Below are 144179 nucleotides of genomic sequence, written 5' to 3'. Positions count from 1 at the left end.
CAAAAGCATTGATTAACTATTAGCAAAACAGGCATTTATAGGTACACTATATAACCTTCAGAAACCATTGAGTTTCATGCTAAATCTGCAGTATGTCAGCTTAAAACCGATGCAGCCAAGACCAAAAGCGGAGCACCTAAAGCAGCTCAGACGTAGCATGAGGCTGCACCCCTTTGTACTGCCTCCATATTCAACTTCTGATACATCACCTTGATCCAACATAACCAACATAGCAATGAAGACTATGAAAAGAATACTTTACTTGATTCTCGGTAGGTTGTTGTGAGCCACAGTGACTGTGAGACAAAGTTGCAACTTGTCAATTTTGTCAATCAGAGACAATTTTGTCTCAGAAATGGATGATAGCAAGAAAAATAGAGTTTGGGAGCTTCCACTCCAAATTTTACCCGATGAAATCACTGTGTTGCTCAAATACGATACAAAGGGGTAAGCTAATCTGGAGGCTAGTTTTCTAAGAATTGATTTTTTGTGACAGTTGCTGTACTAAAAAAAAAAAAAGCATCATATGATATATAAATTGCTGTGCATGTCCGTATGTGAGATGTTCAGCTCACTTGAATCCTTAGTATAATAACCAAAAAAATTATGTGTATCAGGTGTACTGATACTGCCAATACAATGCTCTTCACACAGCAGTAGAGTATTTAGGTGTCTGTATTAGGGTTCAGTTGATCTTGTATGTGACCTAATAACTAATACAGTGTTGCGGATTGTAATTAGATAATGGCTGAAAGTTGCAAATGTTATTACCGCTGTGACAAAAATACTTGTAATTTTTGGAAAAACAAGATGTACTAAATCTTGGCTTATCTACCTGATTTTTGCATTCCAAATGTCCCAGTTAATGTGTCACTTTAAAAACCTCATAGGTGCAGATGGACAAAAACAAACTAAGATGAGACTTGCCATTATCCAATGTTCAAGTCTGCCAGCTGAAATGGGTTTGGGATGAGGCAAGTGCAAAAGTCTGGCCAGACTCCCAGCTGATTTTCATCATTGTCATCAACATTCATGCAGCACATGTTAAAATGTGAAGCCCCAGCCTGTCTGAGGTTCTCCACTGCCAGGCAAACTGTGCCACTGGAGTGCACATGGAAATGAGCCTGTGCTATAATCCATGGCAGTGTGGGCACGAAGCCTACACCCAGACATCTCCCAGTCTCTTCTTATCCCAGGAAGTCAGTTCAATGCTACAAGTCACCCTTATTCAATACCCATTCAGAGCTGTCATGAAGGGTTTATTCTTAAACAGTCTCCAAAAATAACAGACATTTGAATTGAAAATACTTAATTAACCTATTTACTTTTGTATTGCTTTGTTGTATTACTCCTGGAAAATGACTGTCCTGGAGAAGCATTAAAAATAACTGTTTTTTTTAAGTGTCCATGGCTCCTTAACGTTAACATGGATTTGTTGAAGAGGAACAATCAATTCTATTCAAATTTAATTCCAGATGCAGATGATCTATTAGAACAACGGTAGAACACTGAAGCACAGAAATTGATAAAATCAAAGTAAAATAAAAATGCAGAATGCTTTAGTCTACTTCTACTGTACTGTTTGTCAGAGCATTTAGACTCCACATCCAGAGAAGATTTTTGACTCCTACTGTCTTACCATCTGCCTTTCTACACATCTCTGCATGATTACAGTATTTTAATGTCACACAGGACCCCACAAATGAAAGCTAACAAGTTTTAGCTGTCGTTTAGTTGCCATTAGTGGTTTGGATAAATGGATCCTGGAGGATGCGAGCCTGAAAAGCCACGGAACATCTTTTCAAGTAAATGTTATCAATGTTCATAGCAGTACTTCTTTGTCCTGGGTGAATTCTTGATTGCAATCAAAACTCCCTGATCTAATCACTGCTTTACAGATGAAACTAAATTATGCTAACACATGAAAGCTTGAAATAGTCTACCCTGTGGCCAGCAGTGAGTATCATAGTTTGACTAACAAAACACAATCAATTTGAGACAGTGATAATTGATCATCAGTGGAAAACCTTTGTGCTCATAATATAAATGTTCTGGGTTATTTTTTCACTATAGTGTCAAGAAATTCCTTTCACTTAACTGAAACTCCTTGCTCTTATAAATTGTAAGCTTATGAATAATGGAAATTACTGGGGGGAGTCCTACATTGACAGGAAACCTTTTTGACAGCAGTAGTAGCACAAAATCCACTGCTGTGTTGCTATGTGTATTGCACAAGTGGAGAGTGATAGCTGCTAGTAAATTACCTGATCATGCAGATCGTGCAGGCATGAAGAAGCAATCATACCTCATACCCACTGTGACATGTTTACTCTGAACCTGTGAGGCATCATGAGCACTAGTGGGCGGCAGCAGCCAAAATCACTAATGCTCCATGTGATGAAGAGGGAATTCTTTTTAAAAGAATAGCTCAAACCCCTTATATTTAATGTAATTTCAAGCACTGCAGTGGTAATGCACACCGAATTACTCAGCACATTTATTAAGTAATATAATCACTAAATATTTGACATAAATATGCCTCAAATACTGAAGAAGAAAACAAGAAAAATGAGTCAGCATTTTCTTTTGCGAATCTCTTGCTGAGAGGATAATGAATAATTAACAGGATCTCCATTTAGCTAGAGAAGAATGCTGATGAAATGCCTACCCACTTAGCCAAAGAAATTCATATCCTATATTAATATATATTGGAAATGGAGTAGAACGCATTAATATAGATGGGTATTTTCGATATGGGTCAGTTTATCGGGTCAAACATCATTAGTGTAACCAAGGTTTATGAACATCACTGTCTAGTTTCTAGACATAGCCTAAGACAGCTACAAAGGATGATGCTTGTTTTTTTTCTGATAGTTGTGGGATGTAGCACCACTGTTGTGAGAACAAACCTATGTCTGAGCCCTTAACATGCACAGCTATACACATTAATTTGTGAACATGCCTTAGAGACTGACAAAAGACATCTCCAGAAGACACTAAATATGTCAAGAGACAAGGTAAGGTAATGTTACAGGACACAATTGCTCACAAAAAGATAGCATAGAAGAATTAAAATGTTCAGGTTTATCTGTTAAACACTTTATTTTTTTCTGATTAATGCTTTTGAAGGATTTGAATGTGGCTTCTACGTGAAATCAATTTATCTGCACATTAATTCTGTTTCATTGCTCTGATTATTAACCCATACGTTGCCAACCTGCCCGACAGAGCCAAGCGAAGCAAACTCGACAGGACAAGGAAGCTAATCAGTTACTATTAGCAACAATGAAGTTAACTCTTCTTTTCTTTCCCCAAAACTTCATTTGTAATGGTCACAATATTTGTTTTATTTTTTGAAGATGATTTATTCTGACAAAAGTGTATTGTTATGTAGTTGCTTTTGCATGAGATGGTATTGTGAAGCAAAACAATGTCCTGCCCGGGCAGGAAACCAAAGTTTGAAGTGTGGTATTTCAGCCCCTGTGCGCTCCAGGGCAGCTCCAGGGCAACTACTTTAGTGTTGCTTTAATAGTGTTTCAATGCAAATGAGTGTTTTACAAAATATTAAAAGGTTGAGCTAACATTGTACATGTTAAAAAATAAATTGTAAGTAAATTCTTCAATTACATAATCATAGGCCTAATTTAAAGTTACATTTGTGAGTGCTGCTCTAAATTATGGTTTAAATGTTACTCAAAGCTGCAAAGCTATATTCAGTTTTCTAAATGTCTGTGTTGTTTATGATATTTTTCCTTCACTTTCTTTCTGACATTTTAAGATATCAAGACTAATCAATACCAGGGTCAGCCTCAAAAGCAACATGAGCAACAACAACACGAGTAATATGTGGAATGTAAACACCTTTAAATGCCACTGCACCCAGAATTCCCAGAATTGTGGACTTCAACCCAGAGGACACCTTCCTCACATAAACAAAAAAATGCATCCTTTTAATATAGTATGGGATATGATCAATGTAGAGAGTTTAAAAAAAAAAAGATTTAAACACTACACAGCTCACAAGGAAACAAGTGAATAGTTTTCTGTATGGTGCCTTTACCGCTGATCTGTAATACAGACATCTTTACAGCAAATGCTTCAAGACAATCTTCTGAAACGCAGACTGTAGTATTTACTTGCTTTGATTGTTCGGGGCTTTCTTGTTCTTCTTTTTTTTAATAAAGAATTTTCTAATCAATAATCTTATAATAGGTTTTTATTTCTAATCCACCTACAAATACGATGATTTCTGTCTGTGCGTGTCCCGTTGGATCTCAGTAGCCTACTGCATTTGATACAATCGATAACAGTATTTTATTACAGAGACTTGAACATGTTATTGGGATTAATGGGACTGCATTAAGCTGGTTTAAGTCGTATTTACGTTTATTTGATAGATTCCTGTTTGTTCTTATAAATGAAGAATCTTCCTCGCACATCAGAATAAGTCATGGAGTTTCACAGAGTTCTGTGCTTGGACCGATTCTTTTCACTTTATACATGCTTCCATTAGGTAACATTATTAGACAGCATGACATGAATTTCCGTTGCTATGCCGATGATACTCAGCTGTACTTATCTATGAAACCAGATGAACCCAACAGGACTACAAGCATCTCTTAAAGACATAAAGACCTGGATGACTCAGAACTGTCTGCTTCTAAATTCAGACAAAACTGAAGTCGTTATCTTTGGACCTGAGCGTTTCAGGGAGAAACTGTCTAGCTATATAATTACTCTAGATTCCATTTCCTTCGCTTCTAGTTCTACAGTGAGGAACTTTGGAGTTATTTTTGACCAGAATTTATAATTTGAAGCACATATAAAACAGGTTTCTAGGACTGCTTTCTTTCACCTTCGTAATATTGCCAAAATCCCAGAGTGATGCAAAAAAACTAGTCTCTGCATTTGTTACTTCAAGATTGGACTACTGTAATTCTTTATTATTGGGCTGTCCCACATATTCTCTGAAAAGCCTCCAGCTGATGCAAAATGCTGCAGCCAGAGTTCTGAAGAGATCGAACAGGAGAGATCATATTTCTTCAGTTTCAGCTTCTCTTCATTGGCTCCCTCTCAAATTCAGAATAGAATTTAAGATTCTTCTCCTCACATATAAAGCTCTTAATGACCGAGCTCCATCATATGTTAAAGATCTCATTGTAAGATATTTTCCTAACAGAGCACTTCGCTCCCAAACTGCAGGTTTACTTGAGGTTCCCAGAGTTTCTAAAAGTAGAATGGGAGGCAGAGCCTTCAGTTATCAGGCCCCTCTCTTGTGGAACCAGCTGCCATTAAATGTCCGGGAAGCAGACACCCTCTCTGACTTTAAGACTAGGCTTAAAACTTTACTTTTTGATAAGGCTTATAATTTGGGATGGCTCAGGTGATCCTGAAACATCCCATAGTTGAGCTGCTATAGGCCTAGACTGCTGGGGGGCCTCTTATGTCACACCTTTCCTCACATTGCTTTCTTTTTCCCCCGTTTAGTTTCTCCTATGACATTAAGTACATTTGACATTATTGTTGTCATTAACTTGTGTTTTCCTGTTCCAACAGGTCTCCTTTGAATGGTGTTACGGTGTTTGTTGTCCCCTCTTTTCTGTCCTCTCTAACCCCAGCTGGCCGAGGCGGATGGCCACCCTTCCTGAGTCTGGTTCTGCCAGAAGTTTCTTCCTGCTAAAGGGGAGCCGTTTCTCTCCACAGTCGCCTCATGCACGCTCAGGACGGGAGATTGGACTAAAGAGAAGTTTTGGCACAATCTGTTGGTTTCCTTTGATAGGAAATTGTTTTTTAATTGGCTCTGTATGTATGAATTGGAGTAATTTTGAATTGAATTAATTGAATTTGATTGGATTATGATTACAATGAATTCGACTTTAATTGGCTTGAATTGGACTGTATTATTGAAGTGCCTTGAGACGACATTTGTTGTGATTTGGCGCTATATAAATAAAACTAAATTGAAGAAAAAGAAAAAACAGATTTTTAAAAAAATGTTTTTACCAATTAAAGTAAATTTCTAAAGAACTTTGTCTGTGAGATGTTTTATTTTCTTCAGAATGTGCGATGACAGGGAAAGCGACAGAGCACAGTGGAAACGTGTCTATCACGATTAAGTTGCTTCAAAGAGCAGCGTCAGGAGACAGTTTCCCTTGAAACCCTTTTTTTGGCAAATCATGGGTAAATGTCATTTCAAATTTTGTTTAGCGTACAAAACAAAAAGCTCTGAGCAAGCACACAGGGCCCTTGTAATCACCTCAGCAGGAATTCAAAACATGAAACAAAGAAAAAAAGCCAGCCTATATTGCCTTTTCAGTTGTATAGGTGCTTTGAAGTAAATAGAAATTCCAGCCAAGGACTTCCACATAATGTTACATGAACATCCTTGCTTTAATGGTTACCTGTTCTATGAATGACTCACATATTCCACTTGCATGCCAATAATGCTTTTTATATTTGGACTAAAGAATGGAACCCACATGCACATACGTCCTCCTTCACCTGGTATTATCTGCTTACAGCGCTTACTCCTTGGTCTATGTAAACATGTAACTTCACAATTCTGCAGACTCTGAGCTGTTCAGCAAGCTTTAGTTTTCACTGGATGAAAGCTTAATATCTTTTGTCTCCTCTCTGCCACTAGAAGTCTAGGAATGAATTATAGACAAGCAAAATGAACCACAATGTTTACACAACTGCATATAGAGTCAAGTACACCACTTGTCACCTTGTGCCCACAACTAGAGATGGGTTAGTTTACATTAAAAATTAATGTTCCATTATGCCCCAGGGCCATTGTTTCTAACCTTGGTCCAGATACAGGCTGTCCTCAGGAAAGGACTGACCTGTGCCACCTGGAATTACTTGGCTGACCTAAATCTTGGGTAACAACCTGATGTGACTCACCTTCTGTCTTTTGGTCTGAGCATATAGCAGGCAAACTTCTATTCGATATGCTCTTTGAATCCTTTTGTGCAACCAACTGAAGCTATAGTATCAAAATAATGAGATGTATGGTGACCTAGATTTAAAATTTACCCTCAGAGAAGCCTGTGCTCAAAGAAAGAAACTATACGGTGCTATATGAAATTTCCCCACAAACAATTCAGATGAAAAGCTTTTCAAAGAAACACTGTATACAGAAACTTCTAATTATGGCACAGAGTAAGGAGTAAGGTAGTTGTAATGGCTGCATGTCTAGTTACATTGTGAGTGATTAACCCAGGTTTTAAAGTTTATAGCTACCAAATAACTATATAGGTTGTGTTGAGAGCTGTCATTTGTCACTAGAAGAGAATTTAAGGTGTCTGTGGTATTCAGACAGAATAGAATTTGGAGCAGAAATTGCCTTTTTCAGTATACAGCACAGACAACGCATTATCTGTGTCTCAGGATCAGGCTCACGTCATAAACCCCCGTGACATAAAGATGAATTAACGCCATAAAAATGATATATTTCTCAATACAGGCAGCTTATTTATCACCATGACAATATTTCTATGATCTCTGTGACGGTGGCCAACAGCCACCGAATGAATCTGCTCTTCTCCGCAAACACTGCCAGCTGTGACTCCCAGGAAACACACAATGTCCATCTGTGAGACTCCAAACCACAGAAGGCATTGTTCAAGAGTTTTCATCACAGAGCAGTTCATTTAAAAAAATATAATGAAACTCACTACAGTGAGTGTCATATCCGTTAATTTTAATGCATGCAATCCAGACAATGAATGGGAGTAATCACATGCAGCCAATTTGGAAAATGTAAAGATTGGGGGGAAAACTCTGTCTGAAAGTTCTTAAGTAAAAGATAACATGAACTACACCCCCATTTCCTCCACTTCTTCACTGAGGTGAGCACTCAAGTGGATAATTAAATGTAAACTGCCCCGTGTAATTTGTCATGTCAGATGAAGGACCCAAGGCGTTTTCACAGCGAGCAGATGCTACTCAGCACTTCTCTAGCAAAATCTTTCATATGGGTCACAGTTTACTTAGCTGTTGTTCATGCCAGATGGTTAAGTTAGGGGCCTTTGCCTTTCAAACCCACCAGTGTGCATGTTTTAACCGTTCATAAGTGTCTGCATCAATGAGTGCCTATTTTGTTTTTGTCCAGGTGCATTTCAGCAAAGCAGCTGACCCCCAGCAGCGAAGTCATCAGTCGTGGCTTTATTGGACAGACACTGAGCGCAAACATATTGACTAAAATAATCATCCCAAGCACACTGCCAGAAAATAAAATTCTGACTAGATAAACGAACAAGAAGAACAATATCAGCTGTATGATTTTCTTTAAAGCTGCAGTCTGCAACTCTTTTTCAAGCATAATGCCTGGAACTGTCCGGGGATTCTGAAAGTAGTACATTAAATACCCCAATACAAAAAAAAATGAGTTCTCTAGGTCCCCTATATGTCCCGCTAGGTCCCTCCAAAGCCAGCAGGTTTGTTTACAAAATTGCAGACCGGACCGGTAAAAGGTAACCAATCAGGTTACGAGCTGGGCTCTGCTGCCTGTCAATCACCGATTGTGCACGCGCGATACAAGGTAGGCTCGTCCCCACGCTTATTTATACAGACTATTGAACTTCATTACGGGCTTGTCTACTTACTGTGTCTTCCATGATCGCAAATGACAGGTGAGTTGATGAATGAGGAGTCGTGTAGGCGCATCTGGCGTGCACGTCTACGTGCACGAGTTCTCATGTGTTTTGAAGGGGCGGGACAGGAAGTTGAATAACTTTTTATTTTTCGGTTAAAAAATAAGCATTCTTGCATTTTGCGACTACGGAGGTCACCGTTTTCAACTTCAAGTGTTCTGATAGATCATGTAAACTCTTAAAATGCCAAAAAGTAGGACTTTACGTATGACAACAACAAATCTTGCAGACTGCAGCTTTAATTCTCCTGACTATCTTTATCATCAGGGCAGGAAAAAAAAGACTTAAAAAAGAAGTTGACACTGATGATGACAGGATTCAAAAGGTTTTATGCTTGTTTTGAGCATCTATATGTATGAGGGTTTGTTTAAACTACACTCGTATTCATGCTTTTTCTGAATAAGAAACAGTCTTTTAGGTTCTACAGTAAAAGAAGGCAAGCAGAAACCACTGCAGTTCACAACTTTAAAGGCTATCGTTGGTTTGGCCCACAGCATGGCCGATGCATTCCTTTGATTTAGCTTGAATGAGATGCTGTGAGGAAGGGATGCAGCCTGCTGTGAAACCTGTCTAACCCCTTTTATGTTTTGCATCCATAACAAAAAAAGAAGCTTGTGATCACATTTCCACCACTCCAACATTGACTGCCACAGCATTTTACCAGGAAATGTAAAAATTATAATCTCCAATGATTTTCATTTCTTTTGTTGCTGATTTCAATATGAGCGATAAGCTATACAGACACAATGATAGACACGCAGCTGAAGTTTCAAAGACTTTTTTGACCTTTTGTTCATTGGTGGCTGTAAAAGATGTACTGCAAGATAGCTGTAGTCACAAACAGGAGCGAGAGAATGAATAGACCTCGACACCAATATATCTGCTCACCTAACCAGGACCAATACACTCCACCAAAACAGTCAGTTAATCAAGTCTTACTACTTATGAACCAATCAAACATACATATATATTTTTTATCCTGGATGAAGGGTTATTTGTGGTGTTCAACAAAAAATGGTTCCAGTAATACTGACCAATACTTGCTCTGACTGATTAAGTACTGGATTATACCCATTAAAAAAATGTTGTTGAGTCCTTGGGGAAATGTAATTATATCTGTCTACTTAGGCTACAAGTAATGTGGTTTACTCTGTGTTTTTCTGGTATGGGTGGGGGAAATCTTTATCTTTACTGAGTCCATCATTGGTTTCCTTCCTCATGATTGTTGCAAAATGGTCAATGTAGATGGGAGCCAATGAGCTGTGACAATCTGACATTTCAATCAATGAAGGACTTTCTGAATTCAAATTAAACTGTAACTGTACTGGAAAGTGTTTTAAAATGGTGCATTGTCATTTGAAGTTTAAATAATGCGATTTTAACAATTATGAGTACAGTTTTTATTGAAGGTATATAATCTTATAGAAAATAATAAATGCTCTAACTTTAGATTAATGCACCTTTGGTCATCATTTATCCTCTTATCTCATGGTTATTAAGCCCTGCAGACCTAATTTGTCAATTGTGCCATGCAAGTCCCTGTCTTAAAGATTGCCGCCTGTGTGGAGGCAGAACATCTGCAGTTATTGATCCACCAGGCTCAAATACCCTTCTGATCCATATCACAGTGAGGCCTTATCAGTGACAAACAGGGATTTTTTATGATGTTGATAGGTCCCACTGAAGTTTTATGCATGAATGACTGAGAGGACGCTCAAACTGTAAACTTCTCTTTGAAGCAGGTGCACAGAATGAGATATGCAAAGATATTGTGTATCACAAATTGATTACGCTTTGTTGTAAATAACGACATTTCCCCCCCAAAATTTGGACCCTGTCTAAATAGAATGCAATGATTTACAAAACTCATTAACTGATTTTTTTATTCAGAACAGAACACATAAAAGATATCAAATATTGAACGAGAGGAACAACAAAGCAATTCTCACTTGCCCTTAAATTCAATCTAGAAACACCAATCAACCCAACATGCTTCACCTCCATGCTTAGGGGTGACATTGCTATCCACCACACCACCATGCAGCCTTTGACATATTAGTTTCATAAAAAAAAATATTAGCTCATTTTGAATTTGATGCCAGAAACATTTCTCAAAAAATTGAGAGTCAACAAAATGCTGGTAATGTATGTTGTACTTAACAGAAACAGCTGCAATAACATGTTGCAACGGATTGTATACAGTCTCTCACGAGTAAAGATGACTCACCGATCTGTAAAAAACTGTGTCGACAAATTGTCGAGCAATTTCAGAGTAACGTTTCTCAGTGTAATATTGTGAATATGTTAAATATTCAATCATCTACAGTACTTACTATTATCAATCCAATCAATCCACTGACAGTGAAAATCAATATTGGATGCTGATGATCTTTGGGACCTTAAGCAGTACTGCATTAAAAACAGGCATGATTACGTCATGAAGGCACTGGCCTGGCCTCAGGAAAACTTCCAGAAGTCATTGTCTGTGAACACAGTTCACCGTGCCCTCCACAAAGGCAACGGTTGAAGGTCTATCATGCAAAGACAAAGCCATATGTAAACATGATCCAGAGGTGCTGCTGTCTTCTCTGGACCAAAGCTCATTTAAAACACACTGAGGTAAAATAGAAAATTATCCTACTGTCAGACGAATCAAATCTTTGAAGGTTGAGTACCCATATCCCAAGTGCCAGTTTCCTGTTTAAGGCAAGGACAAATTTTGGTGCAGTTTGTTTTCAAGGTAAGATATTGTCAATTGATAGTGCTATGTTGCTTCAACACAGTCTCATGCAACTACATTCTAAATGCTAGAAGAATTAATGCTCTGCCACAGACCTCAGATGAAAAAAAACTACCACCACTTTGAAAGGATCTCAAAAGGAATCATTAAGAAATCCTGCCTAGTAGAATTTACATTTACATTCATGAACTGCACCCACAGACGTGAACTTCTCCCACTGCTTTGTGGATAACTAAACCCTTGAGTTAGCCTTCTTGGATTTTTTTCCATTTTTTCTTTTACTGAACACACATGATACTGTATTGAAGTAGACTTTAAATGAGCGTCTGAGACTGCAAACATTCATGAAAAACAACAACAACAACATTTACATAAATATACCATTTATTTTACAGCAACCAGCAGCAACAGAAGGTGTCACATTAGTGACTGCATTGTATGGTTTCACATGGGAAAAAAAAGAAAAAAAAACACTTTGATTAAGATGAGGGAATTATTCTTTTTTCTTTCTTGTTGTAAGTAAATGTGTTTGATGACTGCAATAATCCAGACCTTACTTGGAAGAGACAAGCAGCTACAGTGACATGTGAAAGTTAGCCCAAAACATCTCCCAATGGAATGGTATGGCCATGGCAAAAACCTTCAGCTGGACCCTCTTGAAGCAGTACAATTTGGATTCTGAAATGTGTGTTTAGGATTATCATATCATTCTAGAAACCATCCCCTTTTCATCTTTAGCTTTTTTAGAGACTGCGATATTTGCCTCCACAATTTGCTGATAATGTTCCTATTATTTGCTCTCTAAGTTGATGTTTTCCAGTTCTCCTTGGCTGCAACAGGCCCAAAGCTTAATCAATCCACCCTCTAGATTAGATTTGAAGAGACGTTTTTTTTTTTTTTTTGCATAAACTACTTAAATGTTCAGAGTAGCAAATGAGCCCTCTGGTTGTTGGGACAAGATTTCAGGAATCAGAGTAGTAATAAACTATGAAATCCTCACCTGACATTTATAATGAACAAGCTATGGCACAAGACAAGAAACCTCACTACTGTAGAGGTGCTCGTTGTCGTTTGTCTTTCTCTCTCTAAAATTGAACAAAGTTATTCGTAAATCCTACCAAACACGTCTCAAAGAATGCTTCATCTTTAGATTTAGTTCTGCCAAAGTTAATCTTCTATTCAACTATTCACAGAAACAGATGTTTAGAATGGAAATCTCAACACTTTTGCATGCCACTGTGAAGTCAATGTGCATATTTTGTGTATTCTAATTAAAAGCTTTACTGACGACCCTTTCTTTCCTCAACAAAAACTTAGAGAGCATGTTTACTTTTCATTATATATAGAACCCTGCTGTCCTTCCTGGCAGCCCTTGCAGGCAGAGTTGGGTCAGGGATCTATTATAACATCATAAAATCTCTGTGGTCAGATGCTCTTCTACTTTCCACAGCAGCTCACAAGATGCAGCCGTTCCCATGGCAATCAACTCTCATCTTCTTTCTTTATATTGCTGTTTTTAGACCCCCCACCCTCCCCCCATTCTTTCTCTCGTCTTTTGTCAGCACAGAAACCAAGACTTCCATTACCATTATATTGCAGAGTCACGATGCTATCCCATGACGCAAAGAACTATTGCAAAAAAAGGTTAAATATCTTTATCTTAATTAACCTCTAAGACTGAGTTGATATGCCAAAAGAGGGTTCTGGGAGATAAACAAGACACATACATATTCAAAAGAGAGAGTCAGTAGAAATATAAGAATCTAATCATCTACTTCTGATGCTTTCTTTTAATATACTACATATTTAGAAGACAATGGTAAGATTGTTTTTCTTTTAACTCGAATCAGGAAGTTAGAAGAAAACAAGACAAACACATCTTGTGATATTGTTTGTTTTGCCTTATAAAAGGACCCCCCCCCCAAAAAAAAAAACCCCAACCCTGACTGTGTTAGCCTTTCCCTGTCCAAATTGAATCACATTGTTGTCTCCAAACTCCATGCCCAAATCACCTCCAGTTACATGTTTGAACCATTTCAATCCAGTTTCCACTGCAAATATAGCACAGACTCAACCTTCCTCAAAGTCACCAATAACCCCCTTCATCTCCTTAGGCTCCTGCTCCACCTCGGCACTTCATTCTCTTCCCCCTCACCTCAGGTTTCAACATCATCCACCGCACCATGCTTCTCCTACGCTTTTTTTATGCTCCCTTAATATTAGTGATACTGGCCTGTACTGCTTGAAGTCACATCTCACAAACAGACAACAGTTTGTCATCATCAACAACTGCACCTTGTGTATTACCCATCAGTCCCAAGGTGACCCCCTGGGGTTCAGCACTTGGTCCTCCTCTACATACTTCCCCTTGAAACAACAGATATTATTAAATACTCAACCCCATTTACACGCTAAATCCACCAGACTCCATCACCACTGCAACTCACTCTGACCCGCTCCATCACTGTAATTAAATCATGAATGCAAGCCCTTGAACTAAACTGTCATTAATCAAACATGATGATCAAAGGTCCGAAACCCTTCACAACTTCTACCACACCACAGAACACAACAGAAGCCTCTCCATCAGTAACCACAGTAATTGAATATCATGCCTTTTTATACCTACATAATATAGTGTGTCTTTGTCCATCACCCTCCTTGTCTGCTGGCCAAACATTGCTCCATGCTTTCATCACAGCAAGAACTGTCTACAGCAACATCAGTCTTTATCAACCAAAGTCCAAAACTAACCCCACTGCATCTAGAATTCCAGTGAATGCCTGTTCAGCTACCACCCCTTTCACAATGAAGCCAAATTCCTTTACTCAAAATGAATAAACATATATGCTGTCACACTTAGAGAACAGAGGACGCAGATGCAGGAGATGTAATTACAATGCTTTATTAGGAGGGCAGCAGAATCAACAAGTTCCTCTTCAGAGAAGCTAAACAGGCTATGAAATATTATACTTTTCCAAAATGGAAAAGTATATCTATATAAATTATCAAACTCAAAATCACTCCTCTAACGGAGGAAAAAACAAAAGACCATGAAACTTTAAGATTAACTAAGGATCACTCCTGCTGCGGAGGAAAAAAAACAAAAAGCCTCTCCTAAAAATCGGAGGAAATACACTATGATAAATTTACAAACAAAAACAACTCCAACTAGGAGGGAAAACAAGAAGGCTATAAACAAAACTAACACTGTAACTCTTACAGGTTCTAATTTATCAAAATTCACTATGAAAAACAAAAAACACTTGGTAAACTTGGAAACAGGGCTTGGATATCAGGCTTGGCAAAAAGGCGAGGATGATGCACTTCATACGGACAGATACAACACACTGGCACAAGACAGGGGGAGACTCTTAAGCACACCGGGGTAATGGGAAACAGGTGGAATCATTCATACCACAATCAGACTGGAGCACGAGAGGAAGGGCAAGTGACCTGGAACGAGAGGGAAGTTAATCTTTCAAAATAAAACAGGAAATGATGAAACAATACATGAAACGAGACAAAAACCCAACTTAACCTCACATATGCCAAATAACCAGGCCTTTTACCAAACCATCTCACCCCATCCCTATACTCCTTCCTGTAACCTTTGATCTTGTGATGCCACATTTGAGCTTCTAAATGATAAACTTTCAAACTAGACATTAAAGATAAACATGTTTCACATTTTTGAGTACGTATGATAACACCCGTGGTTAGTCATGGTTATTACATACATAAAGTATACATATCATATCATATCATATCATATCATATCATATCATATCATATCAAGGTGTAATAAAAAAAAATCTCCATTTCTGAAAAAAATCATAGGACAAAATTCTCTAATAATGCAAGCAAAATTACATAAATGATATATTTGGCCATACGTTTGGGTATATAATTAGTACTATATGTAATTGATTGATATCACTTTTGCATATCATATTACCTTTTTACACATTAGCCCCTAGCCATTCAAAGACAAATGTCAAGCTGTTCTCTGACTAAAAAGAAAATGAATTTTTTTCTGTTTAGCTTGCCATCTTTGCCTACAACAAATCTTTGAAAAAGAAGAGAAATTTCAGGAAGGAGGAGGTATAAGCAAACATTGATTAATTTACTCCTGTTTATCCAGATCCTAGGAGCTGAAGTCAAAGCACTGCTGTCCATGTCTGCCTCTGCTGTCCATGTCTGCCTCTGCTGTCCATGTCTGCCTCTGCCCAGGGAACCTTCCCAATGTTTTCTTGGGTGATACTGAGGCATTCCAAACACACTCCAGAGGCAAAATCTCTCCAGTTTTCTGGGACTCAGCCCTTGTCTTGTCCAGGTTGGACCTGTTCAAATGCAAACCTTTGGAAACAAGAAAGTAGCATCCTAGAAAAAGGCTGGGACCAGGTCAAGTGATTCCTCTTGGATGTGGAGGAGCGATGGCTCTGCTCTGAGCACTTCCTGAATGACTGAGAGGGATGCTTGTGCTCAGCGACCAGATATTTAAACTACTTCTTATAGGAACAACTCATCCTCAAATTTCAAACCAACAATCAGCATCTGCAAAAAGTACAGATATAATCCTGAGCCTAAATATTATTCAACACAAACAGAGAACAAGTCTTACTTGTGGCTTATTGCCAGCAATGTTCAATAACAAGTTCTAACTCCAGTTGAATAATGGCTGAACCGTCAGTAGCAGCGGGCTTGGAACGCCATACTTCCAAGGCACAATCCACAGGACGTGTCAAGAAACACTCCACAAAGCACATGGGGACCAGCTGGGTAAACTCTCACCCATTCTCCACTATCCTTAAGAGTAACTAATCTCTCTTCTGTCTTTATATCAAGTTAAACAAGTCCAAAAAAAAAACTTGACACTTTAACGAAACCATAACAGCCAAAAATGCACACTCCAGGAAGAAGATTTTGAGAGTCAGTGTATGTGGACCCAGTAATCGCACAAAGTTCATTCATCAAAACTTACAAAAAGAGCTGCATAAGCAACCACCACACATCATCCAGTATCAGCTCGTTCAGTGCTTTTATTCAAATGTATACTAATGGGTAAGGAGCATGATAACATGAAAAGGTGTTTGACTGTATGCAAAATCGATATGCCCCAGTAAAAAATACAGTATGTTGTCAGAGTCTTCCTAGGAAATGCTAATAATATAAAATACCGTTAAGAATACGTGGAAAAAAACTTTATATCAATGCTTGGCCACATACTAGTGTGTATGTGGTCCATTGTGCCAGGCACATAATATATAACATAAGTGTTAAATTAGATTTTAGTCATGGAAACTTTCATTACTGTGGACTTTAAATGCAGCAAAACACAATGTTGTTAAAAGCCACATTTGGATTTGTACAAACTAATTAAACTCAAATCAATCACATTTTGAAGACATTGCACTTTGCCTGTATCTCCTTACTTCTTATTTTGCAGTCTTGAGGATGTTTTTGGCCTGCTGTCTTTGGAGAGGCAAGGCCAAAGAGCCAGATTTCTTTCTCCTTCATCTCCTCTGCTCTTGTCTGCATGTCTTTGATCGATGCATTTTCTGATTAATTTGGAGGAACAAGGATTTGCTGGTGTGGCCAAGCTCATTTGTGCTGCCTATGCCAAAATGTATCCACTGTAAAACAATCAGTAAATGAGCTACTGCTTTTTTCTGCAACTGTCCAGAGTCTGTGGGATATCTTCACTTTGTCCAGATCAAATGATCCCCCACTTTGAGAAGATGGGGTGGGGCCAGGTTTTAATGCTGTGTTTTGCAAACAATAACTGAAAGCGACCGTACATTTTCCCAAAACTTAAGTAAATGCGGTCTGTTTTTCGAAACAACAGTATATAAGTGTGCGAAATCTTAAAACTATGTGCTTCTGACTCGTTTTGAAGTACACTGACTTATGCACATTCCTGGGCCTGAAACTGCCCTAGAGTTCCCGGGGTCTGATATTATTGCAGTCTTTGGTTACCATTTTGCTTTATAGTCACTTGATCTTTTTGTGGATTTTTGATGCTGTCTTCGGTCAGTGGTGTTACATCCCACAACTCTAGCGGGAGCTAAAGGTAGGTTTGGTTAATTTATGTTTAGTTATTGACATCTGTTTTGTTTTCCCCTTTGTGTGTTATTAGCTTTGGTCAAGCCAGTATATAAATTACCATCATGTATCACTGTGTTAGGTCAGTTTTGTTAAGTTGAGGTTGATGCTTTGGCTGTTTGGTTAATCATTTGTTAGGTAAACTATATGTATGTAGGTTTTGTGTAGCTAATCATTTATTTTTTTTGGATTTTGTAATAATGTTGAATTTTGGGAAGAATAAAGTTTTATAACAACTACTTGGTCCCCCCAAAAAATAGAATAGAAAAAATGTTTAATATGCTGTAGTCACTGTATGTGTATGTGGATATTTAATGGGCACATTATCGATAGAAGTATCAATGGTATCAATATTTTTTCAACTTGCCCAAGCAACTTCCAAGGCTTAAAAATGAAGCCAACTGAAACCAATTTAATTACCACAAAATCCTATGTTAAAATGCCCAACTTTACAGCCAAAAACATATGTTCACAGCCCTGTACACAGAATGGTTTTGGTTTCTTTAGCTAATTTGACCCATCAAATTTCAGATCCCACTTTTGAATGTTGCTTTAGACTGCAAAGAACCAAGTTGGCAGCAGATGAAAACTGAACTTATAGGAGAATTCCGGCATTTTTACAAACATATCCCATCTGTTGGAGACCAAGGAAAGTTGGCCAAAGGGAAAAACGCGAGAAATTTTCATGCCCGATGTGCAAAGTTGTCCGATTGCGCTGATTTCCATGAAAGCGGGCTCTATCGGGCTCTATCTTTGGAAAACTATAGTGTATGACTTCGGCGATCGATTAATTTGTGCGCACGCCTGTGGAACACGGAAGCTGAGAAAGGTAATAATAATAATAATAATAATAATGACTTGGTTTTATATAGCGCCTTTCAAGTAACCCAAGGTCGCTGTTTTTGAAATCTCAAAATGTATGATGTCTGTGCTAGCTAATGGTATGGTTAGCCCCTGGGTTGAATTGTATTGCTACTGACACCACGGCCAATTCGGTAAAAAGTATTTTGATACACGTTAAGAGCCTCAGGAAAGGTTAAACGCTTGCCCGATAGAGCCGCTTTCATAGAAATCAGCGCAATCGGACAACTTTGCGCAGCGGGCATGAAAATTTCTCGCGTTTTTCCCTTTGGCCACTTTTCCTTGGTCTCCAACAGATGGGATAAGTTTGTAAACATGCCGGAATTCTCCTTTAAGACTTCAAAACTGCAGTACCCAAACCAATGGATGATCTCATGGTGTCTATGTTTATCTTTTACATTCAGAACAGTCTATGGACCTGGCAAACACAAGTAACTACATTTCCCAATGATCATAAAGAAAGACATACCCCAGTTGGTGCTGTGTTTCCTGCTAAATACATTTAGCAGGAAAAAAGAAAAAAAAGGAAATTCTTTATTAATTTAATTTCTAGGAGACACGATTGATTTGCCAGAAAGATAAGTATAGTGCATTTTAAGAACTGAAAACAGTGACCGATGCTGCTGTTTTTTTGTGGTGAGAGCTGCTCTCAGCAGCCACTTGTGGTACTGTATCTTAAAGCACATTTGGCCATGTGATCACTTGGCTTGCTGCCTTCTGACAGAAACCAGGCTAAACATAACTTATGCCTTCCATCATAATGAAGCTCATATCCTGGGGTGATTCTTTTCCATTTTTATCTATTTCAAATTCTCTTTCATTACTTATTTTCTTCTGTGACACAAACCTACCACTACACAGTAAAACATTGAAATGTACAAAGAATGTTACGTATCTAAAGTACCATTACATGATACACTTTAGGTTGCTTGTGTAATGTATTTTTTTTTCATTATCTCTCTATACTGATACTCTGTACTAATTAATCATAAACGCAAACATAACTGAAATGAATTTAATCACTGTCCATAGTTAACAGACTGATGTTGCACTGGGGGCCTGCAAAATTGTCACATATCATAATGCTCTTCTTTTTGAACGGCCAGTGACAAATGGCCCATTGGCATCATAGTCTGTGGTTTCAAATAAAATATTAATGTATCTCTACAGGTCTTTTAAGTCTGGCCAAGTTAACACTTGCAGCACACCTAAACCCCATATCAAACAGCAGCAGCTGCAGAGAAGCCCCAAGCCACCTCAGCTTAATCCAATTTGACTGGCCATCACTGTGGGCGATGCTGGATGGTACATTATGTGAGGTTTTTACCCTGCATTAGTGGTTAAGGATTTATAAGTCCACGTTTGACTTTGCTTTGAAAAAAAGATCCTGGTCAAATGCAAATATTTATACAGTTTTGTTCTACCAGCTGAGTGATGAAATGAGTAATCTGTCACTCCTCAGTGTGAGTGACATACACAGAATAGAGTGGGTGTCAATCATAGATCTTTGACAGATTTTTTTTACATTACTCAAAGCTATTCATACTTGAGAAGATAACAAATGTGTTAAATTGATCACTTCATTATTCATATTATTCATATTATTTGTTTATTTACTCTATGACATTGAGGTGCAATCGGTTTACTCTTTTTTAGGAGGATAGATGTAAAATTTGGACAATGCCCATCTCTGTTGATCGGAAGCCTCACAGCCTGCACATAATTTGGAAACCAGTGAATTGTCTAAGGAGCCTGAGCTCCACAGTGGCGGAGAAAGTGCAGAAATAAGCTTTTAGCTAATCCATGCCAAACATATCAGGCATCTGTCACTTGCAGCACTGACCATCCTTCTGCTTCGCAAGCTCATTTGGCACTTGAAACTGAAGATTTCGGGGACAATCTTTAGACTATGCAGCAACATACCTCTCTATACTTTCATGGTGCATGCTTTTTATTCTTGCCACCAACATTTCAAGGGCTCCCTGCGGTTTAAATGTCAGACAGATGCTCATTTCAACAGACAGAATTAACTTACAGACAGCACAGCAAGTGGGGGCCTCAAATGATGGGATGCACCATCAGGAGATAATGTTACTCACCTAAGCTGCAGCACTGTGAAAACAAATGAGATGTGAGCAGATGCTGACGCACCGTGGCACTGTGATGGCTTCAAAACAAACAATTAGCATCCTGCAATTTTTATGTGAGAGAAAATGAGGCAAAGACTATCACGGTCCTGTTCCGTCCCTGACAGCAACAAATGTTGAGATTTAGCAGTTATTGTTCCTTCATTTCTTCATATCCACACGTTCTACATACATTGTAACAGAAAGAAAGAAAGATTCATACTGGATTACTTTAAAAGCACCTGGGGATGAAACCAGTGAAATATTTGGATAGAGATCAGCTGACAAGGATTATATAATGTGTTTAGGTTGTATTGTGTGAAGGAAGCAGGGACAGGTTTCTGCTTCAACATGAGGCCACTCCCCTGCTGAGTTTCCTCTATGGACATGATTGAGCAATTGCACTTACTTAAATTGTGACAGAAACATAATCCTACATCTAAAAGTGGATGTTTGAAGGCAGTAAGATTGAGTTTGCCTGGAAAATATATTAAAATTGAAAAGCTTTGGCACCCTCTGCTGTTAGAGGGTTTTCCAGATGGCTGATATTTACTCAGACCTGGTGTAGTGATGCAGACGTGGCAGAGGGCAGGGAGAACGGCTTGCAGCTTGATGGAGAGGAAGGTGAAAAATTGCCTCTCTGTGAGGCTTCAGGTTGTTATTATGCTCTGATTAATCCTCCTATTGATGTGTTTTTGTTGTTTCTTTTATGCTGTGATGGTGCACGTGTCTGGGTGGTGGGTACCTTGTTTTGATTAGTAATTTTTCAACAGTCTTCTTTTATTCATCACAGGCTCTCTTTATATGAAACTAGTGTTGAAAAAGGAGTGAAACTGTTTCTCTTTTTTATTCGAAGTTCTTCTTCCCCACATTCCCAAAGGAACCCCAGACTAATTGTCGCTGTTGGTTGTTTGATATTCACCTAATACCTTGCATCTTTCCTCACACTCCCTGGAGTACTGCACACTTGCTCGGCTGTTATTTGCAGGGGCAGAGTTGTGCCTGCATGGTGTGTAGTATGCTGCGGTTATCCATGGTGAAGAAAGACAAGCATTAATTGGTGGCACTGGATTCTCTGCTCTGTACCTGCTGTGAGCCCACACCACACTCCGGTGTGGCAACCCCATCATCCCTCCCGTCCAAAATGTACTCTGACAGGTCCAGGAGCACTGAGCTCCTGGTTATCATTTATCATCCCAGCAGATTGGCTCGTGTAACACAAGGCAGACTGATGGGTCATTCTCATGCTGGGGACCTGGCTGGACTAAATCTGTGGTGAGTTGTCTGCATGATTGGAGAGCTGAGAAATGGAAAAAAGCACTTGTCATTAAAGCCAGAGGAGGGACTTTTATTATTCATCTATCAAATCCTTGCTCTGCAAAATAAGCTCTGCAGACAGTTCTGATCTCATATTAGCACACCTGCAAAGGCCCCAAGAGAGAAGAATAGAAATTCTTAGAGGTGTTCCTCACCAGCTCCCTTGGAGATGTACACCAGAGATTACCCCATTAATACATCCCACTACTCAACAGGGGGTGTGTGAGGTAGCTTCCCTCCACATCTGTAAGATACCACAGGTGGCCCTCCCTCTGCACACGCAGGTTCCCTGGAGATTTTTCTCAGGGTTTATCAAAATGCTGACAATGTTTGCTGGGTTTTTGTTGACTGAGATGGCACCTGCAGTGTAAGATATTTTACCAGTCATAGATTCACCTGTCCAGTTTTCAGGGCGATGCAGCACAACACTCCTCCAATTTCATTTTCACTTTTCATCTCTTCCCATTATCAGTTCAGATCAGCTGTTGTGAAAGGCTAGGATTGATCAAAGAATTAAAGTACCTTACAGATCATCATTTAATGATAATCCCCCCAAAACACCTTTGTTATGTCTACAATCTTGGGCAGCTGATGAATACACACATATGAGCAAGAACCATAGTTGAAAAGGTCAAACCTACGCATCAATCAGAGACATTGTAAGGAAACATATTGGAGTCACAAAGATAATTCCTCAACATCAATGAGTCTAGGGTTCATGGCCAGGCTTAACTAGAGAATAGCTGTCTCCCCCACAACATCACCGTGGATACTGACTCTTATTTGGTGTTAATAAGACAGACATGGACACTTTTGCTTTTGATGACAAATGTGTACTGGCTGGATTTCATCTGTCTTGGAAGAAATACGGTCTTAGGTACAGCCTAGATTTCACTGTCCAAGTTTTTAGTGGTAATATAAGCCATTTTTTAAAGTGCACTTTTACTTTAATGGAAATCACTTTTAGATTTCACTTCTTGGCAGCCAGCAGTTCAGCTGTCTTCCTGTAGCTTATCTTCTGGGATGGGCCGAGTCTGACATTTCCTACTGTGTAAAGAAAGGTGGGTAAATTACAGCATATGTTATTCCAAGTTTAATAGAAAGAGCGGCTCCAAATAATAATAATAATAACAATTTGAGTAAATGTAAAGCTGTCGAAACTATAGTGCTAAAGATTTAGAGATTGCAACACATACCAAAATCTAATTATTTTCCTTGTACTAAATCTGTCAAAACTCACCTACCCACTGACAGACTGTGTGCACATTCATCTAACAGCAGTGAAATGCTAGAGGAGGAAATTCTCTGTGAAGTTGTGTGGCACAATTTAAATGGACTGTCGGGTTGTGATGACAGAGGCACAGTTTACCATGACCGCTCATGTTGCTGAAAGCAGCTTTCTGAGCAGATGTGATCAGCACAGGCAGAGTCTCCCTCCAGCCCAGATTGACAAGCCAGACCAGACTCAGGAGATGGATATCACAAGGGACAGCTGGGCTGAAGGAAACCAGTGGTGCAGGCAGTTTTCAGCCAGTCTCATTACAGTGGACAGGTTGATCCAGACAATTGCTCCACAGACAAGGTGGGCTCCAAAGTAGTAATTGTGTAACACAGTATAGGATGACAATTATGGTCCAGCTGTCTGGTGTAAAAATGACTGTAAACAATTGGGATGTTTTCTTTTATCAGAGCAAAATGAAGCATTTCAGGCTGTATTGTCAGTGGCATGCTTTGGCACCATTGAACAACGAAGTGTGAGGAGATATATTGTTCAGTGCTCTCGCAAACCAAATTCTTTTGTGTATTTTTTCTGAACAGGCCACATTAGTCAGAAGTGAAAATGTGAAACAGTGAATGGATAATTTATTAAAAATGAATACATTATAATTATAATCACAAACAGTATTATGAAGGAATAATCCTGTTTCCAATTTGCTCGTTCAACTAATCTTGTAATAGTGCATTGTTTAATGCTTGTCTACTACTTAACATCAGCGTCAGATCACTTATGGCCTGTGCTCGGTCTTTCTGCATTTTCTCTCATTTGTCTCACTAAGCATGGCGAGAGCATAATCTCTGAGCATTAATCTTTATTATTCAGCAGAGACACTTCAGAATTCAAATAGCCAACCATATACTCAAGGTCATGGGGGGGGGGGCGTTTTACACAAATTAATAAACCAAAGTGTATGCTCCCAATCAAAATGTAAGAGAAACACTCAGTATTGATTTAGATACCCATGCTTTGCTAAGTAAAATCATACTATATACATATTTCATAACCTACTCAAAGACGTTTAGGGTATTCAAGTTAAACACTTTCTACCTTTGCTATGCATCTGCAAACTAAACAGTCTAAGGCTGTAGTTTCCATCCGCTGTGGTCTGTGAATGCAAACTACCTAATACAAGCAGCTGTCTTCAAACCTGCTGTGAGAACTGACAGATCACTGATCAATGTGCTGATCATTTTATGAGCACTGAGCAGCACTGACAACATACATAAACACACAGTGAATTTCTCACAATCACATCGTTAAATTACAGATGTGTCAAAGAGATGTGGGGACAACGTAAGTTGTTGTGCATTTTTAATGGGACTGAATTTATTCAAAGATTTTCTCTGAAAATTGATTGATGATTGCATGGGCACAGTGGGTCTGCAAAGGAATTACAGATGGCATGTAAGAGTTTGTAAGGTGTGTCGTTTCTTTTTTTCTTTAGACTTTTAAAAAACACAAGCAGAAACGTGCCTGATGTAGCTACAGCTGTGTGCTCAATCAGCATCTTTCAGCTGTGGTGACTTGTGTTGCTACCCATTACTTGCTGCAGGGTGCTGGGGCAACACTTGGTAACTTATTATTATTCACCTTTATGAACCATCTTTAAGATATCCAGAATTGCATTCAATATTTTAGCTCCATAGACCATTATTTTTTATTTGATGATAACTTTTTGCAGTCTTGGTTTACTGTGTCGCACACATAAAAAGAAATCAGTCATATAAACCATGTCTGTATTAAAACATCCGAAAGTGGATAACTCCCTGTTTTCTGGTCATAAACAAAACATATGTATTAAAAGTTATTTCAAATGACAGCAGCAGTTTTAATGTAACAAGGCTTCAAATATAATACTGCTTTGGGGGCAAAATGTAAGTGTAGATTTAACCTAAAGAGCAAAATGTCAACAAGTGTCAAAAGTAAAAATGTGTTTTATTGAAAAAGCATATTCAAAACAGAAATTCAACCAAAGAGGTAAACAAACAAAAAGAACAAAGCACGAATAAAAACTACATTTAATAATGACTTAATTGGCCTCCTTAATCAGCCACTTATTGATAGACAGGTACACTTAAATGCATTTAAGGATGAAATGGTAAACTTTATCATATTTAAATCTACCAACTGGGGTGTGGACATTTAAATGACCCCATGCTGACAATTAGAAAAAGAGTATTTATGGCAGTGTCACAGGTTTAGCATGTTCTGTTGACAGCAAATTGAGCAATGCTAGAAAACTTATCAGTTACTTATCAGCGATTACGAAATAATTTTATTCTTCATTGTCTGCTAGAGAGCCTAATTATTTTATCAAAGCAATTTTAATTAGCTGTATCTCACAGTTGTCCAAGGAGCAACAAAAGCTAGATAGAGCCAGTAGTCTGCATGGGGCTTTATACTTCCGATAGAAGAGTACAAAGAAGATATGAGCCATACAGAATGACTGTAAAGGAAATGCTGCTTATGATGGTTAAAGACTCTCAGCATGACAGTCTGTGCTGCATCCAGTGCAGCTTTAAGGAATGTCTGTGTTCTAACAAAGCAGTCTGTTGCGGCATTTCTGTTTAAGCTGTGAAAGACCCACCTGAGTCTGGTTTCTACCCACAGTTGCATCAGTGAAAAGACGGATGGGGTAAAAAGTTTGTGCAAATGATAGGATTACCCATAAATCCAACTAAACCTTGTGAAGATCGTTTTGAGTAATGTCTGCGTTCTGAGCTTCATTTCACAGCGGCAAGACAGATATGAGGGGGTTAAAAGTGAAGCTGACAGAGATTAATTACTGGATCGTGATTGATAAGTGAGACTACAATCTGCAAAAGACAATGGAGTCACCGGCATATGACCCCAATAGCAAGCTTATGGGGTTAACTCACATTTGTCTCCATTATTAATGACTTAGCAGCTCTCATCAAGGCATCTCTAAGATTGCCATTTTTTTTTTTTTCCAGCCACCCCCTCACTTCCTCATCGCACAGAGTAAAATAAATTATAGACAGGAAATTAAAATATGGCAGGTGATTTGTCGGAAAGATAGTTTGTTATTATGTGCTTTCAGAATTGATAATTGCCACGGTGACCTATGATCTCTTTGATTAGCAAGGACAAGTCTCTCTATCGGAACTGCAGAGGGGATATTTCCATAGACCTTCGTCAGCATGATTTCTCTGCTCTTGTGTGTGGAATGAATCACTTTAATTCCCCGTCCATCATCCCTATTGTATACTTTAAACCTACACAAAGAAAATCGTTTTTTTTTTATATCAGAGATGCCATTTAATAAATGAGTATTGTATATAGATTTAAGTCCAACATGCTGTCAAAGATGAACTTTTCTAGTCAGGAATACCTGCTGATCCACTGTGTGAGAACATCATGGAATATTTACAGAAAGGGGGTTGGGGTGTGTGGGGGTATGTTGTGGGAGTCAAGGGCCTGTTTGGAACAACATTCAAAAGAATGGATAAAGGCCCTGAGGATTCATGCAGTGTGCATTGTCTCAGATGGGAAAATAATAATAATAATAATAATAAAAAAGAATAGGAACACTGCTGGAGAAAATACCTTGATTTAAAATTCATTTCTAAACCCAGGCATGGAAAAGGCAAATAAGAGTGTGAGTGGAATGTAAAGCAGAACTATATGCACCAGACTGGTATAGAGTGTGGCCACACCTGCATGACAAGCTGTAAGCATTTTTTTTTTTCTTTTACGAATGATATATTCCAGGTATAGAAATTGTGCCTGTTGAAGCTTAGTGGTGTGTTGCCCCAGTAAGGGTTATCAGCAAGAATCAGCAAAGCTCACCATCAGGTTTTTTCTCACACTTGATTGCTACTCCTATATTCATCTTCCCAAAGTTGGTTTCTCACACATGCATGAAAAATGAAAGCGAGTTCATTAATATTAATACCAAGCCATTTGGTAAACAAGTAAGTCTGTGGCTACGAGATTTGGTCCGCTTTGGTGGATAGCAGCATCTGATGCATAAAGGAAAAATCTGAAAAGCAAATTCTTTTGAGTTGACAGCTGTCTAATATATAACAAAAAAAACACCATGGGAGGTAGAGTGCTGAAAGCCGCGGAAAAAAAGCACACTTCACATCATCATACTGTAAAGTTCATGTCTGATTAGCACTCATGAGATAGTTACCGTTGATGTAACTAAACATAAATCTTTAAATATCACAAAAAAAACTTAAGAGGGAAACTTATTATAAATATAATCTAAAATGATCTGTAAGCCGTGGCTTACTTTTAACAACAATAAATGCCACAAAGATGTTCAAAGTGGTCCTAATCTTAACTGCCAGTATGTGCACATAAAAATTACAGCCAATGACACCATTACAGTCTCCTGAACCCATCCATTTTCCCACCACGTCCCATTATAGAAAAGTTGCAAGACTGCAGTTTCCAAAGTCAAAAGTGTGTTGGTGAATGTCTGGTTTTGCACCTGTTTTCATAATTGTGTGCTGGTGGCTAGAGTGTATTGATTTTTGAAGAACAAAGATTGTGATTATTTCCACTCATGCTTCTTCCAGAAAAATGTCAAACCACTGGAGCAGGCACCATTAGTTTCCCTCTGATTGTGAACAACACTATATCTGAGGTTTAGGCAGGAAGCAACAGTGTTTTTTTTTGTTTTTTTTTGTGTGTGTGTGTTCTTTTTATCAAGCCAAATCCTCTTTATACTTCACTTTGCTGGTAGATGTGTGTGCTATTAATGTAAGCTATTAGTCAAGCAACAAACAGATCAATTTCTGAAAACACACACTGCTATGAATTGTAAATTAGCAAAAGACTTGCAACAATATCTCATTGTATTATGTCAAAATTTTAATTGTTCAGCTAAATATTTATCCCTCTCGAGCAGCAGATGTGGTTATTTAATCAGTAAGAAAATATAACTATAATGAGCAACTTCTTAGAAAAAATTTTTATTTTAGAAGCAGAGACGAACCTGCTGAAATTGTTCTCCTCTGGGGGACACTTACAGTTTGCCATTTTCATTTGATAAAATGCAAAAGATATAAGTTACAATGAGTAAAGTCAGAAATCTAAAAACGTAGCTGACTTTAATTGCTCATCGCTGCTCGGTTACACAGTACTTGCATGCAATATAGAATTCCTCATGTTATTTCCTTCTTTTCTTACTGGTGAACACAAATTTTAATGGAAGAAATAGCAGATTTCATTATCCTTTCTAATAATTGGTGATATGCTAGAATACATGGTGTGAAACTATCCAAAACCTACACTTATTCTACTCTCTTATGTTGTCGCGCAAATAAACGATGAAAATAAATGGCACTGGTAGCAGAGAAACCAGTAATTTATTATCATTTTTACTGGGAAATTCTTCTCAGTTCAGCCATCCAAATAAACCATCATTCAGATACTGTAAGCACTGTTAATTTTGCAATGTACTTGTACATTAGCTCTGTCTTTTTCGTTTCTCTTGGCTATCGGTGCGTTCAGGATCACACTCAAACACTTAAGCCAAGTTTAAGGCTTATTAATGCTTTCCTGTCTTTTGCCTGACAACAAGCAGCAGCCAGGGTTCAAGGCGGCACAGTCACTGCTGTGAAAAGATGAGATCATATCGCCCCCCGTAAAGCATTTTTACACTGTTGGCTAACTGACTTATAGATTTCCCAGATTACTGTGAAGACGCTGCAGGGTCAGACGCACAGTCACATTCAGAATGGAAACACCATATGAGGTAGACCTTGGCCTAATGTCTCAGAGCAACGATGTTTCAAGACTCAGCTCTTACTGCAGCAGGTATCAGAGTGCACCATGTCAGAGCAACACACGGTTCATCTCATTAATCAAGCAAGGTTGTTCTAAGGCTGGGGGGGCATGTCACAGGAAATAATGTAGTATGGTGTATGTGGAAACATCTGAAATGCATCCTTACTTAAAATAATGTGAGTATATTTACATGGTTTTGGGACTTGTTCAATGTTTTATGCCCATTCAAAATGAGATAAAAATGGACCTCCAAACCTTGTCTTATTGATAAACGACATGAGGCTAAAAGATAAAAGGGAATATCCATGTCTGAAACATCCTCTCCCAGTGATTATAGTTTGCACAATCAAGGCAAAAAAAATGCAAATATAAGTGGCATTATAAACACATTCGTCCATGTTTGCAAGTAATAAATGGAAAGAACAAAAGGTTTAGAATCTTCCCTTTTGTAGACATGACATTTTTTTATTTTTTTATTTTACTGGATCAAATTTATAATTAGGCTGCTCGCAAAAAAAAAAAAAAAAAAAAGTAAAGTGGTTAACCTTTTTAATTATGATATTGAGTAGTAAAGATCATGGAGTCAAAAAGCTCATATTCCACACATTGGAAGTCATTTTGATGCATCGATTGCATGAGCAGTATAACCTGAAGAGCCTCATCTATGCATCTTTTTGACAGGCATTGATTATCTTGAATGGTTAACATACATTTCCCTTTGCACCCACTTGAAGTGTTTATGATTTCCAAACAGGAAGAAGTGCAAGAGCTGCCCTCAGCACTTAACCTCATCCAAACGACGGCACTCTGCAATTTCTGCAACAGTTTTTAATTAAATATCAAGAAAAATGGAAAAACAGCCCCTTGAAGGGGAGCGAGGAAAGCACTCCCACTTTGATTTGTTAATAGTGGTACATCATCATGACAATGTTTGCATCGAACCATAAGACTCAAGCCTGTGTACACAGATAATGACGTTCAATTTACATGAATCATACATAACATTACTGTAAGCATGAAACCATAATGAAAGTAGTTCATAAAGACTGTTGGGGTAGTCACAGTGTTTGTGGATGCAGCAGTCTCAGAACATGTCTAGATATGTCCGCTAGTCTCACAAACACTACCCTGTCTTCTATTCGTATCCCAGGACAGATTACTGCTTCTTTATTTAATCATGTTGCTCTAAATATTATGAGATCTGGGAGTTCTTCCTGTGAGATTATTGTTTTTATGGGAAGCTGTAAGACAAAGCAAGCCTTTTACAGGCTCATAAGTAACATTAAACAAGGACTTTGAGTCTACAATACATTTGTGCCAACTTTTGGCTGTGGATGTATGTAGAACAGAGGAGGACTACAGTGATGTCATTAACTTGAGATATATTTGAGACTAAGTAGAGTTTTGGGCAATTAGAAAATTATAATTGTCAGAGAACTTGGCACGAGACAGTGCAAATGGTTTACAAATTATTTCAGGACCTTGTGAATGAGTGGAGCAAATTTCTTGGTAGTGTGTACAATCTTTGTTGAAATACAAATACTAAAGGACAAACTTCATGGTGGCTTGAGAAGAAAAGCCAGCAGCTCACAAAAGTGATTAAAACCAACTGTTTAAAAAGCAGTTAAGTCATTCATTCAGTAGATTTGTCCACGCTCTGTTGAAATACTTCATATGATATCATGGCTTTGAATCAATCTACACATAATATATGCTAAATATTTTGAGGTTATGGAACATTTTGGGGTCTAATTCCTTGTGAGAATATTGAAAAACGTGACACATAGCTACAAAAACAAATTCTAGTGACAGCACGCAAAATGGCTTATTGTGTTTTTAAGGGTGTTTTGCAAGATTCGGCTGTAATACTGCACACAGAATAAAGTCCAGCTTTATGGTAGTGCTAAAGGCATGAGTCAAGAAATCAGGAAAGTCAGCAAAGTTCATCCTCTGAGAACTATGAATATCTCTTCAATATTTCAAGGTCATCCATCTGATAATAGTTCGTAGTTAAAATAATTCATTATGGACCAAAGTAGAAGACTTACTGAAAAATCCACTGGTGTCAGTAAAATTCCCCCCAGTGTGACTGTCTATAGGTACTTTGTATGCCTGTGTTAAGGCCCTCGTAGTTTAATTAAAAAAAAAACAACGCTACATTTCTAATGGGTGTGATCAGCTTATACATTCCTCAATCACTCTTATTGTATTGATGGGTAATGGCCGGTTTGCATCTGTAAAACAGCATTTATCATGTGGTCAATAGACTGACATTTATCACTTGGGATTTTGTTATGGACATGAATGTTGTAAAACAGCCCCTATATCATATGGACGTACTATCCGGCAGTCACACACAAACGCGTTCGAGAGCAGGCTCAGTCCCACAAACACACACACACACACAAACATAAGCAGGTGATAATAGGGCTATTCTTTATGCGGAGTAATGAATAATTCAAAATCCGGGCGCTCAAACAGATTCTTGAGTTGACAGAGTAATATGACAGCTTCTGCAGCTGATGAGAAATATCACAAATGTTTTGGAGAATCTGGCAGGGGACAAACTGATCTGCACGTGCTGTCATTGAGCTCCAACTCAATGCAATATCAGAATATTTGGAAAATCTTCGTGAGCATGTAAATGCATGTTAATATATAGTAAAGTATAGTTAGAGATCACAATACAGATCACATGATATTGTTTATGTAGTTTATTCACTCATTTTCACATTCAAGGCTTTGCAAGGAATATCAAAAATATCCCAATGACTGTAATTTCACACTGAGGCATGCACCATTCCACTCTATACCTGACTTCCTACTTTTCCAATTATATCTCACTCAGCTTTGACCACATGGAACCCCACTTCCAAATGAATTTCATTTTCTCTCCTGGTTGCAAAATGACCACACAAGCAGGGTGCCATTTGGACCCTGTAAATGCCCTTGCAGAGGAGATTGATGGCAGTGTTCTTTAGGCTTGGCAATTGGCCTCCCCATGAGTCAGCGGTGAGATACTCATTGTGTTCTCATTGTTTAGGCACCAAAAGCTCCCTAAACCCAAAGTCTTAATTATGGCCATGGAAAGTGGGCTGGCTCGAGGTCACTCCTATGTTCCTCTGGCTGCCCGGGGAAGCTTGGAATTAGAAAGCTGCCAGTCGCAGGACATGGAAACCAACTGCGCTCAATGACTCCAATCTCCTTTATAAGTTTGGCAACAGATTAACAATGTTGTAAACTCTGCATGCTGCAGGATGCTGGGGATATAAACAAGTTATTTCAGATTTTCACAGCTCTGCGGCTCTGAGTGGTTCTGGAGCATTCACTGGTGAGGCTGGCACACAAACACTTCAGACGGAAACTTCCTGGAAATAAATAAATAAACAAATAGGGGCTCTTCATGCAGCATCTGCTCAGATGGAACCCATTCAGTCAAGGCCTGAAAGAGACGGCCAAGCTAATGAGAGTTAACTGTTCACAGCAAAATGATTACAGCAGCTGACCTAAACCCCCAAGAAAAGAGTGGGGAGATGTATTTTTCAGCTACAGGCTTTGAAAAATGTAAATAATTCAAAACATGCTATTGAACAGGGCTCCAACATGTGCATAAGTCACGCACAGTAATTCATTATTGTATGTGAAGAATGCAAGTCTGATATTTACATTGGATGCTTTATTTGTGCCTGATAAAGAACACCCACATATGCAAATAAACCCCTCTTCTTTTCTCAGTGAATAGGCAATCTGATCAGTAGACGACCAGATAGATGAGTGAAACTCCCCATCCCCATGTCCATTATAGTTCCATTCTTCTCATGAATTCAGCAGGCAGGAAAAGATGGCTCTGGGAGAGCCAATGACATCGCATTGTCAGTGACGAACTGCTGAAGCCTCGGGCTTCCACTGGATTTAATTGACTGTTGATTGTTGAATGAATGTCTTTCAGAATATCAAGGCAAAAATTTGACAAAAAAAAGGAACAAAAATCTAAGGCAGACAATTTAGCTCAGAGAGGAAGTTCACGGGCTACACACAAAAGCGTCCCCCCCCCCCCATGGACATACGTCTAAAAAGATGATGAGAGAAAAACTTCAGAGTTGCACCTGTAAAGAGCAGGACAACTCGGAGCAACTTTCCAAAGGCTGTACAAGTTGCCCAATAAGCATTTGTCCGTCCCGCAGCATGAAGGCGACGATCATGCGGAGGCGCAGCACGCTGCTCACCAACAACCAGTGAATAAATCAAAAAAGCGCCTGTCAAAGATCAGCAAAGGTGGAAGAAACATACCAAACACAGCAGCCAGGCTTTGGTTGGAGCTCTCCTGCTGTAGCCTACTAATGATCGTGTTAGGCAAACGCACTTCCCTGTCCCAAAAAAAAAAAAACAAGATTACGACAAAAGTCCATGAAATATTCCTGCCTGGATAACGCCGGTGCAAAGCCCAGCGTTGTCTGAGCACAACTGAGAGGGTCCAGTTCGGGGGGGAAACCCTTTTGACTCGAATTAAGAGGGGGTTGTATTAGGGAAAGAAAAAAGAAAAAAGAAAAAGGGGAGGAGGATGGCTGGGAAGGTGGTGGTGCCAGACGCAGCGGCAGTGAGAAGCGTACGTACGTGCTTTATCTTAGAGGCTGAGTGTGACGTGATATTGCAGCCTGCTCCTGGAGCTCTGCAAGCACCAAGCAAAGCGCGTCTATTTCTCTCTGTGTTGTAACTCACAAGCCCCCAACATCCAACATCCACCCACTACGGATTTTTTCTTCTTCTTCTTCCCCTATTTCCAGACGAGAGGGGTAACACGACTTAGCCTACTGGAGAAATCAGTGGGAAACAGAGACGTGGAGTCTGCCAATTTATTTCATGGTAATACTGTAACAATTGCTCGGTTCTTCTCATCACTTCAAGAATTTCTTCCCCTCTCTGTCTCTCTTGGTCTTTTTTTCCTCTCCGTGTCTGTCTCTTGCTCAGTGGCTGTCGTGCGTTGTTGCGCTTCGTTCTGATGGGAAAAACCCAGAAGAGGAAGGAGACGGGGGGGATATGAGCGGGCAGACCGGAGTGTAACGCATTTTATTCCCATTCATTGAACCATCTTGTTGCGCCGGACTTCTATTGTGGAGAATGGGGACTACTGATTCACTGGAGGGCAGCAGAATATATTTATAAAGGATGTGGTCAATGTTGGGAAAATAGCCATAGCTTCCGCAGTGTAAGGTAAGATATAATATCATTATTATCATTCTTATGATTATTGTTATTGATGCACGAGGCTTCTGAAGCAACTGAAAAGCCAATTTTCATGTGTCATCCCTCAGTTAAAGTTTAGCGTCCCCCTGTTAAATATCTTCCCTGTCTATTCATCATGAAGGCTTTGGTGCGTTGATCCGCTCGTGTTAGTCCGGGATGCTTAGCAGATGATTTTTGAGAGCTGATCTCTTGCTTAAGAGGCAAAAATCACTTTAAAGTGCCGAGCGTCGAACTGAGACTGCATGAGATGTAGCCCCTCCGTGCCTCTATATTCAGATTTCCTCTCGACACGAAATTGCTCTTGGAAAAAAATAAAATAAAATCAGACTCTCTTTACGAGCGGATTCTTGTCTCCAGAATTTTTTATTTATTTATTTATTTTGGTGTAGCCTTGGCCATGAATCTTGCGGGAAGGTTGTGGGATCGTATGGATTTACATATCGCTGCAAAAGCTGATCTAACTCTGCGACGCTTCCACAAATCCCCACATGACACATATTGTTCCAATGTGGTTTTTATCATTCAAAAAGAAGTTAGAGACGGAAATTAGATTTTTCTACGAAAACTGCTCTCCACAGCCCACTCTGGATTTGGACGCCTACATGGACACACGCACACACTCACGTACTCACATACACACACACACGTGCACGCTCTGCTGTGACACTGCTCACAGCTAGCCTGGAAAACCAGCGCCAACTGCTGGACGGCAAAATGTTTTGCCTGCGGTTGGGTCTGGCCTCGATCCACTTGTCATTTTGAAAATACTGCCCTGAATCTGGCAGATGGCAACTAAACCAATCACAACGCAGAGATGTGTTTTGAATCAACGCGGGCGGGCCAGAGGGTTCTGAGGGAGTGACGACAGAGCAGTGCGACGTTGGGCAGTGGAAGCGAACATAGACAAGCGAAAGCACAACAAGAAAGATGGCGGCGGCAATGGAACAGTGCTCGTTTGATTCAGCCTTGGCACACAGCCATTATAACGAACAGCCTTGCCACTCTCTATTAAGCCCCATTGTACCGGCTTTTTGGCTGCAGTTCCACCAGAATTCCACTGGGAGCGTCGGTGGAGACCAGAATGAATGGGGCCCAATGGAGCTAGATGCTACAAATGGTCAGTTTCACCTAAGTTTCCTCAAGAGCGCTCAGATTTGAATGTAGTTTCTGAGAGCTCAACATGGGTTTCAAGTAAAAAATCAACTGAACGAGTACATATATCCCTTTGATTTCTTACTGGTTGGCTTCTTGTTGTCCACAACGCGCTAGCATTGTGCTAATGACAGCTGGTCGACCAGCTATGTATGACGTCATATACACTTCAAATCCTTTTTTTAAGCAAATGAGTGGCTCTAAAAATCTAAAACTCAGCCATGGGTATTTTCTAAACACCCTCTTTCGAAAACAACATTCGAATTACTAGAGAAAAAATTATATCTTGAGATAAGGGCACGAAAGGGCGTATAGCTCCATAGGACTCCATTCATTCTGGTCTCCAAAATTGGGCGCCCCACGTGGAAAGAGGGTGGAACTGCAACCAAAATCGCCTCGTTGGAAACCGGAAATGCACCGTGAGTGGCGTATCTGTCCTATTATAGAATCTGTGCTTGGCATCAGTTTTGGAAGAGTCCCCTCCCACCAAAGCTTTCTGTCGCGCTTACTACGTCACAGTCAGTTGCGCTGATTGGTCAGAGCGTTGGCCTATAGGCACAGACGCGGTTTGAAAGACAACGGGTTGTGCTCATCAACAATGTTCCGTTGTATCCATTGATCGGTGCCAGACTAAATTAGACATCCAATCCATTTAGGCTGGTTTATCAGGCTAGCTCACAGCTGCATTGCCTGTAGGATTAAAGCAATCAGGACATCGCATTGCATTCTCTCCCTCTCCCCCCTCTCTCTCACACACACGCACAGTTAAGAGGTGGCGCGCGCACGGAAGCATGCACAAAACCCACTCAGACACTCACTGAAACACGGGCTCTTTATCAAATTGTATTACCAAATATGTCAAGCTCTGAATTTGGGAGACAGACAGGGTCGTGTGGCGGACTGAAAGCGCGCAGGAGGAGAGGAGCCAGAGTCACCACACACGAGAACGCAGAAAGACATTTTTTAACGTGTAAATTCGCTTTACCCATATTATCTAACTGTCCTGAGAGGAACCAGCCTAAATCACAAAGAATAGAGCTTGATTCGAAAAGATCCTGGTTACTGCGTAAAATAAACCCCGCATCCCCACAACTCGCGAGGGCTGCGCGTACTTGCATGCCAAAATTCACTCATTGTCTTTCTGATGACAGATATTCTAAATAGCTACATTTGAATATCTCTTGGGATTGTGCCATTCCAAATATGACCCAATTAATAATGTCTAAATGACTCACATAATTGCGCCCACCTCCCTCAGTAAAAAGAATAAACAGATAAATAAATTAGTGCAGAAGCAGCCACAAGGTGGCAATGTTTGCACAAAGTACAGTGAGAAAGAAGGCAGTCTTGGGCTGCAAAAGACATGTTGCTGAGGTTAATGCATCTTTTTCTCCCCCTTTCCATGGCAGGAATGTGCAAGAACCATGTGAAGCACATCTATCAGACTTGATGGAGATGTCCTATAATGTTTCTTGTGTGGTTTGCTTTAACATTACTTTATGTAATCATCTTCATCTCTCATTGCAGGCCAAATGACATAGGATGAAGGCTGTTCGAAACCTGTTGATTTATATATTTTCCACCTATCTTCTGGTTATGTTTGGATTAACTGGTGCCCAAGATTATTGGTGTTCCACTCTGGTCAAGGGTGTCATTTATGGATCATATTCGGTGACTGAAATGTTTCCCAAGAACTACACAAACTGTACATGGACGTTGGAGAACCCAGACCCTACCAAATACAGCATCTACCTTAAGCTATACAAGCGAGACTTGAGCTGCTCCGAATACTCTCTGCTAGCTTATCAGTTTGATCATTACTCACATGAGAAGATCAATGAATTGCTAAAAGTGAACGAGTCTATAGTGTATCTCTGCGATTCAAAGAATAATTATGTATTTCTGCTGTATGACAAGAATTTCGCTCAACTGCGGAGAGTATTCCCTTATGATTACAATGGATTGACGCCGCAGAAGCTGGATGAGGAGGAGAAGTCTATTGTGGAGTTCTTGGTGTTTAATAAGGCGAGCCCTAGCCAGTTTGGGTGTCAAGTGCTTTGTACATGGCTGGAAAACTGCCTGAAACTAGAGAAAGGGACAGTGGAGACATGTGGGATCGTGTACACAAAATGCACATGTCCTCAACATTTAGGCGATGGAGAATCAGAGAGCATGCTCATGCTCAACAACGTGGTTTTACCCTTAAATCCACAAACGGAGGGTTGCCTGTCACCTCAACTACAAGCTGGACAGATCTGTAATCTAAGTGCAGAAGTGAAGCGACCTCCTAAAGAAGGTGAGTATCCTGCCATCTTGCTCCTTTTGCTGAACTAGGTGCAGATTTAATGAACTCTACTGTTTGCATAGATAAGATAGTCAAAATGTCATTGAAATGTGCACGCCTGTCACTCCTTCCTCTGCCCTTAATGCATGTTTGAAGTGTGATGGCCCATGAAACAAAGAGCACACATAGATATGTGGACTGCAGTTGGCTCAGAAAAGTGTCAACTTTAGGAACAAAGCTGCCAGAGGAGTTGGGTGTAGTAAAGACCACACCAGCAAAAAGCAACCACCCAAAGGGGGGGTCTTTCGTTTGGTTGGACTGAATTCAAAATGCTCTATCATTGCTGTGAATTTAAAATGGCTGTTTTTGTGCACATCAGCACAGAGATAAAATGGCTGCAAATCCAAAGATAGTTTTGTGTGTTTATACATTTATGTCAGCATCATCCATACAAAGACCAAAAATGGTTATATGGACACATCCTTGATTAATTTTTGTTTTTAATTGGCATTCATGCCACATAATTGGCTCATATTGTTCAAGCAAAGCAACATTTAAATCTTGTGAGTAAGGTTTAAGACTCGAGTGCTTTGTCGAATCTGCCAAAAATAATTAACATGTTTGAATCATTTCATTAAAGACTATTAGAGGCATTCTAGAGGAATGGTACTTGTTTAGTGTTGCCATAGAGCAATGCAACGTCTTTTTCCTGTAAGTTGGAAATTAGCAGTAATCAAATGTGGTCAAAGTCTTATAGAAAAAAAAATGCCACAACCATGGGATCTGTTAACCAGTGAACAATTCACACATGTGCCTGAATGCACAAACAGAACATGCATTCATCTGCATACACATAGACAACGGGATGAACTGTGAACAGTTATGATAAGGATCATAATGAGCCTGTGCATTAGTGCTGCCAGCTCGTCGGGGCGTTTTTGTAGTTAACATATGTATGTGGCTTTTTTTTTTTTTACCCCAAACTACCGAGAAAGCCAATCTAGACACACAGCTGCTTGTGTTTTACCTGATAGTAGAGAAAGAAATATCCAGAGGAGTTTGCTGCATACTTCAGTGAGGTGGGGCGTGTTTACAGACACAAAAGGAGGGGCATTCATCACAGTACACTGAACCAAAAATAATGAGTTAACCTTTAGATTTTGGTTGAAAAATGTTGGAAGGAGGAACGTTATGGTGCTTACAAAAATAGCAGTTTCCACATCAGCATCCTGGATGAGAGGTGACAGTTTTCTAATCAGAAGGAACATGTGAATATTGACTGCAGCAGCTCAGCTGTTTGGTTATTCTGCACATTCCACATCCCATTTTTAGGCCTATTTTTTTGAAAACCACTATGTGGGGATCTTTTTGAGAAATATGCTGTAATACTACTGATAGTAACTCATGCTCCACATTTCCACATGATGTGTCAAGTTAATGATAAACCCATTTGAGCAGCATTCACGTTCGTCTCCACTAGAACCCTTTAAGCAATACAGCATACAGTATTTGATGCATATTACCATCACAATTCACCTTGCAGCCAAGCAGCACGTGTGTGTAATAGCAAGTATGACTCAGCATTCCATTTTGGTAGATAATCTCATCATTTAGTGAATCCCATGTCCAAGTCAAAAATACTACAAGGAAACATTATGCTATTTCCACCGAAAATTCTGTGCTCTAAAATAACATTTCAATTTTTTTTTCTATCAGCATGTTAATAACAGCTTAAGAGCACAGCTTATTTTTTTTTTACCCTCTCAGAAGATTTTCCACCAGCTTCTATTTATAGGGTTGGTTGATGGGAGGTTTTTAATAAATCCGTTTTCATCTGGATAACGGGGGGAGATCACCACTGGGTTTAAAAGAGCACCGTGTTTCCTGTGGCATCATGGCGACAGAGTGGGTGTTTCTCATGAAGACTAAAGCATTATAAACAGTCTACAAGAGCTCCATTTGATAAAAATCGCATCTTTGATCTTCTTGGTTCCTGCTTGAGCATGGTTTTCAGAGCACATCAAAGAAAAGCGGGGCTGGAGGTTGTATACTCCCATCCATGCCACTGACATACCCCAGTGGTGTTCCACATAGACTGGAGTTAACACTAAAAGGGTTAAAGCACTAAACCATTTAAAGTGATTCTTCAGCCAAAACACAGACTCCATTCTTTGATATAGTGGTCGTTAGAAAATCACAGCGACACAATAAAAATCCAGATACTTGGATGACTCATTTATGTAGTTATATATTTGCCTCGCTCCCCCATTTCATGAATTAAAAGTTGTGAAAGGAGGCAGCACAGTGCAGCACTCACAGCAAGGCGGATTAAAATCTCCATCTTTTTTTTTTTTTTTTTTTTTTTCCTGGGTGTTTCTCCGTTTGTGTAGGTTTCCTCCCACATCGAGCAGGCTGATGACTCTTAGCTGCTGAGAGTGGCTCTGGTGTTGATTTAATTCCACATATTTATTTTTCGCTTTCAACCCCAATAAATGCACAGACTGACTCCATCTTGTGTGAGACTTTGTAATTTTTTGGAGCACAAGAATTATTGCCAGATTGAAGTGAAAGCCAGATGCGCAGTGTTTTCAAGAATTTCTATTGAGACACAAATTCGATGCAAGAGCATGAAGAGGTATTCAGTGGACAGACCTTTTCGACTTTGGCTCCAGGAATTAAACAGCTTTTTTTCTTTTTTTTTAGGATTGTCATGTTTTGTGAGTGAGTCTATGTTATCTGTCCTTGCCTAAGGAAAAAATGCCTTACTCTGTTTCATTTGGTTAGAATTTGCCAGTTTTTAAGGATTCAGGTCAAGGAGTGTCATTGACTGAGAGGAACATGAGTTTTTTGCATGTCCTCCAAAGCATTCACTTTTAATAAAGACTCAAACTGTCACGGTCACGATCTGTTGAGATTCCTGAACGTGATATTACATCTTTCTGGTTCAAAGCCCAATCACATTTATTGGTTCCTGAAATTATTGTCACTGCAAAAGCTATTTTTTACCAACTCAGTCCTCTAATATATATATATATATAAAAAGGGCAATTTGAGAGTCTCATCTAAACATTATTCGACTTTGTGGGAAATCATTGCACCCACAACTCTACTTCCTATATGTAGGGTGAGACTGAATTATAGGCCAAAGTGATAAAAGATGACAAATGTGACAGTAAGCTGTTCTCTGGAGCTGTGGGTTTATACTTTGTTTCAAACTGGATGATGCAACAAAAGAAGTGAAATTCACAAAATATTTAGATTAATTTTTGATGAGTCTACAAAGTGGGTCTCCCAATTCATTGTTAGTACAATAAGTAGGTTAGAAAATGAGGCTGGCATTACACATTTAAGTCCTTATCCTCTGTTTTTACTTGTGAGGAAAATGTTCACACTCAATCTTTGATATATGTGTGTGTATACATTTCTAAACACTTTTTTATGCAATTTAATGCATTTCTTTTTAAAGGAAAATAAGAACCAACCAGTGCCAAATCAGAAGAGGGACAGAGATGTCGCATTTCAGAGGCAAACACCAATACGATGCAGATGCTTTTTTGATTATTATAGTTCCTGACGACACAGGCAGTGTGCCATGTGGAAAATGACAATGGGGTTTATTGGCAAACGAAATGTGTGTGAAGCGTTATGATGCTCTGTCACCCGCCAAAGTCCCAAGCTCTGCAGCAGCTCAGCCTCGCTGCCTCACATAGTGAGGCCTTTTATTCACTTTGGATCTCAGTCAAGTCACTCAGTAGTCACACTGCATTATGCTCACCCCCATTGTTCCATACACTTGGAGGCCATTTTAGTTCCAATTCAGTGAAGGAGAGAGCTCAGATCAACAGCACAGAATCGGTTATGTCTTAGACGTGCATTATTTGTCATTAGTTACAGTAAATGTCTTGAATATCCCGTTCCCCAGTCCCCCTGTAATCGTCAATTACTGCAGCTTTCAAGTGTTTCTAACTCCACTTGTAAGCAGTGCTCCTGTCTTTAGTTCTCGGATTGGTAGGGTTTGGTATTTTTGCCCTGAATATGTAGCTGTGTTTACTATTTAAATTTGTCTCTTCCTGAGGCTGCCGAATTGGGATGGAACTGCGAAGAAAAGTTGTTGAGAAGTGACAAGGGCAACACAAAAAAAAAACTTTAGTCTGAAGAACCCTGAAAAATCAGTGTGAAAGTGGCCCATTAAAAAAAAAAAGATGATTTAGAGTGTGGAATGACTGCATGCTATGCTCCAATCAGTTCCAGAGTTTTGAGTCAATCCCAGTGGGATTTGTGAAACATACAGAAAACTGTTAAAATGAGGTCAAACATCACACCCACAATTACTTCTGGATTCACAACACTGATTCCCAGGCAAAGGAAATCGAGTCTGGAGGTGTATAAGCAGCTAGTATCATTTGTTTCTGATTTTGGCACAAAATTGTACATTTATAAGGTGGATATTTTTAAACGCTCAGTTGGCTATTTCTGGATGTAGAATTAAAGGTGACCTTTTGGTCATTCTAAATAGTGACACTGAACCAAAACAAAGCTGTTGTTTCAAAGGTGTGCTTAAACAACTCACACTGTTTCTCGTGGTTAAAAATGGACTCTTCGGAAACACTAAGTCGATGACACATCACTGAAGACCCTAAAAACATATTTTCTCCAGTCAGCTTTGCGCAACCAAAGTTTGGAATCAACCAAAGCAGTACCAGTAACCAGAGGTAATTTAATTTAATTATTTTCAGCATTTGGTTTGCTCGAAATGTTCACCTGGGCAACAGACTTGGCTAGAAATGCAATATTGAAGCTGTCGACAAGAATGAACAGAGCAGACTGTATTTCTTGGGGAATGTATGTGGCAAGATGCTACCTGTCTTCTAAAAGTCTGTGGGGAAGATAGTGGGATGCTTTGCAGTCATCTGTTGGGGCAGCAGCATCAGAGCCAGTGACAAAAGGAAACTGAACAAACTGATAAAGAAGGCTGGATATGTGTTAGAGGTGATTATGCAAAGAAAATACTTGAAAAGCTGCTGAATATAATGGACAACAATGCACACCCTTTGAATGTCATTGTTATCATACAATGTGTTCAGTCAGAGGGTTCCTTGGCTCAGCTGCTAAGAAGAGCATTACAGAAGGTCATTCTTGCCAACAACGACACTGGCTATTTTATGATGACTAATTATGAATAAATATGGTTATAATTTGCCTTTTTGGAACTATTAAAATATAATATAATCAAGCTCAACTTTATCTTAAAATGTGATATCAGCTAACAGTTACGAAACACATTTCAGAAGATCATGGAAAGTTATCAGTGAAAATTGTAATAGTTCAGATTAAACAGCATTAACCATAAATCCTGATCATTTGACTATACTTTCCAAAATGTTTTACATTTTCCACCAACTGTAGGCCTAGTTGTGGATGTAGATTAGAATGAAACACCGCTGTTCATTTCACATGGATTGCTGATCCAAGTCTTGAGGCTGTTTCAGCAGCATTACAATATGAAGCCACAATAGTGACTCTGATAAATACACAAACAACTACAATACTCAAAACTGGCTCACAGTAAATGGAAGTCTTACGTTATCATAACGGCAGACTGGATGCAATTAAATGCTGAGGTAAACCTAAAATACAACTAAGAAAACTGAGGATATATTTACAGATTTCAAGTCGGTCAGTCCCTTTTCGAAGGCATTATACGAGGGGATTTGCGACTGCACACAACTAGATACGTTTAATGTTAAAATTACCATATTGCTGTGACATGATACAGTTTGCAAAATGACTAGGTGAGTCAAGTCACATAACTTGCAAACTTACAAACATTAACAGATAATTTCTTTAACATTTTACACAAAATGATTCTGTTATCTAAACAATTTACATTTTCAAAATCAGATCATTAAAATAATAATAATGATCATCACAGCATATAAACATTCTTGTGATCACCTAAATGTCTTTCAGTTGTTGTTTGAGGGATATATTTTGCTATTCTTTTTGACAAAAGGCTTCCAGCTTTATGAAAATCTTTAGCTGTCCTTTGTGTCTCTGAGATGTCCACAGATTTTCATAGTACATTTATGTCTTAGAGCTTTGAGGGCCATGGTACAACTTTCAACATGCATCTCTGTAAATTTCAACGTGTCCAGGATTGTGTTGTAGAAACTATCCTATGCTTACTTTCTTATTTACTTTTTAAAAAACCCAGATTCCAGCATTTGCTTTTATTTAATCGAATTGCTTGTCTTCCTCTATAATTGAGATTGTGCATGTGCTACTGGCTCAAAAACAACTGTCAAATCACACCTGACGCTCAATTGGAGTTTTTTTGTTTCCACACTCATATTCTGCACCTTTTTTCTCCAATCATACCATTGCTCACTGCAGCCAAGAAGCTCTTTTTTAACTTCATCAATCCACAAGATTGGTTTTCAAAAAGCGCCAAGTTTGTGTAAAGGGTCATGGCAGTTTTGACAGTAAATTTTTGTGGTTAAAAAGAAGGAAACGTTTTCCTCTGGTGACTCTTTCATGAAAGTCGTATTTGTGTAGGTGTTTCTGCACAGTAATGACAGTGAAACCTTTCCAGAATCTGACAAATCTACCAGATTTCTTGGCGTCAAAAATAGGTTTTGATTTGCTTTTATATTCTATAAGCGAGAAAGTTTCTGAAAGCAGGGAAAGTACTGCCAAATATAAATGATTTTACAAAAGGAGGACACAGCTAGAGGAAATGCTCATCTTGTAGCCTCTTCCTACTTTAAGTATTGGAAAATATATACTTTACATGTAATTCTTAGTAAAAACAACTCTCTGTTCTTATTACACTGTCTAAACGTTACAAATCTGTACATCAGTGTCTCATGGAGCCAAAGAGAGTTGCGGTAATGAAAAAATGGAAGGTCACTGATAGACTGTCATTAGGATTGTTTCCGTATTTGGCTCGTCGCTATCTTGTTTTGGCTTCCATATTATCTGAAACCACGGTACCCGTATCTAAGTAGTATAAATAAGTGTGTCTTTATTATTTCTGGAGCATTCTCCTAACTGCCAAGCCTTGATAGAGTAAGGAAGCTTCCTTATAAGATATTTGGCTAATAATACAAAAAAAGACAAGTGCTTGAGTTTCCAGGCTCACTTGAATAATCTCCTCTGAGGACCGTGATTTAATTTTCATGACAGTGAGCATAAATTATTTTAATGTTCCGAGTTGTGGGCAGCTGCTTCAGGGAGCCTATGGCTGCAGATCTAGACAAAGTTTAGGAAGTACGGATATTCATAAACATTTGAAAATGACATTTGCTTTCCCAACAATGGCCATGGCTTATAGCCATAGCCCTAACAAGCTAATATAAGTCTATAAACTTGATCAAATACATCCCGTTGCTCAAATCTCTTTGGGTGCCCAAATCCTTGCATGCTGCTGCAAGCATTAATAGGAATGTAAGTCAACCTACTGGTGTGTGTCCTCATGATCTTTTACGAAATTAGTCTGACTAAGAAAATAGTAGCTTGTCTCTCAACTCTAGGGATGGTGCTAAATTTTCAAGACTGTGCTCCTTCCCAAAACATGCCCATATGACGTCTGTTCAAGCAGGGAGAGATGGCCAATGATTACATTCAAAGAGTTTATGTGACGTCCTCGTGTGGCAGAAAGAGAAGCTGCATTTTAAGGGTAAAAATGGCACATCACATCACACAGAAACCCATGTTTAAAAGGGCAGCACTTTACTGTACTTTTCATCCAAAACATTGTTGTTTCCTAAACAAAAGACTTGAGAATGACATATAATTTGATGTGTAAATGTTGATATATAGTATAAACAAATGCCCTATATCAGGGGTCCCCAACCACCGGGTTTTTTTTTTTTTTTTTTTTTTAAAAAGACATGGAAATCGGGAATTCTTTCATTTCACTCGCTAGATTCTATACTTGGAAACTGCATAGATTGCATTATAGGAGGCCGATTGTGCACGTTTATTTTTTTCAATGATGACTGTCTGTCTGTCATCATATCCTAATTTGTAAAAGCATCTGCTAAACGTAATGTCTGTTGAACGTAAAGTACAAAAAAAAAAAAAAAAAAAAAAGTATTTTTTTTTTTAAACCAATGCATTATCTCAGGGTTCATGTCCAATGCTTTCGCAGTAATCCTAGAGGTGACGAGTCCTCCTTTCTGACTTCACAGCCATGACTCTAACACACACAAAAGAAATGGTGCAACAGTATTGTATAGAAATGTATTATTACAGCAGGACTTGTAATCAGAATAATGGGTTTTATAATGTTGTTTCTAATCCTGTGAAGCGAGGCAGCCACACCTCTTGTCCTAAAAACGGCAGCGCTTAACCTGTAAAATTCTGCATAAGTAATGAGGAAATGTGCATGTCTGATTTACTAATATGTATATCCAACCTGTAGGCATCTTTCAAGTGATGAATTCCAAACGGTGGTACATTTGTGTACCTGTATATCTGAACTGCACCAGCTCCCACACCTACTTCTAAATGAATGTTGAAATGCCATAGATTCGCCTCTTTAGTAGCCTACTCGAGCTCTTGCTCAGCGCTTTTAGCTTTGCCTACTGAATAATTACTCAAACAAAACAGCAACACAAAATTGGCATCAGTGAGATGTGTAGTGAAATCATTTAAACTAAGGCTGGTTCGATGACCCGGTGACATAAACGAGTGAAGGTGAAGTAGCTAATAGTAGCAGTTGTTAGCAGCACTTTTTTGTCTTAAAGATTTTAGCAGATGCCATTCAAGCAGTGACAGACATTAATTAACATTTCAAATTACGATGTCATGTCACTCCAACAGACAGTTTTCTCTAATTCATAAACTGAATACGTAATGTCTTAGGTTGGGTACTATTTGTAACGGACCTTTTTGATTTTCTGCTGCAGCTACAGCTCATCAAACATCACTTCATGTAGCACACTCGTGTTGTATCAGTCTTGCCGTAGCGTTTTGTAAAGCTATAGCTGATGCAATATTTTGTCAAAGGCTCCAAACAGTATACGACTACATTATTGTTTAAGCAACTTGTAAGCATTTTCATGTGTAATTGCATGCCTTTCCTTGACATCTCAGTGCATTCAGCTACTGTTTTGCAATTTATAAATCAATGACAAGTAGACCCCACGAATCAGAGGTGAAGCCACTGTGATCTTTTTATTACCTTGACTTGAAAAAAAATTCCTTTATGAATCCCAACATAAAAAGCAGTAAGTCCTTGTATGGATCAGAAAGATGTAAATGTGTTTATTGCTAACATATACATAATTAATTGCAATGATTTCTTATTTCCTGCCTCAAAAACAGAAAATATTCCATCAGTCCTGCTAAGAAGAGAAGAGGTAGCACCAAGAACTTGATTTCATTATATCCAATCACGGTGTGAAATGAAAGTTGGGCATCTTTGCTTCATAGCAGAGACGAGCAAATCAAATCACGGTAAAAATTGATTTAAACAGCAACAGCTGTGATTCTTATACAACAGCTTTACTCATAATGCTGTTAAGAGTGAGATCCATCCATCGGGAAAAAAAAAAAAAACTTACGCTGAGTCTGCTGCTGCTGCACCCCACAGCTCTGAGGGCAAGTCTTAAACGCTCTTTGTGTGGATAACTCTGTCATATGCCTACATATTTTGCTACTTTATTTTTGACAAGCGAAAAGATAAAAATAAAAAAAATACATGTTCTAACTTTTGTGTAGAGTAATTTGATGTCATTCATTTTACCAAGCCTTTTTTGTGTGGAGCTTTAATGGGAATTCTGCACTACTTTTAGCCTCTCAGATGCATGACTCTTGCATTTCAGCCCAGTTAGTTTTGGCCTGTCACTGGATGGCTATTTCAGCCCACAGAGGAGAGGCATTTGCATAAACATCCACCCACAAAACCTGGCAAATGAGTCTGTCACTCAAAAAGACTGTCTATGTGGTAAAGTGGAGGCAAAAATCCAGTTTTTTTTCCTCTCGAGGGGCTTCTTTAGCTGCACACACTAGCAGCCTCTCTGCAGGATATGGCAACTGTCCTCATGTAGCTGTAATGGATGCTACCTTAAAACCTACATGGCATAGTGTGATTTAGGACAGAATATAATCAGTATATTGTGTCTATACATTCCCCAGTAAGAAAAGAAACATTTTTTGTGCAGTGAGATTATATACTGAGAATTACATTTCCTATCGAGATATTAATCATAAACCAATTATATAGCAGCTATTTGCACTAGCAGATTTAAACATAACATCTATTAGACACAAAGTGCTGACACCTGCTATTTGAAGGATCCAGTCCTTTGATCCCATGTTTTTTTTTTTTTAAATAGTTTTGCAAGTAAGGAAAAAAGCAAGTGGAGGACGATGAATCCTGCTCTTTTTTCTACATGCCACACAGAATTTTCATAGGAATTCCCGTCTTTTCAACATATACAAACACAGCTCCTTTCTTGCTTTTTGTTTAAAGGAAACTCATGTGCTTCCAATGCAAGGAGAGTTTAAAGATTACCTTAGAAGTTATGCAGAATGAAAAAAAAAGTAATTTGCTCTGCAGGAGATGTTAATAAACAAAACAAGCACACACAATGAAATGTCCTCCTCCAACTATGTTAGCGTTCTGGAAAAATGTGCAGGAATAGTGTTTGGTGTATAATTTAAAGTAATAAAGTTGTCCAAGAAGAAAATGCAGCAGTTTACAACATATATATATATATATATATATATATATATATATATATATATATATATATATATATATATATATATATATATATATATATATAGATGTATATTTATTTATGCATATAAATCCTGGATTGTTCCACTATCATATTGTTGATTTATGAAGATCAATTTTTTAGTTCTGATTGGCCCAGTTTGTATCATTTCCAGCACTATAAATAAAAACGATGAAATTAAAAAAAATAATAGATTGAAATTAAATAAAATAAACACTAATATAAACATCCCCATTGCTGTGCTTCAATTAGAATTAATGATAAAAATTAGGCTTTGTTTCAGTTGTGAGCACTCATTTGTACGTGCTATTGATATATCTTCTAAATATCAATTGTAAAATCAACAAATGTATTGGAGAAGTCCTCCAAAAAGCAGCACCAGAGTATAATGATTTACAAGATGTGAGATGGGATGTTTCAGTAACGGCCATCGCTAACCAAGGCAGCTGACATGTGCTTCCATGCAGCATTGCAGCTATACAGCTCCTCTCACTGTCAGGAGAAGTGTTCTGTAACGTAGCATGTGACACAGAAATGATCACTGTGTATAAAATCTTCAGCTTGTCCACAGCTCTCTGTTCTTTGTGAGGAGGAAGCAGCAGTGCATCTTTGTGCATAGTCTATCATAACTTAATTATAGTTCCAAGTAATTTAAGTAAATCGACGAGAGACATTTGTTTCAACACTGATGTCTTTTGATTAATATACAACCTGAACAAAGTGCTTTATTTCAACCAAGCAGTCTCTACACTAATCAACCGATTATTTGGTCCTTTAAGTGTAAGTGTAAAAGAGAAAGAAGTAAACTAGTTTCATGTTGTTGCATAAAAAACCCAGCGCTTAAAGATTTAAAAGTAACTGACACATTGACGAGATAACTTTATCGTCTTAATTTGAGTTTAAAATGAGTTTTGTGCTGTTATCGACTCCTGATACTGAACAAAACAAATGGTTATAAAAGTGGAAAGATGGCGATTGTTTCTTTGACTTCAGGGTTTCCAGATTTCCTTCCTTAGCAAAGAAACAAGCTTTGCGTAGTAGTAATTGATGGCTCTCCCTCAGTCTGGACTTACTCATATTTGGCATATGGTGATTGCAATCAAAATAGCTGAACACATTTCATAGAGCAACTTAATTTACAAGTCAAATTTCAACCAGATTCATAGCTGTGCCAATGTAAGATTAGAGTAGGATTCCTGGATACAGTGTGTGTCACAGTCTGCCCGCTTAAATCAGATTTCAAAATGTCCTTCATTCTTCTGGCTAATGAGCACACAACAGTCATGACACAGTCAAAGTCATTGTTAGCTTGTCAGCATTGCTGCACATCTTGAACTCATCTGTCACTGATGCTGTCTGGTGCAGTGGCACCACAACTAAATATTACCACAAAGGGAAATATTACTAAATATCATCATGAAGGGAAAGAGTGCCGGCAGCACGTCAGTCTTAGTCTGTTCTGCCAGTTTACACACTACTAAGCTCTTATTAGGACTCTTGGTCTGGAGGACTTACAATCCCCAAATACATCTTTTTTTTTAACAGTTTCTTAAAAAAAGCAGTGTGGACAATTCATTGAAATTCTATTGGGACAAAAATTTGACATTCTTGACATGTTAACTTGTATCCACTGCTTACATAAATGCGTTCTTCATTATCGGGGTTGACACTTGCGGGGTTTATAAATGCCATGAAAAAAAGATTTCAAAACAGAATCATGTACGTACTCCCTAAAGCGATTTTTTTTTCATAATTACTTTTAACACAAGTGGTTCAGGATTAAGCCATTATAGAAGAAAGATGGATGGAGGTGTGGTTGTTAGCACTGTGGCCTCACAGCGAGAGAGTTTCACAAAGGCTAAGGAAAGATTGTGTTCATTAATATCATCAGATTTTAAAGGGCTCTATCTTTCTCAGGCTTTACCTGAAATACTAATCATCAAAACCAACATTGAAAAAAAACTGATGTTTAAGATGAGATAAGTTTGAGAGCCCTTTAGTTACTATGCTAACATTACTAATAAATACACTGCCAAAAGTAAAGCTGGTAGACTATTTAATCTTAGATGCTTTTTAAAAGGCAAGCTGCTTTTACTTCCAATGTGAAATATGGAGAGAAAAAAATGAACCACTATTATATAGTATTACACAATTGTGCAATTGAGAGGCTGCTAATTGTGCAATTGTGTACTTTAAGTTAATCTATTGACAGATATATTGAACCTATTTGAATCCTGATCTTGTGTCATCAAAATGTTCAACAAGGTCATTATTTTGTTCTCAAGTAACACTGCTGGGCTACCCAATGTTTGGTGCCTGATGCTAGGAACAATAATCATGTGCACAGTCAACTCATGTAATGCAAGTTATCAGTTAAAATGATGTTAGCTGACATTACCTGTGTCAGCATGTAACAAAACAAGATCAGTAAAGAAATATCCATTAATGCATGAAAGATCTAATAACGTTTCAAAGTCACATTTATCTACATGTGGCTTTGAAACATGATTAGATCTTTAATGCATTTGCTCAACTGTAAAATGTTCCGAGTCCGATCAGATTTTCATCTGCATTGTTAGTGAGCATAACAGCTTCACCGATTCCAAATGTCTTCACAATTTAAAAAAAAAACAACGTCTTCTGCATTTATCTAATTTTCTGGAGAGCACAAGCTTGTCCAAAACAAACCAGAAGGTCCAATGTGTGATGGAGTGACTTGTAACAGCACAAATTACAACCACCTGAATGCACCCACTTACCCCTTCATTTCGGTGGTCTGTTGTAATTGTGCAGTGTAACATGGCACAGCAATGAGCAGGGGGACTTGAGCATCTTCTGATTTAAACTGTTCTAACAGAATACTACAGTTTGTAAAAAGAGATAAATATGAAGTGAAATGAAATAGTTCCAATGTAATCCACATCCCTAACATCCTCCTCAACACATCCCTCTGCATCCTCCTAGAGGTAACATCAAGCTCAATTAAAACATACATCAGGACAACAGCAAAAGATTTGTAGAGCAGACAGCGAGGTTATTCTTAGAGCAAGATAATGCCTTTAGACTCTTCATTGTATAGCTTTTATACCAATTGATCACCCTAAATCTTACTCAACAGGACTTAAAGGAACTAATTGCACGTTACGCAGCGTGACCTCAACAGCAACTAGTATCGATCATGAATTAGCAAGGGACAATTGAAAAACACAACTATTAAGTTGGTAGCTAGTTCTTAGTTGTGTGCATCACTTAATCTATTTCTAAAAAAAAAAAAAAGCCGGGTTGTAGCAAGTTAACTATCAAGATCAAGTAATGCAGATCTATTCATAACTACTGTGGTTGAAAAATGACTTTAAGGTTTGCATCCATAAACAACTCGTGATTTTCATCATAATAAATTCAATCAGGAGCTATTCAAGAATGAAGGTATTCTTATTCCAAAGCTTACCTTTATAGGCTTTCAATAACACCTGATGAATCCTTTATACAGTATCTCCAAGTGTGATGTCTAATTTTATTTTAAATACTGTAGACCTCACTTCAGAGTTATTCAGGACCTACTGATTAATGAGTTATTAATCATTAAGTCTTTACTGATATCTTGTCTCCCAAGAGAAGACTCGGAGTTAGGGTGGTGTATTGTGTTGAACTTTCACGGTAAATGGAAAGCAATGAGTATTACAAGAAGATATAAATACCCAGCCTATAGAGTCATTAACATTGCAGTGTCATCAAGATATCCCACTTGATGAAAATAAGTGATTTTTTGATTTCAGTTTAAACGTAACTTTTTTTAACCCACAGAAACAAATGACCAATACTTTCCCGTCAGACTTGTCTCTTTCATTTCTTACATTGATTTAGCAGCAAACTGCAAAGTACTGAAACAGACATTATTTCTGTATCGTAAAGAATGTCCTGAGAATTTAACATAAAAAATTGTCTCTCTTCTTAAAGTGCAAGAAAATGAAGGCCCAATTGCTATGACAAACACATTATACGTGTTAGAAATTTGAAGTTGAAATTTACATGACTTAACTTCCACCACACATCTCGAAGCTGAGCAGAAAAAAGCAAAGCTTAATTTAGTGTAGATTAAAGAGTTTCAAAACAGTTTCATCCCAAAAATTGTTTTGAATCTTTTGGTTATGTTACCTACTTTTTTCTTTCATTTTCTTCTTTTATTTTCAAACCTCCAACCCCCATCACCCCCACCCAATGTTTGACTGAAGGACAGTCAGTACACATCAAATGGTTAAATGCTCTCTGCAGTATTGTATTAAAGAGAAAGAGTTCTTACGCACAGGACCCATAATGAAATGTGACAGATAAATCAGAAGCACTTGGGAGATGGCTTCGGATTACTGAATCAATACTGTACCACCACAGCTAGTCCAGACTTCCCAATCCTGCTCTGATTTACTAGCTTCAGGTAAAAGTCTTAAAAAAGGTTTGCAATTATTTATCCTCCAACTCCGCTTGTACAGTAATTTCACTTTTTTTGCACAGTTCTTGTTTTTTTCCCCCCAAAAAAGCCTCCTATTATTATTGTCAATAATATAAGCAGATTTGCAGAGAAAGTTATGAAAAAAAAAAAAAAAACAGCTCTCACTTGTAATATTCGGTTCATTAATTACTTCTCAGAAAGTAGCATCTATCTTTGAGGATAAGAAATTGCAAACATGTTGTGTAATCATAAACTCTCAAATATGACCAAAGGTAATTTCTTAGGTGATAATTATTTAATAACACTATATGCAAATGTTTCATTTTGCTGACTGGTTAATGTTCTCACCTTGCTGCAATGACGTGCTGTAAAAGTGTCCTTAGGGTGCAGACAGTGCACTGTGACATCACTGGGGGAGCATTTACAGGAGCAACAGGACATTACTTTGATTATAAAATGCAGAACAGGAAGAGGTCAATGAAACAGTGGTTTTCACCTTGCTGCTAAGAAACTGCAAAGCAGACAAACATATAAATGCAGCCAGGATAAAGTACATTATTCCGTTATATCACTAAAACCACAATTGTTCACAAACTCAAGGGCTGAATTCATAGAAACACATTTCCCACGATGAACCATACCGATTACTAAATAACACATCCAACTAGATAAACTTTATTTATCCCGATTCTGATCCTGAACACTCCACATTGAAGCATTAATAGCTGACAGAGTTTATCTGATTTTACAGTTTCATACAATATCAACCTCTGATTGGATTATACTAGAGGTGACCCGGTCAATACCAGCATTCCTCCCTCTGATGAGATGTCTTGTTGAGTAGGAGGAAGACTTTTCATTACTGAAAACTGAAGTCATGCTGAGGCCTTTGTAACTATTAGTCATGTCATCTCTGGACAGCCTGATTATTTGAATTTGATGAATGAATCTTCACACAGCTGATATAGAGGGAAAAGAAGAATAGTAGCAGTGTCACAATGCATGTAATAGAGAACCTAAATGCTCACGAGAGTAAAGCAGAAGAGGCCCATTAACTTTCTTGTAGCGCAGACTCGTTGGCTATTGTAGCCTGTGGACACAACATATAAGCTCTTATAGTCTCAAGTTAGATGTCAATAAAACTCCAAGAGAAATCAAAGAGACCGAATGCAGGGCATAGAGGCAAAGAGGTCTGTTAACTGAACTGAACTAAACAGAATGCCCAAGAGAACAAGCGCAACGGTACCAAACAAGAAGTAAACTAAGGTTTTGAGTGAAACAAAACAAAGCATTAAACTAAAACAAAATCAAGTTGATTAGAACGCAGGACAGAGGAATCCAAAAAAACAAGAACATACTACAATACATGACATCTCAAAATGGAAAACCAAAGAGTCCTAAACAAAGTATGAGAAGACAAATAGGCCCAAAATATATTTCTATAATACAAAATATTTTAGTTGAAGGTGCAAGTGCAATAAAGTGCATTAAATCTGTTGAAAAGACTAAGAAGACTGTGCAGCATAACAGGATTTATTCAGTAGTTCACTATCCTGAAATGACTCAGATATTGGTGCTCCATAAACGATCATGTAGGTTTTGTTAACTGGTGGTGACAACCAATAGAAGTCAGTGTCACTGGGGTAGTAAGTGACAGTTAAATTTCCACTAGGTTTTCTGTCTGCAGGAAAGCTGTCTACAACCACTCTGACTAAGATGCAAATCAAATATGGCTGCTATGTAAATTCGGTGTTCACTTCAGTAATATGTTTAGTCTTTGATTTTGTGCATTCAAAGACACCTTTGTTTCCAAAGGAAACATTAATAAAACGTTTCCATGTGTGAAGCACTTTTACAAGCCTTTGATTTTTGTCTCTTTGAAAAACAAATGCATGAAAAGAGGTCATGTGACACACAGCTGCTCTGTGTGTGTCTGTGTGTGTGTGTGTGTGTGTGCGAGCACGTCTTATATCAAGCTATTTATAATGAATACAGAGCAAAGGCGCTAAAGTGATGATGTAAAATAATCACGCTGTGATTGCGTGCACTCTTCTGAGCTACATTTGATTCCTGTTGTTATTAATAAACATTTCTTAAACTTCTTAATGATGGCTCTGTACACTGAAAATCTGTCTATTTCTAAGATACACATTAACATTTGCTTTAAAAGTTTCATCCAAGCAGAGCCCGTGGAGCTGATAAAAGTGTGCAATAAAGACATCTAAATGCATGACATCCAATTACAGTTTAGTAGTTTGGATATAATTTCAAAAAGCACTCAAGCAGTGATTTGTGAATGCTCTTGGCTTGGTAACAATTCTTCGAATTTGTTTGAATTTAGTCAGGTCAATGTTAGTCTGCGATGAAAGGGTGTTGCATAAATGCTGCACCACGCACATCAGCTGTTAAAGGCTTGACTGCTAAGCACTGTGTCCAGGAAACAAGACACGAAGGAATGTAAAAGTCCAACCAGATTCAACATTAGAATTCTTTGTTCGAGGGCGGTCTCTCTGCTTTGCTCTAAAATTGATCAATGTGTGGATGATGCCTGGAGGTGATCACCCTCACACATCAGCTGCTCATGTGTTCTCTCACTCATCTACAAAACTCCTATTATGTCTTGTGCTACATTTAACTAACCCGCTTAGGCAGATTCTAGTTCATAACAGGAATCTGCCAAAGTGGGATCTATGTAGTTCATTTTAAGAAATCCTTAATACTGTAGACATAACAAAAAGATAAATATAATGCAGTTTTCTTATTCACACGTTTAGAAATGTATTCATTCAGGTATCTATATTTGGTAGATTTATTTTAAGTCCTTTCTTTTGCCTTCATAGACAGATAGTTATCACAGCGACAAAGGCAAAAAGTTTTTTGCCAGCGAATTGAGTTGCTGTAACTCAGGCTTGTGGTACTCTTAACATTTCTACACAAATTTGGGATCTCTGGATTTTAACAATGGGAAACCTATGAAACAAATACTGATCTGACAGAAGTGTAATTTTGACATTCATTTGTAAAATAGAATCCTAATAAAAGCGTGGCACACTCAACTGGAATAACAATATTAAGCAAACCCTCACTGTGTGTGGAAAGAAAACTCTCCAAGAACATTGGTATCCATGGAAACGACTGCAAAAGGATCGTGCATTCGTAGTCAGTGGTGCCATGCTGTACAGTCTCTCTAATCACCGTTTTAACTGAAGGACCCACAGTCTACACATACAACAGCGCTTCCCTATTTATGAAGAAGTTGTGCCTTTATAATGAAGAGTAACTCTTCAGACTAATAAAGATGTTAAATATGAGTATACTAATATGAACAAGAGCCGTTTTTTTCATTAGTATCAAGACAAGTCAAGTATGAAAATGTGCTGAATGCTGAAACTCTGCTTTGGCATGTAAAAAACAAAAGTATGGAAGACAAAAGGCAGGTTTTGGTCATACTATGAAAAAAGTTTCCATTTTTTGTTTCCTGATATTCTTACAAATATTCAAGAAGACATGATAGAACCAAATATTTTCCTTTTTTTTGCTGTCTCTGTACCTGCTGGCACACTCGTGAAACAGAGAAAGTACTATAGAATATAAATTTCTAAACATCTTCTATATAAACTGCTTGGAACACACGAATAAGGTAAAATATTCAGGATCTTTTTTTTTCAGCAACAATTAGGGACAAAAACCTTTGAAATTTTGCATTTTAACTAATGGTCCACCTGCCTTCAGAATGCGTATATTCCTAAACACGAAAAATATGTTGATGCTGTTGCTGCTACTACAAAGTAACAAAAGGTTGATGTAAGCACTCCAGATTTGTTTAGGCACCAACACCTGGAAGTGCCGAGAAGTTTTACTGCTTTATGAGCACATTTGTATGTAAATGTCTATACCCTGCAGCACTCTCATGCAGTGATCTAAAGCGATCATTTAGCAGGTGCTTTGGAGTTTGGAGATGCTCCAGCTGAAGAGATCTGCTCCTCAGACCATCTTGCCGAACCATCAGCTCAGCGGTGTCCGCAGCTCCACTGTTGTGATGTTGTCTCAACAGTTACTGAAGTGCAATAATTGCAGCTTTCTTCTCTGATGTGAGGTGACAATTAGAGAAAGGGAGGAAAGTAGATTAGCTGTGAAAGTGAGAAAATACTTTGCCATTTGGCAATACGAACAAGCACATACTGAAATTGTGGGAAGAAATATGAAAGGTGCTAAGAGATGCAGTAATGACTTTTTTTTTTTCTTTCTCAGAGTAGCTCCAGATAAGTGATAAAGCCTGAATATATATTTTTATACTGACACAAGAGCTTATTATGCTGCCTTTTGTGTTGCACTCTTACTTTGGAAATTACACAGTTCGCCAAATGTAAAGTGTAATCAATACCTTTAAGGTCAGTGTCACCGCCTATCTTTGAACCAAGTGACAAATGAAATATCGCGGATGAAGATGCTTATTTGGTTATCTCTGTTCTGAGCACACTAAGGCGTTACAATAAGCCTCAGAGGTCAGGGGCACTAGGCGGATGAAGAATATGGTCTTTTTAATGTCAACGCTTATCACAGCAGCGTACTCCAACGTGTCCATGTCTGGATGGCACAGTAATGATACGTGTCTCTCTATCAACACCTTGCACTTTAATCCTTAAAATGAATTTAATTTATGGTTTCTAATCTCCACTCTGATTTCCATTTCTTTTTAATTTGCCCAGCCTACAGATCTTTCTCAGAGCTATATTAGCTGTGACATACTGTAACTATAATTTTGCTAGTACAGTACTGAAGAGAGGAGGGTCACAGATTATTGGTTAACAAAGAAGCACTGCTGCTTAAACAAAGAGCCAGAATCTTAAGACAATCAATGAAATGATCAAAGGCCATAAAAAGGGATTTTTCTCGCACTTTGTCTCACTGTGAGAAATAGTAACATTTTCTGCACAAGTTAAAAGCTCTTTTGTATGTTTAGCATCACATATTTGTGTCCTGATTCTCCGGTTTCAGGTCAGTAAAGTAAGCGAAATTGGACAAAGATAATTCTTTGTTGGACGAATCAAATTACAGGAATATTTGAACACAGTATAAAGAAGATGTTTTGTTTTTATGTGATCATTCACTGCTTTTATCTGCTTCGCTTAAGTGTTCATTAAATACTGCAGGAGTTTGGAGTGGTTGTGTGGGCAAAAGAAGCTAAAGGTATCAGAATTAGAGGATATTTAAAGGCTTTATAAGTTATGAAAAACTTAAATGACAGACTAAATGATAGAAACTGTTCACTGCAGCCATATACACACTGTATCATAGATGAAGTGGGTGGTCTCAGCGCAGTGCATAATTGATTGCGCAGCCTCCGAGGTTTGAGCACATGACTGTGGCTACAACGTGACACATGCATAATGACTGAGATCGGTCCGCGATTGGTAAGATCTGACCAATTCAAGGTCACAGAAAACTGAAGCACAACTACAAAAAAAATAAGGTCAGAAATAAATGTGGCCAAAGTTTGAATAAACTCTTCATTTAGATTTAATGTTCAACAAATGTGGCATCACGTGCCCTCGAGGCTAAACACTACAGCATCCGACTCATCTGGATACTTGCAGCTATGATGAAATCAGATGATGTATTACACGTAAAAAAGGTTTCACATGACACCGTAACAATTGCAGTGAGCAGACAGTTGAACAGAGGCTGGTATATTCTTGATAGTTCTGGCTCTCCCCATACTCACCCCTCTGTTGCTTGCATTTGATGAGGTGTTATTGTTCTTAAATTGCATCAGAAACTTTCCCTAAGGCCTCAGTGAAATCACTGGAGTGTTCTGAAATGTATTTGATAACAAGAGTATTGAGCCAGGAGTTATTTTGAGAAAAAAGGCAAGAAGAAGAGTCAATGCCATTGGCTAGTTCACTATCAGAATGGTAATACTACAAACTGAAGCGTATTCTGTCATACAGGCACTGTGGTAGGCTGAATACACTGGAGCAGTAGAGCTTTACTTTGGAAATGTAGCATCAATCCTTGTGCTACATCACCATTTGGGTTGTACTGTGTCAATCTGGCGTGATCCAGTGCTGTCTGACACATCTGAGTTATTTTCAATTCTAAATGACAAGTCATTTTTATGTTTGTGGCTTTGGTTGCCAAGTTTTAACCAGATATATTTAATAACAGACAGGGATTCAGAGGTATTTGTATTACTTCATGGTTCAGGAAAAAAATGGAAGAGAAATGTTTATTTTCAAAAATAACATGCTAGAGTGCCTATTACGTTCCAAAAGACACAGTTTGAAAAGGAGCTGTTGTATCAACCTATAATATTTTGACCATAGTAAATGTAAATCTTTAACAAAAATTTGGACAATAGTTGGGTAATTACATTTGACCTCCCCAAATTGTGGATAAGTTGTTGGAGTTTTGTCGACCTGTTTATGGGAAATTTACATCAACCCAGAGGTACTTGTCTAATTTTATTATACATTTCTTTTAGCTAAAACTTCCAATTCATAGAAATAAGCTTCACACAACAAGAGGACACACATTTAAAGTTAGGAATAGTTAATGAAAATTAACTGTTTTCAAAAATAAATAAATAAATAACTCACTGTGAGTTATTTTTTGTTTCCTGATTGAATTTGTAACTGAATGGATATGTAAGTTTGTTCAACTATGTATACTGACTAGCTAGATTTGTAAGTATAGAACGGTGTTCTGGCAAAAATTGGGGTTTCAATTGATATATGATTTAATGCCTTTTATATATATATATATATTTGCTCTTGACTTTCTCCAATACAATATTGGTCACTGGTGTTGGTTTTCATGATAATCTATCTTTCTGATGTGCTGGAATTTTTAAAATCTCGGCTTTCTCAGAACAATGATCAACTTAACAGATACAGTATTTCTGTCTCAGTGTGTGTCAGTGTTGCACATGAACATGTTAAAATGAGCTCGTTCATAAGTGGTGTTCATATCTCTTTGAAAAATTGAACTGATCGAGGCAGTTTCTATCTAACAAACACAAACTGAGCACAGCTCTCTCTTTTTCTGCATTTAACAATGTCCTTATCAACGGTGAAAGTCTGATGCTGAATTCTGCCTGCACGCACTACGTGGGTGCTCACTCTGGCAGTAGCCACAGACCTTGCAATCATTTCTGCTCGAGTCCCAGGCATAAATGTCGTATATAAAATTATTGCAACCGTTTTAGGATGATTAGAGACACCGAACTATGATGCAACACTCAAAATAGACAACAACAGATAAAATGACAAAGACTGACTTGTAAAAATAAAAGGTTAAAGAACGCAGCTATAAAGAAGTTGAAAAAAGGGGGAAACCTACCAGTTAAATCTGAATGGATGAAATACATAACTCTGCACACTAGAAAGCAAGACGAGAACACTTGTAATGTAAGCTGAACTTCTGTTTTGGCCTTGACGCAGACAACTGAGACTTACTGACTCCATCCCCGAGTCTAACCCCGAACCCACTCTCACAACGGCTCTTGTCACTCAACTGCTGGTCCATTTTTTTTAGTTCCTTTAAAAGATGTTACTGCTTGTTGTTTTAAACTTGCATTTGTTTTGGTCTTTTTTTCATTCACTACTGAAGTGACCTTTTGTATGATGTTAATTGTGTGTTTGTTACTGGGCCTCTGTTGGCTAATATGCTTTAAAGGGTGTGCGAGTATCGCAGTTTGATTTTGAGTATTATGATGGTTTGAAAAATAGATCATTAAGCATGCATCTGCTCAGATGGCAGTGGGGGACCAGGTTCCAGTACTTCATAGCTCTCCATAACACAGAGGATGCCATAAGAAAAGTGAGGGATGAACGTGAACCAGTTCATTTCTAATCTTTAAGAACTGAAGTATGAACTAGTTCTTGAACTTGCACAGCACTGCCAAATGGGAATCTGTTCTTCACTTTTTTTTTATTTCTTATCTTTCACTCAAGGAACTGCTAAGAAGGCTCTCATGTGAGTTACTTTTTTATGGGCCCAAAACATTGAACAAATGTCTGTGTGTGAATTCTGCCCTAAGGCCACACTTGTTCACAGAGAACACCACTTTTTGTCCTCTGGGAGAGAACATATTTGGATGTTTGGCCACTTCTTTATTTGTGCTTGTCCTACAAATGCCCTCCGTCAATGTCTTTATGGGATGCACTGAAAGGGCATTGATTTATTGGCCTCCCAGCTTTTTGGACATTAACAGTGAAAAAACAAATCTGATCTCAGAGGGAGTGTTGGTTTGTGCCCATTTGTGCGGCATGTCAGGTGTGTAACTCCAAGCCTGACTGAATTCCCAGATGGACTAGAGCCATCAGCGCTGGCCAGACGGACGAATCTAAAGCAAGCAATAAGATTTCTGCCCAAGTCTGCCTTTAAGGACGGAATGGCATTGGTGAACTTAGTGTGAAAGAGGTATTTGGTCTAGACGTTGTCTCCCTGCTTTTAATGCACAAAGGAGGCTTTGTTTAGAAGGCCCCTCACGCTCTGGGGTAGGTCAAAGCCTGTCAAACAAGGACTGTCAGAATACCTCCTGTCTTAAACAAAAAGAGGAGTGCGACGATCCCATTTTAATTATTCAAGACATCGGCATGAAATAAATAAATGCCATCAGATAATGTCCGTGTTGGCTTTGATAGAGTAAACACCCACACAAATCTGTCACCACCTTGGTGTGTTAGCACTCCATTTTCTCATGAGGTTATAAAATGTAAATTGAATGCCTATGAAAAAGTGCTCGTCTCTTTTATAATATATATATAAGTCCATATAGATATATAATTTTGAAAATGAAATGTTGTACAATACTTCTGACAATCGCTAGACTCGCTTGGGAATAAGCTGTCCTATACATGAGCAGAGGAAAGTTTTCATTTTCAAAGTTTTCACAGAAACAAATGCAGGCATGGGAGAGAACATCACATCAAAGGTGTAAATTATGAAGCCATATACTGTGACACTACTCTCCAAAAGCAAATTCCATGACGAAAAATAACAAAAACTATGACGCTCGCTTCTTTGAATAAATGTTCTGTCACTAAAATACCCAGAATACAATGCAACCATTCAGACAGTGCACAGCTGATGCTTTATCAGACAGAATGGTTTCCAAATCAGATTCTATTAAATTGGGTTACAGTTCATTGGTTTACTAAAAATGAATTGGCCGACATTTGAGGAAACAACCACAACCTTGCGAAGCCCAACTTTCTCATTACAGTCTAAGACCATGTAATCAGATAATTGTTTCCGTAGGTTGGTCCGTGAATGGCAAAAAGTATGATCAGAAGTTGGAAACATGTTGCCCCGTGGTCCAGTATACCATACAACTTGGTCAAATCTAAAATCTATCATCTTGAGAAATTGCAAATCTTGTGGAAGTGTCAGAAAAGAGTTAAGAGAAGGGTGTAAAAAAGCAAAAGAGTCCAAACAAAAATCCCAATATGCCTAATACTGTATGAGTAACCAGGACACCCTGTGGCATGTTTTGTTTTGATATTTTCATAAACATGTCCTATTATTAGCATCTCCTCAAGCACTTCATCAGAAGTCTGACTGCAGCAGTCTCCCCTCATGTCTTGGCTTAGCCTATTACACTTTGTCTGACTCACCAGTGGACTGTGCCTCCCAGCTGGCCATAGGCTGACACTCTCTTCCACCTCATTACCAGGAAGGCCAGCGAATGAAGTGAATGCGCCCTCTGGTATAGTTAGAGGTTCACACCTGCGGCTGTACAATACCTTACTTTAGAAGACAACTGACAAAACAAGTGCAACAATGAATCAGTTAAGCAAGGACGGTACAGATGTCCTATTTTTTTTTCAAGTTTCACAGTTACTAATACAACATAAATTTCTTTTTTTGTTCTTAATATTTCTCTTCCAGATTACAGATTTAGCTGGATAGAGATGAACGTTTGATAGCAGGATGCGAGAAGAATTCCAATTCATATTATTGCTTTCCCTGCTCACAAATTAATTCAAAAATGTATTTACAGCTGGTTTGATTGTGACAGAATATTCATGCACACTCCCCAACTTCACTGGATGTAGCTCTGGAACATTTGGACCATTAAACTAGTAATTTAATGACATAATGATTTGTTCTATGACAATGCTTGCTGCTATTTGTTTTGGTCTTTGAGCCCGATCTGTGTAAATTACATGTAGTCATAACTCAATTAATTCTTAATAGAAAAAAAAGCACAATATATTTACTTTTTTTACTCCTATGTACTCCAAGTGATACTTTAGTCATTTAAAGCTAGTGCTACTCTGTTTATTGGAGCTGCCTTGGAAGGCTCAACAAAGTATATTTAGAGCATCGGGTTCAAATTTGTATGTGTATCACATCGACTGTATAAAAAATTATGTTATGCACTCACCTGTCAAGTCCTTTTAAAGGGCATTATTTGTAGGTTGTTTCGTGCAAAAGCATGAGGTCGACTTTGTTGCTTCCAGGGGCCATGCCAGCACTGCAATTTGAAATTTTGCCATTTTGCTAAAGAGATTTAATTATGGATGGGCTGAAGTGAGCATTTATCAAATTTCACACCCAATATTATGACATATTTGTCAGGGCATTAATTCAGATTAATGGCATGGGGAGGGTTTGGGGTGATCTGCAAAGCCCTTGACAGCTCATCTCTTCAGAATCAGAATGTTTTAATGAAGGTGGTCTGAGCAGTGGCAAAAACGCTTGGGCTTATTTCATGTTTCAGGTGTCGCAGGTGCAGTGGCAACACTGAATATGAACTCATTTAAATGCATTTTAGTGTGAATGCTCAAGACCAGGACATTGCTTAGGCCAAATCATAAAAAAAAAAAGAAAAAAAAAAAATGAAGTTGAAGGTTAAAACTATTTTTTAGAGAAAAATGGATAAAAAAGATTTGGGAAAAGATGTTTACATGGGAACCTCATAGAGCTAAGGTGACCCGCAGTAGGTGTAATTTTGAATAATGCATATTTTTCAAAAAGCCTTTTCCCATTTGTTCAATTCTTAGAACAAAACATTGAAGACGCTTGCAGGGCCACTAAAAAGTGCTTACAGCCCAAGATTTGGAGGGTTCGTCAGGCAGTTGTTGGAGCAGTACTGTGTCCACATGTCTTTTGACCATTACTTCACTTTTAGCACTATACAGCACACAGTGAATGCCTGCATTATTCAAATGCATTTAGTGTCTCTGTCATCCGTCATGCAGCTGGGCTGTCAAGTGCCATAAAAAGGTGGGTGGTGCTGTCGCACATGGCCCGCCTGCTGCTGAACTGAAATGAACTTGACACATAGACAGAGAGAAATAAACACAGGACGGATATGTACTGTGTGGATGGCTGTGTAGGGGTGGATGCATCATGGACATTTCCATTTTTTTATGCCTGCTTTCGTTCGAATAAATGAACAGACGCGTTCTTTAAAATGTTGTGCTCATGATGGATTATTCAGAATCTCTTCAGATCTGCATCCCAGTAAACAATGCCCTATGTTGTGTCACGCAAAATTAGTTTTAATTAAACTTTTTGGAGATTTAGAAGTCATGGATGAAGAAAATATAGCAGTGTTTTTCTAGTTGCCAAAAACTTTCGACGGCATGCTGTTTACATATTGCATGAACTGGCACCTTTTAAAATAATTCCACAAGACAGCAGTCAATATTACTCAACTGAGGATCTCATCCGTCTTTCTTTATGCACATACTGATCTATGCCTTTTCCTGGTGGAATTTTAGAAAAAAAAAAGAAGCTATTACAAAACTATTAAAATCTTCAAGGCAGTTTCTTGTGACTTATCCTCTTATTGCTACTTTGTTGCTAATATCGCCCAAATCTGTCCCAGTATGCCTTTCACAACCTTCTTCCTTACACTTGCTTTAAAACCCTCCAGAGAATTTATGGCCTAACCATCACCACGGGCCAACTGTTTTGGATTCTAGTCACATCAACTTGGGAGTCTCAATAATGCCTCTAAATGAGCAGACTTCTCATTAAAGGAATTTCAAACACCCTACTTAGGCTTTATCTGTTGTCCACAATCCTATTGCTGTCTCCATTAATAGGGAACATCCGAAAAGAAGCCTTGGAAAAGGGGCCCCGATTTCTCTTCACCCTGCCTTTAATACAGACAAAGTGGTATGTACTTGGTTGCTTGGTAACAAGAAACACGACATGTGATTCCATTCACTGCTTTTCAAATACAATTATTTTCTGATAGAGAAAGGTGGATAGACTAATTTTGGATATATACTCATTCTGATCAGACCCAGTTCAGTATTAGACCCCATCTTAAGCCAATATTAGAAAAAGAACAAGAGGGAAATCTACCCACACCCTCACTAAAATTAGTGCAAAACTATTCCTAGAGAATGATTTTAATCCTTCACACAGGTTCTTAAGACCTCAGCTGAAATAAAAGTGGAGACGATATTGCTGGATCGGTAGCTGACATTGATAAACATAGTCATTTTCCGGCACAAAAGCTAAATCAAGCAGACATCAGAGCACTGAACCCCACTGAGTTAGCAAACAAAAGTCTCCTTGTTCTAACTCCAGAAGCTGCACTTTGTGCTGCTCGTGGCATTGACGTCTCCTTTGCCCTCCCCCTTGCTCTCTGAGATATGTTGATGAATAGATAGTAGGCGTGACTCCAGTAGGGTAAAAAGCAGAAGGAAGTGGATAAAACAAATTTGAAAAAACATTAATAGCAAAAGGGCTGTTGGGGAACTTTTTTTTTTTTGTTTGCCTGTTCTGTTTGACTTTATGAAAACAGTTGACGCATCTCATTATCGAATGAATCCAACTAAAAAAAGAAACAATTAATGACAAGGCTGGGCCTACAGCCACGCCAGCAGCTCTGTAATGCTTCACTTAGGCACAGCAATACTTTGGGCTAAAGTATAATGCCAGCTCGCTGGCCTTAGTGCTAACATGTTGATGTTTCACAAAGATTATCAGGTTCTCCATGTTTCTTTGCTTACAAATATTTGCTTATTAGCACCAAAAACAATGCACAGCTGTTGAACACTGGGATATGACTGCAGGTGTGTAACCTTATAAAGATATGACTAATTAAATTGACTATTACAAATATTTAATGATTTGCAGACCATGGAAAAAATAGGCGCAACCATAGATGTACTGTACTTGCACTGATGGTGATGATAATGCATCAAGTTTTAGAAGGTTATCACATTTTTTAAATTATATTTCCAATGATCTGCACTTTGGAATATGTAATGTTGTGCAACTGTTACAGCTGCCTAATGTAACAAATATCAGCATGATTGCTTTTATTAACTGACTCAACAAAGTTGATATATATGTGTATGTATGTACGTATGTATAAGTATGAAATTAGTTTCAATAGCTGAAGGACGAGAGCATTAAATGCAGCTTAAAAAGCTCTCGGCTGTAAGTGACTGTAAGAGTAGACTGACCCTTTACATATAAGCTTTATAGATGCACTGATAAAAGTATTTTTTCTTAAGTAAGTAGACCATTGGATTGAACTGTTGAGATTAGCTGTGAGGTTTATGAAAGTCCTCTGTTATCCAGAATACATCACATCTCACACTTTGGATGCTGCGGTATCATTGATTGACCAGATCTCCAAAGCTGCAGTAGAAAGAAGAAGGAATAGAAGAAGAAATGAAAAGTAAGGATGAAGCAGTAGTCCTGAATAACTGTGCAGCCTGCTATTGGGAAGAAAAGATAATGAGAGAAAATCTCCAACGGATTTGCACTCTTTAGAGATTCCCCTTGGAAGTTACTTCGGCTGCTGCGCGTGTCACGTGCTTCAAATGTGTCAAAAGGACGCATCTCTGATGTGTGGTAAGAGTTTGGTCTTTATGGAGCAAAGCCCTCTCAGCTAATCACAGGTTCATCATGGAGGTCACACAGTGAGAACTGTCAAGCTATGGTTGACAGAGAAATTAAAACAAGAAGAAACAGGAACATGTCATTTTTAATGAATTATTAAGAATGTCATATAATGAATACTGTCTCCTGTCTCTGCGGGGTGCCTAGAGACACTGGAATTGCTGATTGCTCCATCTTTAAAGTAATGCACTGCATTTTGCATCAACTTATGAATATAGTCATGGAGAAAGTGTCTGGCCTCATTAGTATTTGCTATTTAAATGTCAGTAAGGTGAAATTAGGTCATAATACTACCTAAACCTAGGTATTACATTAGGTTAAACAGGTAGCATTTTACAAACTTAGGTAAAATACCACATAAATACCAAAAATGTGCCTATAATTACATCCACTACAGAAAAGAGCCATATTAGCCAGGATCAAATTTAAGAAATTTGTCATTTTACCAGTAATACTCAGGCTGCTAAACTAATCTTCTCAACAGAAATAATTACCTACCTAACTTGACGAATAAACCCCATCGGTTTTTGTATCAATTTGGTAACGTATTAACAGAAGTTTAGCTTCACATTGTATTGCAACTAATCGGTGTCCTGCCACTTACAGTATAATCATGAATATCCTATCCCCATTTGGCACTGATGAAGAATCTCTGTCTTAAAAGGGTTGGACTTCTTCCATCATAAAAGACTGATTCATGTGGGAAATAATTTACTTTTTCATATGTCACTATCAATGGCATATCGTCTTATCAGCAATTAAATGTGAATCTAGATTTCGTTGCCGACTGCCTCACATTTATTCCTAGAAATGAATAGAAGAGAATGATAAATGCTGCCATTGAAAAAACTATGCTTTTTTATTGGGAGAATTCTCAGCAAGCATCACAAGTTTGTCTTGAGGGACGAGACGAAACAGCCGAATCTGTAATGTGATGTAAGAAAATCTTTTTCTAACAGAGTTTTATGTGTAATCAACACAATCTGGTATGAGTAAAATGTTTCATGAAACATGGAGATGAAACATTCTGGGTGTATGATACCAAATATGTCTTTTAAAGAGCATCTGTTTTATTTCAACAGCAGTACATAGCAACTGTTAAAATAGTTACATCTGTCAACCATCACCTTGGATTGAACACACGTACGCTGTGGTGGAAGCTGGCCGGAATTTGAGTACAGTATGAACTGGACTGGAAATAAGACTGGAGAACAGAAGCTGTGTGGGCACTGTTGGACTGGTTTAACCAAACATCAGAGAATAAAAGATAAAATCATTGAAACAGGATAGCATGGTATTTTTCTATTTTGGGCTATACTACAGCTGTGAGTGGAGCGTGGTTTGCAAATATCCACATTCACATTGCAATAAGTATTTTGTCATTATTACAACTACATCTCTCAAAGCTCTGATGCATTTACAGGATGTTTTTCTCAAAATGTATCAATTCTACTACTGACAAGATAATCCTGATTACAAATCCTGAATATACTATCTTGTATCAACAGACAATGGTTTGGTTTAAGGGTACATGCGATATAGAGCACATGGATATATACAGCTATGGCTTACTGGTCCAATAGACAGCCTAAATAATCAACATATTCAGTTTGTCGCTATGCCAAATAATTAAGAGTTCCCGCACCTGCAAAGCTGCAACCAATGAAAGTGCCAAAGTACCAAATAGTTTTTTGTCTATTCTAACAATTTTTCAGTGATAACGGGGAGTAGATCTAATCTTCACAGTAGGAGACCTGTGGGATTATTCTAATAATTCCAGAGTGGCAGTAATTTCATCTAATGACCTGTTCTAACTGGGTGTGTTACCAAGAGCAATATGAAGAAAACTGCATAGAGCTGAATAAACACTGCAATTAAATATATTTATTGTTCAGCAGGCTATCAGTGTTTCCTGTTAACAAATAGAAGACAGCTGTGGGAAGAGGTAGAAAAGAAAACCGTTATCAATATTTTTCATACTTATATTTTTTATATTTAGACTGTATACCCTATGTGAAATTGATCAAACCCAATGTCTATTTTCTATTGAAATTAACACCTCTTTCTTGCAGTCGTTTTTTTTTTAATCTATAATTTGTGATTATACATGACAAATGGCATTTGCAGTGGAAACAGGCTTTAAAGCAGCTATAAATCAAAGCTTTAAAGGTGATAGTGAATCTATGATATATAAAGCAAACTTACAGCACAGATAGGAAATAAACACAAGGTCATTTAAAAAATATGTCCTATCATTTTTTATTACATTTTACTTACATGTTAAACATTATGTTGAAAGGCCAATTCTCCTTTAGAGGTGATGATAAAGGAAGAAAATATCATATGTGTGACTGCATAGTAAGAGTAATAATGCAAACAATCTCAAAGTTCCAGCTGATAAACTGATGTTGGAATACAGATAAATGATTACCTTTGCATGTATGTTTTCTTTCTTTGAAGGCAAAAAAAATGGATTTGTTAAGCAGTACAAATTTGAAGTACATGCATATCATATTAACCTAAAAAGCATTTTATAAATCCAGGGTCCTGTGAAAAAAATAGGATTTAGTTTTTTAACCAAGTGTGTAAGTTTTTAAAAATGTTTAAAGATTTTGTCTAGTTGGCTTCCGAAAGTGCAAAATAGTACAAAAAAGCTTTTTATTATGGTTTTCATTGAGAGAAATCTTAGCAAGCAATAAACGTTTGTCTTGAGGGACGAGACAAATCAGCCAAATCTGTAATGTGCCGTTAGAAAACCTTTTATTCATTCCAAACAGTGTGTAATCAACGCAGACTACTCAGAGTAAAGTGTTTTATGAACCACAGAGACAAAACACTCTGGGTCTACGATATCAAATATGTTTTTGAAAGGAAAAACTTCTACTTTGTCTGGTTGGCAGTGATGAATAGTTTTCCCATTGGAATGATTTAGCAGGTAAAAATAGATAATAGGATAACCACAATGCACATACAGAACTTCAGTAATGTATATAATCATGTTTTAGTAAAACTGAGAAACACAAGACATTTTTGTTGTTTAATACTTACATTTAACACCCAACACTGATTTTTGAGTTTGTAATTTGCACGGAATTTTTAGATGTGTGAATTCTTAATTTTGCATAACATCGGAAGCGTTTAAATACGGAACTCGTTCAGTTATCCTGCTGCTCAGTTTCTTGTCTTAATGGTATTCTACAGTATAGAGTTCCGCATTGTTGCCGTCTGATTACCCTCTATTTTTATATCATCAACATAAGTCAACATAAGTGATATATTTCGCTATTCAGTGCTGGCAGATTCAAAATCAGAAGGAAATACAGAAATATGCCTTCATCACTACCTCAAACCCCCATAATGGGATGAAAGGATAGCCATTTTCTGTAGTATAACTGATGCACTATGATCTTCTACTGTCTAACTAGCTAACTCCGAGGATGGAAGAAAATGTAGCTATAAATGTCCTTGAACTTTTCCCTTGTTAAATAAATTCTAATTAGATTAGAGCAAGAAAGTGCATGAAAAGACAGCTTTTTTTTGCTTTGCCTTTGCTGACTAGACCTGAAAAAAGAAAAATGCACGGGGCAACATTTTGTGCATTGAGAAGCTCATTAAGGTTGCTCTCACAGAAGTGGGGTGAAAAAAAAAACCCAGGCTCCCAAACAGATCGCATTTTGTTTGATGTGTGAGTCACACAGAGGGAACAAGTGGCTGCCTCCATATGAGGAAACATTGGATTCTCAAGTGTAAAAGCAGCAAATGATAACTATTTATTGATTATTTAATGGAAGCACACACCCGCATTTATTTGACACAAGTATTTCTTAGAATTTTAATTTATTGCAAGCTCCATGAATAATCTAAACTCAATAACTCATTTTGTCATTTCCATGTAGACACGACACAGTTAAACTAGTAGACATTATGTAGAATACTTGCTGTAGCCATTACAGGGACATTATTTCTGCAAATTAAGTGCCTCACCTTGTACCACCAGTGACTCGAAGAAAGGGATACGTCTTAAATCACATCCTTAACAGCGCTTTTGCTGAGAGGCAGAGGACCAGAGAGCATCGACTGCATATCAGACAGGCATATCGACAATAATGTGAACTCGCTGACAATAGGTCAGACAGGCTATTCAGCCAAAGCCATCGCAGGGCTTGGGTGTCATGGGCCCTTAAAGCCTCACATTCCTCTGCAGAGAGTGTTTCGCCAGCTCCCTGTTTCAGTGCCCTGCAGAGTATAGCTGAATAAACATCCATCATTGTGTGCTCAGATAATGCACTTCAGTCATCCTTAATGTCATCATAGCCAAAAAGACTCAGAAGCCGAACGGGTCTTATTTCCTCCTATACACGAGGATAAAAATGGAGCTTTAATAATACGATTAAGGGATGTGATCGTTTCGCACACTGACCAGCTGTACTATGAGCAGCGTTTATGTTTATCAACATGGAAATATGGAATAGTGGTAAAACTGTTTTTGATGTATATTTGTTCGTTGTCTCTGGGTGGAAAGCAATTAAACAATCATGTTTGGGTTGAAGCTGACTAAATTTACTTTTTTTTTTGTTTTGTTTTTTTATTTCCTACAAAACACTTAATATTCTGGACATGGTAGACTGCAGGGAAAGCGTCTGGCATTGTAATCAATTCCATACACTGACCAACGATAAGATGTTGAATGGCTGATTGACCACAGTAATGGTGCATAGCTTTGTGGTGGTGGACGATGGAGACATGCATATTAAGAAACAATTAATTTCCAATACTAATGTCACTCTTGGCTGCCTCCACTGCTGCATATAACAAGGAGCTGTCAGTGATAAGTCATTTCATACTCCATCTAAAGCGGGATTTGATCCAGGGTAGGCAAAGCTACAAGTTAGTGTTTATATTCAAGAGTCACCTGATGAGAATATAGACTTTCTCACTTTTCTTTTTTCTTTTTCGGCTCGTCTTCTGAGCAAAGCTACAGAGTGACGTCCCAGTCATGCACAGATGGTTTTCATTACAGATGGTTGCAGCCATTGAGTGAAAAAACTCAAACCGCAGTGGGCACTTTGCTAGTTTGACATTATAATATTATGTTATTTTGAAAGCTGAAATAATTTACGAACCAAAATTCACAACATTACTTCAATAAACACAATATTTAGGATTTGATTTGACTATAATTTGTTCAGCCCAGTCTCACCAGAAAACTTTATCTGCTTACATCGCCAAAACATTTAATCTATATCAGTATGTTTACAAAGAAGGTATTAAGATACACAATATTATTCATACCAACATAATACAACACTGTGTATTATGTGCTGAGTTGGTCAGCACATCTACATGACAACAGGAAAAAAAGAATAAATTGAATATTGTGTTAGTCAGACCAAACCAGACTTTGTATGACCAAAATTGTATGAAATTGAATCCCTCAAACCCAGAATGGCACACCCATATAATGTGGTTAGGGGGTGGACTACTCCTGCATGTATATGCTCAACTGGACTCAAACTGGCTTTGGTGCACCACACATGCTGCACACTTTCTGTCCTTGGCCTTGACCCATAAACAACAGAAGCTGCCAACACACCAAAGAGGGAGACTATCAATTTGACATATTTTTTAAAAATCAAACTCTCCCTTTTCATTTACATGTTAATAGGTACTTTTCAGCTGCATATTTTCAAACACGAAAGTCATGCTGCTTAAAATAATAACATTTTCTGTTATTTGCCCAGCTTTGCTTTGTTGAGCAGGAAAGGAAAACCTTGAAGGATCCTAATTTCATAGCAGTCCTAAATAAAAGGGCTTGTAATTCACTGCAATTCCCATATGAAAGGGCAATGAATCCCAAGGCTGTTATCTTATGTAAGGCTGTGTGACCTAACGGGAATCGTGACATATGAATAGTAAATATGTGTAAGCCCATGTCCCGAGGATGTGGCTGACTGCAGAAATAATTTTTTAAAATGGAGCAAATTCAATGTTTTTTTTAGTTTTTTTTGTGAATGCTTCTTCCATTACAGTGATATATGTGTGTTAACACACACACATTGCCTGGTCAAGGATTCCCACAAATGACAAATGTGAAATAAAAAAAGTTCAATAGATTTTGACATATCATAAGTTTTAAGAAGTTTTACTCCAAAGCTTCTGTTAGATCATTTCTTTTAAATGTGCCATTCCTTTTTCCTATTTCCCACTAGCACTCTGCCCTTCAAGAATTACGATTATCCCCCACATTATTTTAGGAGCACCATCCACCATGATTTAGAATTAGGATAATACAGCTTTGTTATATGACTGCAGCACTTAAGATCTCCTGGGTATGGGCTTACACAAGTTTGAAAAGTATCATAGAGAACAGTCACTAAACCCCAAAAATCTGCCAAGCATCATCCTTAGGATGATAGTACGATTCACTGGAAATGATATTTAATTTCTGAACTTTTCGAAAGTTATTATAACTGAAAGGCAAAGGCCCGCTAACCTTAAGTTCAAGTTTCAAAAACATTGAGAGCTGCTTTGAGAAAGACAAATAGGATACTTTACAGCAGTGTAAAGGAGCCAGTTATAAATCCAGTACATGGACACTGTGTCAGTCTGTAGAATATTAGGGAGATTTAAGAGGCCATCAAGTGGTTAAATCCCATGTGTCTTGAACAAAATGCTCCTTATATCCAGGGACTGAATCCCTGCTGAGTTTTCTCTCCAATGTTTTCAATTCCCCATTCTTTCTCGACACGCAACAGTATAAATAAAGAACAGAAAATACTATTAAGCACTGCCAACCTCACTTGAAAACTTTAGAAGATTGAGAGTTCATCTCTTCCGTTGCGCAGAATGAAAAAAAAAATTGTGACCAACGCGTGTTAGTAGAGTGTTATAAAAAGCAGCCAACTATATGGAGGTAAAGTTAAATCTATGCTCCTGTCCTTGAAGTAAAATCCTTACTTGATAGTCGAGCATGTTAGGTCAAAGAAACACAAGCGAACTGTATTTATTTTTGGAATTCACAAGTAGGAATAGTTGAATATTTGGTTATAAGGTTCTCCCTTTACAATGGAGGACAAAATCAAAAAATGAGATTTACTGGTAATAATTAAGGTCATGAATGAGGTCTAAATAGTCAGTGTGCATAGTTATAAAGCTACTAGATAATAGTAGTACAATGAATGGAAATATTTTCTAATGCAGCTGTTATGCCGCTCTTAAGCAGTACAACCATGCATGGCTCTGAAGCTTATGACAACCATGAGTGTTCTCATGCTCCTAGACTTGGCATCAAAATCCATTAAAGGACAATCCTAGTGGCCTGCTGCTGTGCTCTTACTTGTCTGAGAACATTTCAGCATCGTGTCCGTGTCCTTGTAATTATTTTGGAGAGCGTATTTGGTATAACATGAGCTTAACCAATGAGCCAAGACAGGGCATGTTGCAGGCATCTTCCTCATGACTAACTTGCATATGACACAATGTTCCCTGTGCTGATAGATGCAGGGTGGCAGTCTGAAGCAGTGGGTTTTACCACTGCAAAAGGATCAGACATGATTGGTGCTGTGGAAAAGCTGACAGCATGAATTATGAAAGTCTCATTAGGGGCTGTTGGAAATGATTTATCATGCTACAAAATATGGCCAACCACCTTTGTCGCCATGGTTACAGAGCCCATATTGTTTTTAATGCCGCTAATTTCTTTGGTGTATCATTTTCCTTTTATTAGTAAGGAATTTCCGTGGACGTCAAACCATGACTCTATTAAATGGAAGGTCACTATTTGGCATGCCAAGCAAAATGGTTTAGAAAAGGACAAGGTATGCTCTTTTGAAAATTGGCTGCAGTCACAAAGGTGCTAAAAAATGTGTCATGTTTCTCACTTGACAGATGCATTGCTTGGCATGGTGGCATTGAGCTTGGCAGTGCATGTGACTGCCAGGTTATCTGTTGGGTTTGTGTTTTTCTACACTGATGCCAAGGGTTGCTGCCATAGTTTTCCAATATCCCTTAGCAGGAGCATTATAGCAAAGCATACCTGAGTGGATATTTATGCAAAATTTTCAAGAATATATCAAAATCACATCCTCCTGGTAAAAATGAATCAATATTTTGAAGCAACTGGCTTCGAGAGAATATTTCATTGAATGCTTTAGACTAGTGTCCCAGATTTAGAGAACACCTCACGCAGTGAACAAAGTGTTGTTTCTATACCATTCACATAACCTGACTTCTCTCTCTGAAATGGTTTCATTAGTAATCCACTTCCATCCTTGTTTCTGTCAGTGCACAGTAGTCCTTTCAGTTGTGTCCCTGCAGCAGCCCCACTTTTAGTCACGGGTGGTTCAGCAGTGTTGCCTTTTTTTAAAAAGCCTGGCGATTTTGCAAGTTTTAAGCTGCAATCTTGACAATGCTTACGCTTTACAGTGGCCCAAGGGCAGATTCATTTTCTGAATGCATCGTACCTTTGAAATGAAAAGACAACACATTATCCAGTAAACAGTAGATGTCAAGGAAACCAGTATCATTATTATTATGCTTTTTTATTAGATTTTTCTCTCTTACTTATACCCACATTATTATTTTTTTTCATTTCCAGAGATTAATAAGCAAGTATTTTCTTACAACCAGTTATTTTGATGTTTTAAATTTTTCAGGACACGTGGGGTGGGAGCGGAATTTAATCTAATGTTTAGACTGTTGAATCTTAGAGTGTGTGGCTTTTTACAGTGTACATGTTTGGCTGAGTTAGAGAGATATGAAAACAGACTGCTGAAGCCTGTTCCCTGAAGTGTGAGGAAAAAGAGGAGGAATGATCTGCTCACAGCACCCAGCAACAGGGCTGCTTGATGCAGTGCTTTGATAACGTCAGAGCTCCATCTAGGTTGCTTTGTGAGGTACTGCTCAATAACCTTGTAATTTTAACATTGTGCTGTAAATTATGAGTGCAATTCCCCATAGCCGCTCATTTGCCGACGCATTAGTAATACAACAAAAAACATGCTCTCTGCTTAGAGCAGACTTTCTGAGCATTTGTCTCTCCACACTTCCTCCATCTTTAGGTGAGTTCACATGACTTTTCAATGAGGTGCAGTGGCAATTGCACAGAATTCTAATTTGGCTTCAGTCTCAGTCATTACGAGAGTCAACAGGAAGCAAACAGATGGCAGAAGGAATATGATGGATAATTGTATGTCTCAGAGGACAATTTATAATTTGTATCTGATTCCGTGCAACCCCCTCATTTTCTTAATGAGGGACTAATTGAGTTTTTTACATTGGCTCAAGCATATGGTCCCAGCAATAGTGAGGGGTTTGTATAATGGCAGTAAGGCGATATGTTGAGGACACCAAAGTAGACTTGCAAGACTGTTTCTAAATGGTTAATTTGGATAAACTTTAAAGACACAGTTTGGAAGTGGAAGTGTATTCATGTGCCAAAATATAATGAGTTTCCATTACATCACACTCATCATGCCAATCGTTATCATATTCATTACTATTTATTTATTTTTTTCTATAAAATTAAATTTTTTTAACTGTACATATCACTGTCACACATTACTTTTAATTTTATTTTTGCATGTTCTCTGGAATGTGTTTTTATGACATATTATTGAAATTGTCTATTTTCGCAGTATTCTTGAGTATATCGAAACCGATAATCCATCAGAAAAAGCTGAGTTGATCTGTACTGACGCTGAGGTGTTAATAATAATCAAGTGAACAGCAAAAGTTCTCATCTATATCTATTGTAAAGTTTTTTTTATTTTTTTTTAATAGTCCGATAACGTTACATATTTTCATTTAGACTTTCTTGTTCGTGCAGACCATGGTCTCTATTTTCAGGGACTTACAGTTTTCAAAGAGCAATTAAGTGCCTCTCATTAAAACCTGCATTTGTGCCTGTCAGTCAGTCAGTGAGTCAGGAATGCATGGAGGGCAGTAAGTGAAGCGCCCATGATAGAAGCTACTCATAGGGGCTTCTCCATAAATGCTCATTTCATGCAAGGTTAGACACATCAGTCATTGGACATGGGGCTGGCTTTTACTGCCTTTCAATAAAATTACACATGGAACGTGTGCACATAGTGAAGAGGAACCTGGAAATTAAATGTCTAGCATTGGATTCTTTGCGGCTGACGCGATAACCGTCCTTCTAAGCTTTATAATCCCTGCATGCAGGTCACAGACCAACGAAACTTTAATTTACTTTGATTGTACTTATTAGTGGGACATTAATGAAATGAAGCATGTCTATCTTTGTAAATATTGTCTCTAATTAGCATAAAGCTAGTGAGCTGTGATAGCAAATCTTTGAACCTATCAAATCAGGGTCACATGTTAGTTTGACTTGGCCAGGGATATATGGTCCACCAGTGTCCATGTTTGGACATGTCTGACACTGTGATGACGGTTAGGGCCACAACGCATTGCAATAACAATACTGCCCCACAATCTGAGCCCTGTTAGCCATTCGTTATAAAACAAATGATTTGCTGAGATTATAGCTCAGCAATATGCAGTTTGGTGCACCTGCATAGGCAGTAATTTGAACAGATTTTTGTTTTATCTTCCTATATTTTGGCCATAGTCTTTTCATGGTTTTGGCTGCTAAACAGCTGCCATAGCTGTTTCTGCTTCTGCATGCGGAGCTGAGCTTTACTAACAGATGACTGGAGTTATTTTTCCTTTTCCTTCATTATTTTCGTTTTCAGAATGGCCGCGCATATTTCACAGTAAGATCAGTTTATAAAGTGGCCTTGAAGAGACAAGCTACTCATTAACTCCTGCTTATTAAAATTTAGACAAATTTTTGCTCAAAATAGCCTAATCTCATTCAGCCCTCACCTCATTATTTCTCATTTTATCGGTTGATAATCTCTGGTGAGCAGGAAAAATGGTTGCCTTTTTAAAACCCGTGGCACAGCATGGGGGCTGGAGCCCATCTTTGCTTGCACTTTTTATTAGAGCTGTTTTTGCACCTTCCGGAAGTAATTGCGGGTTTGATGCTGCACAGTGTCAGCAGCTGAATCAAGTGTTGAATCAAGTGTTGTTCAAATTACATTTTCTTCTTCTTAGAGGACACTAATTCCCCTTTGGTAAATTAGGTTCTTCTAAAAATGTTAAACATCAGAGACAGGAAAATGGTGCATTCAGTCATTTCTTTTTGCTGGTGTTTAGGAGAATGTGTGCATTGGGACCTGGTTTTCTAACCAGTAAAGCTGTTGAAATATGTCCCCAAAATTGAGATTGAGGCGATTGTGTCATTAGTGTTGCTAAATATCAGTTATCCATTTCACTTGTGATCCTGCCTCTCTGACCTTACAGTTATTACTGTACACTAACAACATTTCCATCACATTTTCAAAGATACACAATCTTTAGTGACTGGTTTCTTTCATTTTTAATGCCAAATGTTCCCTCTGTTATTTCTAATTTAATGCGTATGCCAAAAAAAAAAAAAGAGAAGAAAAACAACTGTAAACTAAAACAAACTAATGGGTATTTGCATTTAAAAACAATTTTCATGGCCTTGATTTAATATCCAAAAGTGTGTTGTAGAAGGAAAGACGGTTCTGCTGTAGCAAATGGGCTGGCTCTTTTAAGCAAATGTATTCCACAAATCTTCCATTAATGTGTACAAATGGAGAGCAACACGGCTATTCCTAAATTTGGTCAATAATGCAACATTTAATGAAGAATGTAACTTTTAATTCTTTGCCCAAAACCTTTTTCTTTGCCAACAATGCATGGCTGTGAGGTAATGTTCAAGCAAAACCAAGTGAGTAAATCACACATCGCTCAGAAGGAAAGAAAGGTTTTGGTGATGGATTTCTTTGTATGGCTTTGCCGTTCTGTTGTTGGAGCATGATCGCTGACGGATATCAGTAATACATTTTCTCTTTAGTCTTGTCTGAATGACAGTCACCTCATAAATCTAGAACTTTACTTTCCCTGAAGCACGCCATCTTAAAGTTCTGAATACCGGCCAAAAAAAAAGGAGAACTGTTTCTAAGTAATGACACGCTAAATGTATCATCTGCACGTCTTGCTTCAATACTCTGAGGACACTGTTTTTGGGTTGCTTTGACAAATGACAAAAGCTTTCCCCTCCAGTTATTAAAATTCCGGTTTGTCTCTCATATTTGCCGTCACATGGCCACAGGCTATGATATTATCCTGGTAGTTCAATTAAGCTCTTTCTCAGTATTTTTCTTTGTGTTGTGTTTTGACACCCTACTCTTTTTCATTTTACTTTAGGCTCTCTGAGACACAATGTTAGAATAAACATCATAGATTTTTAGCATCAAAAGAGGCTCCGGTCTCATGAAGTTAAAACTAAAGCATATCATTCTCTGAATTAGCCAGTTCTAATTTGTGTACCAAGAGCCTGAGCTTTTTTAATAGCCTCCTGTCCAAACTGATGTAGATATAATTACTCAAACGTCAGACGTGAAAACGATGGATCCACAATAATGAAACACTTGTCTCTAAAAATGAGTGAAGTATGAGTCATACAGTGCATGCTTTGTAACAACTGTTTGTCATGCATAAGTTGCAATTCTTTCGATGCCCTGTTCATCTGAGGTGAGACTGACTGTAGGTTTGATGTCACTGTTTAATAGAGTGAGTTGATCAATTCTTTGCAGGTGTAATGATGAAAAAAGAAACAAACCATAATGATCAATTATTTTTTGAAGCTTGACTAGTTGATTACTACTTAGAAAGAAAAACAAAGAACGTAATAACAACTGGCTCGATATACTCAACAGTATGTCCTTTATACTCTTGACTTTGAATACTAATAGGTAAAACAACTACAGGACGAAATATAGTTTAGTCAAGCAGATTTCATGCCAAAGTGTGTGACAAATCCACTCATCCTGTATGGTTTACCATGTCAGCGTCACATTTTGCCTCACCAAGGCTAAACTGCAGGCCATTACTGAGAAAAAGGCAATGGCCTGTAGTAAGACTGGTGTTTAAATCAAATAGGTGACATCTCATTGGGTTTATTTTAACCCATCCCATGAACTCTTACTAAATCTCTAAGAAGTTTTGGTCCCTTTGGAGAAAGCTCTGTGTGGCAGTAAAACAAAAGTCAAACAAACTGTTCAACACGAGTAAAAACCCAAGTTTTCTAAGTGAAGCCCATAAAATGACTTCGGCCCCCCTCCCATGAATGTAGATGTTGTATGTATGGATGGGTGGTCCGTGATTGGTCGAGACATCGTGGTGTCGTCCGAATGTTTTCGATCAAGGTTTTCTACAAGTGAAAAAAAGACGTCATGAGACCGTTTCTACAGACTTTACAGCTGTAACAATTAACTGTGGTATCCCATAAAACAAAGGACAAGCTCATTTCAGAAGATAGATGCGTGTCACACATGTGCTGAACACTAAAAAGGTGCATTTCAACCCAAATATTTATGTTTTTCCAAACCCCAGTTTAGTTTCTCACTTTTGAAGTATGGCTTGTAACTTACCTTGAAGTCAATGCACTTGATTTAACACCACCATCTGCTCAGCTGAGATGCTTTCTCTGCTACACTTTTTTCTAGTTGGTGCATATCTGAGAACACATACAATATGTTAATACCAATATCCATACAGATATATCTACATAGATATAGATATATCTATATCTATGTATGGCTCTAACCTAAACCTTACTGGTGCCTTACAGGGCAAAGAAAAGAAAGCGTAAAAGTGTAACAGTTAAGACACGATTAAAAAGACTGGGCATATTTAAACTAGTTGGATGTCCTTGGAGCTAGTCCTTCAATAGCCCTTCAATGTCTTGTAGTGGACTTTGTCATTCCGTAAAAATTCTACATTTAGCAAAAAGCTACTTGTTATTGGGATCCTACACGTGTAAAAAAAAAAAAAGTACTCTCGAGAGGTTCCCAGTGCGCTAGCATGTGTTGCCAAGGGCTAGTGACCAAATGTCAGTATGAGACAAGTTGGGAGTGAGAATGTGTCAACTTTTCACACCTAGAAAACACAAAATATGACATTGGCATGTATCCATTACTGTAGTAGATAAGCAGGGCTATACTATTACTTCTATCCATCCAGCCCCTCTTAGTCTAAAGGCATTAGAGTGCGAATGTGTATTTAGTTTAGTTTGTATTAATTCAATTTGGAAACCTTGTGACTGCTTTCTTGTTTTATGCAAAAGTGAAACTATTCAGGCTGACTGAGTCAGACAATTTTGCTAAAACAACAATCGGTTCATGATTCAAGACACCACAGGGTACGGGATGAAAAGCAGTAAGAGATAAAATGCCACTGTATCTTTAGCGGTAAGCCTGTCAGGTCAGAACATTAGATTAACTGCCTGCTGTTTGTCCAACCATCAGTGTACCTGCATATTCTTTGTCCAGCTCGGAGTTCACACTGTGCTTTCAGCTTAATTTCAGCAAAACAGCTGCGGGCACAATCAAATCAGACTGAAAGACCTTTGAACAGCCTTTTGAAGCTTTTTACTTTGCGCAGTCACAGTCCTAAAGATCCCAATCAGCATCAAAAAGGCTGCGATGTTTGCTTCTACCTGGCGGCCTTTCCTCCTTTCATTATGGCCTCTTAATATTCAGATTTCTTATGCAAACACAAACTCAGCTTTCTTGATGCTTTACTGGGAAGTGATGTTTTATTCGTAGCTGTACACTTCCTCACTTTTTGTGCAGATCTGCTAATTTGTATCTCTTAATCCGATTATGGAACATATTTGTTGAGTCTATTTGATTAATGCGGCTTGTATGATGTGTGGATAAAAAAGCTTACTTTTTTTGTAGTGACCAGATCGTTGGTCATTAAACGTCCACTTTTCTGTGCATCACGATGACATCAGCTGAGATGGCAGAGCTTTGTCTTTCTGGGCGTTTCAGCTTACTGTAGAGAACATAGGGAGATGAGGCTACAGATTAAATTAGAAGTGATTATTTAAACATCCCTCATCATTGGCTGATGCATTGTTTTGTCTAATGTACTAACATACGTTATGTGTAAATCTGTTGTTGATGAATCACCTGTTTTGCCAATTTGCAAATGATAAAACCATCTCATTAGGCCCACACTGCCAAAAGTAATGCTAGTTTTAAATAAAAGACAATTTGCAAACGCTATTTAAGTAAAAAACGGATTAGTGTGTTGCATTTCCCTCAAACAGCTGATGCAAATAGGAAATGCTATATTTCTAGCATTACTTTTCTCAATGTCGCAGCACTGTACTCATTGTGTCTTTGTTCCTTTATGGGGAAACAAAGAGAACATGCATTGTAATGTATACAGCTCGGAATACATTTGTATCAGGCTGACAATATTTTGAGCTTGGTCAACCAAAAAAGAAATGTGACAAAGATGACAAATTAATTGAGAAAACCGTGGATCAATAGCATGCTATGTCCATGACCCCCTCCTCTGTGGCTTTCTGATGGCTTACACATTTTTACTTTCATTTATTTTTGTTTTCTTTTAGGGGTGTGCAGAAGCGTGGGAGGGAGGGAGCTGGTCCAATGAGGTGTTAGAGCATTAAAAATCAATGTGAAATTCTCTGCATGTTTGCTATGTGTCTACGCTGTGCTTTCAAGCTCAATTAATACTTCCAACTCACCATTAAAAAAATTGTTGCATTGTTCTATGCCATAGAGAGAAGGAGAAATTCATAAGAAAAAGAAGGAAAGAAAAGAAAAAAAAAAAACTTGTGTGGTCTTTGTTTCTAGCCATGTGCTGCAGTTGCTTCGAATATCCTGTAAACAGAATGTAATAAGCTTTTGTTCTAAGAAGATGTTTAAGCCTAGCTTTCATATGAACCTCTATTTTGTCCCATAGAATATGGAATGATCGGAGAGCATACAGTAAAAAGTCAGCGGCCAAGATCAGTTCATGACACAAAGGCCCTGCAGGAGCAAGCTGAGTCTGCTAAATTTATGGCACAAACTGGTAATACAATAGTTATGTTTCTTTACTATATTTTGTTAACTAAACTTAATTTCATCATGCATGCTCTCTCTTGTACAGCACTTTTAAGTGGAAATGTTTTGCATTATTATTTTTCCTATTCATTCTCTATTGCTACACATGAACAAGGAAGATAAATTTCCCATTTCCTTATGAGTATTTGCTTTGAACTTAGAGCCTAATTGGTTTTTGTGGGTCTGTTTGTTTTATTGTCACATCGTAGGCTGGCAAGTGGATTACTCACGAAGCATAATCATAGAGCATTAATTAATCAGCAGTTCAAAACTAAGGGACTGATGTAGTTTATCATTTCCTCTAAAGGCCCAATGAATTAAGAGTTATTTGATGAAAAACCCACCCCATTGAGCCAAATAAAGAAAAAACAACAAAACACATACTTTGAAAAAGCCGATACATGCTTCCCTTAGAGAAAATGAAGCTTTCTGGATTTATCAAATGTAGCATTCGTTAAATTATTGAAAATGATCTAAATTCACAATGGCTTTTACAACATATCAGTCTAGAATTTCTAATAAAAGCAGAACGAACAAGTCAAATTAAGAAATTAAAATTCTTTTTTTTCCCTTTTGGTTTTTATTCGTTTTTGCTTTATCAAAGCAAGAATTTTTATTTTCAGTGGGTGGGTTTATGTGTAGCTGCTACTGAGGTTTTTCTTTTATTCTTTACTTTAAAATTATTTCATTTTGATAGAATTTAGTTGGGAAATGTTTTTTTTTCATGTGTTGTTCCATTTTTATGGCTGTCCTTGTTTAAATAAAACCATTTCCTTCCATAGTCATTTTAATTTATGACACACTCTACATACATGCATCCTGGTACTAACATACTCATTAGCATCTCTCCTCTCCGTTAGCTGTAGGTATGTTGTTTTCTCATTGAGTCGCATTGCTGTGCTTTTCTGTTTCTCATTCTCACACAATTTACTCTCCCCCAACTGCCTCATTTAACAAGTGATCCACCTTTCAGACTATTTTATGATCTCCAAAATTGAAGGCAGGGTTAAGATCCCTCTTTGGCTGAATCTGTGTGTCCTGTAAAACTAATTTAAAGCATATTGTGCTTAAAATTCTGATGTAATTTGATGACTTTTGCAATGACATAAATGTATTCAGAGCTGCAACTGAAAAAGCATTCATCTCTGTGTGAAATTATTCCGCTAACAAAAAAAAGCCTCAAAGAAAGTGACTACTTCACCTGAGGGTTTAACATAATCAAACATCAATTATTTCGGTGACTACTCCGATGAAAGATTTTGATTGTCCACTCACTTTTCACCAAATAATTTACTCTTTTTGCATTTAGGCTATCATGGCTTTGAAAATCATCCGACTGGCTCGTCCCAATATACAGCTTTTACATTACATTTTGGACCGGGAGGATTGAAAGGCTCTATGTTACTCATTATTCATCTTTCTATTTTAATCAAAATACAACTTGAAATGAACAACTACTGTCCGTTGCTATACTAATCTGATACCAAATTCTGCACTCAATTATTTAATGAGATCAAGTCGGCATGCAGCATTAGAAAATTAGTCTGCCAGTTAAGGCATATCTTTTTTTTTTTTTTTTAATAAACTCAAAGGCCTGGTCCATATAATTTGTGAGCCACAGTCACATGTAAATGGCAACTATCTGCTAGAAAGAAAAATGTTAATTTCCCTTTAACATTTTTAGTTGTAAGGTTAGAAGATAGATTTAAAAAAAAAAAAAAAAAAAAAAAGGAAGCAAATATAATTTGCTCCAGGGTTGTCAAGGGAACTAGATGGTTCACTGCAGTGCAAGGGAATCCACATCTGAGACCTCTTTCTGAACTAACACTCATTCAACTCCATTTTATTTTTGCCGATGTCTTTCTTGCATGTCACCATGCTCTTATGAAATTTTGTTTGTTTATGGTGATTTTCTCACTTTTCTGGTTTCATTGAGACGCATGCATTTTCTTTAAATGAAGTGAAACCGTTAGAGCTAACCCCTGATGCCCATTGTCATGCCTTCTCTGTGATCTTTGCATAAATACACACTTAAATTACATGTGAAAAGGCTCACTATTTTACACAAGTCTCCTTCATTATAAACATCATTGCTAATGCAATTACTCTTGCTGAGTGCAGTCACAAGAACACTCTTGTGCTGCATACAAATTAAATCACCAGTCAGATCAATTAAGCTGTCAAGAGTATTCATCAAAGATCACATAAAGGTAGTATAGACTGTGTAACAGTACACTTGTAAACCTTTAAGACCCCACCTCAACCCAAAGTGACTCATGCAGGCCCGTCTCCACTTTACTCAACCCTGCCCACCTTGCCCCACCCTGCCCTGTAAGCCTTGCCGCAGGACCATATTGCTGCCTTTAACTAGTGTCACCCTTCTCCCACACAGGTGAATCAGGTGCAGAGGAGTGGTCCCAGTGGAGCTCATGCTCCGTAACATGCGGTCAAGGGTCGCAGGTGCGAACAAGAACATGTGTCTCACCATACGGAACACACTGCATCGGCCCTTTAAGAGAATCAAGGGTTTGCAATAACACTGCCCCTTGTCCAGGTAGTGTTAGCCGCAGATTCTTGAATATTGATGTTTTGCTCCTTTACTGTTTATATGGGAGGAAATGTGTTGTTTTAACAAATCTTTTGAATGTGTGTATCTAAGAATGTATTGTCATTGTTTTTGCAGCAATCATAATGAATCTAATGTTTCCTTTCTTTGAGGTTATTTTAGGACTGCTTTTTTTTTGCCCCCCCCCCCCCCCCATTGTCATTTTTATGTTTTCCATTTCATATAACTGTAAAGCAATTCATCAGCACTGAAATGGTTTCATGACATGTGGATCTGCGTGGAGCTTGGGGAGCCGTAGATACAGCGTCATTTCCTTGAAGGTCAACTTTGCATTTTAAAATAGCTTGGCAGCCTTTCTTCAAACACACTGGAAGGCATCTCTTCCTAAACCCGTGATGACATGGCAGATGAGTCACTGGTAGTCAGGTATCAGCATCAGAAGCTTTTCTGACAGGTGATTGCGGTGCACTAATGTTTGTTAGTCTGCATCTGAAAGGAAAGCAAATCCCTCGTCATCATTATCCAGTTTTGGAATTATTTACACAGACAAATGAGTAGATTTAATAACATTCTGCACTTAGGTTTATTCAAGATATTTGATGGTACTGGTAAGTGTGCTGCTTCTGTGACTGTATCTGTGTATTTCATCTTTAGATGTGGAACGTGAAAGCTAGAAGTTTTTAAAAGGGTCATTCTCTTACTGAATGTGGACTCTGAGACCTCGAAATAGATGAGTCAATAGATTTCAAAGAAGGCCAAATAAAAGTATGGGTGTGTCTCTTTCTACTTCAGCCATTACTGTTTAGTTTAGAAAGCATAAAATCCAAAGAAAAAAAAAAAAAAACTAGAACTAAAACAAACAACCAAAGAAAAACGCAGCTCAATAATTCTTAATTGAGTCCATAACTTAGTTAATTGTTGTCATCAATATGCCCGAGAGCTGTAGAAATGCATTTACTTGTGGCTCACTGGGAATCTTAAACTTTATTCGAAAAAAGTAAATACAGAAAAACACCTAGTAACTGAACCATGTCAATCAGCAAAGAACTCTAAAGCAAGTTCGACTTTCGTAATGAGAAAATGAACGAACAAGAGTCTAAGTGCTGCAATCTTCTCAATTTCCCACTTACTCAATTGCTTTTTGGGTTTTAAGGTCAACCGTGTCAAATGTCCTGTAGTTTTGTAATGTCTGATAAATGAGGGGTTTTCCCTGTTCACTTGCTTATATTAAAAAAAAAAACAAAAAAAAACATGACCTAGTTTTTCCAAGCCACTCCAATAGTAGAGCTGACATAGCACTAACATTACTTAGTCACAATAGCATACTGGTACAAACAAAACCAGCCTGACACGATGCCAAATAAAACAGTGTACAGTATATCAGATATTGTGTGAGACGGACAGATCAATTAGATTTCTTTATACCGTCTGTGGTATAGGGTGGAAGGATATCTCCAAAACACAAGATAACTTCCTTTTCTATCTTCTAAAAGCAGCCTTACCCCATAGACACCATCACTGAGAACTCCAACATCATGTGTGAGCACTGCGTACTGTTGGAAATCATGTGCCTCCACACAAGTTCCTCAACACAGCATTTGCCAACATTCATGACATCACCTTTGAATATCTAGTCCCTTTCCCCAACCTAACCAACAAAGCCCGTGTCTCTCCTTTCTTCCTCTGAATTTTATTCAAACGGAAAGCGGCACAGGAACTCTAATTATATCTGACATTTTTACTATACAGGATTTAGAACAGTGCTTACAGCCAGTGCGAATACAGCATTAACGTGAAGTTCTTTGCATTGATGCAAAGATTAAGGCACGTTGAGGTAAACAGCAGCATGTGTTTCAATTGACCAGCATACAACTAATTTGCTAATTAAAACAGTCAAACAAATATCAAATAGAACTAGTATGACGTAGAGATGGCCAGCATGTCTTTACTTTAATTCTATATAGTCCTGTCAAACGGTGCTGAATATTTCACGCAGCGTAACAGAAATTTAACGGTGCGATGTTTGGAGATGTTGGGGTGGGGTTTAATGCCATCCACACGATTAAAAACATACATGAGTCTCACCTTTGAAATGGAATATGAAGACGGAGCGTAGCCGGCTTTAAGCGTCTCAGGTGTAACGAGGTCACCGGACTGAGCATGCGCAGCTACGTCTTCCCGACGCAAACCCACTTGACAAGATGACAAGAGTGTGAAACTTTTTTCACTGCAACGAAATAACACCTCGTTCAAAGAAAAGGCCTTGCCTCCTTTGCATCTTAGTCATGTTGTCTTTAGGTATACCCGAGTTGCATGTTATGCAGTGATAGGTTTATCTTTACCAGCCACAGAAGTGACAAAATCATGGTAATTAGACAAAAGTAACTTGAAACCAAAAAAAGTAAGTCTAAGAGGCTCAGTACCTATACTGTAGTATTTAATTTAGTTTAAAGTATTTAATTGGCAATTGTGTTTATATGATGCTTTTTGTAATAATAAAAAACATGTTTCAATGATTAAACTAATAGATAAATAAAAGGATTTCCTCTTTTAAAGGAAGTGCTCTGAATCTGCAGAATAATAATTCTGAGAATGAATTAAAGCAAGCCTTCTGCACAGCGAAAGCATTGATCGTCTTGTTAGTGGAAACTACTTCACACAGCCCTGTGGCAAGAGGAAAGGCTTTCTGCAACAAAATTATAAATGCTGGATACTGCATACATACAGCTGAGTTAGGGTTGCCACCTGTCCAGGATTTTCCTGATTGTCCAGGCTTTTCATGGTCTGTCCAGGAAAATAAAAATAAAAATCCTGGACACTGAATGTCCCGGACTTTTGTACATGATGCGCAAAATGTGTATTTCAGTTTAATTGAAGCGTTCCTACGTCCATAATACACAGCCTTATTGGCTCTACAAAAATGACGTAGCATAACATGGGTGGTGGTGGTGGGGGCACGCACCGTGGAGGTTCATTAGAAATGGTAAGGTGGAGACGGAGAGTGTGTGTGCCCCCAGGTGTCCACAACTAAAAACTGTTGAAAATATAACAAAATAATAAAGGTCTGCTATTAAATAAAGCAATTAACTAAACAAATAACTAGAAATTGTCATTCTTACTAATTTTAGCTATACAATTGTCGCTTAGAATGACGGTTTTTATCTTGGGTTAGATGTGCGAAAGGCGCCGTTGCTTACAAACATAAAGGTCGATTCGATGGTCAAAATGTCCAGGATTTTTGTCAGACACAGGTGGCAACCCTAAGCTGAGTAAAGCTAACAAGTTGAAGAGGGGAAAGCTCACTGGAAGGTGTTGAGAAATATCTTTCAGTCAAGCCTAGTTCACTGCAAATCAATTGTATTTCCGGCAAATGCAAATACTTTGTCCATGAGCTTGTGCTGATTCAAGAATGTCACCACTAATAGTACAACAGAATAGCTCATGGCAATAATTATGGCTGTAGTTAAGAGAAAAGAAACACACACACACACACAAAGAAGCACAGTACTACTATTAAATTAGCTAGCTGCCTACTTTGAACCCTAAATATTCACATTAAATGCTTAAGCCACCGGGGGACACTTGGCTTGGAGCATCAAAGCAGCGGCTTGAGGCAATAACTGGGACAGACGGTAGCTTGCCTCATGGTGGACACAGACCTGATACTAAGATTCCAAATGTTGTATTTTTTTTAACTTTAAGCCTCTGCACAAGCCGGATATAGATTATATTACCAATATAGATTATTTAGGAGAGGAATTATCAACTCCCTGTGGGCAAAATAGTCTGACAGATTTCTAAAGGTCTTACCGTATGCCCTGTTTGCAAAACAATGATAAAAGACCAACAGATATGTTATGTCTACCTCAAATTTCCAGTCATTTTGCCCTTTTATTTATTTTCTTCGAGCTGAAACTCTTGAGAACGTACAGTAAATGTGCAACTGCATCATTTTGCTGTGTGCCAGATGGGTGGCTATAATGTGGTTTGTGCAAGGCATTTATCTGCAGCAGACACATACTTCTGGTACTAACACAGTTCCAATTTAGGCTTCACAGAGTTGTCACTCCCTTAAAATAATTTTTGGACCTGAATTTTGTCACTAAATGTTCTTTATTGCTTAGATAAAGATGTCATCTGTTGCTATATAAATGTAATCAGGGGTTAATCTTTTACATTTTGAGAGAAGTGTGTTTCATTTCTACAAGTGCCAGGCAAAGCAGGGGGTGTTTCACTTCTGCATGTCGCTCAGATTTCCATATTTTCCTTTCCAAAACAAAACTTTGAGCCAATAGCAAATATTCTCTGCGGTTCTGTGAAATCTCACCATCTGTCAGCTAGAACCCAGTTGAGCCTTCACACAAACCAAGATCCAACCGGAGCGGCTATTGTGTACAATAAAGTGGGAGAAAAATGTCCAGGGAAATCCTTGATATTCTACATTTTCTACATTTAATTAATAAAAGTAATAAAATTATTCTTTGAATAAATGTACTGGAGAATCATATGCAAATATGTAAAAAAAAGAAACAAAGGAAGGAGGGAGGGAATGGTTAGAAAAATAATGTCATGCAAAAATTGTTCTTTGAACTGTAAGCTTCTGGATTTACGTTTTTAAAATAAAATAAAAAGACTCAAAATGCAGCCTTTCACCTTTGAAATTTAAAAGCATTTTCTTCATTTAGATGATGATATTCATTGAAAAATATCAAGTGATTAAACCATAGTATTGGCAGTGCAGTCTGTCCTAAGAGTCCCATAACAATGAAATGCCACAGATTTTGGATTAGTTCTATAATTACTTAGAGAAAATCACTACCCTTTAAAACATTTTACATTGACTGATCGAGCATACCAGATATATGTCTGATGGAAATAAATGCCAAATGCAATATACTTTCCTTTTTTATTTGTCTGGCCTAAAATCTAGTATGAATTGCCTTTTCATTTATCTGTCACTTTACAAAATGTGAAATTTGCGGTTTGGATATATTTGGAATTTGCGTCTGTGTTTTGTGTGTATAGCCACGAGCCACTTGTGAAGGTAGGCACAGATTTCCAGGACCACTTTCAGCCCACTTTAATCCGAATGTCCACTCTTATTAGATTCCCCCACCAACCACCAAGTCTCAACAAACTGTGACATCGTGCAGACGTGCTCCTTACCTTAACTCTGTGTTAGAAAGTTGCCATCTGAATTTCTCTGTGATATTGACATTTTTATTCACATATATTGTATATCGTCATTGCTGTGCTGCCTTGGTTGTGGAGTACCATTTGTTGTTATTGTGCACATGATAAGTATGAAACCTTTGGTTGAGACCTAGTGAGGCCCCACTGTCTGTGTGTTCAGTGTTTCACTAACATGTTGCTAAATTATTTGATTGATTTTGTTTCATTTATGGCTCAGTGCAGTTTGTGAAGGACTTGTTTATGTTGTCACAGAAACAGAGACATTGATTAGGCCTGACGCCTTTTCTGTGTCCGCAGTACATGGTGTATGGGAGGAGTGGTCACCGTGGAGCCTGTGCTCATTCACGTGTGGCCGAGGTCACCGCACTAGGACTAGGATGTGTGCTCCTCCCCAACATGGAGGCAGGGCTTGTGATGGACCTGAGACCCAGACTAAGCTTTGCAACATAGCCCTATGCCCAGGTATCATCTGTCTGCTATCTAAATCTGTTTAAACTACTAGTATAAATAAATTCTCTTTTAACTTACTTTAGAAGATCAGTTCCTCAGCTTGGCTGCAGTTTACCTTACAAAATGCTGCAACCAATAACGAGTGCAGTACTGCAAAGGTAAGTTTAAATTGAACGAGTGTAGGCTTTGTGGTGCATTTAACGCAATAGTGCTTAGACTATAATGAGGTTTAGGAAACCCTGTTGAGAGTGCATACTGTAATACTGACATCAAAATCACTTACCCGCAATTGCCTGTGAATGGTAAGCAGATTAGTGATGATGAGTTTTCCACACAGTAAGTGTTAGCTGTGCTCTGGTTCAGTTTAAACCGTTCAATCTGCTCTTCTCTTTTCCAGTGAAGGAGGCAGTGAGCATATGTTTTCTGCAGTTTCTGGACAAAAATTAATAATAAAAATATTAATATGAGAATATTATACCAACTTTATGATACTTTACCCATTTTTTTGCCTTTGGCAAACTTTAAGGAATTATAGCATATGAATAGAAATAAGCAAAAACCAAGCCATACCGTAATTCTCCAGAACTGACAGGTAGCCATGAAGCATTTTGCTCTCCACTTAAAATCTGTTTTATTGGCTTTCAATCTAAGAGAGAATAGGAGTCTGAATATTTCCTCCCGTCTCTGTTTGCCCTCTTTTCCCTTCACTTGGGACGTGCTTGTTGGGTTGTGGTTGGTGCCTCAGTGGACGGACAGTGGCAGGAGTGGAGCTCTTGGAGCGATTGCTCGGTGACCTGTGCCAATGGCACTCAGCAGAGGACCAGGCAGTGCTCAGCAGCCGCCCATGGGGGATCTGAGTGTCGCGGTCACTGGGCAGAAAGCAGAGAGTGCCATAATCCTGACTGCACAGGTAAAATCCTGAGCCTCTTAATTCTATATCCGCTTTCATGTCTAAATTAGAAATCATGATTTGAAACAGGAAGAAACAAAAAAACAGCCCACCCTAATACATGGTCATCCTTCTAATCATCAAGAAATGCCATAGTCATTACTATCGTTTTGATTGAATATTCAGCTTGATTTCACTGAACTTGTATACTTTCTATTCCTTAGTAAAAAGCCATATAAAAGGAATCAAAGCTCTGTCATAAGAATCAAGAGTTATTCCTAAGACCATGCTCTATCAACTGGATTTTAAAAATCCGGTTAGATGTACTGTATGCTTTCCACATAATTCAGGGTTAGTTGCCCGAACCGTCTGTCAACACCATGAATGTATTAGAAGCTCAAAGACGTCAGCTTAATGGTGTGATCAGGCTTTGAATTGTCTGATAATGTGAAGAGTCTGAGCACTTTCATATTCTCTCGATGCAATTTTCACTACAGCTGAGTAAAACAGCAAGGTTTTCCTGCTGTAATTCACTAGTGTGTGTGTGTGTTTGCGTATATATTATCTACTTTTTTTTTCTAATTTTGAAAGTCAGTCCAAATATTGTCCGTCGACTCAGTGCTGATTTCTAATATAGAATTTATCAATTTAATGAGGCCTGCCTATTTAGCAATGCTTATGTTTTTTACCCGGGGGAGGGGGGTGTCAAACATTAGTCAGACAAACAGAGTCTGAGCCATCGTTTATCACGTCAGCACAATGTCCATGATAGCTACGAGCTGTGCCGTGACAAAGAGTTCATGGCAAAATCAGTGCATTTTTCTGCAATAGACCAATGAGTGTCTGAATAATTCAATATTCTAAAAAGAAATGATTTGAAGAAAAAAGTCACAAAATAGATTAAAGTCAAAGAACTGCCAAATAACTGAAATAAAAGCTTGGGCAGGATTTCAATTCAATATCATATGTTTCGAAATGGGAAGAATTTCTCTTGGACTTCTGGCACAATGAGCTCTTTGAAGCACATGAGCATGCATCTGTTTGAGGAATCAGCTGCTCTGGTGTGAGCAGAGGCATCAGTATCAACGGGGATTTGATCAATGTCTCGCGGATAGTTTTAGCCGACAGGTCACCGTGGTTTCTGCTTTTCCATCTCCTCCGGAAGCAATCCTGACAGAGGTTAGTTGTAGGACATAAAATATGGCCACATATGAGCAGGAGGGGATAGGTGGAGGTTACAGTGAGAGTGGAGTGTGTTCCTGCTCACAGTGTGTTGTACCTTTCTGTTCAGACAAGGGCATGTGATTTACTACATTGCTTAAGGGGAGACTTTTTTGTGTGTATATGTGTGTGTGTGTGTGTGTGTGTGTGTGTGTGTGTCATGCATAGTTTAACTGTTCATTACAAGGGCATAAAACATGCTTCGGGGTTTGATACTCAAGCATAAATGTTCTTTAGAATTGGCCAAGACATGTGACTAATCACCATTCTTAGAGCAGCTTCTTAAAGTCTTGTTCATTTATGGTATTGCCAACAAACCTCATTTAAATCCAAATCAAAATAATCAAAATTTTACAGTCAATACATATTGAAAGTTTCAATGGTACTTAGGACAGGATAGAATGTTTGCATGAATTATTCTTGTTAATATGATTTCTTTGAGAAAGCCTTTGAGAGTTTCAGTCTCTAACTGTGAATTATTGTCTTTTAGCTAATGGTCAGTGGAATCCTTGGGGTCCGTGGAGCGGCTGCTCTAAGTCTTGTGATGGCGGATGGCAGAGACGAGCCCGAGTGTGTCAGGGGGCAGCGGTGACTGGGCAACAGTGTGATGGAACTGGAGAAGAAGTCCGAAAGTGCAGTGACCAACGCTGTCCAGGTGAGTCAGAGGATAATAACACTTAAGTTGAGGTGGCCACAGTGAAGCTGAGTGAAAGTGGGTAAATAATTATCTCTGCAAAGTGAACGATGTGTCTTAGTATATAACTGGACTTTTAACCCTACAGCTTGCTGTTGCATCTTCAAGTAGAGAGTCCAGTCCAGTCTTCATGTCAAAATTGCCAGAGTTGTTGGCTTTTGAATGGCACCTCACATGAAACTATAGGAATACGTCTCGTTAACAGACTTCAATAGCCAACAAGATTTTTTTGTGAGAGCCTCAACATAGAAAAATCTTTACAAAACATTCATGGCCTTTGCTATTATTTTCAAACTGGGTAAGACGTTAGACTATGGTTTGATTGTGTTTTCTAAATAATGGTAACTACATATAACAATAATGATAATAATAATAATAATAATAATAACTACAGTCATCTACAGGTAACAGTTTATGAAAAAAAATGAATCCTTATTTTCCCATGTCTTCAAACATCTGTAACCAAGTATCTGTTACATTGAGAATGATTCTGACAATTATTTACTTTGTTTATGTCACGGCCAGGCATTTTAGGCACATTTTCAGAGGTTTGGAAAGGTTTAAGAACATATTGGAAATTGGAAGAATCATCAAAGCTTATTGTATGACTTGCAAAAATAATCTCTCTCTGAAGTCTTAAACAGAAAGTCACTTAATACATCTTCTGTGAAGTAAAGACACCATTTTTGAACAAAAACAACATCAAAACATTATTTTGCCATGTAGCACCTACACATACAAAAGCTGTAATTTAAGAAGAAGGTCTATTTTGTTTTTTCATGCTCATGTGCCAGAGTCATATTCACTGACAGTGTACAGCTTTGATCTCATATATTTCCATACCTACTTGTATGAAGCAGAAAGAAATTGTTGCATCATAGTGGAAATAAGAAAAAGCCTTTTGCATTTCTCAAGCAACACTTATAGCAACACTCAACACTTTGCTTTCCAGCTCCATATGAGATTTGTCCAGAGGACTATGCAGTGTCAATGGTGTGGAGACGGACCCCTTCAGGAGAATTGGCCTTTAACCGATGCCCACCAAATGCAACAGGTAAGGACAAAAGCAATGTTGGTCTCTGGGCCCCTTTTTATATCACATTAGTTTAGCTTTCTATGGGAGACCCTATAACATGTCTTTCCTGAAATGTTTTTTTGAATTACACTGATTTGCCAAGCATCACTGCACAGTAGGCGAATTGCCTGGCAATTTGACTCTGCTGCCGTGCTATCACTGTTTGAAAACATATGCATCTGACTAATGAATGTTGAACAAAGCTAGTTTCCTGCCACCATAGAGACCCATCCCCCAACATAAAATTTATATCACAAGCATTTTCTTTTGTAAGTGCCTGCATGATCTTTGCAAGGAGTGGGAAATCAGCAAGACATCATGACTGTATATCCAGATGCTGTACCAGAATTGTGTCTCTTCATCTGAGGAAAGGGCAAATAACCATTCAGCCCATTTCCACATGCAACAATGTAATTTAAGGCTGCACCTGTCAACATACAGCTAGTGCAATGAATGGGGGAAGTGGTTAAATGTGATGACGAAGAGGTTGTTGAAGAAAGTCACTCTGAGGTCTGTTGTCAGACTTGAAGCAGAGGCTTCAATATGTGCACTGAGAGAAAAAGAGGCACAGTCTATAGAGGGCGAGACTAACGCTAGACTAAAGAAAAGGACAGAGAGGGACAGCCGTTCAATGATAAAAAGGAATGCAACCTCTGATAAATCCACTGCGATACAGGTTACTCTTGTTCTTATTGAAGGTCAGTTTACTAAACAAGCAAGCAGGACAATGACAGGCTGTTGGATGCTGCGGTTACTTGTTGGTTTGGTGCTGTGAGCTGTTGTGAAACAATCTGCTGTTCTTACTTGACATTTCTTCCACAACCATAAAATGGCTAACTGGCAAACTTGTAGCAAACCCACTGTTATTCACAGATGGCTTACCTGCGGCAAAGTTAAGCAGAGGAAGATTTAGTAGCATGACATTAGCTTTCTGGCTTGACATTAGTTTTATGGCCAATAACTGTTTGACACATTCCAGCTTGCATTAAGGGAGTGAGTGTGTCTTTGTGTTACCTTGTTGGAAAAATAAGACCTTTGCTGATTTAGAATCTAATTTGCATAAAAAATGTCTAAATGGGGAAAGGCCAAACAGAGGCACACTTTGCTGTGTATTACTGAGCAGTATTGCATTGTTTTAATTGTATTTTATACTATCACAGCATACTGTGAATAATTCGAGCTCTACTCCTTATGATTGCCAGTGTTGTTATGTTCTGAACACCAATGTACAGTGCACGTAGTTTGCTTCAGAAGATTAAGCCATTCATTTTTCTGCTACATAAGAAACACATAATCCCTGAGCACTGTTGTGTTGAAAGTGATGTGATGTATTTGTGTAAAATAACAGCAAGCAAACGCGTTTCATATTTAAAGACAGTGTTTTTCATTTTCAAGGTTGGCATGATGAAACCATAAATGGAGCAGTACTTATTACATTTTTAATGTGTGATAAGATCAACACTGTAAAAATTCAGACAGTCCTTCGTCTAGATCAGTCTGATATGCAGTGGCTGCTAGTGCATCGGTTAAGCAAAGATGAAATATTGATCAGCAAAAGCAGCACAACAAAATGAGCAACATGGATGCAGTATGGGCAAAGCATCCAAATGTGTTATGGGGCTTCAGCACCTACTCAGCCATTGTCACTGTGATCATCAAGGTCATCACAGGAGCAGTACAGGGCCATCAGCACCGCCTTAGTGATCATGGATGACAACTGCCATCAGAGGCGAGAGGGGAGGAAAAGCTGTGAAGATACTCACACGCAGCACATGCATTTGTTCACGTTGTATTAGTCAAACGAAGGCTTATAAATTTGGCGTTTACAGACTGGATCACTTCCATTTGTGAGATGAAGCGTGGCACAACAAGAATAAAAAGAGGAGAAATTAAATTTAAGCAACATTCCTGAATTTTTGTGCTACTTTACATATAAAGTTAAATAAAATAAACTTAAATAAAGCAAATAACCTATTTCTTGGCACAATTGCTAAATAGAAGAAGTTGAATGTGCTATAACATGGTATCTTTTAATTACCATATCCCCGTTTTTGAGCTGTATGATTTTCCATGCAGCTTTTACTCCGCTGGCACCTGAAGTTACCAATTATTTTGCATAAGAGGTTTTGCTTCTTAAAGTTCATGTGGTGTTATTTATGTGCTATATAATGAGAACCCTAATTGTCATTATCAATTAAAGCTCAAGTCATCCAGCTGAAGAGAGAGCAATTAAAGCGCCAAAACCACAGGCTATTTAAGAAACTCTTCAAAGGTTAATGCTTAAAAAAATGATTATGCTGTAGCTGGAAAGAAGAATGTTTTGTGCTTTCATGATTTTTCTGGCAGTTGTCTTGACTTTTACTGGTGTAACATTCCAGCAAGGTCACAGTTTACAAGAAGGATTTAGGATTTTATTTGCTTATCCACCACTGGAGGATGGTTTAGGCCACAAAAATTGTGAGTGTTTTTGTAGGCATGCCTTACCTCGACCTTTGCCATTGTTAAACACTGATCTAGCTTTCCGTTTTGGGCTGTTTGAATAAAAATTCTCCTTTGATAGGACCCAAGTTCAAGATGCTATAAAAGTAAACAGTGACAGGTCAATGCCTCCGTGGAGTGTGGCCTTGGACTTGATCAAGCACATCTCCACTGATCTATATTTCATTGTCAAGCTACTCTGCATACTTCACCAATGATGCAAGGACACATGACAGACTGGTGAGGAATCACAGTGACGGCCTCCTAAAGTCTCCATCTTTGACCCTTTTTGATCTCAACACAGATCAAAGGCAAAAGAGATACAGTTCTAAATAACTGGACAACTTTTCAAGTTGTTAAGTTAAGTGTTAATAATGAGCATAATTCATGATCAAGACGTTTTGTTTTTTTCTGGGGGAATATTGTACAAACAGAAACAAACTCTGGTTTCTTATTAAAATTACTTTGGCTTTGGGTAATTTATACTATCTAGCACTGCTAAATACATATTAATGTTGCACGATCGTACATTTGAGAATAATTGTAAAAGCAGTTCGCCTGAGTGTCGCATTCTAAACTTTGCTGTAATAAATCTATTTGGTTTGGCTGTTTATTGAATCCTTTGGATTTATACACAGAGGTGAGTCACATGTCTCTTTTGAATAACTATCATGCTTACCCATTTCAAACAATTCTTGTGTAAGTCCTGGTCTTATTGCTTTGTGTCTTCTTATCAATTCCCACTTGAAAGCACGTTACCTTTCTCAGTTAACAGTGACATTTGGTAATGTCAGGAACAAAACACTCAATGAATACCTAATTTCCTCATGGAATACACTTCCTGATAACTTCCTTAAGCCATAGGACGTCAAAGTGTTCTTTTGATTGCAGGCTCTGTAACATTAACCATCCAAGTAAGGGCAGTTTTGAGAGAGACAGATGCTCAGCACAGTGTAAAGCAGTTGGCCTCTGCTGCCCTGTGGGCTGTCTCATGGTGCTGCATGAGCGCTCCCAGCATACAGGGATGTTCTGTGTGCACTCATGGCTTCAGTGCATATCTCCAAGTCGTAGCTGTAGAGAAAGTGGGCGTAGGAGGTGTGGCTTTGATCTCTTTCTGTGTGTGTTAGTTTGTGAAAGACTGAGGGGGGGGGGAGGAGAGAACATGAGATAGCAAAGAGTTTATGTGAAGCACGTTTGCCTGGGGAAATGTTTTGTACTGTGGGAGTTTTCCTCAGGAAGCCAAGCACCTGTGCTGGAGCGGCAGGGTGATGTGTGAATGCACTCCACCCGGTCTACAGCTGGGAAGGTGTGATGTTGGACCCTTATGTTGGCTGTACAAGATGATGTGGGTGGATTTTCGGTGGTTCTTCTATTTCAGGATCACCATTTAAATGCCCGACAGCTATCACAGCTGAGCTGCAGTTTGAATAAACAAATGTAAGTTTTATCAGCACAGCGCGGTAATGCGCATATTAAAAGCCTTGAGACTGCCATGTGTCGTAATCTTAAACCAGTTCCATTTATTATGCCATTACTTCATTTTCAGAATTCTTCTCTTCGTCTTTCTATGAAAATACGCTTTGTGTTGAACACAAACTTTAATGGGAGACATCAGATTTTAATGCTGAGTGATATAGGCAAATGTCTGTCACAAAAAAACATGTATTTCTCTCTCTTTTTGTCTTACCCCTCTCCTCTCCACCGCTTCCATCTGCCTTTCTTTTGCCTATCGTTTGGCCTTAATCCCCCTCACCCCACCTCCCCAACTCTTTTTATCTTCTCTGTGCCTGCTCATCCCCTCTCTCATCCCTCCCTCACTGATTCTCCTCTCCAAATCTGTCTCTGTCGCTCTTCCCTCTCACAGGCACCACTAGTCGACGCTGCTCTTTGGATCACCGCGGTATGGCCTTCTGGGAGCAGCCCAGCTATGCTCGATGCATAACAAACGACTTCAGATACTTGCAGCAATCAGTAGGTGCAAAGTCAGCTTCCTTTCACAGTCTGTTTCCAATGTATCATAAATTACCCCCCCAGTGTCAACCGCCCCCCCAATCTCATCACACTGTAGCCAAAGATTAACCACTTTCAATAGAGGAGCAAATTAAAATACAGATTTGGCTATTTCTCTCATTTTAATAAAGGAGTATCATCAAATCCTTAAACGGTTTGATTTATAGTTTCTGGCAAGTACTCATTTGTGTCTTTGTTCTTATGCTAGAGTCCCCAAAACAAGCTAATTAAATGAACTGTTTAATTTGATCTGCTATCATACATTACAAACCTCTTTTCTATTTTTGAAATGAGCAAAAAACTAAGAAATAATTAAAAAAAAGATAGTAAACATCTTCTCTTTGATAAAAAAAATTGTTAGTTCTTTGCAAACTTGAGAACCTTGTGTGAACTCTATTTTACTCTTTTCTTTACTTTTTCCTCACAAAAAGCAGTTTTAATTAAAGAACATTAATTTGTGTGATTCAAAATAACTCTTTGTTTTATTGCATTCGCCTTTACGTAGCTTGGAAACACGGTGGTGCTTCTGCTAGAATAGTGGCAACTATCACTGTTAAAAATAAAATAACTTATAAAGGCTGAGATAGCACATACATACAGTGCTGCACCTGTGAATGTGTATTTATGGACATAAAGTCTGTGCAATGATGTGAAATGTCATTTCACTGTGCAATTCTTGCCTAAATGTGTGTCTTCTGCTCCAGTAAACTCTTTTATGCATATTGGCTCATTTCAAAACATCCTGAAGGCAGAATACATTTCAGTCTGGCTTAGATATAAGCGTCAAATAAAGGTCTTTAGAGAGTAGAATCTTTCTTCCTGATTTTTTACACTCCATTTACTCCAAATGTATAGTGTAGCTTAGCATGTATCTTACAAAATGACAGAGGACACCGATGCCCCAAGTTCTGTCTTCTCCTGTTCTTGGAGGTTCAGGGGCACCTCGCTAAGGGCCAGAGGATGCTGGCTGGTGATGGGATGTCCCAGGTCACAAAAAACCTGTTGGACCTCACGCAGAGGAGGAACTTTTATGCGGGCGACCTACTGTCTTCAGTGGAGATCCTTCGCAATGTGACAGAGACCTTCAAGAGGGCGAGCTATGAGCCATCATCAGATGATGTGCAAGTAAGTGGACACTGGGTTGATTTTAACATGCAACAGGAGAAAGTATACATATCCAGTGGTATTGTTTTATCAACTGTCTCATTTAAAAAAAATAATCACTTGTATAACAGTAACTCTGTCGAATATGAGAAAAAAAAGTTTTCTAACACAAAGAACACAAAGGCTGACAAACCCACCCCATGGCTTTATCATATCAGGAAATCTTGATACATCCTAAGCCGTTTCATCTCATCATGTTGGGGTTAACTGCAGTCTGATCCTCTTTATATCAATAGGATGATGGAGATTAAAGCTAAAGCTCCACCTCCATCTCCAATAAGACAATTTATTCCCTCAAGGCTCAGCCATTTTCAAAGACCCTTCTCTGGCCTCTTCATGGCCTTTGTGCTGAACAGCTGCATGTGCGTGTTCAGCTTCAGTATGTTGCTGTTTTAGTGTTTTTGTTTGTTTATGCCTTAGTGTGTCTTTTGCTAGTGTTTGTTTGTTTAGAGGCAGAGTTAAATAGGAAGGAGATAATTGTTACTCTTCTTGTATTGGGAACAACCAGAAAATTTGAATATTGTAGTCTTGTGTGTGTGTGTGTGTGTGTGTGTGTGTGTGTGTGTTAATGATAAATCTAATATCCCTTTATTGTTCCTTTGTGAGGTTCTTATATTGCTTTGTTGTGGTATCAAGCCTTTTTGATGTCTCTCTTCCTCACATCTGTGAGGAATCGCACAAGGATATTTGAAAAACAGAGTCTTTCCAGCAGCCATTTTCTGTATAAAAGTAGAAATAATTCCTGCTTTTAATAATTCAAAAGTTCACTTAGTAAGTCCCATATCCCATGGTGCAGTATCCGCTGACAAGTGACATTTTTCACTAATTTAAATCTGAAAATAAACCCATATTCTTGAATGCATTCTGCAGGTTTTAATCAGAGATAATATCAAAATAAAAAAAAAACTCTCATACTCAGACACACAACACTACTTGAGCTTTAGCATTTTATTTTTAATGAGATAGGGATAAATCGCATGCGGTTAGGATGTAGGTGATTAAATCAGACTTCAACTTACTTAATCATGCTCTTCCAAAGCGCAATGTTATTTGGACTAAAGGATGTGAGACATACTGTATTCTTAGTTTCTATTGGTCTTATGCACATTCATCAACAGTTTCCACTGGCTGTAAGGGGTATGGTTCTACTAATATTCCGTGGAAATGAAACTCAAATGTGCTGGCCATGGATGGGGAACCTGGCCCCGCTCAGCCATTTTCCCCGCCATAGAAAATCTATGAGATGTGGAGAGCATCCTGTCTCTGGTTATTAGGAGAACTCTGTAGTGTGTGTGTGTGTGTGTGTGTGAGTGTGGGCAGGCAGGAGAGCATTCAGCCAGCCCAACCACTATGTGTGCCTGTGCGCTAATGCTGTGTTAAAGTGGGCACATTACCACCAGAGGGAGCATAAGCATTCAAGTAGAAAACAAGATAGCCTGTGTCAAGAGAGACAGCCACTCCCTCAGGCACATTGCAGACCAGACGAAATAACAAGGCGACAGATCAGACAGGGGTCCTATTACTACTGTAGGCTTGCACCCCAAGCAGCCTCAGCTTTCCACTGCTGAAGAAGACAATCCACACAGCTGCTCAAACATTCTCTTTCATCTTTTATTTTCTGATTGCAGCTTGTGCTTGTCTCTTGTAGCAAAAAGCGGTTGCGTCAAGCTGCAGGATGTTTTAAGGTATATTTTTATCAGAGCTGGGCCACAAATTCCATCTATTTTGCGTACCATCATGGTTCCAGCTGCAATTTCCCCTGTGCTATTGACCCCTGCAGGAAGCATCATTATCCCTTTATAGAAATCCACATTTTTCTGAATTCACAAATGTCAGTGTATTATCCATAACGGTTCCTTTTGAGCACTTGGCGCTAATGTCGTGATTTTAAATAGCAGCTTGCTGCAGTGCCCGTAATACTTATGTGTGGGTGTTTTATGTATTTTCCCTTTCATCGTTTCCACAGAACTTTTTTCAAATCATCAGCAACCTCTTGGAGGAGGAAAATAAGGAGAAATGGGAGGATGCACAAAAGGTAAGCGTGTGGCAGTATGATAAATAATTCAGATTTCTGCCTGAATGTTGTTGCCACAAAATTCAGCTGAAAGCTTGTTTGCACTAACTCCATCTGAATAGCAGAAATAAAGAGCAGTCAGGTTGGTTTTAGTATGATATTACACTGACTCGTATGATTGTGAGGTCATGGAGCAGGTGTGACATCTGGCCTCACTCAGAAGACTAGTTCCTCAGACCTCCACTGGGTGGCAGCAACACTGCCATAGAAAATGTCCAGTGATTAACACTGCAGGAATCATTCCTCACATTGTTTTACTCATCCCATATAGATCATGGCAGCAAGTGTGTTTATACCAGTACTTCAGTCTAATTTCAACTTTTGCACAAATGGCTTGAACATTTCATGCGTGTGCCAAAGCAGCTGAGAATATAAGGAGCAGTACACTGCAAGACTACAGTGATGTGAGTTATAGAATTTGAGCTTGACTCAGTGTGTATCTGTGAAGATTGGCGTATTGCTAAATCCTCTGTTGAACGCATCTCTCAGTTTGAGAGGAGGCAAGTCTTGTTTTCACAACTGCCACTGGTGTCTGAGACAACCTGAACCCTAAAATCACGTACATCCAGAGTCTGACAGAGATACCATCTGTGGTGACTGCAAGTCTGAGAATTGGCATCTGCACAGTTGTCACGTTCACTGGTAAACTGATTTGAATTGGTTGTCACCTGCACTGACACATATGAGCGAGCTGTTTCCTTAAAATAAGTCGGATCGCTCCTTTTGTCTTTTTCTTTCATCTTTTATGTTTTTTGGCTCACCATCTCCCCACCTGACTTCCGCTAAGATGGTAGGCAAACACAGGCAGTTCAAGCATTGCTAGGGGTGCCAGTCTTGGCTGTCTATACAGGCAGTAATTAGGTGTTTACTTTCTGGAGCTTTAGTTTGGCAGCCCCCGTTGGTATGTTGTCTGTGAGAAGAGCTCAAAAACAAGCAATTTCGTCAGTGAGAATGCGTCAGAGACAAGGACAGACAGATTAGAAGAAATGTTGACGCTGGAAATGTTGCCTCCGATTGAACACCCAGAAAAGAAATCTGACACAATTAACTATTTCTGACGTTATTAATGTGTGTGTCTAGTTTCGTCAACCCACCATTTGGACATTAGTTGAGCGATGTCTTCGTATTTCAACAGACTCCACTTTGACTTCACAGCTAAACGTTTTTCTCACTTACTGGCTCCTTGCATTAATGAGCTCAGTTTCCTCAGCACCCACACACTGCATGCTGTGGACATTCAAAACACACACATGAAACACCTCACTATGAGGTTTTACTGGCTGTAGAGTTGGCTTTGTGCAGAGATCACTATATATTCACCTCCTGTCACTGTTACCATGGCAAGGAAAGGAAGAGCTCTGTCTACACAACCTCCAGTGCAGCCATTTCCCTCTGCTGCCTTCACATCTCATGGTTGCCATGGAGACCAGCAGAATGAGCATGACTGCACTCTGCGTCAGACATGCCGGAAGGGGCGACGTTATGTGCTCTTTCGCTCCCAGTATGGCTTTCACTCTGCTGTGTCAGAGGCTCCCAACTTCGGCATCTCTGATCCACTTCCCAGGCTTATAGCAGCAGCACATGTAGAGGCATGTGAAAATACACAGAGGAGGGAAATACCTGCCTCAGGTGTTTGTTGAATATCAACTCAAACTGGGGTGTTAATTGCTTAATGCCACAAAGAAGCTTGTCTAATTGCATGGCACCGTCACTGTGTGCTCACACATTTGCTGAAGTCCTACAGTAATATATGTACAGCAGGGCATAAATCACAAAAAGAATTCAAATTACAGCAATGTTCTGTGCTGCTGAAATTGTTGAAGTGGAAAAAGACTCTGCCTAAAATGTGGGCACGCATGGCACATCTACCCTGTATCTCCATCTCTAATTACGTCTCACCCATCTGACTGACTGTCAGTCAGAACGCTGGTCTAATCTTTTCAGGGCCAGTTGTTGGATTAGTGTCTCTTTGATTTGTTCACTTGGGGGAAGAGAGCTGACTGGACCGGCAGCGCCACTGGTCAAGCCATGGAGCTGTCCATGGTGCTGAATTCCTGCCTCTGCATTCTCTCGCTGAGTGCTGATGCCCATGAGGCATCACATGAACCGAGGCAATCGCCCTTAACTTGGCAAGGCCTTTTAGAGGAGAAGCCAACCCAGCAAATGCGCTGGCAAAGCTGGTGATTACAGCTCTGATGCCGATGTCACATGGATGGTTCAGTCAAGGTTGCAGCAAATGACAATGCTTCTTGTCAGCTGATCTGCACTTTATTTTCTCAGTTGATGAAATGAGGTGAACTATACAATATCAGAAAATACTGAACTTGGCCACTCATAGTTACAACTTAATAATTAGTGTCCGATTTTGTCAAAACAAATCTATAAATTAACCAATTCCTTGAGCTGTATGTGTTTAACTTAAATTTAAATCATACAAAACTATGTTAAGAATGCAAATCAATGGTGACACCTTTTGAAAACCAAAGGAAATATCTATATTTGTATTATTTGACTAGATCTATGTCCACTGTTTCCATATATTTCTTCTTTCTGTCATTGCAGATATTTACATTATATTTAGTTATTACAGTTATCTTTTTTAAATTGCTGTATTGTGTATATTGCACTTTTTTTGATTAAATAAAAAAAATGCAATTTATCTCTGTTTGTTCTGTCAGTTTGTTTTATTATTTGCTTCATTCTTCTGTTCGTATTTTGAACTCTTGCATCTCCCCAGTAACACCCATCACTGCTGCATTTATGAAATCATAGAAGTGCTGTTTGTGTCCTCTTGTCCTCTCTGTTTGGCCCAGATCTACCCTGGAGCAGTGGAGCTCATGCAGGTCATAGAGGATTTCATCCACATTGTTGGACTGGGAATGAAGGATTTCCACAATGCCTATCTGATGACAGGAAACTTGGGTAAGAATCATCCCACTTTCCTCTCTAGCTCACAGCCACAGAACTCATTTTGTCATTTATTTCTGCTTGATATGGACCCATATTCCCTGTGCTCTGCTGACTACCTGCGTCAATTTCCCTACAATCATTAGTTTAGGATAAATGATGCATAGTAAGGTTGGGGGAGTAAAATTACTGCAAATCAATAATGTTAATTAATACTGATCTTGTGGTCTTAATGAGCTAAATTCTTGTGAAAACACTTAACACCAAGTTCAATATCACAAATATGCAGTGTAGGAACCCCATGAGAGTAATGCTCCTAACTCTAAAGTATGCAAATAGCAAGTAAACTTTGTAGGTACTGAAAAAAAAAAGTTTCTTGTAAGATTAATTGGAAAACGTATTGTGGGAGTTTCTGATGTCAGGCTGAAAAATTGAATGTGAAATTAGAGAAGATTTTTCCTGCGACTGTAATTGGCCTTTTTTTTTTATGTGACACTGATTTTCGTCCAGATCATAGCTCCCTTTTTTTTGGTCTCTAGAGTCTGAGTCTGGAGTTTGAGACATATTTCTCTCCATCAGTGTTGCTGAGGGTTCTTTTAGTCTGTGTCGCATTCCCTCTTGGATGATCTGAGGTCTCTGTGGCATTTCATTTCTTGCTCGGCCATAAATTGTGTCTTGCTAGAATTGAAAAATGGAACTGTGATCTCGCCTTTTTCTTTTTCTTTTTCTATGCAAGTAAGCATGTGCCTGTACTGTACTGCTTCAATAGTGAGGCTTCTCTCTTGTATACTTTACAATATCATTTGACCCACTTCCAGCAAACACTCTCTGTGGCTCTTTATGCTATATGATTTCCATATTGATGAATAGGTAGCCTCCAAGAATAGCATACCAAACATGGTTCAATGAATACACCCATCAAAATTCCATTATGAAACAGCATGGGGGTCAAATTAACTAATGGATTTGGAATTGGAAATAAGGTTTGAGTGCATTTCATAATGACGAGCATTACCGACGCCTTTTTGCATTTGTGAAAATATTTCTGTGCCCTTCCTCTGTTTTGTCCTTCTTTCAGTTTGTCTTAATGGTATGGGAACCGTTCTATGAAACAGAATTTAAATGACCAGCTAAGGGGTTTTACACACAAATTCTTTGAATAAGATCATTGTTTAGTTAAAAGTTTAGTTCAATGATAACACCGTCTAGTCTCTTCTCATTCCTGTGGGAATATGGACTCAATCCTGTCCTTCTATTGGATGGGATTTGACAGGAAATCTTTTGTTGCAGTGATGGATCTCAGCACTTTGTCTTAGTAATGAGAGCACCCAACTAAAGAAGCATACATGAGTTATTGTATTCTTTTCTTTTCTGCAAGTCGCATATATTTTGCCACTTACCGTTTTCCAAATAGACCATCAACTTTTTCATTGCTGAATGTTTGTTTTTGGTCTAAGATAATGTGAAACTAAAAAAAAAGTCAGAAAGCATTATACCAGAATAAGCAAAACATTGTCACTCACACAAATGAGATGACATGCAACGTGTTATTTATATATACTGTGTATATATATATATATATATATATATATATATATATATATATATCTTAGTAGAACATCTTCTATGGAGAGGAGTATTATTATGTATATAATTTTAAGCGTAGTGACCTATTTTAGAAAAAAAAAACATTTCAGTTTCTATCAAACATTTCACTTTTATGTGTGAAGATCTCAGTAAAAGAGTGTTAATGTCTAACACGGGTGGGCTTTAAAAAAAATATTTGCATTGGCTTTTAAATGGTTATTTGGAGATGTAGCAGTAAGTTACCTCTGGCAACAATCAGCCGGCTTACTGCTACTACTAATGTTTTCCCCATTTATTTCAGATGTCAAATACAGTCACTGCCTTTTGTATATGTTGTCTAATTTTGCCTCTAGAGGCAAGAAAATAAATCAATATTCCAGACTTTGTTTTGATAGTTAAAACTAATACAAACTAGGCAGGGTTTGGGGGATAACTATTTCATCCCTAGAACACTGCACAGGCTTTAGTAGCCAGTAACAGTTCATTTCAGCTCACACCACTCTACCCTGGTGGTCACGTGGCCCTTTTGATTAAAGGAATGGAAAGTTTTGTGGAGCCATCGGTGGGAGCCAAGTGGAGAGCATCTGGCTGAGTAAGACACTGCTGCATCATTTCGTCACTAATTTATGGTAGCCTCTTGACACTCAGATAAATAGTGGCTGTCACTGCTGTATCATCCTCTGTCCTCCTACTTTTAGTCAAATAACCTTGATTGCGAAAGGCTGTCCACTCTAGCAACTCATTCTTCTCTTTACAAGGTAACATTTTGAGGACAAAGTGAAGCTTGGGACATGTTAGAAACTGGAATCGTGCACCGAGAGCAGAACACATTGTGCACTTTATTCATTTTTGTTGTGGCTGTGTCTTCTGAGGATTTTTTTTTCATGGCGGAAAGAAAATTATGACATTAATAAGGATTACCTTCAATTACACACATACAATAGATTTAAATACTAATTAATGTTTTTTTTTTCTATGCAAAATGTTTATGTTGTGGGACTTCACAGTTTACTTGAACCTCTTATGAACACATTCAGACGTAATGAGCGGTGTTATAATTCCCTTTTATGAAAATGAGGCTTGCAGAATACACTTAGTGCACTGGCTCGGTGTTCAAAGACATCAATGTCCTAGATGACTCTTTTATTTTTTGCTGCCGAGCCCCATCAAGCAGATGCAAAGCCCCATTTACCTGCAGAATTACCTAGAACTCCGAAAGACAGCATTTCTTGCACCCTGTTGTTTTTTTCATGGTGTGCCCTGTGACTAAAACCACAAACCCAAATAAACATGCACTTACCACTGCTGCTCCCAACATCTGGTGCTCTGAACAGGCCTCTTTGCAAATGGCAGGTCTCACGGTGCTCTGTGATTTCATGCTCGCTGCAGGATCATCCCAGACACACAGGCGAACCCTCTCTGTCACAGATTTCACTCAATCATGGAATTGTGCCAGGATTCAAATTGTACTATTGGCATGGCAAAGGGAACAATAGAGCTTTTGCATCAATGGTTGGATTAGCCTCAGATTCCCCCTGCTGAAGCACCACCTGACTGGGACTGGATGTGATAGCAGGTAGAGAACAGTGTGGCTTTATCCTCCCCGTGTAATTCTAGGGCCTTTTCCATTGATCCTGTGTATCTTCCTTGTCAATGCCTCAGTGCATGGCCTGGTCTTTTATGGCGTCTCTGCAGGGAGATGAGAAGAGGAAAGAGTGATTAGGGAGGATTACTTGTCTACCAGTTGTCAGGTGCTAGTTCTAGCTTTGATTTTGGACTTTTTCTGTAAATTGACTGAAAAAAGCCCAATTTGCTTGCTTTATTTGACATGTATATATATCTATATAGAGATATATATTAACAAACTTTCAACTGTATGTTATCGCAGAATGATTTGTACTGTACTGTGATGCATCAAAGCAGATTTAGACGAGAGCTTCACTCTCACAAACCATAACATCACCACTACCATAGAAGTTTTGTTTGACTTTGTTTTTTAGTAAAACGTTAAACTACCACCAAAGTGAAGCTCACTGTTTTCTCATGTTTCAAAGCTAATTACCAAGAATGTGTGCAAGAAAAAATTGTGTGAAGATATTCAATCCTCTATTCTGCTCTTTCATCAAGAAAGCAAATGAAAATGCTTTCACCTCATTGTCAAAATATTCCTTTATGTGACCAGGCTTTAGCAGTTTAATTCAAAGTCGTATCTAGGGCGAATTTTCCGTGAGATGGTCTTCAAACTCAGAGATATTCTTGAGTATATCTCTAATCTGTATTTCTATCTGGGTCTGTGTTTGTGCATATGCCTGCAGTTGCCAGCATCCAGAGACTTCCTGCAGTGTCCGTGATGACTGACATCAACTTCCCCATGAAAGGTCGTAAAGGCATGGTCGATTGGGCCAGGAACTCCGAAGATAAAGTGGTCATCCCAAAGGGCCTCTTTGTTTCCCAGTCAGCAGGTATGTGACTCAACATATACAGTATATCACACAGTCTTATGTGTATCATTCTGCCAGAGTCAGAGCTGCACCAGCAGTCTTCATCTGTAAACTTTGTTTGTCCTGATTAGGGATGCACAGGTCTTAACTTAAAACTGAAAATGATACTTCAGCTACTTGCCTTTAGAAAAAGAAATGTAGGGGTGATGCATTGTGAATATCGAATGAAGGATTCAGCACAAGTAGAAGGAAAATAAATATGTCAACATCCCTGCAGAAGTGAAATGATTTCAGTTGGAATTGATCTGTCTGCGCACTTACAAGACTTTCTCACAGATGCATCAGTCTTCTGTCATAGGCTTTCCTCTTGTTTTATACTGCACTGCCCCTTGTTTTGAGAAAGTGAAACAACTTTCAAAAAGACCATTCTGCTTGCCTGTGCTTATTCAGTTATCCACTCAGCATTTATGGCATCCCTTTAAACACTGCAGTTGCCACCCCATATCTCAATCCAGAGCCAGACAATTTTGTTAATTGGTGTAATCAGTCTTTTCAGGAATATATCAAAGTTAAGAGAACAAGGAATTGATTACGAATCTGTGGAATTTGCTTAATTGCAATCTGGACAGTCGAAAAAGCTGATTCAATAGGAGACTTTTCCCTTCTTTACTTCAATATCTTTTTAGTCTCAAAATTAAATAAGAATTAATTGTCAGAAAAGAAGTATGTTTTCTTCAAGTGATATCAGTGTGAATTGCATTAGCATTGCAAATTAGCAGGTTTAGTCAAGCCTGGTTTTACTGCTAGCTCGCTTTATAAAAAAACTTTGTACTGGATTGAATATATGAAACTGGATATTTTTTGTCTGTGGGTGAAAGGCTGCACTTATATGATGTTTAGTGACTGTGTTATAAAATGAAGCCTTAACTAAATGAAAATCATACAATATCTTTATTGATGTTTCATTTCCTCTTTCAGATATGGAAGGATCACCTGTTTTCATTTTGGGAACTGTCCTCTACAAGACTCTTGGACTCATGCTACCTTCACCAAAGTAAGGCCAATATTTATTCTCATCTTTATTTTCTGGTCTGCTGGCAAGAGATATTATGAGATATTTTGGAAGCTGCAGAGGTGTCCATTTTTATTCATAGTCGTAGATCAAATCTAAAAACAACAAGATGTCCCCTTGGTGGCTGTGATGACCCTGAAATGTTCTACTTCAGAGACGCGAAATTAAGTTTTATATCATTCTAATTCATCTTGGTGTGTACTTCCTAAAGTAAGTTAGAGGTTTGTGTTGACTCTAATTTATAAAATGAAATATACTCACTGTAGCATGGAGTATGTAGTTAATTAAGGATGACGCTAGTGTCTGGAAAAGCAGTGGGATGGCCCAAAGAAACACCTGGTGTCAGCTCCAAGTCAACAAGTCCCTGGCACAGACATACAAGGACAGAGCGGGCATTCCAGGACAGGCCAGCTGACATAGAGAGAGCAGCAGCCCTGTGCGCACGTGGGGGGACGAGCTCATAACGGGATACTGAAGCTTGCCCTCTCCAGACTGACATGTGGATAAGCTTATCAAATGAGAACTTATAGACTTGAAGATTTTTACCTAGCCAGATTTCAAGTTTGAGAGGCTTTGACAAAATAATAGATAAATAATTAACTTTCTTACTTCTTATAAATGTCAGAAGTCTGTTAGTGTATTCTGAGCGGAGCAAGTCTATTGATTCCCATTTTGAAATAAGTGTAGGAAACCGACTTGTACCACGGGAAAAAGTCAAATAATGAACATTTTTAACTCAAGTGCTGTCGAAAGGAGAGTAGACTGCTGAAGTCTCAGTTCTACACTCCTTTTTGTACAAGACAGTTTTCTTCTTGGTGGAAGATGGTCATAAAGTTCAAGCTTTTTAAAATGCAAGATTTTAAAAGGATAAAGAAAAAAGAAAAAAAAAGCTAATTTTGTACTGTATTTTCTGGTCTTTTTTAACCACCGTTACTGCCGCTGTTGTGTAATATGCATCTTAAGAGCCCTTGCTTTCTTTCTTGTTTGGCAGGAAGAAGTTAAGAAGAAAAAATGTTTTTCTAATATTCCGACATTGCTTTTTTTCTCAGGAATCACACAGTTGTGAACTCCAAGGTTATCGCTGTGACCGTGAGACCAGAACCCAAGGCAACTGAGTCCCACCTGGAGATTGAACTAGCTCATTTGGCAAATGTAAGCCCCAAATTTAATTAATGTTCCATCAACAATAAATTATGTACATATTTTTTTGATTCTATGATCATTCATTTTCAGGTTTCTTCAAAATTGAGTTTCTTGTGTTTTGACTAAATGCTCTACAAAGAGCACAGTGCCTATCATCTCCGTTTAGGAGAGACACAATGGCGGTTAATTGGCTCCATATTTAATTTTTAAGCACCCGGTGTCAGGGAGCTGCGCTCGGATAATTACAAGGACAATCCCTTTTTATGATCCAGACTTTTTTCTATTTATCTAAGAGATGAAGCGCATGTAAATCGGAGCATGTCAGCAAGAGTGTGTCGCTGTGTGAATCTGTGACAGTGGAGTCCATGCTCTAATATATGGTTTCTATGTGATTCATGAAGCACATTTCAAAAGATCTACACAGAGGGATGAAAATGGTCAATTATTGTCAGGATTTACCAAAATGCTGTGCTCTTCTTTCATTTCAGGGAACACTGAACCCCTATTGTGCCCTGTGGGACAGCACCATAATGTAAGTGGGCGTCCACTTTCACTGTTGTAACCTACTTTTTCGTTGTTTTTTTTCTTAAATATTTTTTTTGCTGGTAATGTTTAGTAATGTTTAATGTTTAATGGAACAGATGTAAACATGTGGTGTTTATGTTTTGCTCAGGCTTTCATGCATCCCGATTTAAGGCTGTTGTGAATCAGTTTGTGGTAGTTTTCCATATCCCCGAGTCAGTGCTGGTTAGGCTCTACATCTGCAGTGTTCTTGTGGAGCGAATGCCGTCATGATTCCATCAAGACTTTGATATGAGTCACACATGAGTCACAAGTGTGCCCCCTGTGAAATCACAATCCTAGAGATTTCCGATTATATACTTCAACAATTCCATGTACTAGATTAGACTTTTACACTAAAAAACTATGAGCACGTATCTGAAAAATATATATATATTTTTTACAAGCAGTTGCCACAGGAAAATAGAACATTATTCCCTGATTTGCTAGAGTCTCACTCACAAATACTGCAGAACTCTGCAACACTGCACCGCATTAAAACTATTACAAAATAAGCTCCAGAACTAAGCTGTGTCGTACTTACACAGTTACACACCTAATGTATGTTTTTCTCCGAAGATTGTTTTGCTGCTTGCTTTTTACATCGGTGTTATTTTATATGTGTTTGGCATTTGACACAAATTGCTTTACTTCCTCTGCAGACTGCAGTGTTCATATCAAAGTGTTAAATGTTAAAACCAAGATTGTGATCCATTTTTACCCAGAACTATGAACATTCCACTTTTACTCCTATTTTGCCATGAGACTTGTTTACAATATAAGTTAAAAAGGAACGTCTGGCTCGTTAGCCCAAAAAAGAAAGATAAGCTGACTGGCTGGGTAATGGACAGTGGAGAAGCAGGAAATCTCTGGTGGAGTGTCAAGGCAGTGGTGGGCAGGCTGAGCACTGGAAATCTTCAGGCCTGGAGAATTCAAGTGGCCAACTGCAGGTCAGGGACAGAGGAGAGTTTTGGTGTTTCCAGAGAACTGAATCTGTAGGTTAGTGGGTGGATGGAAATATGAAACTGGCTGCCAGAAGGACAGAATATATGCTCGCTGTGTGTGGAGAGCTGCAAAACTGCTGTGGAGACTCTTGCATAGAACAGATCAGTGATGTTGCCCTGGAGATACCCTGAAGCTAGGATATTGGTACAAGACAGAGTACAAGATAGACAAAATTAGCATCACTCAAGAGTTTGGTTGGATCATCCAAAGCCACTCACCATAAAAGTGCTCTGAAAGGGACCACTGTTCCAGCTACATGGCTTAGTTCAAAGACATGTCACCAGTGGCTGGTATACTGGTGAAATACTCTGCTGAAGAACAGCGCACCAAGCTGGCAAATGAGATGCAGGGGTACAATAACTGCCTGAAGTATCCTTGCAAACACGTGAACAAGGAATGTATTTTAGAGGAAGCAAAGATACGGTATACAGAGGGTTAAAAACTTGGTGCGTGCCTGCGTTTCACACATCATGGAAGAAGAAAAATGTGAAACAATGCTGAATGTTGTGGAGGCGCTCAGCCCATGTTTTCTGTGTAACAGAGGAGATTTGCTCAGCCTGTTTAATTTCTGACAAAGTAGCTGCTCAGAGTATGTTTACATAACCCTGTCAATGTTTCTGTCCTTCAGCTGAAGGACCAATGTTATTTGAAAGCGGCTTGCTGTTATTACCGCTATTAGCGATTGAAACCGTAATGTCATAAAGATCAGTCCTGTGTTTAGGTTTGTAGGCGGGTAATGGGATTGGTTGTTTTAAAGACATTGGTAAGGCATCACTATGTTAACATGTTACATAACAGGCTGTCGTCAGAAACCAGTAATGTTTTGACTGAATTTTGTGTGATGTTAGATGAGAGTTTTACCCTATCTGTGCAAAACTTGACAACAACCATGGATGAGCAACCTTAGTCAATAGCTTATGAGGTCGTTTACAATGAAACAGCATGTTAATTGTGTACGGTCTGTGCTCTGGCAAAGCATTTGAGGGCAGCTAGTCTATTTTTGAACTGCAAAGATACAACTAGGACATCTCTGTTCCATTCTCTTTCTTTGACTTTCACAAAACCATGTGTTTAATATAAACATTTTTTTCCAATCTACACTAAGTTGTGTTAGTCAGAGCACCACAGAATGACTCCATGGGATTATAATTATCTCCATTTCAAACAGTTGGCTCTTCCCATTACCCAATAGCAGCCACTCTCAGGACTCATTCATGGTGCAATGTACCATCTGTCAAGCATGTTGGTTCAAACCAAATAAGAGTGTTCACTGTAACAATTTAGGGAGTAAATATGTTCACAAGTACAGAACTGCGGTGCAGAGACGGAACGTGTGAATATTGAGCTGAACAATGCCCACATTTAATTTTCCCGAGACCAGAAGACACTCATGATTTTAAAAAGTATTTTGAGGCTCAGACTAGACATTTGCAATGATAAAAATTCCAAAGCACATATTCTCAAATCTGTGTCCAATTATTTTGTAACTTTTTTTTAGACAGTCAATACATCGTTAGAGAAACTGCAATTTTTGTATTTATGAGGAATTTGAGTCCTCCACTGCCAGAAAGTAATAATTCCTGCTATATAGATGGCAAATGATACAGTCAGTGAGTTTCTGAATAATTTGAAACCATGGATCATAAACAGATGCTGATAAGATATTTGTTAAATCTTTATGTATAGAAAATATACATAAATATATATATGTATATATATATACATATATATAGTTGCTTTGGATAAAAGTGTCTGCTAAATGCATAAACATAAACATATCAATGTATATATATATGTATTTTAATTTTAATTCCTATTTTTTTCTTGACTAAATCATTTAAAATCGGTCACCTGGTTGAGCTACTGAATTGAAATGAATGCCTGGCATGTTTGACTAGTTTTATATGCCAAGTCTATACTTGGAGTGAATCTGCTCCACCTGGCCAGCACATAGGCCATCTAACTACAGAGGAATTCAAAACAATTATTTTGTAGTTATATGCTTTGAAAATCATCTCTGTGCTTATAAGCTGTGTGTGGAAAGACACTTAGTGTCTAACATTTTGATCAGATTGCACATGATTATCTCCTCTCAGGTTATCCAACAGGGTCTAATAGGAGTTTAAAACATCAAACAAAAGAGGACAGCGTTTATTTGTAAAGACTTGCACATTGCTGAGCTAATATTTCTAGGTTAGCATCAGGACTTTCTTACAAAAGCACCTTTAAAACATTAAAAACAACTGAGTTCCTTATTTTCTGTCTCTTTAACTTTCTAAGATTTTTAAATCCATTTCCTGTATTTTAATCTCCATGCTTTTTGTCTGAAGTAATTAATAATATAATCAATTATATTATCTCTATTGATAACAGAACACTTGCGGTTGCAGTGATTAATTATTAGAAGACCCTCTAATACAAAAAAGTAGCACTTTCAAACCTTTTCTTTAGCTTTTATGAAATAATGACCAAAGTAGTATTGTTTAGACTGTGCTACACACCTGGATTTTTACCATACCTGGTTTGTCCCTAGGAACTGGAGCCCTATTAATAATTTATATCTGAAGGCGTGAGAGCAGCTGTCATAGCTTCAGGTTCTACGAACATCTGGATAGCCTGGATTTGAGCCAAACAGGCCACAATAAACACTACCAATTTCTGCAAAGCAGAAGAAGCACCAGAAAGCTCCAATGCCACAGTAGAAGATGGATAAGTGGCATAGAAAGTTTAAGAAGCTTATACTCTTTTAATCCAGCTTTGATTTAATGGTGAATTATAGAAACAAAACTCTCAAAAACTCAAAACTTTAACTCTCAATTTAGAGTTGCATTTTTTCACACTTTTAGTGTGAGTGCTTTCCAATGCTGTTCGATTTTTGATGTCAAGTTTTTTTAGCACATACACCTATTTAAAGACAAACTTGATCAGATTTAGTCCCAGAGGCCCACTTTGGAAGACATTTTTGTTTTGTTTGTCAGGCGAATGCTGATTGTAAACCATCCACTTAGCACGTATAGAGACGTAAACAGTGAGAGCATGTTTCTTTCTGATTAAACCACTCCCGGTTTTGCTTGGGGCGCCCGATTTCACACTTTACTGTAATTCCTGCATACGGCAAAAGAATGCCAACAGCGAGAATATGCAACAATGTGGGCGATGTTTACAATAATTCTAAGCTTCACTTTTGCAGGGACTCATGATGGACTCATGAGGACAAAAACTGCGACATAGTTTAGCGCTTTGTTGTGTCAGAGCACAAGATGTGAGTGGGGGTGTATCACTCTTACACACTGAAGCAGAGCATGAAATACAAATGCAGCATGAACATGCTGTTGTGATGTTTCAGTAGCACTTTATGTAATTATGGTTCTCTCTGATTTGATTTTGTTTACCTCGAAGTAGAAGCGCATGACTGACCAGGATGGAAGTTTTTCAGGCATTGCCATTTCACAGTTAATCAAGTTTACAGCACATCTATTTAGATGTTTTACCACTAATCAGACTATAGATGTCATTCAGTGTACACAGCAGTTATTAAATGAAAGGATAATACACATTGTGGATCTTTTCCTATCATATCCAAACTGAAAGTTCTCTTACTTGTCACATTATGTGAGTTTTGCTTCACTCAGAATTAATAGGATTTTTCCCGCCACATAGAAAAACGCACTTTTCCCATTTTTCTTCCTTCTCATTCAGTTAACGCTCTCAATGTAGCCCACAGGCTGATACAAATTGCCCATCATCAAGAGATCCAAGATGGATGGAATAATTTCCCAGAATTGCCTCTCCACTCTCCTCTGCCAGTCGTTGTGTGTCAGTCTTTCAAGACTTTCTAAAATTGCCTCAAGTGCACAGCCTGTGGCACTCTCCGAACCCCTATCTCAGTGTCTGGATAATCTAATGTGGGCATGCATGGAATTTAAAGAGGTTTGTTTATGCCTAACGATATGCAGTACACGGTGAGCAATGCTCATCGTCTGGCATGTGAGCGCGGTAAAAGCTAAAGGACTGCAGCTTAGTTTGGTCATTTAGCCTTTGCAGCTGCACTACCTTGTTTAGCTTGACTGTTTGACTCATGCATTGAGTGCAGTGCCTTGACATCTGGGTAAACAAGATGGCTGGAGGAACTCAGTTTATGCTACTCAAAGATCAGAATATAAAGAAAGGTTTTTCTCCTTTTAAAAGGTTTAAATACTAATACGTTTATGTCACTCTACTGTTACTGAACCTCCACCTTGACACCAAAATATGTAAAAGTTGGGGCACAATTGAGTTTTATCTCGAATTTCATGTCTTGTAAATTTTGATATAAATGTGTCAATACATCACTGCAGAGACGGAAAGTGGTCAGCAAAGGGTATGTGATGAATGTCAAGCCATCAGCCTCCCTGTGCTTAACATCACCATTGACACTTTCTCTTGGGGGCATTTTATATTCTAGGGCCCCTATGCCCACAACACATCAAATGTAGCGTACAGAATCCCCGGTCAGCGATTGTTCTCCTGTCAGCTTCTCCTTCAGGGACAAAGGGGAAGTAATCATAGAGCCAGTCAAAAGTAAGGACCAGATCGTGTCGAGGATTGTCCTTCCTGGGAGAGTGTTGGATTTGTGGAAAAATTATCAAGACAGTGAGGCATAAGCCAGTCTATCTTTTTTTCTGGAGTGTGGGTTTGCATCTAAAGGGGATTATTTTGCATGGTCAGTAGCATCCTACAAAAAAGGTCATCGCAAGTGATTTTTGATTAAATGCATGAATATATTTATTTTTTTCTTCTTCTGTGTGTTTCTTTTTGTGTTTAAACCCAAGCCACATATAAAGCTTGTTTTTCCATTATACTGTATACATTATACTGACTTCTTTTCTGGGTTTATACAGTTGCACTTGCCAATTGTGGCTTATACCATTATTAAGCTGAGTGAACAGGACAACCCTGTTCTACCAGTTTAATCTACCATTAATGGTTAGTTAATGATTGACAGGCACTTAAGGTTGTAAAGCTTTAGTTTCTCCATTTCTTAAGATATTTTACTTTATATCACCCATTGCTGATTCATTGTGTTGAAAGTCAGGCAAATTGTTTTTCTTCTTGTTGTTGTTGCATAGACATAACATTAGACATATAGTGTCTTAAATTACTTCTAATATCACTTTGTTATCAAATGTATTCTTCCATGTTCTGATAGTTGCTTGTAGTGTTATGATGATCTGTTTGAGAAGTTTTAGAAGGACCTCTTAAAAAGTTTAAAGCAGCCAAACGTTGCATCTTTAAGATTTTAATAGAGCTTTAATTCATGGTTCGTGATTCCAGCTTACTCTTCTGAGACACTTCCTCCTCTTCATTAGGAAGTACAGGCTTTATATATTAAATTTAGTATGACCATTAAAGTGCATTCCAGAACAGTTACTGCTTGCTGGGTAACTACTACATTCTGTCAAATGTCTAATTTCACAAAGATCTTCCTGAGCTAGCTTTATGAGTGAGTCCAACTGGACACTGAAAGTCATTCACTGGCTTTTTGTAGGCATGTGTTGTTTGCTAACACAGGGAAACAGTCGCAACCAAGTTTAGAAGACACGCAATGAGGGGACACATGGTGCAGGTTCATTTTGTGGCTTTGTTGCTGTGCACACAGCCCAGAGCACTGGTTGACTCTGCTTGGAAATGTGCAACTAGCTCCAAGGTTTCCTCCAGGAATAATAAATTCTGCTGCCATATTGATCAAATGACACAGCAGGATTGCCTTGCACAGCACTGCTCACACAAATCAAGAGGCAGTATGCTGTCCTAAACCACTTGCATGCATCTTGTTTTGCCTTTGTCATGAAAGGAAGCCGAGGAGAGTCAGGTGTCTTACTTACAGGACAACAGGTGTTTCTGATAGGGACACGTGTCTGTATCCACATGTCAGTCTGCAGCTGAGCAAAGTTATGTTCCGCTGTCAATACATTTTTCACACAGGATATCTTACCAGTGAGGATTCATTTCTTTTGAAAGCAGAAAATGAGACTGAGAGCGGATGACAAATGCAAGAAAAACGCTCCTTTCATTTCACCTACTAGTGGTGTGAAGTGGGGACTGGCTGCTACCATTTGCGCCGTCTCCGCGGGGTGGTACGAGTTCTGCAGTGTTTTTGATTTTGTCGGGCGTTTCGCTCCGAGGGGCGACAACTTTCGCGCAGAATGATTTTCAGGAATATCCCCAAAATATCTCTGATTCCTAGCGCATGGTTTGACGTGAAGCCGAATAAGCAGATCCTGCGACAGCGTGCGTTTATTTTTTCATTGTATCAGCCTCCCCCTCTCACGCCAGCACAGAGGAACAGAGTATCAATCTGATGCTGTCCGCCGTTTCCAGGGTGAAAATCCCCCTAAGGAAGCACTCAAAAGCTACTAATTAAAACAGTTGAGGGGCAAAAAAAAAAAAAAAGAAAAAAACGAAGCGAAAGGAAAGGAAAAGGCTTGATAACGGGGGGCTTTGAGAGGAAAAAACAGGAAAACTACCGTTGGGAGGGAAATTACCTACAGGAGTAGAAATCACCCACGAAGACGTGAAGGTAATTCTAAACGTTTTCATCGCTAGTACTATGAGGGATTGATGGAGTTTTGAAACCAGGAGGCTAGCTGCTATTTATCTGCGTATGGCGAATCAATCAGCACCGGTCTGCTTGGACAGCTCCGTACGTCCTCCCCCTCCTCCGTGTCTCTGCCTCTCTATCTGCTCCAGCTGAAATGCTGCTTGTAGCCTCACAGGAGCCGTGTCGATTTGTCTGTTAGCTTTCCCCCTCCAAAAATAATAATATATATTAACAATGTGTGCGCTTATCTGATCATATGAGCAATTAAATAGATCGCCGAAGCGATGTCGATAAGTCCTGTGAAGTGGTCGTGTCATCGCTGGGATTAAAAACCTCTGATTGCCTCTGCCTCCTCCTTGCAGGAACGATTCTTGGGGAGCCTGGTCCACAAAAGGATGCAAAACGGTGCTTACAGATGCATCCCATACAAAATGCTTGTGTGATCGTGTATCTACCTTCGCCATTTTGGCTCAGCAACCAAGAGAAATAGTAAGTAGGATATTGATTTCTTATTCAGTGTGGGTTTGGATAGGCTAATGTAAAAGAGAAATGCTGCCTGTATGTGCGCGTGTGCATGCATGTGTGTGTGAGTGTGTGTGTGTGTGTGTGTGTGTGTGTGTGTGTGTGTGTGTGTGTGTGTGTGTGTGTGTGTGTGAGAAAGAGAGAGACAAAGATGGTGAGAATGAAAATTAATTCTTTGGCATGCTAATCCCCTTAAATAGTCATTCAGTGGTAAATGGAGCTTCTGGGGGATATTTTCGAGTTTGCATATAGCCTACTGAAGGGGCATGTTCAAGGGAGGGTGTGTGCATGCAGATGATGGTGTTTCATTTTATCTCCATCAATCAAATATACATTTGGTCAAGGATATATACAGCAGTAGCCTCATTTAAACCTGAGTAACTGTGTTGGTAAGATTTTTACACCACCGTTTGAGCTCATCTGCTGAAAATAGTCACTATAAAAGGAAGCAGAAGCCTCTAATTTCTTATGAAGATAAAGTAGTCAGTGGAACATAGATCACTTGCTGTATTTCCTGTCTTCTGTGTTAATGCACAGCAGGAGCAAAAAAGGAAAAATCTATTTCAATACCTCAAGCAGGCCTGAAGCGTTCAACACAAGAGTGAATAAAATCATTTCTAGCCTAAAGTTGCAAACAATAAGTTGTTTTTTTAATATTGATCAAATGATATTTCTATTTGTATTTGCTTCTTTGTTTCTGTGTAGAACAGCATTATGGTATAGTATGTCTGCAGGTAGCCTCAATTTACAGCTTTGATTGGCCAGCTCCTTTAACTTCAAATGGGACTGGAAAATCACAGACCGAATCAAATAAAACCAATATTTTGGTATTTTTGAGCTGTAAGGTTTTGTAGCATAATCTTCATATATATAGCAGATTAAAAGTTTTGTACATCTATCTGAGCCACTCATAAGCCCACGCACACACCTCAATCCTCACAGTAAATTAAGGAGTCAACTATGGACTATTCAGATTGGTGGTGGTTGTTTTGATTGCTTCTCTCTCTAGGCAGTAATAAAGATTTACTGTCCTGCATGAGCCACATCCAGCCTCCAACTGACTGGTTTGTCTCACTCTGTCTTCTCCACAGACCATGGAGTACTCAGGGGTCCCATCTGTGACATTGATAGTTGGCTGTGGTTTGTCTTGCCTCGCCTTGATCACACTGTCTGTGATCTACGCTGTGTTATGGAGGTAACTTTAACAGTTTCAAGGCATACTTTTTTAACCACAAGATGTTTTTTGTCTTTACAAATTTTTATTTTTTGTGTTATAATGTTGAATTACATGATGACAACGAAAACTTCCTATCTCAACATCAGACTACAGACTGAAGAAATTTGCTGACATTATTGCTTTTGTCACTCTTTTGTCTTTTTCAATAGATATATCCGCTCTGAACGATCAATTATCCTGCTCAACTTCTGCGTATCTATAATCTGCTCAAACATATTGATCCTCGTTGGACAAACTCAGACCCACAATGTGGTAAGTGCTACGTAAGCATTTAGTGGGCACAGTTTAGAAAGTGTGAGGGTCCAGCGGTTGTCGAGTTTACCCGGGTTAAATGGTGCATCGGAAAGATTAAGGAGAACCCTCACTGCTGCCTTGCTTAGGTTTAACACTGACTCTTTGTTTGCATAACTGAACATTGTGAGCATTTCTTTGTTATCTCAAGGTTTCTATTGCGATGAGTAAAAATGTGTTCTTGGCATATTGGACAGTGGGTTTCTCTTCATGACTTTTAAAGAGAAGGTGGACCCTAAAAATTCCATTTTATTTACCCGTTTCCAATTAGTTTTAGAAATGTCAGGCTCGCTCATTTGTTACACAAAAGTGTCTTTTCTGATACCTTTTTCAATGTTTGAAAAAGATTGTAACCATGAGTTTACTGCCAGTTTAAAAAAATTGCTCTAGTTCTTTGTATGCTTGCACAAAGAAGCATTTAATCTTAATCCCAAAGGAAAATTGTGTGTTTCTAATGCCTCCATGAATGGAAATTGGATCAGGACCATTGGTCTTAAATTCTGTGTTAAATTATCGTCTGATAAACTTTGACAACAGCAAGGTGTTGGCCCTGAAAAAGTGAGAAAACAACAACAAAAATGGTCACAAAGGACTCTCAGATCACTCTGAGGTCAAATACAGAATTTGTAAAGCAGCACATTCAAGGTAAGTTAGTTTAGCAAAAGTATCACAGAGAGATGTAGGGCAGTTTTTGCTCGGATGTTATGCATTTGACACCAAGCTACTGCAGGATTCAAAAGGACAAACTCTACTGTAGGGGAAGGGGGAACTTCATCTGGCCAGCAGTGTAACTGTGGATAATGTGAAAGATGGCTTTACAAAAAGTAGCTACCCACACAGATGCCCTTCTCAGTCATTTGGCAACACAACAGAATGACACATTGTCCAATTACAGACATTTCATTGTGTAACCACTTTCTCCGTGAGCCTTTACCTTTTGGAATGAGACACACTCATTATCTTCCAGTTTGTCCCCATTAATCTGTTCTCTTTAGCTTTCACCTCATTAACCTGCTTTTTCAAAAAAACATTTGGATTTTATAATGCAGCAGTTGTAGATTTTAGATCAATTCAACTCTACGTTTGCACCAGATCCCAAAATCTTTCAAACAGTTGCAATGTCTGAAGGTGTGTTCCACGGTTAGAAAGCATTTGCTCGTGCTGTACCACTCAGTTACTTACAAGATGGCTACAGATGTGATTTAGATGGACCTGCGAGCACTTGAAACCATATCCTAAATCAGAGTGCTCCCTCTTGATTTCTTTATAGAAAATGGATTTGAAAATAAATGATCAAATAGAAATTGCTTTATAAATTCAACGGCATCTGCCTTCTTGTTACACACCACATCATATATCGACATAATGTACAAACTGTAACCATACACTCAAAATGGAGTTGATTCATTACATGCTTTTCATTTTAATGTCATAAAATATCAGAAACTGCATCCATACATGAGTTCATCTGTTTTCTTGGTGGCCCTTACAAATCTAGCCCTCAGTAGTAGCCATGGCTATGAATGTACAATCGCTTGGGGCATTTTTTAAAGCTTAGCTGATTTGATGCCCTGTCAGTTTTAATCAGGGCTCCAATCATCTCCTGTCTCGATTATTAAGGACCACCACTTAACATGAAATTCGTGCGCGGCGTGCTTCTAATGGGATATCTGTCTATGAAATCTGCACTGAGATGATGTGCTTTTCAGAAAATCCACGGACATACTGAAGATGTCATTTCAGCTTCTGTTAGGACTGACTCGACAAATGACCTCAACACAGGGTGACAAATTCAGGTGATATTAACATATTTCTTTGTTAGGGGCCATCATTGTTTTAAATACGAAACAAATAAGCTACAGGACTCAGTATTCTCATGCCAATATCAAATTAAAGGATTTTTAAAAGTGAAAGGGACAGGCCACAGTGATGAACGCATAGAGAATACCACTTTACTCAAAAGTTCCTTATAATTATCTGGCATGTTTTACAACCTTTCTACCTTTGCAGTTTGTCTGCTACTTTAATGTTTCAGTTTATACTATTTTTTGCTGTTGCAAAAAGTATTGTACTTATAGCTTGTTATCAAGTTAGGAAGCCTATTCATTCTAGATCCTTCAAGAAGCCAAAATATTTTATTTTAGAAATGTCAGAATTAAGCCAGCTGAGGCTTATGTTCAACAATGGTCCAATATACATTCAAGCTCAATGGTGCTGTGGGTAACAGGCAATATATTTATCGAAATCGTCTTTGTGCTCTGTATATAACGTCCTGTTGTAATAATATTTGAGTAATATTCCATCTGTTTGATCAGACATACAGCCGAGTCCAGAGTTTGAGTGGAAAGGAGAAAACACAGTCCCCGTGTAGGTTTAATTGCCACGTTGCCTGACACTGCCTCACTTGTTTTTCGACCATCTCCCTTAAGAAGTGCATATAATTGGCTCCAGAGTTTGTGGATTCAGAGTTGCTCATCATCTAATAGAAATCATCTCTTTGCTGTGGAGGTGTCCTCTGAGAGCAGGAAGTCAGTGAGTCACCTTTGGATCGCTGCACTTTCCTTTTGTACTCTCCCAGTTCATCTCGGTTTATAGAAGGATGACAAACAGAGAGAGGCTAATGCTGCTGGTATTGCAGAGAAAAACAGTTACGATGTTCCTGTAAAATGTTCTTTCTATAATGAGCAAAAATACACAAAGTGGGAGTGGGGTCTCAGTGTCCAAAGTCCACTAATAACTTAATAAGAGCAGCTTAATAGAGGTTGTCTGCATATATCTGCAGATGTGTCAGGTGATTAGAAGATCGCACCTTTTCTTTGAATGAGCGGGTATTATATATCAGTATAGCTGGCCCATCAAAGCATGTGGAAATTACAAAGACCTTGAACATTTCACTTTTACTTTTTATTTGGTGATTGTTGTCAAAATGGCACACTGATCTGCAGAGCTGTGTGAGTGCATCTGATGAGTTAGAAAAGAAGCTAAGAACCATTTGCAACTTAGTAGCAATGAAACCTTTCTATACAAGTTAATAAACATCAAATTTAAAACAAACAAGCTCAAGGTCTGCAAAATACACTTTTTAATAATAGTACATTTTCTTTGTACAAAGAGCCTCCCTCCCTCATAATGAGGAGCAGGAAAGAGGGATTTGATTGAACCCTTCCTACAAGTTGAAGGCTATCCTTTTTAACCGCAACTCATATATAGCTCTCATCCCTTTGTACTTAGTGGCAGTATTATAAAAGCGGGAATCCTCCGGTTATGTTCGATAGAATAATTGTATGCACTCTTTAGAACTTCAGGAGTGTTTTAGATTCAGTTAAAGTATGGAGCGGTTGAGTTGTTCAAGGGAGTTGAAGTAGCCATTTTCTGTAGCATTGTAGCAATACAATGTGTTGTTTTTTTTTTCTCCAGTGGTTTAACAACTCTTTGCCGCCACTACCACTTTGCTTTTTGTTTTTTAATGTTCTCCATCCAAACAGAAACTTTATGTAGCACTTAGGGGCTTGTGGCTTGATTCTGGAGGAAGGTGCTTCGGTCAAAATAACACTCAGCCTTTTTCTCCCACATTGAAGCAGAACAGATGGGAAGATAAAACTTGTGTTATATGGTTTGGTATAAAATCCTCCATAACATTTTAAATTATGATTTTGGGTTGCCCTATAGATTCTGTGCAATTTATGTGCGTCTCCCCTTCTATCTAATCTCTTTAAGTGCGTAACGCAGTGAGAGTATGAATATGTTTTGAAGAATTCTGCCCTTAATGGACCGAAAGTTTGCCGTAGTCTTACACATCCAATTCATGTATTGCTACATATTGTGTTTAATGAATAATGATTGATGAGTAAAAATCAACTCCACCAAACTCAACATTATTATCATTAGGTCCCCCCCCCCAAATATTTAGAGAGGATGCTTTGGATCAGCAAACCTCACTTTCTTTTCTTGAATCACTTCAATAACATATCACTGATAAGTTTTTGGTTCATTGTGAGGGGCTTTCAGTCGTTGATATTTGAGCAAGAATAAAACCTAAAAGGGTCTCTTGGTTGAACTTTTAGAGTTCAGTCAGCCCATAGTAAGAAATTCCTCACATTTTTTGTCCTCACCTTAAGCTTTTCTGTCCTGACCTGGCCTGAAATGCACCCCTTCACCACTCACCATGTCTATCAGCTCTGCAATGTTTAATGTGGTGCCTTCCTCAGTTCCTCTGTTTCCATGGATACTGACACGGTGCGCTCAACATTTCTGCCTTTTCTAAAGGGCAATGTGAACTCTGGGTTTCAACCCCTTTTTTGGTATGATTGCCTGCACCTAATCAGTGCCATCATGACATCGTCATGGTGCCTCTTTCTCTCTCTGTCCAAATACATGGTTTTTATTTTGGAGGACTAACGAGGCTGAATGGTATAAGCATTCAAGTGAACCGTGAAATGTAACGGTTGCATATGACCCGTTTCCAGGAAACACAAGAGGCTCTATTTTCAGCATCTTGGACGGCACGTGAGCAACCGCAGCATTAGAATTAGCTTTGGGTGCAAGTCTTGAGGCAGTAGAGGCTCCAGACGTCCCCTTCTCTATCTGCCGTCTTCACCAGCACATCAAATTTAAGCTTTTCCTCATTGATTTATCTTGTGTTTCTCCAATAATAATCACAAACAGTGCCACAATATGCTTAAATACAGTTTGGTGAATTCACGAACCAATCTCGTGGTTCCAATTTTGTATTGAAAACTTATTAAACATGGATAAGCATTACAGAAAGTTTGGGAGAGTCAGAGTTTACCGGCACTTGAACAATGAATGACACTTTTACTATTATGATTTGCCTTACGCATGGTTTACCTCTTATACTTAAAGTTGTGCTGGTGTTCTCTTCATTCCAATTTTGAATTTTTGCTGATAAAATACAAGATATCAAAGATAATTGTCAGAAGACATAACCATGATGATAAATGTACATTTGAGAGGTTAGACTTGCTGATATTATTCTTAAAACTAGTGTAGCTCTCACCATTGTTGTTGCAACAATAACACTACATTATTTGTGATGGCCCAATTGACTGCCCAGTGTTTGACCACTGGTGAAACTAAAATTTGATTGTAAATCTTTTCAGTTCAAACAGGGCAGTTTTAGTTTTCAAGCTTATTATTTTACAAATAAAGTGACTGCATCTTGTATTTACTGTAAGTATAACTGAAATACGAAATAAACACTGCACTAGAATGCATCCTACATGAATATTGACCAATAATTTCTAACTGAATCAACATAATTAACATCCCTTGTGGGAACAGAATTTCCTACCTCCGAGAAATGCAGGATTATTGTCTCGTTTGAACTCCAGGAGCACTGCAGGGGAGGGATGGACTTAGTGTGGCTTTCTCAGTGAGAATATAAGTATATGGGAGATTTCACAGTATGGTGTGGACACCCTGGGAAGAGATGCTACACTTCAATCTTTCCCTCTTTGTATAGTATTACTCAGATTACCACAGATTTGCAGTGCAAACAGTCTGAATAGAAAGGAAGCTTAATCTCTCCTTTTCATAAATGTCACTGTGCAGTGACTCGATTCTTCAGGGTACTTCTTCATTTCTTATCCTTCTCCAAACAATCTCATTTAGTGATGCCTCTCTGTGGCGCAAAGACGGTCAAACTAATAGAGTTGAGAAGTGCCGCTACATTTTCAATTCTGAGTGCAATCTGTCGCCTCAGACACATTCATTCTGTTTAATTTTAGCAGTGTTGTTGTTGTTTTTTTCCCCTCCTGTCTGTGTAAAACACTTGACCTTGGTTCAAATGCCTCCAGGTGGGATCTCTGGCATACTAATAAGGGTTAGTGCAGAGGAATGCTACAGCATGGCTTTCTGTGTCAGCTAGTCTGGCTGTGATCTCATCTAAACTAACATCTCCACCTCAGGTGCTGCATTTTAAACCAATGCTTTGTTTGCTTCACTGCACAAGATGGTCCTTAAGTGGAAGGTCAAGAATAGATCCAGTAAAATGAGAAATATCTATATAATTTATGTAAATCTGTGTCTTGCTCTGTAAGAATCGGAGGGAATCTGTATTATTTTTTTTCTTTTTGGTTGTTGTTTATATTACGTATTGTGATATATATATATATATATATATATATATATATATATATATATATATATATTATTGTCTTGTTTGATCTCCATATATATTACCTATATAACTTTGAACCCACGGTCAATGACTTTCTCCTCTTTCGATAGGGTGTCTGCATCATGACAACTGCCCTTCTGCACTTCTTCTTCCTGGCATCGTTCTGCTGGGTCCTCACAGAGGCCTGGCAGTCCTACATGGCAGTGACAGGAAAGGTCCGGACCAGGCTCATTCGCAAGCGCTTCCTGTGTCTGGGTTGGGGTAAGTAAGCACTGAGTTCCCCCAAACCACCTTGTTATCTCCCATAATGCCTTGCAGCTGCCACTTTCTCACAGTGTCTCTGGGTAAGGTGTCTTTCCAACCAACTGTGTCTTCTGTTCGCCAGTCTCATGTTCTCTGTGAGGCAGCTAGGTCCTCATCCTGTCAGGCTCTTTGTTTTGATGCTTTTGTACTCCAGTCAAGCTCTCTGAGGGGCTGGGTAAATAAATCGGCCTTGAGTAGCGTGGGTTGGGGGGGTGGGCAGACTGGTGCAGCTCTCCAATAGCAGGTTGCAATGACCTTATGTCTGATAGAGAGGGTGGGAGCTTGGCATTTACAGTACACTGCAGCAGAATCCATTGTATCTAAGACCTCACTCATAGACCTTAGAACTATAGAATGTTTAAAGTGTATTGAATGAACATACTGAAGCCACATTCTGCATGAGGGGAAATGATTGTACATTTTCTTAAATGTTTGGCAATGTCTGATGTTCAATGATTAACTTGTAAAAATGCCATGTGTCAGAAGAGAAATACAGTTGGCAACATTCAAATATTACCATGGTATCGAAGATATACCATTTTAATCATGAAGTCATAATGGCAAAAATTGTTATATGAGCATGCACGTTAATAAACACTAGCAGACATAATATCCATGTCAAAATAAAAAGATTTCTCTTGATAAATGGCAGTCTGAATCCAAGTCCAAGAGCTCTTTCTTTGAGACTACTAGAGATCTCTCCTTTAAAAAAAAAAAAAAATCTATTTGATTATGAAAGAGCCCACTCTCATTCTTCTTGTTACCTAGCAACAAACAAGGCTCTCTTAGTCATTGCAGTGCAACTGCTTGCTGCAAAAAATGTCCAAAGAATGTTCCACTATCGCATAGATTTTCTGTAGAAAAAAAGCTGGGAAAAATCCCATCAGAGACATTTTGATGATGAACAAGTTTAGACTGTGTTGCATGACAGCGAACACGCATGAAGGCACAAACAGCGAATGCTATGTGTAATGACTTAAAAATCAAATTTTCTAATCCCCCTGAGATTACGATTTGTATCAGAACAGACAACATAAACCTTTTCATAACTGATCCATAAAGCAACACGCAACACACGCTATCATTTGTCTCTTAATTCAGCCTGTTTGAAGTGCAGTGACTCCACCAGGCTGTTGCCTGCGCTGTGATTTATGGCATGCTTGTGTACACTCGGCACACTTTACCTCTTCGCCACTGCAGAGAGGCACTGGATGGCCACAGGGTCTTTGGCTCGTGCCTCCAGGAAACTGATTACTTCAATAGCACCTGCCTGTGCTGCTTGGAGAGAAAAATCTTTAATATTCTGAGCACACAAAAGTAAGGAGAGCATCAATTACACAAATCTATAATGAGGAGCCACACAGCAAAACCCTTCCTATCAAAGGTGTGGAGGGTGGTGAAATTTCTCACAGTACAGTGATGAAATCTCACTTGGTGGCCCTCTGTATTTGTTGCACTGCTGCTATTTTGTCAACGCATCCTACAGTCTGTTCTCTTCGGCCTCTTAATGGAATTCTATACAATATGTAGATTGAGATGCTGAAATGTATATAGCTGATCATATACTCTCAGATGTCCGCATAGTCTCATACTGGGGTCTCTAATGGAATCAGTCTAGCTGCACTTTGTTTAATGACTAAAAGGCACAGCGGCTGGTTTTCTCTGCATTGAAGTGTTTTGTTTGCTTTTTTTTTTTTTTTTCCCTTTCAGTGATAGAAAGTGCTCTAATAACTTTTTAATGTCCTCTTTTTTTTTTTTTTTAAAGGATTACCCGCTTTAGTAGTTGCTGTTTCAATGGGATTCACCAAAACAAAGGGCTATGGGACACCCTCATAGTAAGTTTTTTCTTTTTTCCTTTTGTTTTCCATCTCTATTTGATATTCAGCACTAATGCTGTCGATTCATGATAACAGTTAAGAAAATGATGATCAAGTGCTATAGGGACTTACTTATCCTAAACAGAGCCATAAACACAGTCCCATGAACCTAATCAAATTTCAAAATAGCACAGCAAGACCCCGATTTCATGTGAGTTGTATCCCTGCTGGATACCAAACGCACAAACACTACTTAAAATCTCCTTAGCATTTTATTTCCCTATGAAACTTTGGGTATTCAGTTCCAGCATATGGCAGCCTTCCCCTGACAATCGAGGAAAATACAATGATATGATGGTGTGCACCATTAACATGGATGTTAATGTCTTAGTGAGAATTAATTGTTTTTCCTTGCTTTCCCTGCAGCTGTTGGCTCTCTTTGGATGGTGGGCTCCTGTACGCCTTTGTTGGACCCGCAGCAGCTGTTGTTCTGGTGCGTGTCTGTAACCGGTGTCTACTTATTGCCCATTTTTTATTTTCATATACAAAGAATATAAAGGAAATTTGAATTTACAAGAAAAAATAGAGACATGAAAACACCAGCCAACACTCGAGACAAAAGAATGTGCAGATTTATTTATAAATCTATGAATCAAAACATTTTGTTGCTTGTTTCAAGGCATAAGTGAATTTGTTGTAAATGTGGTTCAACTGCACGGAGTCAGAATGACAAACAGGAGGAATAAGCTCGGGTTTCAAAGTCAAAGTAATGAGAGTCCTATCAGGCACTGTATTAAAGTGATTCCCTCTCATTTACCATAATGCTCCTGCATGTAGCTGTGTGGTTATTAAGTATTTATGCTTTCGATTTATCCAAACTCTAATGTAGCAGAGTTTCTTTTTATTATCTTTTATTTGCATGGCAAGACCGGATGTGTGATACAATATTTCACTCTCAAATTTCTGCTCTTTGCAGAGGTATGAAAGTGACTAAATGCTTTTAGTTTGAGCATCAGAGACCAAAACAGTTGAAGTCTTTCCGTGTTGTTGTTTCTCCCTTGTGATGGATCTCAGAAAATGGAAGAAACAGCCATCTGCAGTGGAACGAGCACCGCACTGTTCTGCTGTTAGCACAGTATCGATGCTCTAACGTCATAATCAAGTGTCTCACAGCTTGTTGAATAGATTCGTACCCGAATGTATTTGCATAAATACTTAAGTTCTTTATCCCAGCTACAAGGATTTGAAATAGATTTTATCCAAATGTGTGGCTGTTTTTTTTTTAATCTACCCAGATACTAATACTATGAAGTTCACTCAGTTTCTTGCTAATAATAGGAGAAGGTGCCTTTGTGAAAGCAAGAGCCTCGTGACAGGCAAATCTTTTCTTAAGGGTATTGAGCTGGGCTGAATGTGCTTGCCATGTCTCATCCACTGGCCGAAAATTTCAGAGGTCAAAGCTCATTGCCGATGGAAGAAATTGATGTATATTGATGACCTAAGTCATTCCCTCTGTGTTTGCAGGTCAACATGGTGATTGGTATCTTGGTTTTTAATAAACTAGTGTCCAGAGATGGAATACTGGACAAGAAGCTGAAGCATCGAGCAGGGTATGACAGCACATCCTTGTTAGTACCCGTTTTTCTTCTACTCTTTCTCAATCTTAATATCATGCAAAAATATACATTCTTTAAGCTTTGTATTTTTTATACACACATGGAGATTTAGACCTCTTTCCTGTGGATGAAAAGAAATTAGAGGCATAACTATAAAGAGGTCAGATCTCCCTTGGGAGCAAGTTGGCTTTACATTTCTTTGGCAGAATCAGTCCAAGATGAAAATCATTAAAATGCCCACACATTGGCTGCCTCTGCTGTTGCTAATATGACAGAACAAGTGTAAAGTCATGTGGCTGTTAGTATTGTTTGTTATGATGTCGTCTCCTTGTCTTTTTGTCCCACAGACAGATGAGTGAGCCGCATACGGGATTAACTCTCAAGTGTGCCAAATGTGGTGTTGTATCAACAACTGCTTTATCAGCAACTACAGCTAGCAATGCAATGTAAGTGCTTGTCAGTTTCTATGAATCAATAAAACAATACTGCAGGGAGTCTCTATATGTCCAGCATGTCCACCCATAGCCATCTCACAGCCTACTGCGACATACATTAAATTCCAGCTTACGCAGTGTATCAGAAGAACAGAGCAGCAGTGTCTTTTAAATAGTGTTCATTACTACTCGTATGAAGCGTAATTCCCAGCTGTCACTCTTGAGGAAACAGGTCGTCATGGAGATTTGACTTAGCACTTCATACCTCATCTTGTTTATCTCCCCTGTACAATCCCCTTTCTCTTTTCTTTTTCTCCTCTCAGGGCATCCCTGTGGAGTTCCTGTGTCGTCCTTCCTCTGCTGGCTTTGACCTGGATGTCTGCAGTGCTCGCCATGACAGACAAGCGCGCCATCCTCTTTCAGATCCTCTTTGCTGTCTTTGACTCACTGCAGGGTTTTGTTATTGTGATGGTGCACTGTGTCCTACGGAGAGAGGTGAGGCATGCTTTAAGTTCCCACCTCTTTTCACTCATCTGAAATACATTAGTGTGTATATGTATATATATATATATACATATATATGTGGACAAGAAAAAAAGAAGATCAATTGTTATCCTTGGTGTTTAGGTCCAAGATGCTTTCAGATGTAGGCTCAGAAACTGCCAAGATCCAATCAGTGGTGATGCAACAGGAACCTTCCCTAATGGGCATGCTCAGATAATGGTAGGCACAGAAACCGTCTGTTATCTGCAACCATTAGAGACTTTGTAATTTAAGTAGGCCCAATGTTCCCTGGTTATTAATGAAACACATGCGCACTAACTTTTCCACTAACTTTAATTTAACTTGTGTGCTTTTGGTTTTTCTTTTGTCACCATTGTTATATATTTTTTAGTTTTACATATGTTTTTAAACTCGTTTTCCTTAGGTTTCTAATTTTCCATACACTGCCTTTTTAAAAGCTGCAATCACATGCAGCATCGACTCTCAGACGTCTGATGAATAGCACTGGATCCCTTTTGTTGTCTGAGGCCCTGAGCTCAGCCTTTTATTTCAGTTTGATTGAACTCACTGTCCATGTTTGCCATGCATCTCTCTCATTTCCCCTCGTGGGGTAAGAAAGGACTGTTCCCCGTCTGACCTTTGAAACGGGACACCAGCCTCTTTATCTAGTGCGCCGCCACCTCTGGCACATCATAGCAATGATCTGCCATTAGTATTCTAATACCCCTTTGAGTGAAACGGTTTTCACAAAAGCACAACAGTGTCAAGGCCCTTTGGTTCAATACACTCATTAGCAGTGAGGACAAAAAAAGGATCCCCAGCTGCTGAAGCAGCATTTTCCCCCGCACATGCTTTGTTGATGTATTGTTGGGTTGAAACAGAAAATGAAATAAATGTATCAATTCCCTCAAGCTCTTGGAAATGATAATAATGAAAAAAAAAGTTATATATATATATATACCGGTAATGATTTTGCAGCTTTTTTTCTTTTTTTTCTTGTAATGCACACACTATAAAAGAATTGGTATTTGTAGCAAAACTGACCATCCGATGCCCTCTACTTACAGACGGACTTTGAGAAAGATGTGGACATCGCCTGCCGATCAGGTACAGAACAGATGTTCTCTTCTTAACAAGATTCTTCTTGCTTTGCTTGAAAAAAAGAAAAGAAAAAACAGCAGAGGTTAGAATGTAAAAAATAGCTCAGTTTATATAACAACCAACAATCCCCGCAGGAGTTTTTTTCACAGTTACCAAAACACTGACTTTAATCTGAGTACAAAACCTTATTAAGGGAGCCACTGGATTTTCATTTTATTTTTCAGCTTTGTTATAAAAAATAAGCTCAGTAAATGAGAGTACAAGGATAGTTTCTCAGTCACACTTTTTAATTGTTTTTCATTAGCATGTTGATATGTTATGGAATGGGTGCATAGATGCTCTGTGGCTAATTTTGGAAGGATTTTCTTTCTCAACGTGTACCATTGGAGGGGTAATTGCTTGTTTTTTTTCTTTTACTTTTGAGGTGCAGTAATTATTAGGAAATATGAATATGTCTTGGGCGAAAAAAAACTGTGATAAAGGAAGACTGTGCAGAGTATCCTGCATTAAAATATGGTCTTGTCTGTATCCAATCCCTTCCAAACTAATGACGAGCACATCCTAAATGAATCTGCAAGGATTGACCAAGCTGACCATAATTCAGAGCTCTGAGAAACACAACACAGCTTGTTAATAGAATGGCTCTCTGGCTCTTCTAACCTATGCTTTGCAGTCTTGTAAAACTAAAGTGGACATGCAGTGCCTGATGCAAAAAAGGCAGAGCTCATTTATACATCACGATCAGATTCAGACCTAACAGAAATATATTGTAATGGCCACTCTGTGCTTGCACAGAGTTTTACGTTGGTTGTTTACCAGAAGAGGTGCAGTGTCACTGTCCAACATTAAAGTGTAAACGTTGATCAGGGGAATTATTCTGGGTAAATCTCTCACAGCAGTCTCTCACTGTGTTCACACCAAGTTCCCCACACAGAAAGAGAGGCTCTTGATCTTGGTTGTTGTTCTTTGTAATGTCCTTGCTGGCCTTTGGGGAAAAGACTCTTAGTGAGTCATAAGGCAAAGATTAGAAAGTTCAATGGGAAAGGGAGGGTGATCTTATAACCAGAGGGTATTTCTGAATAGATAAGTGTTGTTTCTTTTAGAATATCTGGTGCACTACAATGTCATCTGCATCAGAAGTTAGCATTAGGATAAACACACTGTATGGCAAGGGGGGGGGGGGGGGGGGGGGGGGTGTTACAGAGAGAGGATGAAACCATTCTTGCTCATTTACAGTAACATCCTCCAGGGACTCCAGTGTCTGCAGTTGTGTTTCTTTGTATTTAGTGTAATGTCACACTTACAGCATATTCATCCTGTCACTACCGTTTCCCCTCTACATTACAAATTCCTTTGAGGATTCCCTAATGTTGATTTGAATTCTCTTGTTCTTTTGGTCACAAGCTGGAAAGTCGAAAACAAACAGTGAGGCTGGTTTCAGTTCTGAGGAATTCCAACTAATCCTTGTGTCACCCTGCCCTGCAGCACTCCACAAAGACATGGGCTCTTGTCGTGCCGCCACCATAACAGGCACCCTCTCCCGTATTTCGCTAAATGATGAGGAGGATGAGAAAGGCCCTGAGGGCCTCAACTACTCCACGTTGCCTGGCAACATTATCTCCAAAGTGATAATCCAGCAGCCTTCAGCTCTGCACATGCCGCTGGGAGTGGGTGACTTGAAAGAGCAGTGCATGGCCGACAGCAACGCCGAAATGCGCCGCACTGTTTACCTGTGCACCGACGACGCCATGCGCCAGGGTGACCTAGACATGGGTGGCCATGATATGGAGGGCCATCCAGTGCAGGGTCAGATGATGGAGACGGACTACATAGTCATGCCTCGGGCCTCTGCAGCAGCAATGTCAGGGTCGGGTAACATGCCCACCCTCCTCAAGGAGGACACCAAGATGAACATCACAATGGATACGCTGCCACATGAGAGGCTAATGCATTACAAGATGAGCCCTGACTTCAATATCAGCCCGTCAGGCATGGACCACATGAATGTGAACCTGGAGCAGCAGTATCCTAGCGCTCCAGAACAGATGCAAAGCCGGCCCTTTGAACCTCGCACGGCTGTTAAGAACTTCCTCGCTGAGATGGAGGAAGCTGGAGGGCTTTCTCGGAGTGAGACAGGGTCTACAATATCTATGAGCTCCCTGGAGGTACATACTCTCATGAGGATGAGAGAGCACAGAGCTGCAATAAACACTTCACAGCACATTTCAAAATATCTCTCCCACATTTGATATATTCATATCTACCTAAGCTGATGTCATAAAAAGTTTGACTCAAGTCATGTTTTATTTTTACAGAGAAGAAAATCACGATATTCTGATCTGGACTTTGAGGTATGTCAAATATATATACATATTTCTTCCTGTAGTGCATGCTTTTAGCTTTTTATGCAGAATTTTTTTTTGCAGTTGTGTTTGTCATTTGATTTACTGGTACTCATTGGGCCTCTTAAGCTTATTGGAGTTACACAGCCTTGGCTCAACAAGATTTATTGACATGCTGCGTAGTTAAGATAAATGCAAGGCTGTCAACTGACAAACAGGGCAACAGTTTTCATCAACATTTTATCCCCCTCCATCTCCTACATCCATTAGCTATATGTTGATTTTCAAACTGTATGCTTTTAAAGTCATTTGCACATTTCACATCTGATTTTATCACTGGTTTCAGCAAAGATTATATTGGCTCGCAAAGACATATTAAAATCCCCTTTGGCAGGTTTTAGCTTTTCCTTTGCATTGTTAAATCAGGCTTTACTGCATATATATTGTAACCTCTGTCAAAACACAGGAAACATGGGACTTCTGGCAGCTATTTTGGCACAGTGTGCATTTTTTGTTTTAGCTTAGATAGACACCAGAGCTTATAGTGGAAGATTTGTGCCAAGATTTGATCACAAGGATTTCCCTTACACCAACAAAACTCTAAATGAGGTCATTTATCACTGAAGAATTATGTTTAAGCATTAGGCGTCCTTTAACCCTAACTTTAATTATCTCGCTGTTTCCTTGAGTTTGGCAGTCACTTGTATATATGCAGAGTCAAGTAGATTTGTTTCAAACCTGGCCTATTAGTAAACTACCATGACAGTAACAAATTGATCAGAGTTGGAGGGGATGGAGAGGAAGATGCATTTCCATTATTGGCTGTCAATACCAAAGAAAAAACCCTTGCCATTGCAGAAAGTCATGCACACCAGGAAAAGACACATGGAGCTGTTCCAGGAACTGAATCAGAAATTTCAAACCCTGGACCGATTTCGAGACATACCAAATATGGGCAGCATGGTGAGTAACAGGAAACCAGGGGGGTGGCTGTCGGCCAGTAAAAGAGAGCAAAATCCAAATACCCTATTTAGATATATGTGCAGGACACATTACGTGTGATTGTGCAGATGAGTGGTTATGTAGCTAAAGTGTGCCTTCCGATATGTAGTGAGCCTGTCTGCAGCTGAGGGGCTGTCCCTTAAAAGCACTGAAGCATTTTTCTCCGCAAGGCCAGTCTCAAGAAAAACAGACCTTTAGCAATGTTGCTGCAGTAGACTACATCCATTCCAATGCAAGGCCATTAATGCACTTTTATTTACATGCACATTATCTACTTAGCAACCCCCATCTTTTTTTTTTTCTTTAATGCATGGCGGATTATTTAATCTATCAACATCTATACAAGTAGTACCTTAATGTGGTTGTTCTCTTACGGCAGCTGTGTGGGGGGAAAACTTCACTCCATCTAGAAGTCAGGCTAATTATGAGGATTCCTCCTGACCTTGCTGCAAACCAAAAGTCTCACCATCTGTCTCCACACCTGGTTGGAGCAGTACACATTGGGGACATCGAGCCTTATAAGCCTTATGAGCCTTATGAGCCTGTCTCACATGAGCAGCTTTTTTTCTTTTCCTTTTTTTTTCTTTTCTGCATCGAATGCATCAAATAGAAATCGAGCTTGTGACCAACCGCAGTCGGATGATAAGACAATGGCAGTTTTGCCTTATGTTTCTATATGATACTCTTTTACTCCCATTTCAATTACATCTGCAGTGCAGGGCAGTTTGAGGACTGTTGCTTAGTTACAGTGCAAGTTACTTTTGTATAGAAAATGATAACTACTCACTCTTTTTTTCCATTTTCTCTTTTTTTCTAAATGAATCTTCTGCAGAGCTGGCAGCAGACATTGGTATCCATTTTATATTCCCTGATGGGGAGCTTCTTCTCTCCCTTACTTGCAATAGTGTCTTTGGGACTGTCAGCCAGAGCACATTCAGATGAATGGCTCACACATGCAGCACATATAGTGCTCCACTTTCTGTGCTTTGGGGAAACACAGTTCAGTTCCATGGCAATAGTCTAACCATGTTCACATTTAATACACTGCCATTATCTTTTGTTATTTGATGCTTCCCTCAGCATTAATCCATGATTTTCTATTAGCAATGGAAGGAATTCATATAATGTCCTTTTGAATTAAATTAATTCACTGGAAAAGTCAGTTTTGAACAAAAAAAATCAGCAGTTTTGCTATAGAGGATGTAATGCCACTAATGTCACACCCTGCTGGCTGTTTCACAGGACAAGGCAATGCCAAAACAGAACCCATGGGAGAGCTACAATCCAGCCTGTGAGTACCAGAACTACGCCACTATGAATGTACTAGAATCTGACACCAAGAACTCACTGGAGATGACGCCTGCAGAGTGGGAGAAGTGTGTCAACTTACCCTTAGATGTGCAGGAGGGAGACTTCCAAACAGAAGTCTAGAGGGGAAAGAAGAGAAAAAAAATGCAAACTAGGAAAGGAGGAGACTGGGGATGTATTTTGCACTGAATAAAGCAACAGACTTTTCTAACAGCCTTGGCATACATATCTGGATCTTATGAGTGTGGCAGGGACATTATGTGCCAATATAAAGACTGGTGAGAGAGAAAAAAGAAGAAAAAGGGATAAAAACATCCGTGTTACTTTTTGTATTCTCACTAGTGTACTTAGTGTGGGGCAGCCTGGTGTACAATATTTACCATCATGTGTTTCAAATTATCTGTTGAGGAATTGGCTTAAAAAAGGTAAACTCTAGATGAAACCTCACAAAGAAAATGACATGCCATGTCGTCCCAGCTTCATCGGGTCTAGTTTTGATTTCCTAAAACTGGACCCGGGAGCACAATGTATATATTTATGCAGGTTTTTAAAAAGTTTATAACAGTCTGTTTGGCCATTACTACACTTTTTACTTTATAATATAAAACATGGGAGGCAAAGAGGATTTTTCTGTCATATTAAAATGAATGTTTGTCAAGCTACATTCTTCATTGCTTTAAATGCAATAAAGATAATACTCACTTTTATATAAATAATATATTTCACAACTTTAATACTGCAGACTCTGCTTGAAGGATCCCAGCAAGCTCTCTCATCTGCAGCTCTGTATAAAATATTTAAAAACAAAATGTTGTATGGTGTAAATAAACTTTTGTCTACATATGTTTTACTTGTGCCAATTTATTTTAATGAGAAAAAAAATGCCAACCTGATCAAAAGTTATAGCGAAAAATGTTAACATTTGAAAAGGAATGTAAATAAAAGAGGAAATATGTTCGTACTGCTTCAGAGGTTGTGTCTAGTTTATGTTGTGTGTTGATTGTCAAGTGCATCACTCAATTACCATTAAATTATGCACACTCAGGACGTACGGTGAGATAAGTCCTGATTGACAGTGTCCCAGTACTAGTGAATAACCAATCTTAGCTCCATTTGACTAGTATAGAGTGTATTATCCAAAACATTGTCTCCAGTGCTTCAAATATCATCAACTTTGGTGTTTTGTTTTGTTTTGTTTTGTTTTAGCTCAGGTAAGTCAGCGATTTGAAGCTGACGGTTTGTTCTATTTGAGGCCTCACCTCACATATCCGCCCACCATATCTAATTTCTGAATTTGGCTAGGAAACATTTAAACTCCTAATCTGTCTCTGTGCCTCCGGAGAGTTCTCCTGATAAGATCAGCTTTCTCAGACAGACAGGTCCAGGCAACGCTCTAATGGGAGGAGGCTGCCAGAGCTGAGAGAAAATCTTGTTTGCTCTGTCCGGTGGTCTGTGCATTATGGCTGCCACTCTGCAACGAGAGCGCCTGCATGTGCTACTTACCCCCTCCCGTATTTAGAAGCAGGGGTAAAAGCAGGAGAAGAGGAAGAGCTAGAGGAAGAGGTGTGACTTCATCATCAGTGAAAAACAAGGGGAACCAGACAGTAAACGCAGGCGGGTACAGCTGTGCTGTGACGTCATTACAACATAAATTAAGCTGATTAAATGCAGGGCTCAGTCGAGACATTAATGTATGTAATGCACTGTACAGTGCCTTTCAATTCAAACTAGCAGACATAATTAGGTTAATTATATACAGAACTGTTACGGTTTTGTTTTTTTTCTTTTTCCATCATTAATGAGCCAGCATCCAGTGCCTCTGAACAACACGGCTCTGGCTATATGTTTTATGCTGGAGGCTGTCTCCTATGAGTGGAAAGTTTAGGCCTTTGCACAGAGAGTTCATAGCAGTTAATGGTTTGTGTTTGAGAGGCTTAAGAGGCTCAACAACAGACTGTACTGCAAAAGTCAGGACATGAACCAGAGCAGTCAAGCTGGGAAGAGCATCTTGGAAAAGTACTCAGTAGGCTACACTGTAAGTTGTTTATTTTACAACACAGATTCAACGGGTCTGGATGCTGTGTGAAATGAATTAAATAAACATTGCAATGATTTTGCAGACAAACTGCTACTTATTTTTTTTTAACTGAGCAGTCCATAGTTAAATTAAAAACTATCATAACTGTATATTTCAATTTTTTGAGAAGTAAGTGATTGATTTAATGTCGGCAACAAATTCTTAAAAAGTTAGGACAGGAGCATGTTTACCTGCCGTGCCGCATCACCTCCATCTTTGACAACACTCAGGTGTGTGGGCGCCGAGGGGAACAGCTGTTGTCGTTCTGAATTTGAAATATTTTCCAGCATCTTGCTTGCAATTATTTCTCAGCTGCTGAAAAGTTCAGTTTTCTCTTACTCTTTTGTTTTAACTTTTATGTAGTAATGCACCAAATGTTTTCCATAGGTTTCCATCGCTCTGGACTGCAGACAGGCTTTCGGTATGGAGCTGTAAAATAATTTGGCATTGTGCTGCTGAAAAAGAGCACGTCCATTAAAAAGACGTTGCCTGGATTTGTCTCTTCAGAGTATGTAGTTTTTTGTGATATTTCGCAGATGTGGAACTAATCAGCCACCGGACAATCGTAGATCCTGCTTGTAAACTGTGTGCTGACAGCAAACCGGATGCTTCTTTCTTCTTCAACACAGAGGATGCAGTGTCCATGACATTCAAAAACATCGTCCCGTTTCGATCCGTCAGACAAATTAATTTTCAGCTTTGCCTCAATTCATTATAAATGAACTGAGGACTGGTAAAACTAAAGTTTTTCAATCATGTTCACAAAGGCTGTTCTTTATTATTTTTATGATAGAGTTATATTTAGATTTTTGTAGATATAGTGACAAGCTGTTCCTCAACAGAATCACATCTGTGTTTAATGCAGAGCGCCAAAGACTACTGCCATCCAGTGTTGGTTTTCAGCCTTGTCCGTTCTTAAAAGAGATTTCTCTGAATTCTTAGAAAAGAATAAAATAAATACATATCTCATTTTCAATATTTGAAATATTGTCTTTGAACCACTGTATTTTCTACAAACCAATTGAAACTATAGTCACCATAATTATGTAAAAAACGTATCGTGTTTTTGTCCTCATCATCAAGACACTCAAATCATATCTTTAAAAAAAAAGGATATGCTGATTAACATCAAGGTAAAATCAATAATTGGCAATTAAAGCAGAAGGTTTAACCTCTGTTGTTATTTTTTTTTTTTTTTACCACATATTCATAATTTTTCAGAGGCTGAGAAATACAGGTTTTAATGGACACTCACAATTATGTCAAGTTTGTCAGAAAAAGGTTGTAGGTTTGAAAATATTTTTAAAGGCTACCATAGGTCTGAATGGGGAAAACTCCAGGGTTTCATGTACATTTCAGTGCATCAACAATTTGGGAAATACATTAGTATATGTCTCATTCAAACATTTTTCAGTGGCAAAGTGCCAAATGGTAAGAATATACTCAATACAACACCACTGCCTGCCTTTGATTTCTACAGAATACATTTCATTGAGATAAAAGTGGGAAAAAAAAGAGGTTTCGAAGATCATGTATGTACTTATATCATGTCATGGTAATTAAATGTGAAGTTCCTCATCAGCTCCACTGGATGACTTGTGTCACCATACCTAATCCACACAGGTGAGCTTGGAATTATTCGACTGGGCAAAATAGAACAAACTTAATGCAGATCAGGTCTAATTTCCACTGTAACAATTTACAACTTTCCTTCCATGACATTCTCCTTTATACCGGGGAAACAAACGATTGTTTTAAGCTTCTTTTTATTTTCATTCGTCGTCACCATAATTATTTTAAGTTACTATCAAAGTGAATTATTATGTCTTATACATTAAAGCGCAAAAATAAACTATTGAGTATCTAAAAAATAGGCAGCTGTTATTTAGTTGTTCGTAAATGGAGCTTGGACATGTTGACAAGCCTGCTGGAGACGTTTTCATTGAGTAGTGAGCGGCAGGTCCCACTGGCTCATAGGAGCAAAGAGGTTAACTTGCCTTGGGGCTGCAAACACTGAATCAACATTATCATGTTGATCCTGCATCACTTCCCTCCCTAGAGGCATGGCTGAGGGGTAAGGTGGGCCTCTCCTCTATCAAGGACCTGTCAGAGGACTTCAGGCCCAGGTGAAAAACAGTTGGGACCACCGACAAATACTCATCCTGGCCATCATCCTCAGTTGTAAAGGGCTTAATGAAGATGGAACAACTGTGTAAAAAAAAAAAAAAAAAAGTAGATCTTATTTTTGCTTTTTTGGACAGCTGAGTCAGCTGATAGAGATGAGAAAATTAAAGAACCCCCCCCCCCCCCAGGAAAATTTGATTTTTAAAATAAGTTATGATATATGATATTATATATTGTTCATATTGTATGCAAAATAAGAAGTCCTGTGTTTGTGTGTGTGAATAACAGACACATTGCAGAGTGCTTCGCAGAGCGTTGATAATGTCAAAATTGTATTATGTTCGTGCGAACCATTTACCTTTCACAAATGGAAACATACCACGCTCTGAGAGAAGATAGGGCTCTGATTGAAAACTTCCACTGCACTGATATGACAATTACAGTAGTGCTAGCTCTAGAACTTATACATAAACTTAAATCAGAAATAAATCAAATCTGATCATGTCAACTTAATAATGCACATTTGTGTCTTATTCATAAGCTTTCCTGTGTTTTGCCACCATAACTCAGCTTCAAGCTATAAAATCTTAATAATCCTCACAAGCATCATTGATCTGCAAGTCAAGAAAAAGTTTTGGAGGCTGAATAGAAAAGAAACTTTGGAAAAGTACATTGCAGGTACTTGGCATGCACTGTAAAATGCATTACAGTTTTTTATTCTGTGGAGCAGTAAGATAGATGGTGGGTACAGAGGCCCCTGACAATGGCTGTAGTGCTCTGTAATTCCTCTTGGTATCTACAGTACTCTACACAATCACATCTGCCTTATATGAAACTTCCCTCAGAAAAGAAAATCCCAAACGGCCCGTCTCTGTTGTCAAATCCCTTGTGGCCTGTCTGTTTTTCTTCCCCAAAATATCAGTCGATAGAACTCTTTAAATCTCTTCAAAGATTTAAATCTCTTTAAAAGTGTGCAAAACCCTGTAACAGGCTTTGCTATTGGTTACTCCAATCTATGTCAATAACCAGCTGTAGTCCACTATAAAACCCCACTGCACAGATTGCTTGTACTCCTTTGAAACCCACGGAGTGGTCAACGCTAACCTTCTATGGGCTTCATTGCTCATGCCCCATATATAAAGAGATTCACCATGCATTGTTGTGATTACCTCTGCGACCTACCATAGATGGCTGCATCACATTCCTTGCTGTAACAATAGAAAATACTGTCATGGACCCGATTGATTGATGATTGCCCTGCACTACCATTAATCAGTCCTTTATGTCCATTTCAGGGCATGATGCACAGCCTCAAGACAGATTGTTCAAAGGTCCCTCCCATCTGAGTCAGCGTAATGAGTGCGACTCAAAGTGCCCAGAGCTCCATGGACACCCTCGAATCAGAAAGCATTCAGTCTGAGGTCCAATGTGACAATGCACTTATGTGGCAAAGTTTTCCTTGTCTCCCTTTATACAATCACCCACACATGTGGAGAAGTAAACAGAATCAGTGAGAACAGGGCTGGATTGACAGTCTGGCATACCGGGCATTTTCCCGGTGGGCCGACGCCCCTCGAGGGCCGGTGATGGTTTTTTTATTTTATTTTATTATTTTATCGGTCGTGACGGTAATTGCAACACAAAATACGGCCATTGGTAGAATTTCTCGAA

At 38.6% G+C, this 144179-nt stretch overlaps 1 protein-coding gene across 6 annotated transcripts; it reads left to right on the top strand.

Annotated features, from left to right (window-relative positions):
• Positions 1–33476: 33476 nt before the first annotated feature.
• On the top strand, positions 33477–139268 carry adgrb3 (adhesion G protein-coupled receptor B3). Of its 6 annotated transcripts, none has more exons than XM_075477738.1 (31): positions 33477–34056; positions 36769–37537; positions 82439–82549; positions 84974–85135; positions 90638–90802; positions 91536–91700; positions 93391–93555; positions 94547–94648; positions 99012–99118; positions 100094–100282; positions 102288–102356; positions 105209–105317; positions 109205–109351; positions 110309–110384; positions 111452–111554; positions 112034–112077; positions 120054–120180; positions 121305–121408; positions 121600–121702; positions 127991–128141; positions 129949–130018; positions 130427–130493; positions 131525–131628; positions 131964–132062; positions 132374–132545; positions 132678–132773; positions 133622–133661; positions 135141–135820; positions 135971–136006; positions 136856–136960; positions 138242–139268. In XM_075477738.1, exons 2-31 carry the CDS (start codon positions 36784–36786, stop codon positions 138428–138430), a joined length of 4611 nt encoding a protein of 1536 aa, XP_075333853.1. In that variant the 5' UTR covers positions 33477–34056; positions 36769–36783; the 3' UTR covers positions 138431–139268. The 6 variants fall into 6 exon arrangements, with proteins under 6 accessions (XP_075333853.1, XP_075333862.1, XP_075333844.1 ...); XM_075477747.1 differs by having other exon boundaries at positions 100088–100282; positions 131525–131610; XM_075477729.1 differs by having other exon boundaries at positions 100088–100282.
• The last annotated feature ends 4911 nt before the right edge of the window (positions 139269–144179 follow it).

This window comes from Odontesthes bonariensis, chromosome 2 (assembly GCF_027942865.1).
Source record: "Odontesthes bonariensis isolate fOdoBon6 chromosome 2, fOdoBon6.hap1, whole genome shotgun sequence".
NCBI lineage: Eukaryota > Metazoa > Chordata > Actinopteri > Atheriniformes > Atherinopsidae > Odontesthes > Odontesthes bonariensis.
Note: the sequence above shows the minus strand (reverse complement) of the source record. Positions and strands in the feature narration are given on the sequence as shown.

Coding starts and splice junctions, on each gene's coding strand:
- adgrb3 (XM_075477729.1), top strand. CDS start 36,784: ATGAAGGCTGTTCGAAACCTGTTGATTTATATATTTTCCACCTATCTT. Junction 132,546..132,677: donor ACTGTGTCCTACGGAGAGAG/GTGAGGCATGCT, acceptor CTTGGTGTTTAG/GTCCAAGATGCTTTCAGATG. Junction 132,774..133,621: donor ATGGGCATGCTCAGATAATG/GTAGGCACAGAA, acceptor CTCTACTTACAG/ACGGACTTTGAGAAAGATGT.